This window comes from Lytechinus variegatus, chromosome 6 (genome assembly GCF_018143015.1).
Source record: "Lytechinus variegatus isolate NC3 chromosome 6, Lvar_3.0, whole genome shotgun sequence".
NCBI classification, from domain to species: domain Eukaryota; kingdom Metazoa; phylum Echinodermata; class Echinoidea; order Temnopleuroida; family Toxopneustidae; genus Lytechinus; species Lytechinus variegatus.
In genome coordinates this window covers 28,123,077-28,239,949 of record NC_054745.1, presented here as the reverse complement: position 1 = coordinate 28,239,949, position 116,873 = coordinate 28,123,077, and the positions used below count along the sequence as shown (strand labels likewise).

Genomic DNA, 116,873 nt, shown 5'->3' with positions numbered 1-116,873 from the left:
ACTGGCCAGATATATTAAACAATTAAATTCAATGACTTTCATTCTGAAGAATGCAATGCAATGATTAAAAAACAGTAAAATACTGTTTGATTTTTGACTTGTGAAAAGAAATCGGGGCAGGGACAGCATCCATATAGAACGATATCGATATCGATCCCTAGTTGGTAAGATTTTACATACATGTACTGCTCTTCCATGCAGGCCTATTAAAATATAAACGGGTTCTAAAACTTGGGGCATGGGGCTGTACATGTAATTCGCTCCTGAAATATCAACAAGATTCATGTCAAAATAAAAATGCTCTTGAAATTCTCACTTCAAAAATGTTAAAGTGTCCAGACACCCCACCCCCATTATACCATTTACAAGTACATGTAGGCCTACTAGTACTAGAGGTACATGTACAGGTGTTGTGGCTTAGTGGATAAGTCGCCGTCTTCGAACCAGAAGCCTCGGGGTTCAAATCCCGCTGCAGCACTTGCCTCCTTTGCCAAGGCTCTTTTTATCTGCATTTGCCACTCTCCACCCAGGTATTGTAAAATGGGTACATGGTATTGGCGCTAGGCTTAAATTCCTTTAATGCTCGAGTGGCCGATCAGGTTCGCTGTGCTAAAGCCACGGGGTAATAGTATGCACTTATGTGTAAATGCAGTGCTTTAGCACTTTATTGATGTGGCATATTATTCAAACATTTAAAATACAATTCACATTTAAAGAGCACATTGTTTGAACAGCAGGAGCTCAAAGAATAGTATGTACAAGTATGTAAATGACATCCATCATATAAAAATTACATATTTGTTATTGTGTGTAAAGGACTAAAGCCCATAATTTGTCGGCCTACACGTATGCAGTTACTACTCAGTATCAATCGTTTTGTTTACATAGATATGTCAACTGGAGGGAGATCCACTGATAACCAGTATAAATACAACCAGGCTTACTGGTAATAAAAGTGTGTTAATTTATTTGTCTTGCCAGATAATGGCTGATACAAACACTCATATTCTCTGTATTAATTTAATTCTCTCAGCCCACGATTCTACAAAGACTCAAAACTTGTGATGTACTATACTTGATGATGGTATTAAATTTCCAATTCGTCTTCTGCCAACTCGTCCACTCACCACATGGTCTGCTTTCATAATTTAGGGTGTGTTTATGCTTCCATTGCGAGGACAGAATCAGCGATTTCAAACGTCGATTCAAAACGCCGATCGTAAACGTGGTTCTGGGAGTGCTGTTTATGCTTCACTTTTCAGAGCAAATCATGATCTCCAGCTGGCTTCGTATCGTAAAGCGAGGTCAAATTGGGCGCACCTTTTTTCGAAAGTTTTTTTTTTTTCCGATTGTTGTTATAACGTAGAGATAACATGGAGCAATACGACTGAATTTGCCCGCGGATTTTCATCTCACCGGAAGCATGTACCAAATGAGTCATTTAAACACGTTTACAATCGTGGTTCTGTTTATGCTTCCCCAGAAAGCCTGATTCTGGTCAAACGACGTTTACAAGCGCACCTTTTTGTGAGTTTACGATCGGCGTTTTGAAACAGCGTTTAAATGAAAGTAAGCATGGATGCAAGTCATGCAACCATGTTTTGGACTAATCACGTTTGGAAACGCTGATTCTGGCCTGAAAAGTGGAAGCATAAACACGGCCTTAGTCTCATGCCATTTCGTCGAATAACCATTTGGTCCAGTCATCAATTCATCTATGACCATTTTGTCTCATAACCAGTTGTTCTGGATGAATTGGCAATTAGACCATGTGGATAGTGGACGAACTGATGGTAGACCAACTGATAGTATAGACAAGTTTTCAATTGGAGAAAGGGGCATTTAAAGAGAAATGCCAGTAGTTGCAGTAAACACTGATTTCAGGAGAAAGTCTGTAAAACCAGGCTTAATTGTCAGAATATTATCGAGGATCTAGATCTGGTACAGTTACATAAACTGAACTTTGTGAAATCTTGAAATCTATGCTGAAAAATGTTCACACTGAAGATCACCAACACAGATAGGCACACGTGGGACAGTTCATTGATATTGCTAGAATAAAGACCCGACGGAAGTGACCAAATCCGCGCTTATTTTGCTTATTTCTCAGCAATTACACAATTTCTTCCAGAATCCTTTGGCACATATTTTTTATAAACAGACACTTGGGTGGTCATTTTATTAGATTCTGTAAAAAGTCAGTTTGAGATCGTTACCAAAACTGGAATTTATCTTTAATAGACAAAAATTACAAGAAATGAATATGCACCGATCATATTCCACACTCAGAATAAGTTAGAAGCAATAAAGCAAATCAGGTGATAAATTAGATGTAGATGTATACCATCCCAAGACAAAAATATTCAACCCTTATTTCTTTTTTGAAAAGTGCATTGTAGATTTTTCTTGATTTGGGATCTTTTTGGTATGCACTATGCTCTTCAATACATGATCATGCTACATGTATTGGAATGGCAGTCATGTAACCCCCAGTTTCTGAAATATAGGCCCTAAATGTTTCAAAAGCAATCAATTTACATTTAGCAGTAGCAGTATTTTTTTCATTGCCTCATGAGGCAAATTATCGAGCTGTAAGTCTGCAAGCACAAACCCCTGTTTTTCACAATTTAACATAGTGCATGATTAGAGCATAGCTCCATGATTAGAGTCTGAAATAATGAGACTACATGTACATGTAGATGTACTTGTTGGCTTTTACGTGTATTTGGCAAAGACAGAGCCTTTTGCATCTAGTCTTCACTCTAGACCCGTTATTGGTTGAAGTGCCAAATATTAGTCTGTGCTTGCAGACTGTGGAAGTGGTATCCATGATTTTTTACAATTTTAACCTGATTGCTATTAAAAGCATGAATGCTTGTGAGCAAGCACCAGAGGACCGATGTCTTGCTAAAGGTCCTCTCCGAACGAAGGACTTTGTACCAAAGGGCACTAGCACACCAATTTTGAATCGAACCCGTGTTACCAGAATACACACCCCCGCGCTCTACCGACTGAGCTACCAAACCTACCTACATGTACATGTAGACTACATGTACATGTAGCTCCAAACTCGGGCTGAAAGAAAGGCAAATTTTGGCAGAAAAAATTAGCAACTGTTTTACAAACATTGTTCATTTAGCATCTGCACTGGTATTGGTGCACAGGTGCTCTGTTCTGAAGTTGTGCTGCGTCATCCGAGACTTCCCAACTCTAAACTGGAAAATAGGGATGATGTTGCTGAAAAATAGGAAATAATTTGTCAGTCAAGTTATCAAGAGAACTAGGAAAATAATCATTTAAAGAAGATATCAAAATGAATACAAATTCATATTATTTTCTTCAAATTCAAAACTGTTGGTTAATATTAAATTTAGGTCTTTTAAGATTGTGATTTCAAATATCATGATTCATACAGTGGGATGTATTGTTTACAAACATATGGGACTGATGCAAGTGTGGTTTTAATGCATTTTTTGGGTTGACTTGAATTACATGTAATTTAGAAAATCTACTTTACATGTACTGTAGCTATTAAAGGACAAGTCCACCCCCCAAAAAACTTGGATTTGAATAAAAAGCGAAAAATTCAACAAGCATAACACTGAAAACTTCATCAAAATCGGATGTAAAATAAGAAAGTTTTAAAGTTTCGCTTCATTTCACAAAACAGTTATATGCACATCTCGGTCGGTATGCAAATGAGGAACTGATGACATCACTCACTCACTATTTCTTTTTTATTTTTTTATATAGAATTTGAAATATTTTTAATTTCTCGTCATTGTCATGTGAAATGAAGTTTCATTCCTCCATGAACACATGGAATTCCATTATTTTAACATTTTGTGCTTCAGGCAAGGAGGTCCTAATTGTCAAATTCGTAAAAAATGAAATATTGTATAATTCAAACAATAAAAGACAAAAGAAATTGTGAGTGAGTGACATCATCGACTCTCTCGAATATGGACATGTATGTTACTGGCTCGTTCATATAAATATTTTATTAAAATAAGCGAAACTTTGAAATTTCATAACTTTCTTATTTTACATCCGATTTTGATGAAATTTTCAGCATTGTGCTTGTCTGATTTTTCTCTATTGATTCAAATCAACATTTTTCTTAGGTGGACTTGACCTTTAAAGAGAAAGGGAGAAAGATTGACTGAGAGGGTAATACAAAATAGTATTAAAGACAATGGTCTGTATTCTGATAGCAGGTTTAACTTAAAGGAGAATGAACCCCTTTCATAAACCCAATTACTATGAATTAGGCTGCTAATAGCAGCATAATTTGGTCGTAAAATTGGAGGACAAGAGTTATCTGCATTACTCTGATGCTGCTATTATCCGCATAATAGCGGCATCGGGATAAGATTTTGAGTTTATGAACGCATTTCCAAATAATGCGGGTAATTGCCATGATGCGGTCACAAGGTCACCCTTTTCCAACACAACAGATCGGAGGGGGCGTGTCCAGTTGTCATGGCGATTATCCGCCTTTTTCAGGACGGGCGCTCGTAAAAATAATGCGGCTTATTTTCGGAGTTTATGAACGCAATTTTTATTGAATTATCCGCATTACTCTTAGGCGGCTAATTGGAGGATAGGTTTATGAAAAGGGTATTAAACTCAGGTTTAAAGTTGTGGTAAACTCAGGTTTAAAGTATGGGAAGCCAGAAGTATCAAATTTTTTATTAAGTTGTATTTTTTTATGTTTACTCTGCTCTTTCCTGATTCATCGATGGTGAAGACAATCATTTATCTATACTTCCTAGACAATTATGAATGATTTGAGAGTCAACTTTCCTTGATTTTCATTGGCTGAGAAGCACTATGGTTGCTATCCAATAAAACAGACTTCAATATAAAATCTTCAGGAAAACTTAAAAAAAAATGTTCAGAGGGAGGGGCAGGCAAGTTTGTAGAAATTCCTAAAAATGTAAAAAGAGATGAAAAGTTGAAAACCAACATTTTTGCCATCATAACTTAATGATCAAGAGAGGGATGAAGATAAAATTACGTCAGATAATGCGAATAAGATTCAGATAAATGCACAGTATCAACTTGTACTTGTAGTTTTACAATACAGATAGAAATCGAAAGAAAATTTGAGAGAAACTTGAAAGAATTCAAGCAACTCTGAACTTTGTTTCTTAGAAATCCCCCATTCATTCCTCACTGACTCATGCCATGAAAATGCTACAATGGGCTGAGGTACATGTACTACGAGACATTGGGTTAGTCTGTCTGTCAGACCCTGTTCGGCAAAGAGTTTCTACTGTGGATTCAATTCAATCTCAAATTGTTTGAGTAGTTAATAGACTAGAGTAGTCTAGACGATAGGAGTTTATGATCAATTTCTCTATAAGTTTAATAGTGAGATGGGGCCCAGAATTACTCTAAAAGATTTCAATGTCACCATATTGAACGTTTGGATATTTGCCATGGTTGTATACCATAGAGCTATTGGTTAGGCCTATACACTACTCTTAGATGTGTTCAAACTTCAATCACGACATGTAGGATGTAATTTTAACACCTCAAGGTGTGGCCAGCCTAAGAAATACACGAGGATGACGGGCGATTTCGCACTCACAGCCCAAGTTGCCCCTAACATTACCCCAAAATGCATGCTTTGGGGCGACCATTCATTCTAGGGTAGCCCCATGATCTGTTTCAAACGATATTCAAGATTATTCAGAAAATCAGAAGAATAATATTTGCTTTTGCTGCACAATTACTTTTTACCCCTAAAATTGGCCCTTCAAATGAAAGAAATAGCCCCTAAATTTCTGCAATCGCTCCACTGCGGAAAAGAAAGATACATGTCCCTAAAAAATAAAAATTATTTTTAACTTGATACAACAAGCATACATGTACAATGTACTACCAGACAAGGATTAAGAATATACTGTACAATGTCATTTCACTAAAAATATAGGCTTACAGAAGAGGATTTGATCTGGTCTGTTGCATTTGAGTGAACTTTGAAGGAAGTAATGTCACATCTTTCAGCATTCCTGGGTGTCTTAAATAGCATCATTCGGGGTCAGAGGACACATTCGTAATGTAGTCTCCATTTCATGATCGCGATAAGTGCATATTTTGATAAAGTTTTCTTCCCTTGAAATTACTTTTTTCATTTCATTTTGTACCTGGTTTGAACTTGAAGTTTTTATTCTGGAAGGGGATAAAATTGAAACTTGGAAAGATGTGCCCAGAGATACAGTACAAAAGGATTTTGAAAGTTTTACATCATGTCAGTATATTATACAACCCCTGTGGATACTTGGAATGTAGAAAGCGTTGTATCATTCATTGTCTGGCAGCCATTGCCCAATTGGGGCGTTCTTAGAGATGATCAAAGGCTTTTGCCATTGACAGCTCGTCCTTCTGCAATTGATGCAATTTGAACTACATGCACTGTCTTCTGGTCATAATCTGTTCCCTTGACCAGATTGGAAAATGTCTACAGACTAGCACCGTGTTTACACATTGACTCGGCTCGCGTGTTGAATCCGCGAGCCGGGTTGAAGACTGCGAAGAAGGGATCAGAGATCGCGTTCATACGTACATATGAAAAGGCGAGTTCAACACGGCTCGCGGATCTCGAACGGAAGAAGAATTATGACGTCGCAAATTAAAGGCGGGAAATTCACCGCCGGAATCGAATCTTGTCCGTGCGAACAACAATGCCAAAAGTGAAAGCGCGCGCAGTGACCTAGGTCAAGAGAGTTCGACACGGCTTTCTGTTTACACACGAAAAAATTGCCGAGTCTGACTCGGGTCGCGGGTTGAAACCTTCGATTTTGTAGGATCGATAAAGCCATGTTCGACACGGCTCGCGGATCACTCTGATCGCGTTTACACAGCATAAAATTGCCGTGTTGAGCACGGCTCTCGTGTTCAACCCCCGAGCCGAGTCAATGTGTAAACACGGTATAAGTTTAATTTACAAAGGCCCTTTCAAATATCAAAAGTGCTGTGATGGGATTTGAACTACCAAGACCTTAATATTGTTCAAAGGGGCTTGTCCACCAATGTACAGTTTGCTAGATTATTGCTGGTACCCTGAACAATTTTTAATGCAATCTTTAGGCAGGTATTGTACATCATACTGTGTCATATCTCTAATATTTTTTTGTTCATTCTACATGACTGAGTGTATACAGTTGTGTAATGACCATAAATTATTATTAAACAAGTACAAAAACTACTTGGTTATAAAAATACTATTAAAGAGTTGAAAAATGAAGTACGGTATTAACTGAATTTTCTCTATAAAGAGGAATTGTGTGTACATATCATTGGGGGAATTCCCTTGGTTTATAATACATTTTTGGGATTCAACTCTAATCATCACGATGACGTCACTGTCCCCCAGAACACAATGATTCTTGATCTCTTGTAATGCGTCCCGGTGCTTTGAAAGAACTGTTTTCAATCGTTGTAGGCCAGCTGTACCAACGCCCAATCTCTTCTTTCACTTTTAACTTAGGAATCCAATCTCACATGTATATATGATTTGTGTGTTACATGTAGCAATTGGTGGACCAGGATGTGCATATTTTGTGAAATTAAACAAAACTTCTTAAAATGTCATAATATTTTACACCAGATTTTGATGAAATTTTCAGTTTTGTGCTTGTTGGATTTTTCTCTTTTTATTCAAATCAAGTTTTTCTTGAGATGGACTTGTCCTTAAAGTCTTTCATGTCTCAAGAACCATTCCTTGTACTTAAAAAAAAAATCAAATACGTGTAGGACTGGTGTACGTGCATTTCTCGAACAACCGACACTTTGAAAACGTTCCCTGGTTTATTTTCATGTAACCTACATGTTCATGTAGATGGATTCTAAAATCTTTCTTTGTTTTCATATTGATATCTGTTTCATCCTGTCTTATCAAAACCACATCCCTGCTATCAGGGATGGATCCAGAACTTTTGGAAAGGGGGGGGGGGCACATTTTCCCGAAGAAGAAGTTGACCAGGAAAAACAAGGTCAAGATTCACTTTCAAAGGGGGGGGGCATACTTCTGTTTTAACAGCATTTTTACATTACAAATTTTAATTGTGGCTCTCAGGGGGGGGGGGGGGGGCATGGGCCGGCTGTGCCCCCCCCCCGGATCCGCCAGTGCCTCCTATAACCAAAACTTTTCTTTTAAAGGGACAATACACCACTCATACTTGTTAAAAACGGGCCAAAATCATCCAAAAAGGTTCATCTGATTGGTATTTAAACTTGAGAAAACGTTCTTTTATTCCAAAATCACGAAAATTTACCTGTTTTTTGGTAAGCTTTCGCTTGCTAGGCTGCAAGCTTCGTCAGGCCCTCATCGCAGTTTACCGCGGAAAAATCACAGTGTGTAGTAATTGACGAGATGGTGATATGAAATCTGCAAATCATTTAGCCAATTATCTCTGCCTGTCTCTCATCTTGGGGTTGTGATAAAGAACACCCTGTGGTATGCAAAGAATCTCATACATCCCTTTCATCTAACTAGTCTACATTTCAGACCTATTTAGGCATTTCATTGTCTCGTGAAGAGAAAGACTCCATCTGTGCCGGGCAGCAATACTTTCAGGTACTGTAGAGCTCAGCGATTGATCTTGGAGCTATTGCATTTTGACAATTGCTCAATTCATAGGTTTAGAACCAAGTTTCTTATATTGACCAATAAATGTTTTTTTTCAATCTGAACCTGGGGAGCGTTTCATGAAAGGACTTGTCGGACGTTTTATCCGACAAGTTCTGTTTCATCTGACAGTTACCATAGTAACAGTACCTCTCAGCCAATCAGATTCAAGGAAAGTTGTCAGATCTGACAACTTGTTGGACAAAACTGTTGATGAAACGGTCCCCTGAATTCACTCTCAAATCAGTTGCTGTACAGTACTACAGAGCTCTGAATGAAACACACAACTTTTTGGACACTTGGTATTGTTGGTTCTGGTGGTTGGTTCTGACTCTCGCCTTTCAAACAGAGGGTCGTGGGTTCGAATCCTAGCCATGGCGTGTTTTCCTTCAGCAAGATATTTATCCACACTGTGCTGCACTCGACCCAGGTGAGGTGAATGGGTACCCAGCAGGATTGATTCCTTGCATGCACTAGGCGCAGGGGATGCTAGCTCGAGCTAAAGCCTGGGTAATAATAGCAGCGCTTATCCTCTGGCAAAAAGCGCTTTATAAATCCAGCTATTATTATCCCCTCCCCCCTCAGTGAAACATTGAACACATGTGTACCTGTATATGTACTATATTTTTAATCACCCCAGCATTGCAGATTGAATGCCTTTATGATATATTTGGCTTTATTAGAAGTACATGTTCAATTCATGTACATGTAGGGCTTTTATAAAGTAGAAGTGAGTAATTGTACATGTAGATCTACATGTACATGTACATACACCAAAGGGCAATTCCATATTAAAAATGAAATGATCAACCTTTTTGTACATGTACTTCAAACCCCCATTTTTCTCAAGTTTTACTACGCTTCATAAACGGACCAATTCATGGTCATTTGAGAGCATTACAGACTGTCAAAATAACGAAATCAGAGACAAAAATTTTCATGAAGGTCCATTGTAGGGGGTTGGATGTACACATGTTTTATGGAATCGCCCCAAAGTTTGTTGTGAGCTTTCAATTTCTTTTGAGGAGATTTCACAACTATATGAAAGAAACTTTACCCTCTGCTATCATTCAAAATGAGTATTACACAAATGACATGTCTGGACCAAGATATTGGGTGTAGTTCACTCTTAATTCACTCTATAAAGAATGAAAGTCAATCTTAAAGATTGTGGTCAGGGACCAATCCAAAATTGGATTAAAAGTTTCAATCAAATCTGTCTATTAGATATTAGATTGAAAACTTAATATTCAATCCAACTTTGGATTGGTATCTGATCCCAATCTATTTCAATCTATTCCAATCTAACAAATTTAGAGAGTTATTAAATGTAGTCCCATATGTGCTTATCTGTGTACAGTGCATGTAGCTTTAATACAGAAAGTTTGTCATAATCTGGCAATTAATTTGCCTTTGAATACACAAACACCAGTTTCCAGAGAAATTCCAGTTTCGGTAACGATCTCAAAATGGCTTTTTACAGAATCTAATATAATGACCACCCAAGTGTCTGTTCGTATGAATAAAAAATATATGCCAAAGGATTCTGGGAGAAATTGTGTAATTGCTGAGAAATAAGCAAAATAAGCGCGGATTCGGTCACTTCCGTCGGGTCTTTATTCCAGCAATAATAATACACTGTCCCATGTGTGCCTATCTGTGTTGGTGATCTTCAGTGTGAACGTTTTTCAGCGTAGATTTCAAGATTTCACAAAGCTCAGTTTATGTAACTGTACCAGATCTAGATCCTCGATGATATTCTGACAATTAAGCCTGGTTTTACAGACTTTCTCATGAAATCACTGTTTACTGCAATTACTGGAATTTCTCTTTAACTGTAGACCTGCATTATAAAACAACCATTCACAATCACTTTGGGACAGTTTTCCCCATTATTCAAATTCACAGCCAGAACTAATCTTCATCTTTAATCTGATTTCAGCTGATAACAAATGGAACTTGATATTTTGTTTGTTTTCAGCATCGGAAACAAAATCAAACTATGAGAGAAAAGAACCAAGGAAGTCCCTGAGAGAATGTTCAGTTGCCAGTTTTTGTACCCTAGAATCACGATTTGAAACATGTTTTGGAACGTTTTTTTCTGCATAATTTCAGTTATCTCTAACATGTTTCAGAGCATGAACATGAAATGCGTTTTGGTACATGTACATGCTCCCTAGAATCCTAATTTGAAACATGTTTTGAAACACATTTTTGCATAACTATGTTTGCATTGTAAAGGTAAACGTGTTTCAAAGCAAAAGCATGAAATAAGAAAAAGGGTTGTTCCGAAAGAGGTTTCTGCAGAATCGTGTTTGAAAAAGGGCGAATATATGCAACAGTGATTTGAATCATGATTCAATGACATCACTGTGTCAGCCTTCAAGCCAAACTGCGCGCTGCCAGATTTCGGAAAAGGGGTCGATTGAAACCTGGTTCTGTAGTTACTGGTGATAATGTTTGTTTTTTGAAATTGAATTTGAATCATGGTTCATGTTTGTGATTTAGCTTTATTGGTCGCCTAAACTCAGCCTTAGTCATGATGGTGTATGTTTCGGGTGGTATCTGACAGGATTATGGTATCCATATAGGCAGTTTCAAACCGCCTCGATCACAAGAATCCCCGTTAAATTACGAGAACTTTTTAAGGCTAAAAAATACCCGTTAATTATTCCTGCATTCACACCGCCCCGAAACACATCCTTCGGGATAAGTTCCCGAAGTTACGAGCATGCGCAGTGTGGTCTGATAATCTCTAGCCCAGCAGCCACCCACGCCGCCGCGCCCAACGACACGCTGGGATAAAAGTTCCCGTAATTTGCTTTCACATCGCCTAAATACCTGCGACCTTGGAAAATCCCCACGAAAGTTCTCGTAATTTCGCCAAGTACCTACTATTTAGCGGGTATTTTCTTTCGGGGAGATTACGCGTAGTTTGCTTTCACATTACCAAAATACCTGGTATTTTCTGATCGGGGTAAATTTCCCGATCTGAGAATACCTGGAACTTGCGAACTTCGAGGCGGTCTGAAACCACCTTATGTGAAACGTGTACTGGGGAAAATTTACATGGAGGCTCGGGGTAATTCTCCCCTATAAAGTGCCCAAAGAGCCCCAGAAAAGGAAATAAGAGCACCTAAAATTCCCTGAGGGTCCAATACAATGGAGCAAATTGCAGCTGGGTTATAATAGCTGATAAAATGAAAGAAAAAGGAACTGAAATTTTCATTGATTTTTTTGCCCGATATTAATTAAAGGCAGTGGGAGATTTCAAGTTCAGTGTTGACCTTTTGGTATTGTTGTTAGGTCATTTTTTTTACACGATTATAGCACCAAACATAAAATGAAGATCTATTGTCTTGGAAAGTCACTAGTTGTCGAGATGTCAATAATGTGATCTGGATCAGTTTTACAAACTCTGAATAAGTTTTGGGGCTAGGGGAAGCAATCCAAATTTCAACACCAAGGTCAACACTGGACTTGAAATCACCCACTGTTATTAAAGATAGTAAATTTGCATGATTTCAGTAATATAAGAATTATCTTATCTTATGTTGAAAAAAAAGGCCTATTTACATGTATCTGATTGGTACATGTACATGTAGCTGATTCTGTAATGATGCACAAAACCTTGTAAACTTAAAAACAAAAAAATGTTTTGCAAAGACCAAAGTTGTAACAAAAAATGTTTTACGAAGACCAAAGTTGTCTAATGACCTCATCCTTTTATTCACTGTAAAAAAAAGCAGGATATAACGTAGACATCGCCACATTAGTCCATTCCCCCTTTGAATTCAAACATTCTTTGAGACTGTCTTAAAGGGATTAAACATGGAAGAACTTGAATTTGTATCATATTTATTAAACATAGGGTCCTACTCGAAAATCTTGCAGAACTTAAAAGTCTTATGTGTGAAACCTTTGAAACGAGGGGTACACTTTGGAAATTATCCAATCATCATCTAGGTGAATCTAGGTGACTCTTGGGTTAACTGCTGGGACGGAACCTTCCAGGTGAACTCAGTGGAACTCCAGTTTGAACTGAAAGGAGGTCTTAGGTAGACTCGCAGGAAATCCTGCGTGAAATGACGGGAGGTACTGCTAGGGCCTCATAGGAGAACACCCAGGAAAACTCCCACAATGTTATCAATATTGAAAAGCAAGAAGCTTCCATGAACATGTCATCTCCCATGAACTCCAACTTGAAATTACAGGAGGACTGCCTGATGATTTCAGAAAATATCTTCCTAAAATGAGCTCCCAGGTGAACTCACAGGATCTCCCACTTGAACTGCCAGAAGCTATCAGGTGTTTCTTGATGAACCAGTTGGACCCCCAGTTGAACCTCTTTGTGAGTTTTCAGATGAACTTCCTAGAGGAACTGTCAGGTGCTCTACCAGGGAGAATTGTCCATTTTTTCTGTTAAACCAGTAGGGACTTGAGGTAAACTCTGGTGAATTCTCAGCTGAACTGCCAGGAAAAACTGTAAGGTGTTTCCTGGGAAACCAGTGGGACCTCCAGGTGTGCTCTCTGGTAAACTGCCTGGGAAAATTGTCCCAAGTAACTGTCCAGTGTCCCTTCAGGGTGGACCAGGACATTCAGGTGAGCTCACGGGTGAACTGCCAGGAGAAACTGTTTTGTGAAACTATAATTTCCTGGTGTCACCTTGTAAGATCTTCAGGTGAGCTCTCAGGTGATCTGCAAGGAGGACATGTCAGGTGCTTCCTGTTGAGCCATTACGATCTATGAGTGAAAACCCAGGTGAGCTCTAAGGAGAACTGCCTGAAGGAACTGTCAGGTGTTTCCTGGTGAACCAGCAGTACTTTCAGGTGAACTCTCAGCCCCAGTTGAGATCTCAGGTGAACTACCCGATAGAACAGTCATGATGAACTGTCAGGTACCTTCTGTTGAACCAATAGGACCTCCAGGTGAACTGCCACAAGGAACAGTCTCTTGAAAAACCGGTGTTTCCTGGTGAACCAGTAGGGCCACCAGGTGAGCTCTCATGTGACTGCCTTGAACTGCCAGAGAAACTGTCTTGAGAAGCTGTCAGTAGTTTCGTGGATTAAAAATGAACTGATAGGTGAACTGCTATGAGAAACTCTCTGGAGAAACTCTTACATGCAAGTGTTTCCTGGTGAACAATTAGGATCTCTAAGTGAACACCCATGTGATCTCTCAGGAGAACTGTCTGGAGAAACTGTCAGGTATTTCTTGGTGAACCAGTATGATCTTCCTACTTGGAGTTGGAGGTCTCACATGACCACTCAGGAACTCCCAGTTGAACTTCCAAGAGCTCCCAAGATTCTCTCGGCATGGACAAGAAAATGTGAGAATTGCTGTATCTTTGTCGAACTTTATCACATGGTCGAAGGTCACTTGTTTAATGCCTGCAATTGCTTGTCAGTCTGATGTTGTTACCGGTGACAATTTACCAATTTCAGTTGATTTATTGAAAGGGTTCTAGTAGAGGAAGCATGGGCAGCCCATTCTGCTGAGAATTTGTCATTTATCAGATTTTACTGTTTGATCAGATTACAACGGGAATCAGGCCTGTTTAAGTCTTAAGAAGAAGAGTAACAACTAGAACTGCAATCGTTTCAGAACGATGTGCATGCATTGACGCCTCTGATTTAATAGAGGGCAAGAAACAAAAAGAGATAGAAAGAAAACTGTAGATGATATACATTCTCAAAATATTAGAGGGCGCTATTTCTTAAAGGAATGGTCACTGATGCGTAAAACACAGTTAGATTATGTGAAATGATACAATTGGCAAACCCTGAAAATATGAGACAAAAATAAATTCAAAGGAAGTTACGGCAATTCAACTATTTTAAGACTCTGCAATAGAGGGCGCTATTTCTAAAGTTATGGTCACTAATTATGGATAACATGTCTACCAAATTAGAATGAATTTTGATGAGGAACGGTGGCAGGGGAGGACTAACAAATATTACATGTTAATCAAATTGGATATTAGCACATTTTGCTGTCCATAGGAAGTTACATTCTCGAGTAAAATTTTTTAGACCATATTGGCGGCCCATACGTGGTTGTTGAAAATGTGTGCATTGTGAGCAGTATACCATGTGTTCAGATTGACTTATCTTGAAATTTTCTGTTGTAACCTATGTCGTATTTGGTATCACTGGAAAGAGTATTCCAATGCGGTGACATTGATACCACTTTTATTTGTGTGGAAGCAATAGACCGGAAGTAAATGCCATATAAAGAAAGACATTAAAAATGAAGGTTTTGCACAATAATTTTAAGCTACCGTCAGCAATTTGTTAGTTTCTGTTACAAAACATTAACGAACTGTTTAAGTATATATCAATACTCATATCTGCCAAGTTAAAAAGAATAAGCTTCAATAATAAGGAAATAAGAGCAAGTTGAAGTTGTGCTGGCAGTAAAGTGCATTTTTGGGTATTTTGCTGATTTTCGGGAGCATTTTTGAGATATTTCGTCAGTTGTAAGGTATATATTTTTTTAAATGGCATGAAAGGGCATATCTTAAAGACCCTAAATCCAAGAAAGGGTACGGGTTTGGCCATGCATGACGCAATGAGGGGCATTCAAAGGTAAGTGTTTTTGAAACTTTAGAGGGCGCTATTTCAATGGCGGAAGATCAATGATGCGTGAAAACTTAGTAGCATGTATGTTATGATACCGTGATCAATTTCTAAAAGAATGAGCGCAAAATGAATAAAAACACAAAAGTTACGGCCATTTTACGACTTTTAGACATTACATTTCAATAAATATGAAGTTTTTGAAGGAAGGCTATTTCGGATTTGAGTTTAAGGCATGAAGATGGCATTTTGAAGGTCAAGTTATGCGTCGCAGATGATGGAGCAACTCTTGGACTATCTATAGCAATTTGTTAGAAGTCTGTAGCATGCAGGATAACTGAGATATGAAAGAATGAAGAATGGTATGCAAATGGACTTGAAATTGACAAAATGGCGCCTGGATGGTCATGCATGAGTGATTTTGGAAAATGGAAGACGAGAGGCACAACTAGGGATGCTGGACAACATGTCTACCAAATTTGGATGAATTTGGATGAGGGACGGAGTCAGGGTAGAGCTAACAAAACCATGTGTTAAACAAATGGGATTTTGGTGGAAGAAGAAGAAGAAGAAGAAGACTAGAACTGCAATCGTTTCAGAACGATGTGCATGCATTGACGCCTCTGATTTAATAGAGGGCAAGAAACAAAAAGAGATAGAAAGAAAACTGTAGATGATATACATTCTCAAAATATTAGAGGGCGCTATTTCTTAAAGGAATGGTCACTGATGCGTAAAACACAGTTAGATTATGTGAAATGATACAATTGGCAAACCCTGAAAATATGAGACAAAAATAAATTCAAAGGAAGTTACGGCAATTCAACTATTTTAAGACTTTGCAATAGAGGGCGCTATTTCTAAAGTTATGGTCACTAATTATGGATAACATGTCTACCAAATTAGAATGAATTTTGATGAGGAACGGTGGCAGGGGAGGACTAACAAATATTACATGTTAATCAAATTGGATATTAGCACATTTTGCTGTCCATAGGAAGTTACATTCTCGAGTAAAATTTTTTAGACCATATTGGCGGCCCATACGTGGTTGTTGAAAATGTGTGCATTGTGAGCAGTATACCATGTGTTCAGATTGACTTATCTTGAAATTTTCTGTTGTAACCTATGTCGTATTTGGTATCACTGGAAAGAGTATTCCAATGCGGTGACATTGATACCACTTTTATTTGTGCGCAGGCAATAGACCGGAAGTAAATGCCATATAAAGAAAGACATTAAAAATGAAGGTTTTGCACAATAATTTTAAGCTACCGTCAGCAATTTGTTAGTTTCTGTTACAAAACATTAACGAACTGTTTAAGTATATATCAATACTCATATCTGCCAAGTTAAAAAGAATAAGCTTCAATAATAAGGAAATAAGAGCAAGTTGAAGTTGTGCTGGCAGTAAAGTGCATTTTTGGGTATTTTGCTGATTTTCGGGAGCATTTTTGAGATATTTCGTCAGTTGTAAGGTATATATTTTTTTAAATGGCATGAAAGGGCATATCTTAAAGACCCTAAATCCAAGAAAGGGTACGGGTTTGACCATGCATGATGCAATGAGGGGCATTCAAAGGTAAGCGTTTTTGAAACTTTAGAGGGCGCTATTTCAATGACGGAAGATCAATGATGCGTGAAAACTTAGTAGCATATATGTTATGATACCGTGATCAATTTCTAAAAGAATGAGCGCAAAATGAATAAAAACACAAAAGTTACGGCCATTTTACGACTTTTAGACATTACATTTCAATAAATATGAAGTTTTTGAAGGAAGGCTATTTCGGATTTGAATTTAAGGCATGAAGATGGCATTTTGAAGGTCAAGTTATACGTCGCAGATGATGGAGCAACTCTTGGACTATCTAAAGCAATTTGTTAGAAGTCTGTAGCATGCAGGATAACTGAGATATGAAAGAATGAAGAATGGTATGCAAATGGACTTGAAATTGACAAAATGGCGCCTGGATGGTCATGCATGAGTGATTTTGGAAAATGGAAGACGAGAGGCACAACTAGGGATGCTGGACAACATGTCTACCAAATTTGGATGAATTTGGATGAGGGACGGAGTCAGGGTAGAGCTAACAAAACCATGTGTTAAACAAATGGGATTTCGTGGAAGAAGAAGAAGAAGATTACGGAATAGGAATATGGAACAAGAACAATGCATTGTCGCCATTGGGCGTCAATGCAATTACGGAATAGGAATATGGAACAAGAACAATGCATTGTCGCCATTGGGCGTCAATGCAACTATGATAAATTTGCCATTATGGCAACTACCATAGTAACAGGGATCAACAGCTATAAATCAAAAGCAAGCTTTCCAGGGTGTTTGCCTTGAAGGTTATGTTATACATGTAGTTGTTAAAATCTTTATAAAACCAAGGAGCTTGTTGGAAGCATGGTAAAACATGTCTCAGAGGGGAAGAATCACTCTGGCCTGAATTCAAAAAGATGGTTTTGAAAACCCATGGATGAGTCCATGGTTTATGCAGATTTCCTGTAAAAATTACGCTTATTTTACCGTGTATCGGGCACGTGTATAAAACATGTCCAATGCTAATGCGCGTTTTTGTCACAGTGCGCCAAATTGACGCCTGTTACCATGGTTAAATACGCTATTTTATTCATGAGTCCACTGTTTGAAGAGTGGACTCATTATTCAAAACAGTGGACTCATGAATAAAATAGCATGGATAACCGTGGCAACAGGCGTCAATTTGGCGCACTGCGACAATAGCGTGCATCAGCATTTGACACTATTTAATAAACACAGTAAAATAAGCGTAACCATGGACTCTCGACCATTGGTTTTCAAAACCACCTTTGGGAATTCGGGCCTACATGTATCAGTGTGTGCAGTTAAAGAGAAATTCCAGTAGTTGCAGTAAACACTGATTTCATGAGAAAGTCTGTAAAACAAGGCTTAATTGTCAGTATATCATCGAGGATCTAGATCTGGTACAGATTCATTAACTGAACTTTGTGAAATCTTGAAATCTACGCTGAAAAATGTTCACACCGAAGATCCCCAACACAGATAAGCGCATGTGGGACAATGTATAATTATTGCTTAGAGCGTCGGGCCCGACGCTCTACCCGAATCCTGTGCTTATTTGCTGATTTCTCAGCAATTACACAATTTCTTCCAGAATCATTTGGCACATGCGTTTTATTTATACAAACAGACATTTTGGTGGTCATTTCATTGGATTCTGTACGAACTCATTTTGATATCGTTACCAAAACTAGCCTTTACCTTTAACATACATATGAAGTGTGTGCGTGCCACCTGTAGCTACATGTAGAGGTGGTACCATGCTGTCAGTTAACTGTATGTTGTTATTGTCAACATTTTCAAGTTCATGTTCATGTACATGATGTAAACTGACTGTGTCTGTGTCATCGATGAGATTTGGTGTCATGTTCTACCTAGTCTGCAGGCACAGACCCTGATTAAAACTTTGATCAACAAGTGTGGCTATCCCCATATACATTGTACACAATGTCTGTGATCTCACTCAGATTCACAGAAAATCTCACGCATAGCTGGTCTTTGAACTTGGCATCTCTGGTCCTCCACGCAAAGACTAGCACATACAAAACTTGCTGTTTGGGGCCTTCAGTACACAAGGCAGGAGTAGGCTGCAATTCAGACCCTTTACTAGAGTGAAGGGTTTGCCCAACAGACTATGTTCAACCTTGTATCTCCATGGTCATACCAATGATGATAATATGACAGGGTAGTCTAGTCTGTTATTATTCAGCCCTTTAATTGAGTGAACCTGACGCGCCACGCGGCCCGTCTCACCGCAGCCTCCTACTCTTTGTTATGAAATCACAATCTGATATGAGTAATCCCGCGTGAATGTGAGTCTGTGGTGCTGTATGTGCAGGGGCAATTGGCAATCAGCGATGAGTAACACTACACGAATGTGAGTATGTGGTGTGCGCAGGGCCAATTAGTGTGCAATGATTGGGCTTGAGAGGATGTTCAGTGACAGGCTGCTTGTTAGGGCAAGTGACTGGCAAAAATCAATGTTCTGCACACCTGCTGCGATGTAGCACATGGTATATTCTAGTCTCGACGTGCAGACCCATTTGAAGTTGTATTCCCCAAATGAGAGCTATTGTACATGTAAATTTTGTTTTGATGCCTATTGCTCTGCACGTGAAAATTTCAGAATATCCTCCGAAAGAGCCGAGTCACGTCAGACATTTTTTTCTCTCTGCATCATGACTGTAATAAGTTAGAATCATGTGAAGTTGGCCATAGGCTTACCGCTAGTAGGATGTTGGGAAGTGTTGAAAACAGATTTAAAAAAGCTTTTGATAAAAGTCTTAAATTTTCATGTAGGGCCTACATGTACCCTAAGAAACAATTCTTTGAACAACATGTATGTAATTGCTAGAGGGTATTCATTAGTCTCGCAGTCTACTATGGTCAACAAGAAAATTTGTGATCACTCTCGCAAAAAGTGTTCACTAGCTTTCGAGGAAATTTGTGATCACTCTCGCAAAAAGTGTTCACTAGCTTACAAGTTCACGAGCTTTCGAGTGCCACTGCAACTCTTTATCAAGTGAAGAAAATTATCTTCACATTACATCGAGGTATAAGTTGAATAAACATCGAAGGGAGACAAGAATATTGTTCGAAGTGGGAAGGTGGTCTTTATGGCCAGGTTTGCTTGAATACATGTTTTAATGGGAAAAAATGTCTATTCATGGGAAAAAAGATTTTAGTTTTCATAGAAATGTGGACCTTCTACATTTATGTAGGCTATTCTGCAGGCACAGACCCTGATTGAAACTTTATCAACAGGTGCGTCTCCATGCAAAGACTACATGTAGCACATACAAAACTTGCCATTTCAAGAGGGCTTTCAGTACACAGGGCATGAGTAGACTGCACATTCAGACCCTTATTAAGGGTTTGCACAGCAAACTATTCATACACCTGGCAGTAAGGAATCTATTCCTTGAAACGCAGCGCGTGTAACAGCTGCACTGCAAAAGCCATGGTAATTATGCTGCATATACCGTAGAGCGCTTTATAGAGACTTCTGACAAAGTTAGTATTAAGCGCTATATAAGCAAGTATAATTATTATTATTATGTATATACAAGTAGGCCCTAATACATGTATACTGTAGGTACATTCCCTACTGGTAGTTGTACACTGTATCTAAAACAGGGTTGACTGTACTTGCCGGTCTTCACGCAAAAGTTACTATTAGTCCAAGTACCAGGTGAATTACAAATTTACATTTTTACAACCAATAATACTGTTAATACCCTCAGTATTTTAGATTTAAAGAGACTGTTAGCTCTGATCAGAACTATTATTTGATTGATTACTTGCACACATGCAAGAGCAGACCCAGAGTCTGACTATTAGTGGGTGAGATTTCGTCTGCGAAGTTAGTCTGAAAATTATGACAAGGTGTAAAAAAAAAGGTCATCACTTGTATTATGTGGTGTGGAATGGAGGCATGCCACAAGTTTCACCATTCAGTTTTGGAAATACTTGAAGTCAACGGGCGATTTCTCCCTAATGACAGCCCAAAACGCCCCTAAAATCCCCCCCATGCATGCTTTTGGGCGACCATTCCTTCTAGAATCACCCCAGGATCTGTCACAAATAATGTTCAATATTATTTTAGAAAATCAGAATTCTATTTGACTATGGCAGAATAAAGATGATATTTGCTTCTGCTGCATAATTGATTGTTCCTCCTCAAATGTAGCCCTTTACATGAAATAAATAGCCTCCAAAATTTGGCACTTGCCCCAATGCGGAAAAATAGATAGCCCCCCCCCAAAAAAAATAGTTTCCTACCCTACACTGTAGCACCATTATATTTCCAAAGTTTAAAGCGATTGTCACTTGGTTATGTACATGTATGTTATGCTCTATTATGATAATGTCTGAATCATTGTAAATTTGTTTTGTGATATCATTCCAATTAAAAATCTTTTAGGGTATTCTCTTCCCATTCACAGATTTCAATTAGGTGTACAGTGTATGATACTTACATACTCACTGTAGACCTACTATCTATGTTACAATTGTCATATGACAATTGGCCTGAAATCATACAAGCTCATAAGGTCATTCGTTTCATCAATTTTTTTCTGTTGAATGAAAGAGACCTTCTTGTCTTCGTAATAACATTCCATTCCTTTTATGGAGGGAAAGAAAGTAAATAAAGTGGTGGTAGTCTGTGTATTCAGACTAATTATGGAAGGTCATTCAATTATTCACATGCTTGTTGTACACATACATTTATAGCCATACCTGTTATTAAAGCAGTAAACAACAAACCTAGAAATGACAGAATATTAGGAACAATTGTGTCTTAAGTTTTGACTTTTTTCGTCTTAACATTATTTTTTTGTTATTGTCGTTTTAAAACAAGAAGTGCACACCAAGTTTACAAGAATATAGCATTTCCATTTACTTGAATGTAGGATAAAAGAGCACTGTCAATTGAATGCCTTGCTCACAGGTACATTGCCCAAGGGGGGGTACTCAAATTATAACATGATACTTTGGCATTTGCCACGCCAAACGCCAAAGTTGGGAGTCGGGAGGGGGGGCTCTGGACTTTAATCTTGGTCTGATACCCCTTTCATAAACCCAATTATGTGGATAATAGCAGCATAATATGGTCGTAAAATTGGAGGAGGACCAGAGTTATCCGCATTATTTCGATGCTGTAATTATCCGCATAATAGCAGCATCGGGACCAGATTTTGACTTTATGAACGCATTTCCAAAGTGATGCGGATAATGGCCATGGTGCGGTCACAAGGTCACCCTTTTGCAACGCAACCCCATCGGAGGGGGCGTGTGCAGTTGCCATGACAATTATCCGCCTTTTTCAGGTTGGGTGCTTGTAAAAAAAGTAGTGTGGATTAATTTCAAAGTTTGTGAGTGCAATTTTTATTGAATTATCCGCATTACTCCTAGGCGGATAATTGGAGGATGGGTTTATGAAAGGGGTGTTAAAAAACAACTATTTTTCATGCCCATATTTCACGCATGCACACTGAAACAGGTATGACAAGAGTTCACAGTCATCTGGACTAATAGTATTTGCTGCTGGACATGGGATGATCTCGTACTGACAGTGATTTTTATTAAAACTTGGCAATGAAGAGCAATAATAAGGAATTTACTCTAGAAACTGGTCTCAGTCAATAGACTGGCAATTTAATATTGTGCTCCATTGACAGTAGTGACATTGTAAAGAAGCCCTTCCACATAATATTTCATAACCACAGAATCCTTGCCCTCAACACACTCATGGCTATTAAAGGTCAAGTCCACCTCAGAAAAATGTTGATTTGAATCAATAGAGAAAAATCAGACAAGCACAATGCTGAAAATTTCACCAAAATCGGATGTAAAATAAGAAAGTTATGACATTTCAAAGTTTCGCTTATTTTTAACAAAATGGTTACATGAACAAGCCATTTACATCCAAATGAGAGAGTCGATGATGTCACCCACTCACTGTTTCTTTTGTTTTTTATTGTTTGAATTATACAATACTTCAATTTTTACGAATTTGACGATTAGGACCTCCTTGCCTGAAGCACAAAATGTTAAAATAATGGAATTCTACATGTTCAGGGAGGAATGAAACTTCATTTCACATGACAATGACGAGAAAATAAAGATATTTCATATAATGAAATACAAAAGAAATAGTGAGTGAGTGATGTCATCAGTTCCTCAGTGTTGCAGTATGGTTTTCACTGCATAAAATCCTGAAATGGGGTTGATTTTCACATTAATTGACCAAGAATAATGATATAAATTACATGTGATGTATTCTGCTGTTATTAGACTGTATAACAAGACATATTCATTTCATTTTGTAATCATTTAGTCCTAATTTTAGTGCCAAAAGGGGGGAAAATTACATTTTTGGGTAATATTTTACAATTTTGGAGCATTTTTCGTAAAGTCCACCCCCGTAGGTTAAAAGTGAAAAAAAAACATTAACATCACAACATCATCAAATATTCATTTTTGCACATCCCAGACAAATGAAAATAAAATTGGTGAAGAAAAGTAAGAAATAAGGTCGAAAACAATGGATTATCCTATTGGGCTTTGCATGCCATTATGGTGCCAAAAAGACCCCCCCCCCTCCACAAAGGGAAGGAGGGGTCTGAAAAAAAATTCAACCCCATCATTTTTGGTCTTAAGGGACCCTATTGAAGCCAAGACAACCCAAAAATCAATTTTGGCAAAAAAAAATCCTACGGGATTACACACCATACCGCAATATAATATCCCCAATGTAGATTTAATCTATCAAACTCCAAGCTGAAAATAAAGTAAATTGAGCAGATTAAGAAAAATCAGACGGATAAAACTGAAAATTTGATCAAAATTGGACAAAGAATGACATAGTTATGGCATTTTAAAGATTTGCATTATTTTGGCAAAACCCTTGTTCTAGGCATTCATGTTCTCTATAACATAAGAAAAAGGAAGGTGTGGATGTGACATCTGTCGACATAATGAATTTTCATGAAGATATAAATGCATGTAAACTATTTTCATAAGATATTGCAAAACTGTAATATTCAATAAATTTGTGATCAGATTTTGGTGAAATTTTCAGGATTTTGCTCAGTGAATTTTATTCATATTAATTTAGATTATGTTCAACCTGAAGTACTGGTACCCCTTAATTCTTAAGTAGTGTTTTAGGTATGTCTGCACATATTTTCAATTTTCCACATACCAAAGATATGAGCTATTGTTGTGATGAAATTAAGAAATATTTCTTATGAATGTAGGTCTACATAAAAAAACTAGGGTCATATCAAGTAAATGCTTGACTGATGATCCATTCTTGTGGTAAAGGGATTATACCCCAAATTATCATTGCTGCTAGTTGAACTAAAACGAAAGGGTCACCAGTCACTTGTAAAGTGACTCTTATACCCCTTTCATACTGCCCTCTTCATTTTTCACCGGTGAACTTCGCCGGCGAAGTTCTCCGCCTTGCATTCCTCACTTCACCGGCGAAGAAAAAAATGTACCCTTTCGCACTGACATTTCTTCCCCGGCGAAGTCAACGAAAGTCAAAGAAAATTGCAAACATTACTTCTTACCTTTTACAAAAAGGTATCAAAAAAACTAATTACAACATATTTTGGAAGTATTACGAGAAAAACAAACAATATCACCTTGTTTTTATATTTTAGCGCATTTTATACATGTAAAAAATTGCTTTTAAATAAATATTGTTAGTAAAAATGAAAATATGTTCGAGGGTATCTACTTGGCCATAGCATTCAGCTGAGCTTGCAACTTATTGCGCGCGGAATCTCGGTACAGGGGACTTTGGGAGAGAAAAAAATGACCTCTGACGTCATTAAACGAGGAGAAGTTCACCGGTTTGCTTTCATACTGGCCTTTTCACCGGCGAAGTTTGCCGGTGAAAAGTTTCACCGGCGAACTTCACCGGTGAAGTTCTCCTGTGTACCTTTCATACTGGACACTTTCCCCTTCGCTGGCGAACTTCGCCGGTGAAAAGCGCACTATGAAAGGGGTATTATTAAACTTTAACAGAGCTAGAGGACTCCAATTGTATGTAAAACGCCAACCTGTAAAGTGCAAGGGAATCTCAGACCTTGTTCTCATCTAACACTAACCGGTTCAGGACACCAGTCTGGAAGATCGCTTCGCAGAAAGTGGTTTTCAGAACCACTTCACGAAAATATACATGTTGAGCCAAACATATAACCCCCAAAACCAAATAATCCCTAATCATTACTTTTACACCATTCTGAACCAAAAACTCTATCACAATCCTAACTCTAACCCTATGCCCCCTGAGAAAGACAGGAGCAAATGTCCAAAGAGCAAATGTTGTGTCACCACAAATTTATGGGTGATACAAGTCTAGCGCAAATGGCACTATAGGGCTGTCTGCACCATCCTGAGTTTTCAATAGCGCGCTATTCCTGATCTGGCAAATTATCCTGTTCTGAACGATCTCGAGATTATTTGTAATGGAGACGCAATTGCTGTGATAGTTCGTGGGATTAATCTCAAGTTTGCAAACTAGCACGCTATTTTACGAATTTTCCCACTAATTTGAAGGTGCAAACGCACTAGGGATTATTTATTCACGGCATCAGACCATAATGCATCGATGCCTCGCTCGAGCAGGAATCGCTCTTCTTGCGATGGTGGAGACAGGGTTTCTTGAATCTCGAGATTAATCGCGAAGAGGGCCAATCGGGCTAAAATTTCGAGATTGAGCAAACTCGGGCTGGTGCAGCACTGCCTTAATTCCTTCAATACTTTACAGATCAAGGGATGTGCCCTTTGACTTTAATAGACTGGGATTGCACATTCAGAAGAATTACTTTGCAGTTAATGCAACTTATGCATGCTCAAATACTCTTAACTGGATGATACACGCTGTAAAACTAAAACAAAAACAACAATAACGTTTATAATCCAGCTTCGAGTACCGGTAGTCTAAAAAATTCAGACCACCTTTTGTCGTGACTTGACAAACCGAGGGCTGGTGCCCTTCAATCTAGCCTGGTATTGCACTTGTTCAGAACACAATCTATGTTGCTATATTTAGCTGGGAGCATTTTCCTAGGTAAATGCCCTTTATTCATTTTCAATCACGGGAAAGCCTGGTTTCAAGGCTCATGAAATATATATTTTTTTGATACAGTGAATATAATAAAGAGAGCGTGTGTACTGTGTATGTGAAGTTGATTTGTAGAAATTGCTCTCTGGTAAATTTACAGTTTCCAATTATGAGTATAAGATGCTTAGTTTCATTGAAAACTGGGTGTTAAAATTGACATCAGCTGGTGTCCCTTTAGTGGACTACAACTTGAGGTGTTAAAATTACACCCTAGATATTGAGCATAATGCCAAATAGTGTTGTAACACACAAAGGTGTTGTGCATTTGTAGGTGTTGAACTAACAGCAAAATGTAACACCAGAGTATTGGTTTCCTCCATACACCAATCATACACACCACAGTGTATGTTTTGTAAGGTAGAGAAAATAGAGAATAATAATGATATGCATTAGTATAGCGCCATCTATCTAGAAACAATCTATTCCAAGATGCATTGTTATGATTAATAATAATAATAATAATAATTGGATTTATATAGTGCTTTTTCCAGAGGATACAAAGTGCTGTTGATTGCATTTCCAGTTAAGGTTAGGCCTATATCATATCCTTTTCACACTGCACTTTTTGTCCTTAATTGGTGGGGCTAAGGGGGGGTCTTAGCCCCACCAATTTCCCGGGGTTAAGCTTAGCCCACTTCGTTTTCACACTACGTTTTAGCAAAGTGGGCTAGCACGGTAAATAGTACGGTACTATCTGGCCCTGCAAAAAAGCAGGGTTAGCCGGCTTATTGTGGTGCTAGAACCACAATTGCGGTGCTAAGAGATGCAACGAAACAGGGCTAAGGAAAGTGGGCTAAGCATTAGCCAATCACAGAAGTCGAATTGCACGTTAATCACGCTCTGTTTGGTAAAACCATCAATATTCATGAGCTGAGGGATAGTCCGGGATTAAGGCATTAACCACGGTCGAGCAGATAGTATGGGGTTAAGAAAGACAGTGTGAATCGAAAAAAAGATAGTATGGGGTTAAGGAAATGCAATGTGAAAAGCATATAAGTGTGTTTTGAGATGATTACCCTGGCATTAGCTCGATCTGCCTTTCAGTGCTCATGCATTTAATGAATTAATCCTGCCGGGTACCCATTCACCTCACCCTGTGTCGAGTGCAGCACATGGTGGGTAAATTCATTGCTGAAGGAAAACATGCCGTGGCTAGGACTCGAAATTGCGACCCTCTGTTTGAAAGGCGAGTGTCAGAACCACTAGCCCATAATGCACCTTTAAAAAGAAGAAAAAGATTTTTATATGATATAGTAGAGAAAGGTACTAGAAATACATTTCCCTGGACAGGAGGCAATCTTCTCCCAGTGCAATCAAGCAAACTATAGACCTGTACCCTATATTGACATATCAAAATGGATTTGGTGAAATTGAACTGACTGGAGACTTGTCATCAGGACTGATATCATCAGGCATCTTGCCAGTGGTTTTCACTAGCAAATTTGATGAGAGCCAATCAGATGCAAGGATTTTGGTAGCTTGTAACAGATAGTCGGTGGGAATCACTGGCTGTTTGCTTTGTGAAACGCTCCCCGAGGCTGAAGAGGTCGAGATACTCATTAAGTTACACCAAAGGCTGCTCATTTTTCATGTTAAATCTTTTGCCTCAAATTGCTTTTAAAGGGAAGTCTACCAACTAACCAAGGTATAATGTAAATGTATTGTTTGATCATACCATGGAGCTATAATATCATACTTTGATGATATTAACTGTGATGGTTATGGTAATGATGATGACAAAACAACGATGGCAGCTAAGACAACGATGACGATGATTGTGGTGATGGTGATGGAGATGGTGATGATGATGATGACAATGATGCTGATGGAGGTGGTTGTTATTATGATGATGGTGATGATGGAGTTGGTCATGATGAGGATGGTGATGGTTGTGATGATGATGAATCATGTTGATGACGACGATGATGATGTCGATGATGATTATGATGATGATGATGAAGATGAAGATGGTTGTGATTGTGATAATGATGATGGTAATGATGGTGATTGTGATGATGGTGATTATGATGATGATGGTGATGGTTGTGAACTTGTGATTGTGATAATGATGATGGTGGTGATTGTGATAATGATGATGATGATGATAACGGTGATGGTGGTGGTGGTGGTTGGGATGATGATGATGACGATAATATGATGATAATGATGAAGCTGATTATGAGGATGATGATGGTGGACTGGTGATGGTGATGATTATGATGATGACGATGATATCATAATACCATGGTCACATTTGTTCTATGGCGGCCGTACGGCTAGTCGAAAACAGCCATTTTATCAATTTTGATTCAAACCACCTATATGTAGTTGGACAAAAAAATGTTAAAAAGGCTGTTTTCGACTTGCCGTACAACAAATGTGACCATGGCATAAATTACGAAAGGAATATTGACATGATTGACTCTCTCATTTGTATAGATCACCGTTTTGTGCAATCGTGTTGTGAAAAATAAGTGAAATTTTTAAATGCTGCAACTTTCTAATTTCATGTCCTCAGTTAATGAAATAATCAGCATTATGCTTGTTTGGTCTCTTTCTATTAAACACCCCTCTTTTTTTTTTGGGGGGGGGAGAATCTTTAAAAGAATTAAATATAAAATTACTCTTAGCATACCTATGGGAAGTAGGATTCTCACTGTAGGCCTACCCTTTCACGAGGAGGTTACATAATTTTGAAGCAAACAGTCCTCGTGGTTTTATTAGCCTTTAAATAGATTGATCTCTTTTCATATATGTTTTAGCTTCGCTCTTGGAGTATCATTTGAATGAATGCATTGGAATGTTGGTGTCATTTTGCGAATAGAATAGCATGCCTCTTTTATAGAGTTTAATTGTACGTTCCAAATGATGGTAAGCCCGTCTTTAAATCATTTTCCCCGTTATGTAACTCTCTAATTGTGTCATTTAAGTTTCATTGATACCCCCGGAGTAGGATAAATCTTTTGTTGAACATGTTTTATCAAGCATGGGCCTGTTGCACAAAGAGTTATAATCGAATGCAACTCAAAAAATTGATTGCAAGTTTATTTTCAACAAATGGAGAGTGTGTATCAGGGATTTGCACTTTGCTTGAGTTGTTTTCAACTGCAAATTTTTCTTAAATGGGCCGCATCCAGGGGACTGGAAACGTTTTTCGAAGAGGGGTTGCTGGTTTGGAAATAAAAAAAAGTTCCAGCAAAACCTGTGAGTGTTAACTTGTGAGTATTGTGTATTGTAGAGTTTTCTACTTTTTTTTCGGGGGGGGGGGAGGAAGGTCATAAAATTACTATGATTTAAAGTTGGCTGAAAAAGACAGAAATGAGGGAACTGATAATGTGCTTTTGAATCAAATTTATCCCCCATAGTTCCTGTAAATTTGTGAGGATTTTATACAAGCTGTAAAATACCAGATAATTATTTTCAACATTCATAAGCCAGGCTGACACTTGCATGAATTTTGGCCACGATTTTGTCGTGGCAAGTCGTGCCATTTTGGGGCACAAACTGGGAGGCTTCCGCTCTGTTTACGACTTGTTCACGCATAGTTCACGACGAGTTCATGAATAGTTCACGAATGCGTGCCTGTCAGTGTCCACATTGACACGAACTGGCACGACGAGTTCACGCATAGTTTACGCACTTCCCGCATTGGCACGACTAGTTTGCACAATTCAGACAGTGTCGTGCTGAACTATTTGAGCACGACGTGAGCTGCTCGCGATCTATTCGTGGCAGTTTGTTACAGTCGTGGCATGGTGCCCACTGGCACGCATCGTCACTACGAGTTCACGAACAGTTTGCGCATAGTTCACAACCTGGTCGCTAAATTTTGTCATGACCAAAATTTTGAACATTTAAAAATTCTCGTCCCTACATGGCACGCAGTCACGATGTGTTACGACATGTTTACGCACACTTCACGCCAGTTCACGACTAGTTTGCGCACTGGCACGACTTGAGTCGTGCCAATGCGTGACACAAAATCGTGCAAGTGTCAGGCTGGCAATACCCACCTTGGAAAAAGTAATTAAGATCTCGTAATTTTGGAAAGTACACCTACTATCTTGCAGGTTTTTCTTTCAGGAATATTAATTAAACGGGTAATTTGCTTTAAAAACAGTCAAAATACATGAAATTTTATGATGATCGGGGTAGTTACAGTAGGCCTACATTTCCACTTCAGAGAACACCAAGTATTTTCAGTTTTCGAGATGAGGTAGAAGGAGGAGATGATGAGGAGAACAGATGATGGAAAAAATATGAAGAACAAACAAAATGAAGAAATGGAGCAGAAGGTGGATGGGGGGGGGGGGGAGAATGAATGGAGTAGCGAGCGATTTATTCAAACAAAACAAAATTTTCCCCGTGTGTGGATAAACTTCACCTACTCACAAGCCTTAAGGATATTTTAATTTGAAAAAGCTTATTCATTTGCCCGAAAGTTATCCATTTCAACAATGTTGAATCATGTCAATTGCAAATGAATGATTAGTTGACATAATACAATTAGGCCTTGCAGCTTGTCTGATTTGATTAGAAAAACCCCCTCAGGGAGAGAATGAACTCTCCCAAAAGTGTACTGGTGTTCCAGAAGACAAACAGCTTGAAGGAGTGTAGTCTTTGGAAATCAGCCCTGTTAAAAAGAGAATCTGCGAAGTTCAAGTAGTGTTAAACATTAAACAGTGTATTAATTATTATGAAACATGCACTTGGAAAATATTAATACTACTATTAGAGGTGTTGTGGTCTAGTGGTTATGTGTCTGGACTATAGATTGCAATGTTTAGGGTTCAAATCCTGCCACTACACTAAAGTCCTGTGGCAAGGCATTGATCAGCATTTCTAAAGCACACTCAACACAGGTGAAGTGATTTGGAACATGTACCTAGCAGGATGGTCCGGGCGGAAAATATATCTAAAATGAAAAATAGAGTAAAATTCTCCAAGCAAAATGCTGAAAATTTCATCAAAATTTGATAACAAAGTTATTGAATTTTAAACTTTAACAATATTTTGTGAAAAGAGTTATATATGCACATCATCATGAAATTTCATTAGGTGGACTGATGATGTCACATCCCCACTTTCCTTTTTCTTGTGTTATTACATGAAATCATAAATGTTTCATTTTTTTCATAGTGTGTAAATGATGTGTCTCCTTTATGATGAAATAAGTCACGGTAATAAATAACTAAATCCACTTTGATAATCAGTTGTCAATCCAATTGCTTTTAATACATGTAGTTCTTGGTAGAAAAACTTTGAATGCACCTAGTTTTACATAATATAATACAAAAGAACAAGTGGGGATATGACAGTGTCAGCCCACCCACTGAATATTCATGCAGACACGTCTAGATCTGTTTCACCGAAATAATGCAAATCTTTAAAATTCAATAACTTCATTATTTGTCATCCGATATTGATGAAATTTTCAGCATTTTGCTCTGTGAATATTCTCCTATTTTAATATTTTTTCCAGCTGGACCATCCCTTTAAATTCACCTTAGCAGCTATGGTAAAGGAGGAGGGGGGGGGGTTGTAAAATGCAAGTATGGGAGTGCTGTTTATAAAGAACCCAATACTATCAGGGTCCGGGGGGGGGGGGGGTAGGGTTTGTACATGTACGTGACCATTAAATTGTGATCTCAAGCATGTTCAATATCATACAGCAGTTCCTGATTATTATTTACATGTAGTTATTAAAGTTTACCTCCTGTTTTCTTCCATATCCCGAAATCAGACGATGAATTTTCCCCAATTTTGCGAAAAAAGAAAAAGATCATCATCATCAGAATCATTATTGTGATCTTCACTAGGACACCAATCTTTCACGACTTATTGCAAAGTTCATTCCAGTTTAGCTTTTTGGAGCTGCAAGAGGAATTATCGCATCAAGTATCAAGTGAAGGGGAACTAAATTTCATGAAATCTCAAGCATAACCCCTTTTACAAAGAGCTTCATGTAACACATGGCATCATAATACAATATCATTTTAGCATTGTCACATTTTGTATAATTTCTTCCTTCTGCCTTCAAGGGGCAATTACCCATTTTCTAAATGGACACGTTTGTGTATAACAATAATTTTACAAATAAAGATTTAATTTCCTTTTTTGACAGTTAGTAAATGTTATTCCTTCTCATAGTGCAGTGAGATTTATTATTCTGAAAGTTGTTATGCTGTAAAAGGTAATTGCCCATTTTAATTTGTCTTCATAGTACTTCATACTAAAGTTATGATCATGCATGTAAGTTGGAGACCGCCCCCTAGTGGTGAGGGAATTTTAGTCAAAGTTGATGAAATCAAGATTCTAGTGAATCCAAGTTCAATCAGCTGATTATTAAATGACTTTGTTGTCAATATGATCGATATGCAAAAGTCCATGTAGAGTTTTGAATTTGTATGACTTATGATGATGACATCATATTTTACCCAGGGTAGCCACTTCAGTTCCCAATTGTGTTCCCAATTGTGTTCTCCCAGCGGGGCCTGCTTATTTGATGTCTATTACCCCGGCTTTACCATGGCTACCTCCATTGGGTGCTCAAGCATTCAAGGAGAACTTTCCTCCTACAGGGTACCCATTCACCTCACCTGGGTTGAGTGCAACAGAATGTGGGTACATTGCTTGCTGAAGGAGAACGTGCCATGGTTTGGAACTGAACCCATGCCCCTAAGATTGTAAGACTGAGAGTCGTAACCACAGGACCATGACACCCCCCCCCCCCCCGGTATGGGAGGGGTGTAAAAATAAAACCCTGAGTGTGGGGGCGTAAGAGCACTCGGGGGTTATTTGCCAACTGAACTCACTTAACTTTGGAAATGGGAAATGCGTCATGCAAGGGGGTCGATTATTCAAACATTGCAAGCACTTGATTTCTTTGCCAAAATTTGTCGAAATTCTATTTCAACAAATCGCAAAAGGATCCTTGTTCTTTGCAAAGTAGCATTTTGTCTTTGATACGCTGTACAATGTATGTGATCACTCGTGCATGACTTAAATAATGGATCAATCAAATTTGTAAAGTTTTAATCACTCTGTGAATGTCATGGGTGTCGATTCTATCTATTGTTCAAGGGGAGATAGATCTATTGTTTCATGCCCCCACTTAAATAGTATGACATCACAGATTGACACCAGAATATGTAACAGCACACCTTCCTGTAGAGTATTTTATAATTAAGGACATGTATTTTACTATAAAGTTATTTTATAAGAGTATTAAAAAAGGGAGTTTGTTTCTTTTTGTTATTCCATCTGTTATAATAGTTGACACTATTCAGGCTTTGAAGTGAAATGACAGTTGAAGCTCAAGTTCACGCCGTTCACAGAGGTCACGCCTCTCCGATACCACTCCATGTTTGGATGCTATTGAAGTTACGTCTCCCGAAAACAAAAGTTTACCGACACCGTTTAGATAAACCCCCGGCCGTCATTATCAGTGATGGGAGTATGTTACTACAAGGAAGTGTATTTGTCCGCCCATCTTCCTGCGTGTACGGGAGATATGGTTCTAGGCGGTGTTTTATTTCTAAACATCAACAGTGGATTCAATGCCCATTTGATGAAAAGTCTCTCATGCGTGCTTGCTATGACAAGATAAAGTACATGTACGGGTAGTCTCAGAAACCAGACCTTTGTTCATCGGTACACAAGGTGGTGACTGGTTTCCCATCATGCATCTGCCGGATTTCAATGCTCGTTGGTAACGTGGGTGATTTAACCGGTTTATTTCCGATTCGTCTATTAATGTCATTTGCCAACTCGTCCGCTATCATTTGATCTACTATCAGTTCATCCACTCACCACATGGTCTACTTTCATTTAGTCTAGTGCCATTCCATCTAATGACCAGTTGGTCCAATAGCCATTTAGTCTGAATGTTGAATTGTGCAAAATGAATGAAAATGAAATGGATATTAGACCAATTGGTTATTAGACGATTTGGTCATAGACAAAATGGTGATTAGACGTAGTGATAATTGGACTAAATGGCTAATGGACCAAATGATTGTTAGATGAAATGTTCATGGATGGAATGGCATTAGACTAAATGAAAGTAAACACAATTGGTGATTTACCATTTAACCCCCTGCCCCTGAATAACCTCCATACCCTGAATAACCCCCAGACATTTAAATTACTATTGGACTTGCTTAAAAACCAAGGGTGGTGATGTCATTGCACCATGTACACCATGCACACTGTGCACCATTTGGACACTGTGCATCATATGGACACTGTGCACCATGTTGGAACTGTGCACCATGTGGACACTGTGCACCATATGGACACTGTGCACCATGTGGACACTGTGCACCATATGGACATTGTACACCATGTGGACACTGTGCACCATGTGGACATTGTGCACCATGTGGACACTGTGCACCATGTGGACATTGTGCACCATGTGGACACTGTGCACACTGGGCATTTATTGCCATTTTATATAAATTGATATTCAAAAGGACCCTAAACAAGTGTAACCTTGCTTTTTTTCTCAGAGTACAAGCTAGTATTTTGTCATGCCCCCCATTCTAAAAGTGTCATGATATTACAAGGTGAATTATATACCCTACCCCTGCACTATGCACAAAGCTGTTGAAAAGAACCCCTTACATGTATCTGGCGTTGCACAGTGGCTGCCAGGCTCAAGTTTAATTGTGCAAACTTTTCTATTTTCTATTCGTTTTTCAGATTGCTCTTTCGAGTAATAAAATTTTGATTTTAGGTTTTTTCCTCCTTTTTATTACATTTTTCCCTGAATAAGAATAGCACAAGACAATCAAGTGACTGAAACAATAGACTGAGTATAAAAAGAGTATGGGAAGAAACTGAACAATAAAACAATGTAAACTGGAGTAAAAAAGAAGAGAGAAAGAAGAAAAAGTAGTGCATTCAACAACTAGGCTAATTACTTTGATGAGGGGAAAAATGAGAGCAGCTAGATATAGGATCATTGAGAGGGTCGAAACCAGCCCAAAGTGATGTCATATTATGAAAGGTTCATGTAATGGGGAAAGTTGAAAGCTGGGATCCCATTCTCGTGTACTTTTTCCTAAACTAGTTTCAGGGAAACCAGTTTAAAGATAAATACCAGTTGTGGTAACAATCTCAAAATGAATTCGAACAGAATCCAATGAAATTATCACCTATAAAGTGCATGTCTTGATACAAAATATGTGCCAAATGACTGGAAGAAAATGCGAAATTGCTGAAAAATTAGCAAAATAAGCTCAAAATTCCATCAAATTTCAGGTATTTTTCCAAGCAATATTAATACACTGTCCCACATATGCATTTTCGTGTTAGTGACCATCAGAATTATCGGTTTTCAGCTATGATTTCATGATTTTACAAATGTACTGGAACTAGATCTATGATATTACATGTATGGTGGCATTATCTTGATTTTTAAGACTTTCTCATAAAATAATTGTTTGCTGCAACTACTTTCTTTTACCTTTAAGAAGTGAGAACTTTGGTAACCTGAAGTTTATGACGATCCCGAGCTCGGTCACATTCGCGCTCTCCTGTTTTAGTTTTAGACACCGTTCTCATTACGCTTTCTAAAACTAGTTTTAATTGGAAACCGGTTCAGGAAGCCAGTTTGGAAGATCGCTTTGCTAGCGTTCCCGTTTGGTCACTCGAAAGTGGTTTTCAAAATTGCTTCACTTAAAGCGATCTTGTTGCTATGGGACGCTTTCATTGGGGTGACACATTTCGTGCGAAATTCAAAACTGCAGCGTAGGCATTCTACACATTATGTGTGGAGTAGCGCGCTCAAACTGTGCGACGATCACTTCCCAAAGAACGGTTGTGTCCTCATGCTTAAACCAGGTTAATGGATTTTCCTCAAAACCTTTTTTATTTTTTATTGTTTGCTAAATAGTTTGAAAATAGATTTTTTGTTAGGGTGAACTTTCCCTTTCTGGGACCCCTCAGAAGAACAGCCGCTAGGCTGAAGAGGGCTATCCAGCCCATGTGTTGGAAAATGAATAAATAAAAAAAAAATAAAAATTATCAGGAAAAAAGTGAAGATTTTAAAGGGTGTGTAGGGGTATGGAAACTGTTGAGCATTGTGTTACAAAGTTTATGCAAACATCGAAGGTGAAGAGTTGAAATGAAGGTTAGATACAATGTAGATAGGGAACTATGTACTGAGCTTTTATGTTGTATATAAGCATGGAAGATAGAGGGAGAGAGTGTATGTGTGTGTGAGAGAGAGAGAGAGAGGCGGGGGGGGGGGGGAGAAAGAGTCAGAAGTTAACTGGTAGAATAAGGGATATGCAAATCAAAGAGTTAAAGTCACACAATTCTTTTTGTGTGAAATGTGGAATATTTAAATTTTCACAGATTTGGAAATAAGGAAGCATTTCATGAAATGGAAATAGAACAGTGATATTTTCACATTTTCTGGGAAAAATCTTATTTGCTTCACATTATGTGATATTGATAAAATTTTTCATATTTCATTTAAAGCAAATATTGAGTGAGTTGCAATCATTACTTTCCTCTGTGGATAGTGATCACTATCAAATCCAATCCAATAAAATTTATATTGTAAATTTGTTTTTATTGTACCTTCCGTATCTCAACAGATAAATCATTTCACACCCGTTCCTAAAAATGAAAAAAATAAGTCATCAGGAAGTTAAAAACCATTATAAGATTGATATTTATGGATCTTATATTATATAATAAATGGGGCAGCTGCTCGTTTATGACGTCACATATCCCAAACTTCCAATTCCAATAACTTTCTTAATCTTTATTGGGTTTTCATCAAACCTTCTGCAATAGTTTTTATTCTTTTTTTTCTGCTAGATTTACAACTAACCTTTATCCAGTGTGAACTTCCCCTTTGTGGTTGCTTCCAAGACTGCTTTGAGTGTACACATTATTAACTGGTTTCCACTAAACTAGTATAACACTGTGCATTCTATATTGTCTCACCTGCGAAGCAAAGTGAGACTATAGGCGCCGCTTTTCCGACGGCGGCGGCGGCGACGGCGGCGGCGGCGTCAACATCAAATCTTAACCTGAGGTTAAGTTTTTGAAATGACATCATAACTTAGAAAGTATATGGACCTAGTTCATGAAACTTGGCCATAAGGTTAATCAAGTATTACTGAACATCCTATTAGAGTTTCATGTCACATGACCAAGGTCAAAGGTCATTTAGGGTCAATGAACTTAGACCATGTTGGAGGAATCAATATCGAAATCTTAACCTGTGGTTAAGTTTTTGAAATGTCATCATAACTTAGAAAATATATGGACCTAGTTCATGAAACTTGGACATAAGGTTAATCAAGTATCACTGAACATCCTGCATGAGTTTCACGTCACATGACCAAGGTCAAAGGTCATTTAGGGTCAATGAACTTTGGCCGAATTGGGGATATCTGTTGAATTCCCATCATAACTTTGAAAGTTTATGGATCTGATTCATGAAACTTGGACATAATAGTAATCAAGCATCACTGAAAATTTTGTGCAAGTTTCAGGTCTCATGATTAAGGTCAAAGGTCATTAGGGTCAATGAACTTTGGCCGAATCGGGGGTATCTGTTGAATTACCATCATAACTTTGGAAGTTTATTGGGCTAGTTCATTAAACTTGGACATTAGAGTAATCAAGTATCACTGAACATCCTGTGCACGTTTCAGGTCACATGACCAAGGTCAAAGGTCAATGAACTTTGGCCGAATTGGGTGTATCTGTTGAATTACCATCATAACTTTGAAAGTTTATGGATCTGATTCATGAAACTTGTACATAAGAGTAATCAAGTATCACTGAATATCCTGTTTGAGTTTCAGGTCACATGATCATGGTCAAAGGTCATGTAAGGTCAATGAACTTTGGCCATGTTGGGGTTTTTTGGTGAATAACCATCATATCTCTGTAAGTTTATTGGTCTAGTTCATAAAAAGTGGACATAAGAGTAACCATGTATCACTGAACATCTTGTGCGAGTTAGAGTAGTATTCAAAGTCAGCACTGCTGCTATATTGAACCGCGTGATGCAGGTGAGACGGCCAGAGGCATTCCACTTGTTTTTGTAAAAACTAATTATATTATGAAACATGCTTGGAAGTTTGTGTAAACTTACAAACTCCAGATGATTAATTGGTCTAAAGGAAGTTCAACGCTCAGTTGTCCATTCATTGACACAACTCCTTTTGTTTTAGAAATTGATATCATACACTCATGGTCTGTTTTAACAGGTTGATGAGGTAGCCCTATTCCTGCATTGTGGTTATTATTCCTCCTACTAGACTTTAGGAGGTATACTTTATCCTCCATCCAACCTCCTTCCCAGTTAATTGCTCACTGACTTCAGGTGCAAATAAACTTTCATTTTTATTATGCTCCACCCTTTATTCATGATACATTGAATAACTCCCCCCACAATGGTGCAAAATGTAGAGTTGTACCCCTAAAATAATTTAGAAAAGACTTCTTTTCTCCGTCTTTTGACAAGAGGGCGTAATTGTGCTTGGTCTCCCTCGCCATCCCTTTTACGGGGCTGATATATGGCCATTGTTGGGAGTACCTGTATTATAACCAGCTATATTTCATAACACTTTAATCACATTTTTATATCATCATCTTTGGAATAAAATACTTATGAATTTTACTCATAGTCCCTGTAACACTGAAAAATTACCAGGCTACATGAGTGTTACATTTGGTGGCAGCGGTGGGATTCGAACCCATGCCATGGAAATATATTTTGAGTGTTACTCTGCTTTAAGCAGGTAGATGAGGACGGAGTCTTCGATTGAGACAAGGATGTAATTGTCTCGTCTCACATTAATACATGTTGTTCTTAAAACTGAACACCTGGCACATTTTCGAGGGAGAAAAGAATGTTTTTGAGATTTCTACAAAACGTTCCACTCCTTTCGGTGGGTGAATGTACTTTCCATTGTAAACATGACTGTGTGTGTGGATGGGGTGTATGTGTCGGAGTGATTACCATCCGACATCCTTTCTACTCTTATCTATCCAGAAAATGTAAAAAGACTAGCCAGCATTATTGCTCTTGTATATCAACTGATAAGGATGTGAGGGTACATGTGCTTGCTTTGATTTCATTGCGTATGATCTGATAAAAGTTAAAGGCCAAATCCACCCCCTAAAAACGTTGATTTTAAATAAAAAGACAAAATTTAAGGTCAAGCCCACCCCCTATAAGTTGATTTGAATAGAGTGGCAATATTAAAGGCCAAGTCTGTCTACAGAAGGACAAAATTATATGCTTTTCACACTGTATTTCCTTAACCCCATACTATCCTTAACCCATACTGTCTTTTTTTTGGATTCACACTGTCTTTCTTAACCCCATACTATTTGCTTAGCCGGGGCTAATGCCTTAACCCCGGACTATCACACAGCCCATGAATATTGATGAATTTACCATACAGAGCGCGATTAATGTGCAATTTTGACTTCTATGATTGGCTAATGCTTAGCCCCACTTTTCCTCAGCCCAGTTTCGTTTCACACTGCATCTCTTAGCACTGCAAAAAGCCGGCTAACCCTGCTCTTTTTGCGTTTAGTACCATACTATTTTACCATACTTGCCCACTTTGCTACAACATAGTGTGAAAACAAAGTGGGCTGAGCTTAACCCTGGGGAAATTGGTGGGGCTAAGACCCCCCGCCCCTCTTAGCCCCTCCAATATCCTGCTGTTAAGGAAAAAAAGTGCAGTGTGAAAAGCATAATAGAGGCTCAATCCACCTAACAGAAAAAGTTGATTCCAATAAACAGACAGAATTAACTTAGGCCAAATCCACCCAAACAAGAAGTTATATTTTAATAAAAAGACCAAATCAATGGCCAAGTCCACCTGACTAAAAAGTTGATTTTATGAATTAGAAGACAAAATTAAAGGTTAAATCAACCCAAACAAAAAGTTGATTTAAAACGACTAAATTAAAGGACAAATCCAACTGAAAAAGAGGTGATTTGGATAAAAAGGCAAAATTGAAGGCCAAATCTACCAGAACAAGAAGTTAATTTGAATTAAAAGAGAATAATTGATAGGAGAAACATTTTAAGGTATTTGGTAGCCCTCACATTAAGTTCTGATAGAAAGAATTTCTCTTAAAAATTAAAATCTTTGTAGAGCTCTTGCAGGATCCACACAACACAACAATTTAATTTCATACAAATGCAGTGTGAGCTACAGTGTATTTCTCATTTGTGACAATTATATTATTCATTTTTCATTCCAGTTTGAGCGTAACTTCTTTTCAATTTTATTTTTATTTATACAGGTAGGTGGACATTCAATCAGAGTTCATATCTGTGATCAAAAATTCCCAGGTAAAGTGAAAATTTTCAACATCTTTATCATTCTCTATTGCAGCACGCAACACTGGAGCCGGTCTGACCGTCCTAGACTGATACAAATTGCTGTCGGGCCATTTAACTTTTCAGAAATAGCCAGATTCACTGGTCCAACATGACCAATAAAAACATATTAAACTGATACAAATTATATTTTCTCTTGCAATTTATAAAAAGGCTCTGGCATTTAAAAAAATGGCTCTCCAAAATTGAGAAATGGCTGTCGATGTTGTGTGTGTGTGTTCTGTTTGTTTTTACACATGTTGTTGTTTTTATGAGGGGGGGGGGGGGGGAGAAAAGCAGTAAAAGACAGCAAAATAAACTCAGGTCCTTTTTATGTTTTTCTTTATTTTGGGGAACCTGTAAATTTTAGGTTTCGGACTAATTAAAAAATGGAAAAACTGGATATCCACTGGTCCAACCAGTAGAAAAAAATGGTTAGTGTAGAGCCCTGTCTATTTTCTACTTAGTAAATAATTATGTTTATGAGTGCAATGGACAGAATACTTCATGATGTGAAAGATGAAATAATGATCCATTGCACGAATGAAAAAACATTCATTATTTGGTTTATATGACACCTAAAAATTGATGTGTTTTTCATATGAAATTCATGAATTTCGATGCAAAGCATGCTCATGCAGTGCGAGCTCGGTCTGTTGATTGTTACGTCATTACAACATGCGCACTGCTGGTGCCTGCAGCTGTAGTCTCAGTGCGCGCGTGCAATGGACAAAATCGTATGGATCCAAAATTGCTGGGTTGATGACGTCATTGCAAAATGGGCTGAATGAACGATATCAAATAACCAATCAAATCACTAGGATCTAGGTGTCATATAAAAAACAATATTGTTCAGGTGTAATCTGTGAAAGGTGAGTGAGATATCAAAGTTAGAGGGTTTTTGTTATTCGTTTGAAAGGAAGATCATAAAAACCAAGTAAGGTGTCTCATGGAAAGTTTATATAGAATGAGAATGAAATCCTTGTAATCTGATAGGTTAATCTCTGTGATTTCTTTTTTGTCGCTGGGCAGACGATCGATATCAAATACTTTTTATGCTAGCCTCTTTTGTCATTGTGCAGTAGTCTAATGTGCCAAAAATCTTCAGATGTAGCAAATGGGGAAAAAGTTTAATAAATAGCTGCGACCGAGCAAAAATTTTGACCTTTTTAATACGAAACTGAAATTACGTGATTGGCGTTGACACATTTAAAAATGATATCATTTTCAATTTTCAGTTCTTTTGCTTTCGTTATTATTTATTTCCGTTTCTCCTTATGTACGCTATTATCTCTCAGGATCCATCCAAACGAAGGAAGCTATATAGGGGGGGGGGGGGGGGGGGGGGGAACAGTGATTAGGTTTTGATTCATTTTTCTTCTTAGGTGTATTTGCACCAATTGTGCAAATTGCCCCAGGCCTATCGCTTTTCGATATTGAAAGGGAATGGACTCAATAGAGATTTCAAGATGGTATACATGTAGCTAGTCTGCAGGCGCAGACTCAAATTTGATATTTTAACCAATCATCCCATGTCTGGAGGGAAGACTAGATGCCTAAGGCTCTCTGGGTGTCAAACAAGAGCCTTGGTAGAGCCAGCCACAGTGCATAGTGAAGCTAGTCTCACTACTTCAGACTCTACACTACGCACTATCCAAATTGCAAAAAACCATGGGTCTGTGCCTTCAGACTAGGGTATAGCAGCCAATAAGTAGGAATATTGAAGATCAGAGGAAGGTTTGATATTGAAGGGAGCCCTCGCTTATTGCTATTTCATAAGGTGAAGCCATCCTCCCATCATGTATTTGTATTTGTTTAAAGGGGAAGTTCGTCCTGATAATAAAGGTATTTTGATAAAAGGCAAAAAATTAGTATTTTGGAAGGTTTGATTTTATTTCGGATGATAGATCAAGGATCACAAGAACATGCATTATGTGAGTCTTCATTTTAGGTGGGCTTGAGCTAGTTAGCTGTGCAAACCCCTTAAAGGGGAAGTTCACCCTGACAAAAAGTTTATTGTATAAATAGCAGAAAAAATAATAAAAAATATTGCCGAAGGTTTGAGAAAAATTCATCAAATAATTAAAAAGTTATAAGAATTTCAATTATTTGATTTGTGACGTCATATGCGAGCAGCATTCCTACATAGCGAATGGTAAAAAATCAATGAAATGTCATTTCCTCAGAAAATTGAAAGTGGTTTTCACTGTAACTTTTGTATATCAATAGACAAATCATTTCACACCAGATCATGAAAAGAAAACAAAATTAAGTCATCAGGAACCATACAAAATTTGAAATTCATACATTGTATATTACATAACACATGGGGCAGCTGCTTGTTTATGACGTCACAAATCCAAAAGTTTGTACTGTAATAACTTTCTTACTCTTTAACGGATTTTCCTCAAACCTTCACCAATATTTTTTACTATTTTTTCTGCTATTTTTACAACAAAGTTTTCTTCAGGGTGAACTTCCCCTTTAATACTCAAGTTGTCTCAATTCAAATTCATTTTTTCAATATTTGAAATGAAGCGCAGATATGCCTTCCAGAAACCGTGACTTTGTATGAAAAAAACAGGGTTTGAGTCACTTCGTAAAATTGTGCGCATCATGTGCATTGTTTTTTAGCGGCACAAACCACGGTTTGAGCAAGTTTATAAAATCATTCATGCCATAGGCATGATTTATTGTTTTTTTCGAGGCATAAACCACATACGCGCTGCGTATGTCCAACATCTTGGTCGGGTGTTAACCTGTGTGAGCTATTCCAGAGACTTTACAAAGAATGGTTTGGGCCACTTCACGAAATCAAAGGAGGGATTTGAGCCATTTCATTAGAGATATAAATTTGCTCTTATTCTTTAAATTATACAAATTTTTATCTGATATTTGGCAAATCAATAGAGTGAAACCCGGGCTTCCAGAATGTGCCAAACATAAATTTCGAAAATTTGACAAAAAATTAAGTTTGAGCCAGTTCGTAAAATCACTGACAATGTGGACACATTTTGGGGCACTGATATTAAAGGACAAGTCCACCCCAACAAAAAGTTGATTTGAATAAAAAGAAAAATCCAACAAGCATAACACTGAAAATTTTATCAATATCGGATGTAAAATAAGAAAGTTATGACATTTTGAAGTTTTGCTTAATTTCACATCCTGGTCGGTATGCAAATGAAGAGACTGATGATGTCATCCACTCACTATTTCTTTTGTATTTTATTCTATGAAATATGAAATATTCTAATTTTCTCTTTGAAAAGTGAAACAAAGATTAATTTTTCCCTGAACATAAAATAGCATTTTTTCCTCATTGTCAAATCTGTAAAAATGAAATATTGTATAATTCAAACAATAAAAATCAAAAGAAATAGTGAGTGAAGGACATCATCAACTGACTCATTTGCATGTCACTGAGTTGTGCATATCACTATCTTGTGAAAAATAAGCGAAACTTAAAAATAAAATTATTTTACATCAGATTTTGATGAAATTTTCAGTGTTATACTTGTTGGACATTTCTCTTTTTATTTAAATCAACATTTTATTGGGGTGGACTTGTCCTTCAACAACAAGAAATGGCCATCAATAATGCATAAAAGCCAGATTTAAAGCCTGAAATTGGAATACACAAGAATGAATTCTCTAAAACTTAATTAACCAAGCAAAAAAATACTGTTTTCCTGGAATATGCGAGTATAATGCATCAACTGTACGCACCCAGAATTACATGGGTATTACAGTTTTAATGAAGTCTGGTTAATCACCTGGAACATATCCCTGCCAATTAATGACCATTGATCTAATTATCACCCTGATCGGATTACCATAATCAAGGACATCTGCTGGCTAAGATGGACTTTAATGGCTAGCCATTCAAAACAAAATGGACAATTATTAGCCAAGCTTGACAGGACATCAAATCTACAACATATCCAAATTACACTTAAAGGTCCAATCCACTACTAGTATACCACCAAGTTGAGTTTCGATTCAGAATAAAGTTTTTTTAAATTCAAAGTTGGTAATGTAAATTTATTTGAAATAAAGAAAAAAAAGAAGATTTATAATAATGCAACTGATCCTTAGATCCTTTACTAAGGATATGATAAAAAATACCAAGATGCAAAATATGAGATGTAAAACTAAGTTCTACGTGACACTGGCACTGGTCCAACGGTCCCAGACCGGTAAAAAATGCTGTCGGGCCAGTAACTTTTCAGAAATAGCCAGATTTGCTGGTCAGATATGACCAGTAAAAATATCAAACTGATACAAATGATATTTTCTTCTCCTTTGTATTGTGTCTATTGTGTCTAAAAACGTGGCTCTCTAAGATTAAGAAATGGCTGTGATGAATTATGTGTGGAATTATTATTTTTTTTTTTTTGGGGGGGCAGGGTTGAAATAAGCAATAAAAGACAGCAAAACAAACTCTGGTCTTTTTTAATGTTTTTCTGTATTTTGGGGGACCAGTAAACTTTAAGTTCGGACTAGTAAAAAATTGAAAAACTGGGTATCTACTGGTCCGACATGATCAGGTCAAACCAGTAGAAAAAAGGGTTAGTGGAGAGCCCTATACGGTAGAGCAGGGTTTTTAAATTTTTGATTTCATGACCAAGGCTCGATTCGCACTTGGTGCGCTAGTGTCCTTTGGCAAGGCATTTATCCTCACTGCCATTACCTCATTAATGGTCAAGTCCATCCCATAAAAATGCTGATTTGAATCTACAGAGAAAAATCAAACAGCATAAAGCTGAAAATTTTCATCAAAATCGTAGGTAAACTAAGAAATTTATATTTTTTTAGTTTCACTTATATTTCACTAAATTGCACAACTCAGTGATATGCAAATGATGGATTACATTGTACAATGATTGCACTTTTATGTGAATAGGACACTGTTTAAAATCTGCAACACTGGTTGAACTTTATCTGCACTCTGAATGCTATAAAATCAATGGAATAGTTAAACATGGTAATTAAAGAGTTACACATTTGGCTATATATAGGCATTTCATTAATAGATTCATAATGTATAGATTTGGAGATATCATGCTATGCTATGGATTATCATCATCAACAACAACAACAACACATGTTCATTGGTCTGTTGATGTTTCCTGTTTAATGAGTATAGTGCAGCTGTACTTTTGGAATATTCATATTAAGTGCTGGAATTAACTGCCTAAAAGTATTGAAAAAAGGGGGAAAACATAGAAAATGGGAGAAATATTAGAGGAAAAAGTAATCGAAGAAAAAAAGGGTACCTCGCAATAAAACAGGGGTCTTGAACACTTCATCATTTAACTTAAAAATAAATGATACCCCTATTATCAGTTTCAGAAAAAAATGGATGTCATGGTAAAGTTATGTTGCCCCCTCTGTCAAACTTCCTTGCCCCCCCCCCCCCCCGTTCCTGATTATGATGTTCATGTGGACATGAACTTCCTGGTAGACTTTGGCTTTAATAAATATTCTGAGTCTATAATACACAGTAAAAATGCTGTTTAAAATTATAATAACGCTGTCTGTTTACGCTATGAACCTTACAGTAGTTTAGATAGTTTTATAAACAATTGTTTACAATTTATTAAAGAAAAACAGTTCAATTTTTTATATCTTATTTATTCTCTTAAGCATGGTTTATTGGTTTAAATGTTAAACAACTACTGTAATTATCGGTGGCTCACCGTGGCTGACCGTGACCCAGAGGAGACAATGATTGGAGGGGCACTGTGTTGTATGTGAACAATGCTGTGCCCCTCCAATGCTCTGGGTCATGGTCCACCACAGGTAATTTATTATTATCATTTATTAGAACATATTTAATCAGGTACAAAAGATCAGTATAAAACTGTTTTTTTATCAATGACCTGATGAAAGCATAAAGAACAACATAAATCATCATATTATACATAAAATAAAGTCAAATCTAAATCAAAGATAACAACACGTAGTAACATAAATAAACAAATATTGTTACTCAAATGATAATATGAATCAAACTAAAATATTTTAAATTATTAAAAGGGAATAGTAACTAATTTTAAAACTACTAATTGTATAATTTATTCGCTGATAAAAACAATGAACAATGAAATAATTCTTTTTTCATAATTCATATTGTAAAAAGAGTTGTTTAAAACTTTAAACAACATTTTGACTGTGTATGATTCCTGCCCTTACCTAGAAATTCAAGTGGTCCTAAATATATAATTTTCATGGCTTTATTTTCATCCTTACACAGATGTATAATTTATTGGGAAAACACCACTTCCTTGTTTCAGAGTTTTATTCTTATTCCTAATACATGAACATTTTTAACGATATCAGATTCTTTCCTCTTGCAGCTCAATTACATTGAAATAAATTGTTACAATATTTTAATAGCCTAAAATGAAAAAAAAACTGATAAATTGTATGAGAATCAATAAAAAAAAAAAATTTAAGAAATTGGTAATCAAAATGCAAAGCTTTATTTTATAAAACATGCCTAGAATAGCTTTTTATTGCCCAATGAAAAAACAAATGATGAATTATAAAGTATCGATATCAAAGATCATAAAAAGAAAAAAATGACAATCAAAATGCACAGCGTTATTAAAAAAATGCTGCCTGTTGCCTTTAGGGTGATTTTGATAAATTTCTAAAGGGAGAGAGAGAGGGAGATAGAGGGAGAGAGAGAGAGAATAAAAAGATTTGATAAATTTATGTGTGGGAGGTACACATAATTGAACTTGTAAACAGGTCTGGTCTGGTATTCCTCTAAAAAAACTAACCTCTTTTCCCCAATTCTTTCATGCATAGAGACCAATACAACCACCACTATTTACCTACATTCGTCGAGTTAACACGGTGGTTTTGTAGAATTAACTTGAAGCTTAACTTGTAGATTTTTGTTTAATGAAATGTTCATCTTTTCATCTGACCTCAGTAGTGCCGTCTGCACCAGCCCAAGTTTTCAAATTAGCGCGCTATTTCTGATCCGGCAAATTATCTCGATCTGAACAATCTCGAGATTATTTATGGAGATGCAATCATCGCACCAGTTCGCAGGATTAATCTCGATATTGCAATCCCAAATCAACTTGGGATTATTTGCAAAATAGCGCGCTATTTTACGTTTATCTCGCTAACTCGCAGGTGCAGACGCACTCGGGATTATTTTATTCACGGCGTCAGACCATAATGCGTATAGATGCCTCAGTCGAGCAGGAATCGCTCTTCTTGCGACGATGGAGACGGGGTTTCTTGAATTTCGAGATTAATCGCAGAGAGGCTAAAATCTCGAGATGGAGCAAACTCGGGCTGGTGCAGCACCGCCTAGTGGTGTTAGACCAAAGGGATATAAGACTAGAATTCTAAAATATTAGACCAAATGGGTATAGCTTAATACTGAAAATGAGACAAATGCAGATAAATATCCTGGTGAAGGACATGTAAGGGTTTATTTTCATTAGGTCCAATGCCAATTCGTCAGTTACCAACTCCTCTACTATTTGGTCTACCGTCATTTTGTCCAATATCCACTTGGCCTAATTGTCCTTTTCATCCACTCACCATTTAACCACTTGGTCCGGTCCATATACCATTTAGTCTAATTAGATCAAAGTGTTAATTGGGCAAAATGAATGAAAATGACTATTAGACCAACTGGTCATGAGACGAAATGGAGACCAACTGATGATTAGACAAAATGATGATTAGACTAAATGTTTATTGGACCAAATGGTTGTTACATGTAGACAAAATGTTGATGGACGGAATGGCATAAGACTAAATGAGGTAGACCATGTGGTGAGTGGACGAGGTGGCAGTTGATGATTTGGCAATTTACCTTCAGTATGCTATTGATAATTGACCATAAGCATTTTAAACTGGACAACACTAACTATAGTTGTAGATAGTACTTAAAAACTATTTATGCATCCAAGGGCCTGTGGAATGAGTTTTCTGTGTGCAACCTTCGTACTACATTGTCTGTTTAAGATTCAGAATTCCATTTTTTTTATCACGTAGGTGGTTCGGCCTATATCATTCAATATCACACAATACTTATTCAGTCACAAATAGTTGGTACTAGCACATTGATGACACACCTTTTACTGCATATAATGTAGTACTCATATAAAGGTTTTTCAATTACTTTTGTGATACCGTATAAACATAGCCATTATTGGATACCACAGAATACTAGAAGGGCTTTAATCACTTTGGTGGTACCGTGTAAACACAGCCATTAGTACATACCATATAATACTCTTTGAGCCCCCAAAGTGAGCGTTTTGTGTACAATACATATTCATATTTGCTCTGAAAAGCAGGGATATTTCAATTTCGGATTCAGGGACTACTTATCATGGCCTTGCCCTCGCGGGAGACGACAATAGATTCATGTTTTGCATACAGGCGGATTTAGTATAAGCCTTGGACACAACAAAGATGATCTTATTAGCGTTTTATTTAAATCTCTTTAATGGAGTCTGAACCAGAAGGAGGGTTTGACATTAGGTATTCCTGGGGAGCATTTGAGTTTCACTGCAAATAGTTATAAGCTATTGAAATCCTTGTATCTGATTGGCTCTGAACATATTCAAGTGATATTGCCATTGCCCCAGGAATTGCTTCTCTGGACTCTTTTCTTTTGTACAAGCACCACTTGTTTACATTGACCATGGACCTGGGGGATTCTTCATAAGGATATTTCGTAAAGTACCGGATGACCTGAATACATGTTGTTAGGATCTCATTCTCCTGAAGACGACAAGAACACACTTGTCGAAATGTCGAGATTGGGTGGTCCTTTTCAGGACCAACACTTGCCCAAGAAAGATGCATGGTGTGCCGTGAAATCTACTACACCACTACTCATTCACCTACATAGTAATACAATATTTAGCACAAGAAAGGGTCATCAGTCATTCGTAAATCCATTTTAAATTACAGCTTTATGAAACACCCACCTGGGGCCCGTTGCATAAAACTTTTTACCTGAGAAAACTCAGGTTGTTTTTACCAGAGTTTTTGCCCTGTGTTAAAGTCATTGGCAGAAATCAGACTAACCTTAGTTTTCACTTTTTACCTGAGTTTTCTCAGGTAAAAAGTTTCATGCAACGGGCCCCAGGTCCAACAGTTGTTGAGGGAAAAAAAAGAAAGAAAAAATCCCATAACTTTTTTGAGGAATGTTTATTGTGAGAAACAGACACGATATACTTCGAATGAATTACCCAGATGATCATTGGGACTTTGTCACGTTGAGTTAAAGAGCTTTTGTACTTGACAAGATATCTTCATTGTACCACTTGGTGTTTCTTGTGGGCATATTCAAGCAGGGTACATCTTACAAAAGATGTACACATAGGAATCATCGTCAAGAAAGGCAGCCAAGCGGAATCACTTTGTGCAGTGTAGCCGTCACTAGAATGGAATTTAAACGGTGGTTGCTTGTGGCCCACAATCGGGAAAGATGACAACCGCCAATGCGAGACCTTGATTGAATGTTTATACGGATTCACTCAAATATGCATTTTGTAAACCATCATAGAATGATGTGGTCTGCACCGTATGTCTAGTGGTTTTCGTGATAACGGTTGCATTCATTGGGCTCTGCTAAGTTTCTGGGATGAGCAGAAGTCGACCAAACCTTGGTAGGAAGGTTCAGTGCAGGCTGTTTGATGTTTTTCCAGGCAATAGTTAAGAGATAATTAGTGGCAGTTACATATATTTTGTGACTGTATGGTCCAACAAATGTTGTTGAATGTGAGAAACAAACTGTGAGACAGATGTCATGAGTTGGACATCCAGGAAGTCTCCATTAGTATCAAGTAATTTTGGTCACTACTTCTACTCTAGTTTTGTGATGTTGACTTATCAAGGTAATTGGCCAGTGACATTCTAGGGTGCTTATGAGTTTTGTGTTGTACCAGATGGTCTTGGTTTCATCTTTAGCAACTTCTGACTAGCACTTGTAGCTCTTCTGTCCTTTTAGTCATCAGGTCCTGGAGCCAACTGAAGAAGTCTTGAGACAGTTCTGGGGAGTTGTTCAGCTGTAGTAGATATTTTGTTTATACAATGCTTTGACCGAAGGAAACACTAAATCCTTCTTGGCTGATCCGTTGATACTGTTCTAGTAGGATCCTTGGTTGATCTCCTGTTTGCATTTTAGGTGGCCCAAGTCCTGGATCTTGACCGAAACTCCTTGTGAACACTATTTCCTGACTGAAACTCCTTGTGAACACTGGTTTCAAGATCTTGTAGCAACAATCTTAACCACTTAGTGGAAGACTGAAAGATACTTCAAGTGGAGAAATCATTTGAATGGACAATAGTTCTAGACATATATGTTCATGACCTTTGTAAGGTGGCTTTGTAAAACTATCACGTGCCCTTTGGATTAAGTGAAGTTACCAATACTAAGGACAAATTATTCATCCATTTTGAATTATGGATAACCAAGTACAACATCTTGGAGATTTGCTTACATGCCATAATTGCTCAAAAAAGTAACCATTGCCAAATCCGTGCAACAAAAAAACATTCTTTTTGTAAAGTTGCAAGTCTGTACGACCAGGGAATTCCCTCCAACAGTTAGAACAACAACACCATCTTCATCAAGGTAAAATGTTGGAATACTTCTGATGATCCAGAAGCCGTTGGATTTTAGGAAACAATTATTCTCACGGATATTGCCATTGATACCCGGCATTTTAGAACTTGGAATACACCATTTAATGCATAAGAAGTATTGAGTATCATCACCGTTGTCAAAAGATACCAAACTTGAAACCATTGGATCTTATACTACATTTGTTCTTGGAATACCAATACTGGAATCTTACCTAGCAGTTCTGGAAAAGCTCTTATTTTTTCATTAGATTCTATGTATATGCACTCAATTATGTATAACTTTCATGGAGAATAATTCTACGTGACATAACTAAACCCTCTTGAAAAGATCTCGGCTTCATTATTTCTGACTCTGTTTTGTTTTGAGTACTTGAGAAACAAGTTGATATCGCCATGGCAACAAGTCCAGTGTTATCTTCTGTTACTGGGGTAAGTCTGTCAAAAATTAAATTTGACTTTTCAGAATTTTCAAAATTCCGAACAGCGATTATGATAAAGGTATACCAGTTTTTACAAATATGCCAAAGGCAGTTCTGTCCCTAAGCCCCAAAGTTTCTTTCTATCAAAAAGTTAAGTAAAAGTTGCCAATGTAAAAAGCCTTTGAGAGGTATGATCATGTACAAACTGAACTTTTAGAAGGAAATATCACATTTGTTTATGCTCCTTGATGATAGTAGCAATCATTCTTCCTGTTATTAAAGAAATGATCAGGGTCCCGTCTTACAAAGAGTTAAGATTGATCCGATCACCCTCAACCACATATATGGAAATCCATCAAGTCGTAATTTTTCTACAGGAAATTTGCACAATGTCGTTTATAAACAAAGAGAAGCACACTGAATTCTCAAAGAAATTACAACTGTATGAGTATACAGTACATATCTAGAAAATATTCTGAACAAACGTGCTTTTTAGATGTTGATGTTGCTGGCTTTCCATAGTTGTTGTTGATAGGATCAATCGTAGCTCTTTGTACGATGGTGCCCTGATCCTTACGAAAGCTACTTTGAACAGCTCTTGTTTATATGAAGTTTCTATAAACATAATGTAATTCCTCCATGGCATATTGAATGCTTGATGATGGATAGATACCTTATACATGTATACAGAAATAACTTCTAAAAAGAATGGGAAATGAAGAAGATTTACTCTTAATATATATGGTCCTTAGAATATAAATGAACATAGGGCTCTTTGGATATTATGATTTAATAATAGGCAATTATATAGCGCCATCTATCTAGAAACAATCTATTCCGAGGCGCATTGTTGTTATTATTACCCCGGCTTTAGCTCTAGCTGCCTTTCAGCGTTCGTGCATTCAAGGAATTAATTCACCTCACCTGGGTCAATTGCAGCACAGTGTGGATAAATTTCTTGCTGAGGGAAATCACGCCATGGCTGGGATTCAAACCCACCACCTCTTGTTTCAAAGGCGAGAGTCAGAACCACTAGACCATGACACGCCCACTATATAGATTATCAGCTGATTGCTGCATTATATTTTGAGCATCTGATTTTACTTTAGATTTTGCAACGTATATATAATTTGATGAACCTATAGGCCTATCATTTACCTCATTTTAACTCCAAACAGGAAGACCAAGAAATGTTGGTCAACACATTCTTTGTCATCCTGTTTGAAGTTAAAAAAGGGAATGAAGTAAAATCTGAAGAATCATTATTTTAAAAACCCTGTCACAAATCTATCTGAGGTATTTGAACATAACACTGAAATTTTATGTTAAAATAACCAACAAGTTGTAAACACCATATGGCATTATGGTAACAACAATGGGCGTTGCATTTGCACCATGAATTTAACTCTGGTGTAAAATGATTGGTATTTGTCCTCTGTTAATACTCACTGGTGTAGTTTTGACACCAATGTTTTATTGCAGGAAATCATTTCATCTTGTAAAACATGCCTGCACGTTTATTGGACTTTATATTCATTTCATTTTATAATAAGTCGTGACATTTATCTGCCTTAAAAGTACACAGATTTGATGCACAAACCGATACATCACAGCATGAGCATATCTTTGTGGGTTGGGCATTCTGTTATCATATAAGTCATATGAACTTGCCCAAGGAAATGATTTGAAAAGAAACAGAGTAATCTAAAGATTGTATTCATTCAGGAACTATGGAACCAAAAGAATTTAAGATTGTATTTAGATCAGGAACTATCAAATTGCACTCTTCCGTGACATACAAAGCAGAATATAGAATAGTCTGTAGATTCATACTTCATATTGCGAAAAAGATTGATTTATAATTTTAATAGCAAATTTGAGTAAAGCCCCGATGATTGTCAGGTTGCTGCAGTTTATGGGGAACTACCAGTTTACAAAAACATTGGACACAAAGTCACCAATCATTACAAACCTTGTATACATAACTTTTCACCAAACACAAACCTTATACCCTATACACAGCATGTTACCATTCATTACACACCTTATACCGTACCCTGTTACCAACTATTGGAAACCTTATAACCCTGTACACCGCCTGTTACCAATCATTACAAACCTTATGCTCTATACACAGTCTGTTACTAATCATTACACATTATAACCTATCCATTGCATGTTACCAATCATTACAAAACCTTATACACAACAAGTTACCAATCATTACACACCGTATACCCTGTACACAAGCTGAAAACAAATAATTGCAAACCTTATACCCTGTACACAGCCTGTTACCAATGATTACAATCCTTATACCCTATACACAGCCTGTTACCAATCACTACAAACCTTATAACCTATACATAGCTTGTTACCAATCATTACAAACCCCATACACAGTCTGTTACCAATAATTTCAAATCTTATAACCCTGTACACTGCATGTTACTAATCATTACAAAACTTTATACCCTATGCACAAGTTACCAATCATTACAAACCTTATACCCTGCACACAGCATGTTGCCAATCAATACAATCCTTATACCCTATACACAGCCTGTTATCAATCATTAGAAATCCTTATACCCTATACACAGCCTGTTACTATTCATTACAAGCTGTTTAACCCTGTACACTGCCTGTTATCAATCATTACAAACCTTATACCTATACACAGCCTGTTAACGATTATTACAATCATTATACCCTATACACAGCATGTTGCCAATCATTGCAAACCTATACCCTATACACAGCCTATTATAAATCACTACAAACCTTATACCATATACACAGCCTATTATCAATCATTACAAACCCTTATCCCCTACACACAGTCTGTTACTTATCATTACACACCTTATACCCTCTTATACAACTTGTTACCAATCATTACAAACCTTATAACCTGTACACAGTCTGTTAGCAATCATTACAAACATTATAACCCTGTACACCACCTGCTAGCAATCATTAAAAGCCTTATATTCTATTCACAGATTGTTACCAACTATTATAAACCTTATAACCTCTAACCAATGATTACAAACCTTATACCCTATACACAGCTTATTACCAATTACCATTATAAACCGTATACCATGATTTCAAACCTTATACCCTATACACAGCTTGTTACAAGTCAATACAAACATTATACCCTGTTAGTTTTACCAGGCGTTACCAACCTTATATTTTTCAGGCATAGTCCTAGGTAAGGCTGTGCTGATTGGTGTAGCGACATTGATGGAAATAAATTCAGATCTTCAATCAGTTGAACTTCAAATTCCCTTTTTTCATGTTCTAGTTTAATACTTCCCTGTTTTAGTTGTGCACTGCTGTGACCATGGCGGTACGCAGCGAGGGGGGGGGGGCACTTCCCCTCAGAAATTATGAAAACCTACATTATGTACTGAAAATTTTCAAAGAATTCACCATAAAAGTGCACAAAGTTCTTCATTTCGAATTTAGAAATGCAAAAGCATCCCCCTGACAAGCTTGATTTCTTTGATCGTTCACTTATGAGTTTCTTCAATTTGTGTGTGTGTGTGTCTTGCCCCCTAGAAATGAAATTTCTGCCTACCGCCATGACTCTCATGCCAGGTGTGAACCTAATTTCAATGAGTGTTTGGGTGACCTTTGACCTCTGTATTGTTTTCTGTGACCACAAGAGGAGGAAGGATATTTAGAAGAGATGAATACTAAAGAATTGATAATGGTTTAATCTTTCCTGTAGACAAACATTTATTCAAAGCCCATTATAAGACAGGAAGTCATACACGATATCAGCGGAGGCCACTTTTCAGACGAAAACCTGACTTGGTTGCTGGCAAAGAGTAGAGAGAAAAGAAACAAGAATAAACAAAGATTCAGTGAGACAAGACATCAACACTGTTACAAAGGCAGAATGTCTATTGACAACTTATAACAGACCTCTTGTAATTTATATGAGGCAAACCTAATGCTGAATCCATTCATGTGTTTTCTGCAGAACAGTGTCCAAATTATTCTGTTGTCAATTATGTTTAACCTGTTGCTTGTATTTTCAGTAAGGGTATGAAACTTAGCACTGATTTGGAGGGAGGGGGGGGAGGTCCGTGCTTTAATGCAACCTAAGAAAGAAAGAGAGAGAACGACAGAGCATGCAAGAGTCAGAACTGGAAGATACAATTGTGGGCAGGGTCCTCTGAAAAGTAGCTCTGGACTAGTCCGGACTATTCTGGTACTAGTACTTGACCTTTCACCAATGTGTGTGCACCCGTGAATTCACAAAAGGGGTGCCGAGTTGGCCTAGAAAAGCAGAGCACTTCCTGATCAGCTTTTGGGCCATAAGTCCACCGAGGAGAGGAGAATAATTGCCAATTCAAACACAATGAGGCGGAAAAATTAGGTCCAAACAAAGCTTCATTGATGTAAGAAAGTCAGTCACCTAACTCTGGGTTCAAGGGATCCAATATCATAGTATACAATTAATGCACATTTATGAGTGTGTTATGACGATGCAGCACACTCGAGGGTATTTACAATTATGCGAAAGCAAGAGGCGCTTGCGCCGAGTGCTTTTGCATCATATTGTGAATGCCCGAGAGTTGCTCGCATCGTCACTAACATCACGAATCTTAAAATGTGCATTAATTGTTTTATAAAACGGGTCGGCAAAATGATTTTTTCATGGAAATCTTGTTCAAATCCCTCCAACTTGTGTACGATCGCACAGACGTACGAAGAGATCACAAGACTGTCAATTATGACATCACAGGCGTATCTACTATGTGCGCCTAAGTAAGCGCATCAAAATCCTAGCCAGCCTCTTTACTGGAACTAATGCTGCACAAAAATTGCACGGTGTTGCACAAAAAATGCACAGTGCTGCACGAAAAATGCACGACTGGAAGGTTGCGCATAATTAAAGCATGAACACGTGACTTGAATACGCACTCACCATTGGCTACATCCTTGAACCCGTTTTATAATAGTGAATAATGGATTTTATTTTGTAAGAGATTTTGCAATGTTTGGCAACTTTGGAAATTTTCTAAGAAACTATTCAAATTCAATTCCTTTCAATTTTGTAAAGTTCATTTCAAATCAATTCAGTTCAGTTTTCTTTATTTTGATTCAAAAGTAAAAGAAAAGAGTTGCAGCAAACAGCTATTTCATGAGAAAGTCTTTTAAATCAAGGTTGATTGCCACAATATTATCATAGATCTAGTACACTGTAATGAGCTGAACATTGAGAAATCATGAAATCTTAATAGCTGAAAACAGATAAAAAGGCATATGTGGGACAGTGTATTCATGTTGCTTGGAAGAATACTCAACATATGATGAAATGTGCTAATTTTGCTCATTTCTCAGCAATTTCAGTTTTTTTTTTCCAAAGCCAATTGACACATATTTTTTATTCATACATACAAACACTTGGGTGGTCATTTTTCATGCGTGTTTCATATTTTGACCTAGAATCTAGGCATTCTAAATACATCTTTTATCATGAAAATCAAAGCGAAAACTATTTGATATTCAGATCTGAAAAAATTGTTCGAACTCATTTTGAGATTGTTACCAGAAATGACATATATATTTAATTTGATTAGATAAGTTTGATTGAATTTCTTTTTCATTTCAATTTAATTTATTTTATTTTTCATTTCATTTTATTTATTTCATTTTATTTTATCTTATTGTATCTTCTTTTATTTTATTTTATCTTTTTTATAATTTTATTGATAAAGTGTTTTCTTTTTAAGAGGTGTGGACTGCATGTAATTGGTAATAATGACATAGCAGAGTACCTAAGCTTTGATTTTAAATTAGAAATCCACATCGATCCTGAAAACTTTGAATGATATCAAACATTTTCTATATGTGTACGAGATTCTCAGATTTTCACAAACCACTTTTGTCTTTTATTATTTTCTCAGTGAACTTTATCTGGTCATTTCTGTTAGTTTTACCCCTTCCAGGACACCATAGCTAAACTTCCGAAGGAAAGCGATAATCTCTTCCCTATTTTCATGAGCAAAATTTGGAAAAGATAATGGCCCATTTGGCACGTAATCTACTCCAAAAGGAAGTATTTCATTAATAGGAAGAAGTTGGGAGAAAGACTGCATTTGATAAGCCCTGCATGAATTTGTTAAATGGATTGATTTTGTCAAAAGAGGAAAATAAATGAATTTAATTAAATATAGAAAAAAGGGTTTTGACAGAAAGAAACATGTTCTAATAGTACAAAACATTTACAGCATGCTAATATGGGTTTTTCTTTAGTGCACTCTTTTGTGTTAAAACTAGGTATTTAAATGAAATGGGCATAATAAATTTTGAAAATCAGTAAAGAGTGAATTATGAAACAACATCATTTGTTTATTAATGCTAGATCGGGCGCTCGAGCATTCAATTTCTTCCTACATGGTACCCATTCACCTCACCTGGGTCGAGTACGGCACAATATGGATAAATTTCTTGCTGAAGGAAATTACGCCATGGCTCGGATTCGAACCCACGATCCTCTGTTTCTAAGTCAGAAGACTAATCCACTGGGCCACAACACTCCACACTGAATGACTACTGTATTGGATTAAATTTGTTTATGAAGCTTTGATCAATCCTTGGTTGACCTTAAGAATTGCAATTATGATTAATTATTGTTCATCAACAAGTGTGTATTGATACAAGACTAGCACAGCTACAACTTATTACCTTCAGTACATTAGGCCCAGTCTGATACTTGAACCTTTATATTCAGACCAATTTCCCTCATCAGAGGGTTTGCATGGCAAACCACCCCCTTCTCCTTGTGAGGGGGGGGGGGAGGATGAAAGCGCAGACTAAAATTTGAAACTAAATTGTACCATGTCGGGGGTGAAGGCTAGATGTCAAACTCCCTGTCTGTACAGCCGGCCACAGGGGGGGTTGTTGTTTTTATTTGGCAACCAGTCAATTTGACTATTTTCACCATCATGAATATTATATTAACGTTTTATTTCTTTAAAAAAATTAATATAATGAAGTAAAATTCTTTTTCTTTTTCGTTTCTTTGTTTTTTTCTTTCTCTCTTTTCTTTAAAAAAAAAATAACTTAGGATATCCACTAGGATTTAAAGTCGAGTAGGTGTGTCTCACAATTTAAAACCAGGGCTTTTACTGAAAATATGTTATATAGGCCTACTAGTATGCAAGTATGAAGGAGATGACAGAGAAAGAAATGAGGAAAATCACAGTTCATTTTGAATGTAGTCTCCCTTCTTCAGACTCTACATTATGCACAATGCAAATTGCGAAATCCAAAGGTTTGTGCTGGCCGACCGGCGGTGGTTGGGGGGGGGTCTTCAAATGTTCAGGAAAAAAATTTGAGAAATATCGTGGGCTCCATCTGTGTCAATATACCCATGACCTTTCATGACCTTACTGCAAAGTCGGATAAAGACAATATTTCCTCCCATTCAAGTCATACAATGACAATGACAGACTGGTCGACTCTGCAGAAACATTCATGTTTTATCTTCTTATTTTATGTTTCTCATAAGGTAGACTGTACATTTTTTTTTACCTATATAAGTTGAATGATAGCTTAACTTGACGTATTATTATTTCAGACCAGAATATGCAAAATCAGTGTTTGTAATGATCTTTTAAGTCTAAATAATGCAGCAGTCAAATTTTCCCTACGATATCGGTACGGCCAGTCGAAAACAGCAGATTTATTTACTTTTATTCCCCCCATCTACATGTAGCTGGAACAAAAATGCTAAAACGGCTGTTTTCGACTCATTGTACGCACTGCCACCATGTGATTCATGTTTGTGTATTGAATCATGTTTCTGGCTTGAAGTCGCATAAACGCAGCCTAATACCCTTTTCATAAACCTATCCTCCAATTAGCCGCCTAAGAGTAATGCGGATAATTCAATAAAAATTGCGTTCATAAACTCCGAAAATAAGCCGTATTATTTTTACGAGCGCCCGTCCTGAAAAAGGCGAATAATCGTCATGACAACTAGACACGCCCCCTCCGATGCGGTTGTGTTGGAAAAGGGTGACCTTGTGACCGCACCATGGCAATTATCCGCATTATTTGGAAATGCGTTCATAAACTCAAAATCTTGTCCCGATGCTGCTATTATGCGGATAATAGCAGCATCAAAATAATGCGGATAACTCTTGTCCTCCTCCAATTTTTACGACCAAATTATGCTGCTATTAGCCGCATAATTGGGTTTATGAAAGGGGTATCAGTTTGCTAGTTACTGTGATTGGTAGTGGTTTATTTTCAGTTGGTCTAATTACCAACTCTTCTACTATCGTTTGGTCTACCATCATTTCATCCACTATCCATTTCGTCTAATAACCAGTTGGTCTAATGGTCATTTTGTTCAAAATACCATTTGCACAATATATTGGACTATGGTAAGTGTTAATTGGCCTAAATAATTGAAAAGATAAAATGGGTATTAGACCAACTGGTTAAAAGACAGAATGGTCGTAGATTACCTTGTGATTAGATGAAGTGATTATTGGACCAAATGGATATTGACCCAAATGGTTGTTAGACGAAATGTTGATGGATGGAATGGCATCTGACCAAATGAATGTAGACCATGTGATGAGTGAACGAGTTGGCTGTAGGCGAATTGGCACTTTACATTGTCAGTCGATACCTTTCCGTAGTGCACTTCCATCCTTGTGCAATACTGTAACTCTTGGAAAGGTACCCTGTAATTGTTACCAATGCCCTCGAAAATGTGTATGATTATACAGTGCATCCCAGAAAAAAGGAAACCTTGGGGGCATTTCATGAAAGGAATTGTCTGACGTTAATCCGACAAGTCCCATTTTATCCCACAGTTACCATAGGAACAGTGCCTCTCAGCTAATGAAAATCATAGAAAGATGTCAGATCTGACAACTTGTCGGATGAAAATACTGATGAACGCTCCCCAGGACTCCCATGTCTTTTTTCCTAAAGGATAATGAATTGTTATATTTTACGTACATCATCATACAAGTTAATGATTCTTCTGTATTTTGATACCTACTCCACACGTTAATGAACAAGACCGGGTGGGCGTTTCATAAAGATGTTCGTAAGTTAAGAAGGACTGGTGATCCTTTCATTTGGTAAACTATATACACCATTGGCAATGGTTTAGCGTGTAAGAAAGGTTCACCAGTCTTTCTAAAAGTCGCTCTTAACTAAAGAACAACGTTATGAAACGGCCCCCGGTTTGAAATTTCAATGTCAAAATTAGGTTGCGCACGCAGAAAAGTTGAACAAGATTGGTTCGTGACGCGACGACCCTGCTTATTCAACGACTGGCTCATCTCTCTTAAGCATTCTCTGTTAAGACTAAGTTTCTCTCACAGACCCCTGAAATGAGAGTGGATTCAGATTGAGTTTCTGCGCAAATCATATCTGACGTGCCTCAATATTTAGTTTTTGTAATCTGCCATGCGCAAACAATTTGCTAAGATGTTGGTCTCACAGTGAGGATGATATTCCTCTCTTACATGTACCATGAATATCAAATTTAGAATAAAAAACATTTAGTAATCATGAAATCTGTCTCTGAAAACTGGTTTCCTTTTTTGTGGGACACACTGTATACTAGTACCTCGTTGGTGTTGTGTGAACGCTCTCATAGTGAGGATAATATTCTAATCTTACATGTACCATAAATATCAAATTTAGAATAAAAAACATATATAATAATCATGAAATCTGTCTCTGAAAACGGGTTTCCTTTTTTGTGGGACACACTGTATACAAGTACCTCGTTGGTGTTGTGTGATCGTTGTCATAGTGCGCTTCCAGGATCTCTGCTACCCACTCAGTTGTATCTGAAAAAATATACTCTCTGTGACTGGGCGCTATATATTTTATCATCTGTTTCCGATACTCCTATCTGAATTCACATATTTATCCCACCTCAGTGAACTTCATTGTCAATACCAACTTTCCTTTCCCTGACAGAAGGAGGATTCTGACTTCTTGTTTTCACTGTCAAAAGGACACAAGGGACTAAATGACAAACTATAGCTTTTCTTTCACTTTCAATAGGAGGTATTTGACATGTATAGATTAATAACTTTCCTTTCATTGTTAAAAGAATATGTCTGTCTTCATGTAAATTACTTTCTCTTCTTTCACTATTAGAATGACATAGGTAACTTTATGTCAATCCTAGTTTCCTCTTACTGACAGAAGGACCTTACTGTCTCTGTCAAAACTCAAGACATGATTTTTCTGTCACTGGGTTTTTGGTGTGTGCGTGTAATCCCAACTTCATGGGGAAGTAACAAATTGATGCTGAGGTTTGAGGTTCAAGCCCTGGTCATTGCTTTGGGATGATGATGTTGAAACTAAGCCCCACCCCCGTCCAGTTCATTTGACACTCTTATCATTCATATTCATAGTTGTCTTTGAATAGTAACTAAAACAGTTTTATTCACCAGCAGTACTCAATAAGGGAAGGGAAAGAGCACGGTCATTAAATATATGATGTAAAGCAAATTTTGACATCTTTGGCTAACCTTAATTTTAGACCATGGTATTACTTAACCGGGGGTCCATTGTAGAAAGAGTTGCTTTTTTTAAAGTAAAAAAAATCAATCGTAAGTCCCAGATGCGCACTGTTGATTGGTAGAAAATCAAGTTGTGAATGATTTTTAGAGTTGAAGTTGATCGCAACAATTTCTGCAACGGGCCCCAGGATCTCAGAATTTGGTCATTGGGTTCATCTTCTTCCATTGCTTGAATACTCCTCAGTGAGTGGAGAATGTAGGCCTAGGCCTACTTGTACTGTGTGTAGATACGACAGAGTACAATGACCGGGTCAAAACCTTCAAAGTCTTTATAGAAATTGACATTTTATTGAAGCATTGTATACTAAAGGGATAATGTCTATTACTCTCCCCGGGGAGTGGGCAGTGTGCATGGTTGTACTCCTGTTATTGTGATAGGGAGTAATATGACAACAGTAAGCAACCTTTGTTTTATTCTGTTTGAGTTTTATTTCCTCAACATTGTGCTCTTTATGTTGGCCTCTTGATGACTTTTTTTTAGATTTACAAGTTCTTAAATTTGTCCTGACAATATTTACAAAATTATACAAGCACAAGTATTACAGTTTCTTCAAAAGCCCATAATTTGTATAAAAATATGAATGAAGTAAATAGTACAAGGCTTTATATGAACAAGATCGATCAATTATCTCCAGTGTGAATGATCTTTCTATTATTTCTAGTGTAAATGGCCTTCCTATCTTACCCCAAAACTCGGTCATCAAGATTTCTTTTCCTGCCTTTTCCTAAAACAATGTTTTGCTTTTCCTTTTGTTTTCACTACGATAACACTTAACCTAAAGCTAGTAAAGTTTCTCTCTTTCCTTTCCTCTGGCTCTTACTCCCTCTCTCCATCTCTTTACCCTACTCTCCAGCTCTTGCCTTGTCTCTCTTTCCTTTGATGTACACATTGTGTTTTCTTCCTGTCATTCATAATAGCTGAAAACACCCACACCCTCACACACACCCACACCCACAACCTTTTTTTTTTTTGATTTATTTTCTTCCTCTTTCAAAACAAAAAGTTGACAATCACAATTCATATAAATAAAGATTCTTTGCATGTATACAATCAATAAACAATCAAACAAATAAATATATCAATATCAATGAGATTACAAATATTTAAAAAATGATTACGAATGAAATCAAACAGCCAAATTTCTCTTCTATAACAATGTGAAACATTTTTTTTGTGAAAGAAAAAAAATTACCTCAATACTTATATCATGTTAATATCACAATTATGTCAAATCAAATAAACTACTTTTTTATGAAACTCTACAAATCTTTAAGAGGAAGGTTACCTATATATAATCTTTCACTCACCCACGCACCGCACCTTACCTGCACACACTCAACTGTACACACACACACAAATCCATGACCACAGCCACACCCATCCCCAACACCCAGACACCACACATACATGCACTCGGCCTCACACAATCAAACCCTCAGCTATACACCCACACAGGCACTCCCACACACATGTATAAACATACTCTCACTCACACCCTTATTTCTAAAAAGTTAAACCTGATCAACTTTCAACTCTTTGTCTCTGAGCAATCCACGGGGACTCCAGAATTAGATGAAAATAAAATTTTCACGTGATATGCACTGTAAAATTCCTTAAAGAGTGAATATTTTCACATTTTTTTTTACACATCTTGAGAATTCTGGATAGAAATCCATCAATTCATCTATATATCAAATAACTTAAGTTTTTTCTTAAATATCAATTGCATAAATAGAGGAAAGGAAAGAGAGAAATAGAAAGTATAGATATTTCCTCCAGATTTCGAATATTTTTCTCTGTTTTTATCTCTTTTCCTGTATATTCTTCTTTCTCCTTATATATAATTCTATATCTCTCTATACCTGGCATTCCTTCCTAACAATGTTTTAATACCATTTTATCGGTTTCGGTTTGATAGCTCTTTGACACAAGCCATAAACTCTCTTTTATTTCCTTACAACAATGTTTAGCTTTTCCTTTTGTTTTATCAGTCCTGGCACTTCACTTCACTGCCACCACCCCCCCCCCACCCCCCACCACGATATCACTGGCTCTATACACAAGGGCAGTGTCAAGATATCTTAATGTGGGGGGGGCTGCACACTGTATGTCATGTCATGTTTCCCTCAATTGAAAAAAGGGTAATATTATAATAATGATAATAGCTGATTTTATATAGCCCTTTTTGGCACAGGATACTGCAAAGTTCAAATATTACTACCCCAGCTGAAGCTGGAGCTACCTCTTAATGAGCAGCTCAGGGTAGCGTTTCATCAACATTTTTGTCCGACAAGTTGTCAGATCTGACATCTTTCCTTAATTTTGATTGGCTGAGAGTCACTGTTTCTATGGTAACTGTCGGATAAAAGGGAACTTGTCGGATAAAACGTCCGACAAGTCCTTTCATGAAATGCTCCCCAGGCTGCATTCAAGGGATTAGTTGGGACCCATTCACCTCACCTGGGTCAGGTGCAGCACAGTGTGGATAAATTTCTTGCTGAATGTGCATTACTTGACCCATGCCCTCTCTTTCTTAATGCTGTTCCTGCTTTTTCTTTCCTTTTTCTTCACTTCACTGTTTCTCCTTTTACCACTTGAAACAAAAAAATGGGGGGGGGTGTCACCCCTATGCCCTTTAGTGTCGCCCCTGGCTACATGCACATGTGCGCGTGTATAACTTCCTCTCCACAGAGCTGTCGGAGTACTTCCTTACAAATACAAGCATTTCAGCCATCTCTCTCATTCCGACTCTACCAGTCGTTAGGGGAGGTTGTGCTTTTGAGGAACTCCGACCGTTGTCCTTATTTGTGATTGATATTGGATATTTTCTTCACGGTTAGATCCAGGCTTGGTAAGAGTAAATTGATTTCTCATTTTTGAAGGTATCTTGGTCTAGTGGTTCTGTTTGGAGCCTTTCAATGATAGGGTCCTGGGTTTGAATCTCAAAGATGGATGAATTTCTCTCTGTAATGAATTCTTTGACCAAGGTTAAGTTGATGGGTACCTGGCAGAAATATTCATTCTTTGAAATAATTGTAGGCTAATGGTGATAATTTGCTAAAAGTATTCAGTCTAGTGGTTCTGTTTCTCTATTTTTCAATTAGAAGGTCATGGGTTTGAATCTCAAAGATGGATGAATTTCTCTCAGTGATGAATTCTTTGACCGAGGTTGAATTAATGGGTACCTGGCAGGAACATACATTTTTCAAAATTACTGTGGGTTAATGCAATGGTTATAACTTGCTAAAAGCATGAGGACTAGTGGTACTGTTTCTTGTCTTTTAATTATAAGGTCATGGGTTTGAATCCCCAAAGATGGGCCAATTCCCCTCAGCATTTAATTCATCGACCAATGTTAAGTTTGTGGGCACCGGGCAGGAACATCCATTCTTCAAAAATAATTGTAGGCTAATGCAAATGGTAATTTGCTAAAAAATCATGAGGTCTTGTGGTTCTGTTTCTTTTCGATCAGAAGGTCAATGGTTTGAATCCCAGCCATGGTTGAATTTTCCTCAGCAGTAAATTCATTGGCCAAGGCTGATTTAAATGGTATACCTGACAGAAATATTCATTCTCTGAAATGATTATTGACTTTAACAATGGTGATAATTTGCTAATATGAGGGTGGCCGAGTGCTTATGTTTCTTGCCCTTTATTCCGGGGTTGTGGGTTTGAATCCCAGCCATGGGGAAATTTCCCTCAGAATTTAATTCATCAATTTAGTGGGTACCTGACAGGAATATTCATTCTTTGAAATAGGCAATGGTGATAAGTTGCTAAAGGCATTTTGGTCTAGTGGACCCTTTTCTTGCCTTTCAATCAGGTTATGGGTTTGGATCCCAGTCACTGATGAATTTCAGCAGGGAATTCATCTACCAAGGTTAAAGTGAAGTTAAACTGGCTGAAATAACAATTCTTTGACATCATTGTGGGTCAATGCAATGGTGATAATTTGCTAAAAGCATGAAGTTTAGTGGTTCTGTGTCTTGACTTTCAATTAGAAGGTCATGGGTTTGAATCCCCAAAGATGGGCCAATTCCCCTCAGCATTTAATTCATCGACCAATGTTAAGTTGGTGGGTACTGGGCAGGATCATCCATTCTTTAGAAATAATTGTAGGCTAATGCAGTGGTGATAATTTGCTTAAAGCATGAGGTCTAGTGGTTCTGTTTCTTTTCAATCAGAAGGTCATTGGTTTGAATCCCAGCCATGGTTAAATTTCCCTCAGCAGTAAATTCATTGGCTGATTTAAATGGTATACCTGACAGAAATATTCATTCTCTGAAATGATAATTGACTTAAACAATGGTGATAATTTGCTAATAGGAGGGTGGTCGAGTGCTCATGTTTCTTGCCTTTTATTCCGGGGTTGTGGGTTTGAATCCCAGCCATGGGGAAATTTCCCTCAGAATTTAATTCATCAATTTAGTGGGTACCTGACAGGAATATTCATTCTTTGAAATAATTATGGACTTATAGGCAATGGTGATAAGTTGCTAAAGGCATTTTGGTCTAGTGGACCCTTTTCTTGCCTTTCAATCAGGTTATGGGTTTGGATCCCAGGCACTGATGAATTTCAGCAGGGAATTTATCAATCAAGGTTATAGTGAAGATAAACTGGCAGAAATAACACTTCTTTGACATCATTGTGGGTAAATGCAATGGTGATAATTTGCTAAAAGCATGAGGTTTAGTGGTTCTGTGTCTTGACTTTCAATTGGACGGTCCTGAGTTTGAACCCCCAAAGATGGTTGAATTTCCCTTGGTGGTGAATTCATTGGCCAAGGCTAATTTAATGGGTATACATGGCAGGAATATTCATTCTTTTAAATGATTATTGTCTTCATTATTGGCTTAAGCAACATTTGCTAAAAGAAGGGTGGTCTAGTGGTTATGGTTTGAGGGTTGTGGGTTAGAATCCCAGCCATAAGGGAATGTCCCTGAGCATTGAATTCATTGACAGAGGTTAAGTTAATGGGTACCTGGTAGGAACATTCATTCTTTGAAAGACTTAATTGTTTGTGGGGATAGGATTGAGGCAGTGGGGATTCTTATTGCCCTCTGCGCTTTGCAGAGTGGATTATGAGTGCTTTATATGTTGCATTAGTATTATCAGAATTATTGTTCAGAATCGATATCAGATATTCAATGCTCAAAACTGATATGAATTTCCCTTTCTTTCCTTGAATTTGCTTTGAAAGGTTGTGATAGCATTCAGTGCCTCTATGAAGGGACTATCTGCTGCCTCACTATTTTAATTGTAAATTTTTATTTTAGTGTGCAGTATATCAACAAATTTCGAACAGACCTTTTGAAACAATTCTTGAATTGCAATTACACAATTTAACCAGAATCCTTTGGCACATATTTTTTATTCATACAAACAGACACTTGCATGGGTGGACATTATATTGGATTCTGTAGAAGTCATTTTGAGATCGTTACCACAACTGCCATTTATAGCTAAGATAACTAGCTAAGATAATTAGCTATTGCTCCAAAATTTTGAATATTTTAAAGTCACTCTAACAAAACCAACTTATGATATGCCTCTCCAAATAACAATATTCTTGATTGCTCTGATGGGTGTCTCATAAAGCTGTTCATTAGTCTGTAAGTTACGTGACTTTATGAATGACTGGTGATCCACTCTTATAGGAACTACATCAATCGGAACTACATTTACCAATGAAAATCTGGTGTATATCATTTGGCACAAGAAAGGATCACTGGTCAGTCGCTTAAAGTTTATCTTTACTTGTGAACAACTTTATGGAAAACCCACCTGGTGGCCATTTCACAAAGCTGTTCGTGAGTTTAGAACAACTTAAAGAACGACTTGTTATCTTTCCTTGTGGTAAGTGATATTCACCATGAAGCGTTCATCGGTGATTGTAAGAAAGGATCACCAGTTGTTCGTAAAGTCGCTCTTAACTAATACGAACAGCTTTATGAAACACGCACCTGGGGCCCCGTTTCATAAAAAGTTGCAACTGTGGCAACTACCATGGTAATCTTGAATTTGATTGGCTGCTGAGCCCTGTTACCATGGTAGTTGCCATAGTGGCAAAGTTAAAACAGTTGCAAGTCCTTTATGAAATGGGGCCCTGGAGTCCAATTCATTGATGTGAGTGTACATGTAGCATTGCTATGAGAAGTGAGATGGGATAAACGATACACGGTCGGACCATATTAGTGTCAACTTGTAATGTACCTTGGCATTTGCCCAGCCGGCCATTACTGGTCCCACAGGTGCGTTTCTGTGTATGTTTGGGAGAGCATGGTAAACAGAAGAATCTCATATACATACTCTGTACATTTTTTATGTATTGCCCAATTGTTAACTTCTTGTTCTCTGATGGTGCCTTTATGCTTCCAATTTCAGGCCTAAATCTGGCATATGTTTATGGATTAAGTTCAAAACACAACTATGGACTGCCAGCAACGTCAGCATAAAATGCATGTTTGTCCCCCCAAAAAAATCTAGATATGATGTATACTTATAAATTCATCAATTTCTTGATAATTTGGTGTGTTCTCCTTTCTTTACAAAGGACATTTTGCACATTTCCTGTTATGACACTGTTGGATTTCCATAGAGTTATGATTGATTGGATCAATCTTATCTCTTTGTAAGATGGGGCTCTGTTTGGGGTATGATATTTAAAAATACAATGTTCTTTTTGATAAAGCATGTATCCCAACTTGATGCCTAATCCAGTGACCCATAACACGAAATGCTTAGCAATCATCGTACAACATTTTTTAATGATTGATTGCACTTGCTTCAATGTACAATTGATTGTGAAAATCAAAGTTGCAGTTAAAATCTCCATGTTACGGGACCTTGAGTTAATGTAGCTCTTTGAATCCAGCTTCAGAGCCAAAATTCGCCTAAAAAGGAGCCTAAATAGAACTCTGTGGAAGGGCAATTGTAATGAGTGCAGAACGTTCATTCTGCCTTTGTGAAGGAAGTGTAAACACACCCTGAATTTTTCATGGATATTATCTTGGACTTGTTGAATAATAATTTGATAATTGAATGAAATAATTTGATAATAATGTAGCCTCTTTCGAAACTGAATTACCCCATGCTAATTGTAATTATTTTCTACTTTGGTATTGCACCTTTATACTTCAGAGAAAAATCTCTAAGCGCTTTGCAAATACAGAAATACCATTATCAAGAACATAGAATCCTAGTTTGCCCTGCATACAATGTATTCCCTTTATCCACTCCCTGGAGAGCATTCCAACAAGAGTTTCCAAACTCATTTGCTAGACATACCACATAGGCTTCCACACTCTACCTGATACCCATTTAACATTTAACACCTGGGTGGAGAGTGGCAATGTGTAGATTGATGACTTGCCCAAGGACAGCAAAGGAAATACCCTGGACATTCCCTCTTTAAACTAGAAAAGCACTGTTTTAAAAGAATATGTGTCGATTAATAATTATCTTGAATTTAATACAGGTATGTTAATCAATGCACTATCATCTTCTTTTGAGAATCAGGAAGTGGTGTACGTGATATGCAACACATTCATGTGCTTGCATTATTCAAGTATGTTAGTTTGTGTATGGTTAATATCTTATTAGCAAAAATGACAAGGATATCTTTGCCATATCTTCTTCCTCTTTCTTTTCCTGGACTTCTTCATTTAAAGGGAGATGCAGATCTGCCAAGTAGTACTGGTTTTCAGCAATTAATACTGAAAAATGAGAAATACTTTCTTAAGTTTCACCTGTGGAATTTTTGTGAAAATACTGATTTTCTTACCAAATTAATGAATTTCAGCCTTTATATACAGAACTGTTCTTGATCAGGTTAGCATCTCTGGGGATGTTCGATCATGTTTGTCGGGGCTTTAAACCTGGAATATCATATGGTTTTGAAATAAATATCAAATTATTCTTTCTCTTCTATTGTGGGCGCATCGTGGTCTAGTGGTTCTGACTCTCGCCTTTCAAACAGAGGGTCTTGGGTTCGAATCCTAGCCATGGCGTGTTTTCCCTTAGCAAGAAATTTATCCACACTGTGCTGCTCTCGACCCAGGTGAGATGAATGGGTACCCGGCAGGATTATTTCCTTGAATGCACTGAGCGCCAATGTTGGTAGCTCAAGCTAAGGCCGGGGTAATAATAGCAGCGCTTTGTATCCTCAGGCAAAAAGCCCTTTATAAATCCAGCATTATTATTATTACATCATGTTAAGAATATTACTTCTTATCTATGCTTTCAGTGTGGTTGGTAGGTCTGCAATTCGGTACAATTTAGATCTTGCTCACAAATACATTCTTGTCAGAACTTTGCATCTGTCCAACTCTGTTTTTTTTTCCACCAAAGAAATCAACAAAGGCATGCATGGGAGGGGGAGAGGGGGAGGGTATTGTGTTAACCCTTCACAAGAGGAAAGTGCCCTGAATATATACAGCTTCCTTGAATGCTCGAGCGTCCGATCAGGGTAGCTGTGCTAAAGTCGGGGTAATAGTATGCAGTATTGCAGTGCTTAGAAATATTTGTATTAATCACTAGGTAAATGACTGCATATTGTATTATTACGTCACAACTTATATTTTTCTGTTTTTGTTATGGATCACCATGTGAACATATCTCTTCTGGACTACCATGTGAACCAGTCTATTGTGAATATAAAGTCAATAGGAAAAGGTGGAGCAAGAGTAGGGATTTCCTTAATAGTACAGTATTATGTAATACCTCAGAATAATCAATGTGAGAAAAGGGCTGATATGAATAAAGAGAAAAGTGCAATTGATGAGTTCAGAGGGAGAGATATAGAGAGTGGAAACAAAATAGAAAAAGAGATATATATAGTAATAAAGAGAGATTTTAAGATATTTGAGGGGGTGGGGGTGTAGACTGGAGATTGAGGTGTCGAGCAGGGAACAGCACAGACCCTGCAATTAATATTTGCATCTTGACAGGTATATAGGGTCTGTGTGTTGATGATCTTTTTTGTTAAATGGTGATTTTTCTTCAAACATCTGTCAAGAATTGAGATATGTTTTGTGTTTGCACTGATGTAATCTTTATTTAGTAGCATAAATAGGATGGCAAATACATATGCTGTTTAAGAGTCTATTATGAATCTATCATGGAATACTTTAAGAGAATCACTTTACGAATTGATTTTCTTTTTTTATCTTTCTTCAGATTTTCAAAGAATACTTGATGATGGATGGTGACGTCGCGAGAGAATCCAGCGGCAACGATGATTTTGAAATCATCGGAGGCGATTCTCCCGGATGCAGCAAGTCCGACGGAGACGGTGTGGTGGTCTCAGTTGAGGTTGACACCATTGCTAACGGCGATGACCTGTCAGCCTCCAAGCAACTTGATGGCGAAGAGTCCTCAGAGGTGAACGGATTAGGCCAGGGAGAGGAGGAAGGTGAGATAACCCATGCAAGGATAGGACAGGATGATGTCGAGGACAAGCCTAAGCAATCTGCAGAGGAATTGATGGAGGAACTTGGCATCACTATGGAGAGTGGTGACCAGGAAGATGAAGAGAGCAAGGTTAGTCCAGATGCAGGGGATGTCGTTGAGGAGGATCAGGTTTCTGCGACGACCATGAAGACAGAAGAAGCAAGCGTGTCTCTGGACGCCCTTGCAAAAGAAGAGGAGGCTGAGCCCACGACTGAGGCTGATGATGGAAGTCAGGAAAATGGTGTTTCCATTGAGGTAGAGCCTGTTGGCAAGGTAGAAGACACTCCAGAAACGCTAGAAGACAGTACTCCAGAAACACCTGATGACTCTCCCGCAGACACTGATGATGTCACAGACCCTACCCCTAAAGATGAAGTGCCTGAAGAAACTCCAGAAACACAAGAAGACACTCCAGAAACGAAAGAAGACAGTACTCCAGAAACACCAGAAGATTCTCCTGCAGATGCCGAAGCTGTTTCTGAACCTTCCCCTGAAGAGGTCACTGAGGATGCCCCTCAAGAGATTACAGAGGATACTCCCAAAGATGTTACTGAGGACAGTGCTAATGATCTTATAGAGGAAACTCCCAAAGACCCCGCTGAAGACACCCCCAAAGACATTCCAGATACGGAAGAAGATACCAACCAGGACTCGGCCGTTGATGTGAATCTAGACACATCTCAAGACACGTCTCATGATATATCTCAGGATATTAGTTTGGATGTTTCTCTCGACAAACCACAGGAGCTTGGTGAGGATGCACCAGCTTCTCAGGATGATGACCAAACCCTGACAGAACGGAGTTTAGATGAATCCCTCAACTCTGAGGAAGGTAGGTCACCACTTCCTTACAAATCTTTTCAGTCAAATGTTTCATAGGACATAACATTTTGAAGAGACAGTCTTTCCCCCTTTGCAGCATAAATCCTGGAACCTTCTGCTAATGATGATCTTCCATACTTGAAGGTAAACTTGTCTATAAAGATCGCCAAAGAGGTACAAGACATATATGGTATTTGAGAGTGGGTGGTCTTACTGAACAGGGTCATGTTTATAGTCTTTATAGACTAATGGTCTTTTTATACAGGTAATCAAGGAAAGCAGGTTTGACTGTACAACATTCATAAAATCCACAAGATTTGAAGTGGTTGTGTTAATATTCTCATGATTTTATCCAAGATCATAATTGTTGTCATCTGTAACAGTTGATTGAGTTCTGGTTGGGTCATACAAATTGTTGGAGCTCATGGTGTAGCTCATTATACCTCAGTCACATTTGCTCTACAGTGGTCGTACTGCGACTCAAAAACAGCCGTTTTAACATTTATTGTACCAGCTACAAATAGGTGGTTTGAATGAAAATGAATAAAATGGCTGTTTTCGATGTGAGTATTGGAAAAGTTTAATGGATTAATTTCTGATGGTCATACGATGCTTGAAAAGATAACTCAGCAATTAATGTCAACACCACGTTAGTAATATTAGATAAGATATCTGACCTAAAGAATCTAAAGAATAGTATGTTACCTTAAAAGAATGTTACAACGTACTGTAGAACAATCTACAGGATTGGTCGTAACATGTAGTAAACCTACCGGAAAAAAAGACGGTGTGAACAATATTTGTATCACCCTTCTCAGAACTCAATATTTCCTTTGAAGAACACAAAACCGACATAGTACTTGAATACCAGTATCAACGCTGATATTCGAACAAGGAAATAAAATACCATATCTCTGGTACGTATAGTTTAATTTCCACGCTTGTGATATTTGATGAATGTTGTCTAGTCAAGACCGAAACTTGAGATCATATTAATGACCATTATGTGAAGTGAAAGTGATGACAAATTTCTATGAATAGGAGTTGCACTTTCAGATGAAGAAGGTGAAGAACCCGTCTCAAATTGTCCGCCTCAGAGCTAGAAAGATACTAGGATGTCCATTGCAGAAGGTCACAAGAGCCCCGTTACACAAAGGTTGTAACCAATGTCGGATACAATCCTGATTGGTCATTGGGTGATTTCAAGTTCAGTGTTGGCCTTCTGGTGTTGGTGTTAAGGTAAATTTTTGCACCATTACAACACCAAATATAAGATGCTCCAGAAAAGTCACACACTAGTTGTTGAGATGTCAATAATGTGATCTGGATCACTTTTACAAAATCTGAATAAGTCTTGGAGCTAGGGGAAGCAATCCAAATTTCAACACCAACACCAGGGCCAACACCGGACTTGAAATCACCCATTGGTTAGTCTGTGAATAAAATGTGCATTCAACAATGATGTTGATTGGCCGTGGCAAGTTTTGTGATTGATTGCTCCTGTGTAACAAGGCCCAAAACTTCTTTCCATCCGACCTTTACAATCATTTATTGATATTTCCCCCCATTTCAGTCATGGTGTTAGAATTTCTATTTTCATTATTGGTGGTGGCATGTTAGTCAACTATGTTGTGCTTAGGTTAGTTTGGGAATTTCTAGAAGATTTATTTTAGTTTGTTTGCTAGTTTTAGTTGCAATTTATTTAGTTTGATTTCTGTTTTCATTCCTTCCCAAAATCAAATCTGCACTTAGCTTTTCTTTGGAAGGCATGGCAAGAGGCTGGTTGAAGTGGAGGACACAATAAAATGTGTTTAACTACATGTAGATTCATTTTTAAACACATTCTAGTTGCATATGATAACATTCTTTTAAAAAAAAGCTCACCGCAAACCTGAACTCCTCTCTTTGTTAACGTAATATGTAGTGCAGCTTTTCAAATCCAGCTGCAGAGCTCATTTTGGCCTTGATGAAGAAGCATAATTTACTTTATGGAAGTGCTCTTATGATGAATGTTTGAAAACACTTCTCCAAGGAAGCACAAAGACACCTACTCTCAATCAACTTTGCCATGTCTTCATTTGCATAGATGGTTGAATAATCTTTATGTTTCATTTTGCATTCAAACCTGCTTTATGTTCCTTTTGTCCCATGATTTGTATTTATGTTTCTTGTTACACAGTAAAAATGTTGTTTTAAATGTTATACAATGCTGTTTACTATAATGTACATATTAAACAATGCTTCATTTATTTTGAATTATGTAGAAAATTAAACTTTGTTATTTGAGAATTTAAACACTTGTTTAAAACTTTTAAACAACTCCTGACACGTTCATATTGTAAACAGTGTTGTATAAAAACTTTAAAAAGCATTTTTAGTCTGTATGTCCTTGTCATTATCTTGTCTTGTCCTTTTTGTTTCCTGTGCAATTTCTTTAACACAAAAGTAACAAAGGGAAGTCAGTTAAGAGCTACTAACTTTAAAAGCTCATTTTGCCTCAAAGCAGCAGTAGAAGCGAAAGTTACATAAATTTTGCTGCTTTCTAGTTCTGTCATCCTTTCTATGCTGAATTATTATTTTCGAAATTTTATTTGAGCATTGGGAAGAAATATGCAGGGAATAGGGTACACACTAAATCAAGATAGAATATTGAAAGGTTTGACATGCACTGCACTGGAATTGTGTCAACTCAATATCAATTTCAGTCTGTTTCAATCATGAAAGTTGTCCGCACTGACAAGCTGTTTTTCTCCGACAATTACCATATTTAGAGGCCAGTGCTTCTTAGCCAATCAAATCAAGGATTTCATTAAAATTGTCAGCGCTGACAACTCTTATGAAACACCCACTAGTTCTTGTGGTCTGTCATTGGTCCTGTTGGGGTCCCATTGTCATGATCTGGATGTGAAGAATCTTTCTTCCAAATGGGTTCGGAGGGTGAAACAGATGTAGTCCTTTTGTGACTAGACCAAGTCTTTGTTGGGTCTGCTATAAGTAGCTGACCCTAGTGATTAGTTAACATGACATTGTTGTTACAGTGACTCCACAGCAAGGAGATGAAACTCAGAATGACCCAGAACCAGATCCGGGAGAAGGGGAAGGAGAACCATCTGCTGCACCAACACCTGATGAACCAACAGGAGAACCTGAAAAGGAAGAAGAAGAAAAGGAACCTGCTGAACAAGAAACACCACTTGAAGAAGTGCCAGCTGAGGAACAGACACCAGCTGAAGCAGAAACACCGGCAGAACAAGCACCATCTGAAGAAGAGACACAAGCTGAAGAACCAGCACTAGTGGTGGAAGGAACACCTGCTGAAGAAGAAACACCAGCTGAAGAGACACCTGCTGAAGAGACACCGACTAATGAAGAAGAAACACAAGCTGAAGGAGACACCAGTTGAAGAGACACCAGCTGAAGAACCAACATCAGCTGAAGAAGAGACACAAACTGAAGAAGCAACACCAGCTGTGGAAGAAACACCTGCTGAAGAAGAAACACCGGCAGAAGCACCTGCTGAAGAGACACCAGCTGAAGAAGAAACACAAGCTGAAGAAGAGACACAAACTGAAGAAGCAACACCAGCTGTGGAAGAAACACCTACTGAAGATGAAACACCAGCTGAAGAGACACCAGCTGAAGAAGAAACACAAGCTGAAGAAGAGACACAAACTGAAGAAGCAACACCAGCTGTGGAAGAAACACCTGCTGAAGATGAAACACCAGCTGAAGAGACACCTGCTGAAGAGACACCAGCTGAAGAAGAAACACCGGCAGAAGCACCTGCTGAAGAGACACCAGCTGAAGAAGAAACACAAGCTGAAGAAGAGACACAAACTGAAGAAGCAACACCAGCTGTGGCAGAAACACCTACTGAAGATGAAACACCAGCTGAAGAGACACCTGCTGAAGAAGCACCAGCTGAAGAAGAAACACAAGCTGAAGAAGAGACACAAACTGAAGAAGCAACACCAGCTGTGGAAGAAACACCTGCTGAAGAAGAAACACCGGCAGAAGCACCTGCTGAAGAGACACCAGCTGAAGAAGAAACACAAGCTGAAGAAGAGACACAAACTGAAGAAGCAACACCATCTGTGGAAGAAACACCTACTGAAGATGAAACACCAGCTGAAGAGACACCTGCTGAAGAGACACCAGCTGAAGAAGAAACACAAGCTGAAGAAGAGACACAAACTGAAGAAGCAACACCAGCTGTGGAAGAAACACCTGCTGAAGAAGAAACACCGGCAGAAGCACCTGCTGAAGAGACACCAGCTGAAGAAGAAACACAAGCTGAAGAAGAGACACAAACTGAAGAAGCAACACCAGCTGTGGAAGAAACACCTGCTGAAGAAGAAACACCAGCTGAAGAGACACCAGCTGTAGAAGAAGTACAAGCTGAAGAAGAGACACAAACTGAAGAAGCAACACCAGCTGTGGAAGAAACACCTACTGAAGATGAAACACCAGCTGAAGAGACACAAACTGAAGAAGCAACACAAGCTGAAGAAGAGACACAAACTGAAGAAGCAACACCAGCTGTGGAAGAAACACCTGCTGAAGAAGAAACACCAGCTGAAGAGACACCAGCTGAAGAAGAAATACAAGCTGAAGAAGAAACAAAAACTGAAGAATCAACACTAGCAGTGGAAGAAACACCTGCTGAAGAAGAAACACTGGCTGAAGATGCAACGCCAGCTGTGGAAGAAACACCTGCTGAAGAAGACACACCGGCTGAAGAGACACCAGCTGAAGAACAAACACCAGCAGAAGAAGAGATACCAGCCGAAGAACCCACACCAACAGAAGAACCAACTCCAGATGTGGATGAAACACCTGTTGAAGAAGTGATACTGGCTGCAGAGGCACCAGCTGAAGAAGCAACACCAGCAGAAGAAGCAACACCAGCAGAAGAAGAGACACCAGCTGCAGAAGAGACACAAGCTGAAGAAGCAACACCAGCTGAAGAAACCCCTGCTGAAGAGACACCAGCTGAAGAAGAAAAACTTGCTGAAGAAGAAACACCGGCTGAAGAGACACCAGCCGAAGAACCGACGCCAGCTGTGGAAGAAACACCGGCCGAAGAAGAGACACCATCTGAAGAGACACCAGCTGAAGAAGCACCACCAGCTGAAGAACCAACACCAGCTGTGGAAGAAACACCAGGTGAAGAACCAACACCAGCTGTGGAAGAAACACCAGGTGAAGAAGAAGCACCAGTTGAAGAGACCCCAGCTGAAGTAGAGACACCAGCTGCAGAACCAACACCGGCTGAAGAAGAAAAACATGCTGCAGAACAGACACCAGCTGAAGAAGAATCAAATTCTGAGGAAGTGGTTGAGAAGAGGGTGTCTGCCTCAGACTTGGTTGAAGAGTTTGGACTGACATTAGATGAGGGTGATCAGAGTGTATCAGTATTTGGTCAGGAAACTGAAAACAAATCTGGTGATGAAATGGTGGAGGAAGAAAAAGTTGTTCCCACGACACAAAATCCAGAGGAAGCAGATATCAGATTAGACTTTTTATGTAGCACAGAGGAAGCTGAAGTTACAGAGAAAGGTGCTGAGGAAATTGAAACAGAGGATGTTGTGGATGGGGTAAATAAGGATGAAGAAGCAAATACATTGGATGTCTCTCCCACAGGAGATGAGGGTGTTTCAACGGAACAAGCAGAAGAAGTTGATGCCAATGAAGAAAAAGAAGCTGCTAAAGATGTAGAAGAAGAATCATCACCTGTAACCCAGGAGGCTGGTAGTGTAGTAGAGGAAGAATCAGACAATGTTCCAACAGCTGTTGAGACTAAGGTAGAAAAATTGAGCGAGGAAACAAATGAGACAGAGGAGAAAGAGGATGAGACAGTGGAGGGATTACCTAAGGAAGCACCAGAAATTATTGACACTAGTGAAGATGCTATTGTGGACAAAGAGGCTGGTGATGATGAAGTGAAAGAGGATACTAACCAGGCAGTGGAGGAAATGGCCACAGAAGTACAGGAGGTGATTGAAGACTCAGAGAGGGAAGAACTCACAGAAGATGTTGAAGCATGTCCTGAAGATTCACCAGATGATGGGGACAAAGCAGTTAGTGAAGAAGTAGTGGAGGATGATTCAGAACAAGTAGAAGTTATTGTTGGAGAAGCTGAACAAGCAAAAGAGGAAATTATTCAGGCACCAGAAGAATCAACCACAGAAAAACATGAGGTGGTTGAAGAGCCAGTGAGGGAAGAACCAACTGAAGATGTTGAAGCATGTCCTGAAGATTCACCAGATGATGGGGACAAAGTAGTTAGTGAAGAAGTAGTGGAGGATGATTCAGAACAAGTAGAAGTTATTGTTGGAGAAGCCGAACAAGCAAAAGAGGAAATTATTCAGGCACCAGAGGAATCAGCCACAGAAGAACATGAGGTTGTTGAAGAGCCAGTGAGGGAAGAACCCACGGAAGATGTTGAAGCATGTCCTGAAGATTCACCTGATGATGGGGACAAAGTTGTTACTGAAGAAGCAGTGGATGGTGATTCAGAACAAGAAGAAGTTCTTGTTGATGAAGCAGAACAACCAGAAGAGGAAACATTAAATGATGATGTTTGCCAAGATGCCTCCGAGGATACAAGTGCTGAGGCAGTTACTGAAGAGGTGAAAGTGACGGACACGGAAGAGGCCACTGAGACACCATTACCTGAAAAGGAAGATGTTACAGAAGTTGTTGAAGAAACTGTTGTGGAAACTGTTGAACTGGAAACAGAAGCCACATTATCACAAGACATAGAGAAGGAAGTGGTTATTGATACAGACATTGCAACAGAGGATGTTGAAATTAAAGAGCCTGCAGAGGAACTGAAACAAGATGTTCCAGATGAGGCAGACCAAGCGGTGGTAGAGCAGGAAGTTGTAGAAGAAATAACCGAGGAGGTGAGCCAGACTGAAGTAATAAAACAAGAGGTTGGAACAGAAACAGAACAGCTGCCACCGTCAGAAGAAAGTGAAGAGGTGGCTGAAGTGATCCCTGTGGAACCCCAGGAAGAACCTAAGGAGGAATCTAAGGAGGAGCCACAGACTGAAGAGCCAAAGACAGAATCAGCGGAAGAAACCAAAGAAGTACCAGAAGAGCCTGTTGAGGAACCTCCAAAGGATGCACCAGTCAATGGTGTTTCTGAAGATACTGTCTTCAATGGGGTACTTCTTAATGGACATGGCGGTGGCCATCTTACCAATGGACATCATGTACCTGAAGACGACCACTTGACCAATGGTGATGAAGGTGAGTCTTGAGAAGGTTTTGTTTTTTATTGAAAATGAGCTAGTCTGGTTTTTCAATTGTGAGATTAAATTCTGCTTCATAACACAGAGAAGCATGGCAATGGTAAGTGCCACCAACCCCTCCCCCTCAATAAAAAAATATGAGAGATGGTAAAAGGGATATATTACAAACACTTTCGAGGTTACCTTTTAATAATGCTCCGAATGAAACAGTTCAAAATGAAAATATACATTTTTTTTAAAGACAGAGTTAGTCTGTATTATTGTTGGTAAAGTGGTTTTGACTGAAGGAAAATTTTGTTGAAAATCCTGATATTTGGTAGAGTGCACAAATATATATGTTTTTTTTAGGGGTGGGGGAGACAGATGATAAAAATTTTGTTGTGTCAGCATACCACTGGTAAACCGAATAGCAGCTCACATTCAGAAAACCAGACTAGCTTCAATGTAGATATGATATCGATCTTAGGTAACGCTCTCAATGAATCAAATAATTTTTATGAAATCGGTTGTTCCAAAATCACTTAAGCTCCTACCACTTTAGGAATTTAGTTAAAGATTTGGAATAAGGGTTTCTAGTATCTCCCTTCCTCCTGGAATTTATATTATACCTTCCCTCACTCATCATACCCCCATGCAACGTGTTGCATGCATAGACTATAGGCTTTAGGATTATATGACTTAGTAAATTTTCTTGTGATCATGATCGTAGGCATGCCAATACGCAAAATCATAGTTCCTTGTAAAACTTGATTATAATATATCATTGAAGAATGATATAGATAGATCTCCTGTTTTTGCTGATTTTAGAGGCATGTCTTCAGTAGAACAGATCCATATAGTCTCAGCAAAAAGTAGACCAGATTCATATAGTTTTCAGAAAAAAAAAGTAGACCAAGTCCAGCAACTAATAGCTAATTTTGAATTATGGTGAAAACCCCCTCCCCCATTACTAGAGTATTGTGAATGACAATTATCCACAAGACACTGGATTTCTATCTTTTGTATTGATAACATTTTCCACCATTTCCTAATACTCCTTCTAATTCAAACAATTTTTGGCAAATACAAAGTTTTAAATGCAATAGAATATTGAAAAGCACTGTTTTTGCAAATTCCATGCCCAAAAATATGACATTGATGTTCCTATACTTGTCTATAATATTATATTTCGAGATTTTTATTAATAATTTTGACAAGACTTAAGAACTCAATCCACTTTACAAATTTATCAGTGGTACGATGGTAGTGTAGGAAAATTTGAACCTTAATGTCCACCTGTATTTACCGTCATACGAAATCATTAGAGGATATAGAGGAAATATAGAATAATTATGGAAAATTGCTGATACGAATAGATAGCCGGATAACCTAGATTCTGAATAATTAATCTGTTGTCCATTTACCATGGTAATAATGTTTTTGATCATGTTATTTGTCAGATCATGTATGTTTTGTTGGGGTGGAATTCATCATTTATTGATACATATGGGTGAGGGGGGAGTTAACGCTCTTCAAACTTTCCTGTTAAAAATTCCCCTACATGTTACGTCATCTAATTTTATACCAAAATCAAACAATTTTAGTGTGAATCTACACTCTCAGCATTTCTTAATTAAGCTGTAATACAAATGCATATTGTCTTATTATTAATACAATAAACTTGAGTATGGTTGGTTGATTTTGAAGCACACCATTTCCAGCTATGCTACTTGTAGTATTAATACTACCATATATTAGCACCAATAAATGGCTTTTATGAGATAGATGTATCTAGAATTTAGTTGCGCTAACTTTGAGCAAGGATATTTGGAAAGTGTTAACTCTCCCCAATATGTCTATGTAATTTGGTGTTTCATGGTATGGCTATGTTCACACGGTCAACTAACATGGGTATGTTGTTTGTTTTTCTTGTTTCTAACCTGTCCTGTTCACCCCTCATCAACACTGTCCCTCCTCCCGACCACCCCCATCACCCCCACGTCATTTAATGGAACAACCCACCCCTACATCATTCAATGGAACAACCCAGTTCCAGAGATCGTTAGTCCGACCAGTCCTAAACCACTACGAGAGAGACTGCTGTCGTGGGAGGCTCTAGCTAAAGGTACCACCAATCCCACCATGCATTGTGCATGCATGTCTGGCGCCCTCTATATGCAGTGTTAGGCCAACGTAGTTCGATTCTGACACACTATTGTCAATGCAAACGTTTTTAAGATTTCTGTCAATGAACTTTTGAGCTGTGAAGTGTGATGCTATGGTGACGACGGGAACCATTATATATATGGTCTAAAGACCCTTTTATGACTTCTGATCGAACGCAAGTTGGCCCAACTCTTCATATAAGGTGGCTCTGAAATGGGCTAGTTCAGCCATTTTATCAATTATGAAATACCCATTTTACCCCAATATTAATATTTGCATGCCCACTGACCAACAAGAACTTTGCAGTTCTGTTCAATAGGCATATCTTCTTGCATGTTAAAACCAATGAAGTCAGGTTTAACTTGGACCATGGTCTAACTCTGTGCTAAAAGTATGGAAAGCCCAAAATGTCAAAATTTTCCTCACATTGTATTTTTCTTATAATGCTTACTGTACTCTTTCCAAATTAATGAATGGGAAAGAAAGCTATCTTATTTATCCTTTGGAAACAGTTAAGAATTATTTGAGAGAAAAGGTGAGCTGATTCATTGAAATTCTACTGTTAGAGATTTGTGCCACTATTGGCTATCCATAGTTAAACCACAACTTTAAACCAGAGTTTGAATTAAACCCGCCTTCAAAATATGAACCTGTGTGTATATAAGGGTCATCCATATGCAATGTGCAGTGTTTGTGTATTTTGCATGCTATTTTACTTTTCCTCTTTAAAACAATTGTAACAAGATTAATTTATAGGATATAAAATTATAAATTGCATGTTATTACTGAGCACAGTCTATTTTATTTCATTATTAGTGAAATGAAAACTGTATCTCATGCTGTGCATTTATTTTTTTATTGCATGATTTTTTTTATTTGAATTAGAATGCTATGCATAAAAAGCTCTGTGCACATCATACCCCTTGCCTTTGAAATAATTATTTATATCAGTTTATTGTTACTTTTTACTCTTTATAGACGTCATTAATACATCAGATCTATCACATGTACTTCTTTATCATGTTTATGAATATGTCATTAGTTATGTTTACTTTACAAACTATGCTTTGTATACAGTTTGGTGCACATTCTATAATCTTTCTTTTGAAAATGTCAGTTTATTGTTGCATTTTATTCTTTATATTCCATCCATTCATCAAAATTTATCACACACTTGTTTAAAAGCCAATAGCTGTGTCTGCTCTACAATATTGTATATTGTTTTTTTTTACAATCTGTCCCCCTTGTTTTAGATAGGCCTATATGTCAGTTTATTGTTGCTTTTTATAATTCCCAAGTTCCATTGATTCATCACAATTTATCACATACTTGTTTATAAGCCCATAGTTTTATTTACTTTTCATTACTTGTACTTGCTCTTTTCGATTTCTATTGTAATCACAAGTTATTGTGATTTTCATTTTCCATCTGTTCACATAATATACAAATATACTAGACTTTGAGTAAGTATAGCGGGAATTATTCATCCGAGGTTGGACTGGCATTACTATTTTTTCCCGAGGGGTGAAGCCCCGAGGGGAAAATAGTAATTTTGCCAGTACAACGGGGATAAATAATTCCTTCTATACTTTCGAAATAAAGGCCTGGTATATTTGTTTTATATCCTACATTTAATAACTGAATAAGGTAGAACAATAGTTTATCTACTCTTGTACACGTAGTTCATCTTTTCCTAATCTGAACTTAAATATAGATAACGCGCTGCGCAGGCTGATCTACTTTTTCCGAAACCATGCGCTCAGCGGAATGCGGATTTGTGCCTGCGCCGTCCCTTCACGGGACTTACCCGATAGAGTAAACTCGCTGACCGGTGCGCCCGAGAAATTGCATGATCTGTGTCAATGATCTGTGACGTCAATGATGGAATAGTCGACTATTCCATCATTGACGTCACGGAATAGCACATTTTCTTCGGTGGGCGTTTCATTTTCGACATCATCGCAAAATAGTGAGAACATGTTTGGTCACATGATGCTATTTAAACCAATCAGCATACAGGATTTAATTTATGTAGGATATAATGCATTATATGAGCTAGTAGCAGAAGGATGTGAGTATGTGTTGGTTCATTCCATGACCTCATTGTCAGGCAGTAGTCTGGCTGAATTGACCATAAACATAAACCTATATTTTTGTAGTATTTGTACTTCACAGTTGACTATTTCTTGATAGTCGCATTCATGCATTGTAGCTATAGATAAAGCACTTTTGCCATGTGGCAAAACTATTTGAAAGAGAATTTTTAGATGAAAAAGCAACACATTTTATTAGTGAAACTACTGTAAACCAGTAAAGAGGTGCATATTTGCATAGGGCCCCCTAATTGATGACCCTTTTTTATTTATTTTTTGAAATGAATTGAATCCAATGACCGGGGTAGCACTTTGAGGCATATATGGGAAAAGCGCTATATAAAACTTGCTGTTGTTATTTTTTATTTTTTTATTTTTTGCTTATCAGAATTTTGATGGGAAAGTTCTTTAAGAAATCACAGTGACCTTTGGCTTTGACCTATTCTTTTTTTTTGAGTTGTCGGACAATTGTGCGCTGTGCGGACATTCATAATGAAGATGGAGCTTCCCAGGTTTAATATTATTGGATGGATTTCTGTTTTACCATGCATGTATGAAATTCAGTATTTGAAGAAACACAACACTGTTCAGGAAATGACCATTATTCCCACTTCTGACACAAGATGGCGCTAGACAGGTTTTGCAGCCATTTTTGTTTATAATGTCAGAGAATCAACATCCTTCTTTTCTCCTTTCTTTTTAATACCATGGACCCTAGGTCCATGTTGATACTAGCGATACACTGTAAAAACTGTGGTGTTAAAACTGACACCAATTGGTGTTAATAGAGGACCACACCCTGAGGTGTTAAAATTACACCCTAAAGATTGGACATAACACCAAAGAGTGTAAATGTAACAACCAAAGGTGTTGTAATAACACCTATAGGTGTAAAACTAACACCACCAATCTAACACCGGTGTAAAATAAGTGGTGTGGTCCTCTATGTACACCGATTAACACCACAGTTTTTGCTGTGTACTAGGAGCATGTAGTAGCTGATGAATTATTCCTGAGATTTGAAATGTTCATATGTTTTGGTATAGAAGGTGCCCGCACCCAACTACACACAGTGCTAAAAGTTCCTGTAAATTGCTTTCACATTGTCAAAATACCTGCGACCTTGGACAAATCCCTGCGAATGATCCCGTAACTTTGACAAGTACCTACTGTTTAGTGGGTATTTTCTTTAGGGGAGATTACAAATAATTTGCTGTCACATTGCCATTATTACCTGGTATTTTCTAATTGGGGTTAATTTGTTATCAGAAAATACCTGGAATTGACGAAATTCTAGGCGGTCTGAAACCACCTACTGTAGAACATAAATGCCATGTACAAAGTGAGTTAGAAGAGAATCCGATAGAATGACCACCCAAGTTAATGTACAAAAGTACTGCAAATAACAAAATCTGCCAAAAAGGTGTCATTGCTTAGAAATTAGCCAATTAGTGGCATATCAGCCAGGTAGCTCAATGTTCCAAGCCAAAATGAGACACTGTCCCACACATGCTTATCTGCCTATTAGCGCGATTGTTTTTCAGCTTAGATTTCATGATTGCACAAAGTTAGATTTCTAATTGTAAATATACCAGATCCAGGGAGATACATGTTTTGTGGCTATGGCAATTGAATTTCAAAAACTTTCTCATGAAGTCTTTATGTTTACTTGAAAACCAAACTACATAATGATGCATACAAAACTCTTCTTTATTTTTTTGTTTCACACTTTTATTTTCACCGTAATTTGTGAAAAACATGTTTTTCCATTTTTGAAAAACAAAAAGCCACAACAAATATTGATGCCAAAATAATGTAAGTAGAGACATCCATGTTTACATTTCCTTGTTTGAGAAACATTTAGGCCTGACATGTCAATTAGTAGTGACAGAAATGCTGAAGGTGTCACGCGCGTAAAACATTCCCCATATAGACTTGTGTGTTAAAATGGCACTTTTGAAAAATTCATAAAAAATAAATATGTGAAAGTAGGGGGTCGAATGGCTAGGATATATATCTGACATTCCATATCTGACCAGGAAAGGGTATCATAGCCAGCTCATTTTAAAAATAAATCGCCATTTATGAAGATAACTATGATGGGATCAAATTTATCAACTCAAACAGTAAAATAGCCCTAATTCCTCCGCCAGTCAAAAAATAGTTCCTAAGTCATTGATATACCTTTCCAATTTGGGCAAAGGAAGTTCACAGTTACTATTTCTAGAATCAGTGTTAGATTTTCAATTATATTCATACACTTTTGTCAGTTATTAATGTCTGGGATGTGAGCGTCACCATCTGAAACGACTTGAACATCAGACCTTCAAACTCTGTATCAATTTTGCCAACTCCCCCATGTAGCTGGAATTACAGGCGCACACCTCAATGCCGAGTTTTTCTTTTCACTTGCTCAGTTTTACAAATTTTTGATTATTTGTTGACGTGTATGAACTGGGGAAATCCCCTTTAACACCGCATCAAATTCTTTCCTTTGTAGAATTACATTTATCCCATTTTGTTATTACTTTTTTCAATGGGTAAGAAATGATGCATGGTAAGTTCACAGTCAGCCTGTTATCTGTTTACTGCAGTCTTGACATTAGTCTGCAGAAGCAGACCTTTGGTTTCCATATACTGCGTAATGAAGAGTCTGAAAGAAGAGACTAGATTCACTCATTACATTGTGGCTATTGATTTGATGCAGACGCAGAGTTTGGGGGTTTAGTCTCCACCCCAGACATGGTATTATTTGTTAGCGCTAAATTAGAGTCTAGGCTTGAAGACTAACCATGATACTAGTTTATCCCCTCAAATCATGGTATATTAGAAATATATCCCTGCTGAAGCGTGACACCTCATGGAGTAGTCATTACTATGTCATCACCGTGTCATTAGTTTCTATAATCATCTTTCAGTGCATTCACACTGCACAAATCTCTGCACAATTATGCAGGAATCATCTTGCTATGGTGTAGGAGCCCTATACCTCAATAACAGTGAATATTTGTTTTTTTGTTAGTCTGAATGCCACGTAGAAACAGATATTTACATAATGTACAATGCATAATTTAGTATCACTTCGGAGATAATCAAGGAGAAAAATCCCGAGTCCTAGACTCCTAGTGCAGAAACATGTTTCCCCATCGCACAAATTTGCGCAATTAATAAAGACTTTCGAACCCTATATTATCTCAAGCATGCCCTGAAATACATTTCGAACTGCAATTCTATCCCAGAAAAAAGTTGATAAATTCAGCCAAAGTGAAAAATTACCCAACCTAAAGATATGGCAGGCTCATTTAAGATTATTGATTGCTATTCATGTGTTTCTACTTGATTTTACCACAGCTGAAGGCTTGATTAATGATGAGGAAAAGGCTGATGCTTTCATGATATGATTTCTTGGGAGATATTTTTCCTGCTGTAATAGATGCTGGTTGACATTCATTCTAGACCAGTAGATCGTCAAATTGTTAGACATTATATGGATTTGGAGAGTCTCAGGGTCCCCATTCTCGTCTGCTTGCTTAAAGGTGAAGTCCACCCCAGAAAATTGTTGATTTGAATCGATAGAGAAAAATGAAACTAGCACTATGCTGAAAATTTCATCCGAATCGGATGTAAAATAAGAAAGCTATTTAGATTTTAATTTTCGCTTAGTTTGTAAACAAAAGTTATCTGCACAACTAATATGCAATTGATGAGAGAGTGGATGATGTCTTCCACTCACTATTTCTCTTGATTTTTATTGTTTGAATTATACAATATTCAAGTTTTTACAAATAATGCCACATTTTCAGGGAGGAATAAATTTTGTTTCACATGGCAATGTGGAGAAAATTACAATTTTTCATATTTCATACGATAAAATATAAAAGAAATATTAGTGAGTGGGTGTGAAATTAAGTGAAACTTTCAAATGTCATAAATTTATTTTTTTACATCCGATTTTGATGAAATTTTCAGTGCCATGCTTCTTGATTTTCCTCCTTACATGTATATTCAAATTATCTCTTTGTTGGGTTGGACTAGTTGAGTGGAAACCAGCTTAATGCATAAAAGAAATACTTAAAGGGATGGTCCAGGCTGAAAATATTTATATCTTAATACACAGAGTAGAATTCACTGAGCAAAACGCCGAAAATTTCATCAAAATCGGATAACAAATAATAAAGTTATTGAAGTTTAAAGTTTAGCAATATTTTGTGAAAACAGTCATCATGAATATTCATTAGGCGAGCTGATGATGTCACATCTCCACTTTCCGTTTTCTTATGTTATTACATAAAATCATATTTTTTTCATTATTTCATACTTGTGTGAATAATATGTCTCCCTTATAATGAAATAAGTTGCAGCAATAAATATCTAATGCACTAAATCAGTTGTAAATCAAATTTTTCTAGTTCTTGGAGGAAAAATTTGAATAAACCTAATTTCATATAATAAAATACTAAAGAACAAGTGGAGACGTGACATCAGTCCACCTAATGAATATTCATGACGACTGTTTTTACAAAATATTACTAAACTTTAAAATTCAATAACTTTGCTATTTGTTGTCCGATTTTGACGAAATTTTCGGCATTTTGCTCAGTGAATTCTACTCTATTTATTAAGCTATAAATACTTTCAGCCCGGACCACCCCTTTAAAGCATTCCTAGTAGCAATTGAAAGTGGTCTTCCTAACTAGGGTAGTTTGGGAAACCACCTCACGGTTTGATTTTCAAGACTGCTTTACCTTGTTGAAATAGTTTAAACGCAGGTGAGGACACAGCCATATTTCGGGGAGCGATCTTCGCACAGAAGTACACGAGTGTGTGCATGCTAGGCGCGCTACTCTGTACACACTTCTTGACCAAGTACTATTATCAACAGTTATCAGATTTGGTGTTGTAGCGGGTAGGACATGTAGAAATCAATCTTGTTTTGAGAACTGATAGTGCTCTGCTGCCCTCTTGTGCTGTAATACCATATAGTTGCCCAGGCAGAGTCTGCTATTACAGACCAAATTTGAATGAGAAAAAGAGAGCGTAGTGAAGATTTATTTCCAATTGGTCCAATGCCAGTTCGGGAAGTTCACCCTGACAAAAAGTTTATTGTAAAAATAGCAGAAAAAATATTGCCGAAGGTTTGAGAAAAATTCATCAAATAATTAAAAAGTTATTAGAATTTCAGTTATTTGATTTGTGACGTCATATGCGAGCAGCATTCCTACATAGCGAATGGTAAAAAATCAATGAAATGTCATTTTCTCAGAAAATTGAAAATGGTTTTCACTGTACCTTTTGTATATCAATAGACAAATCACTTCACACCCGATCATGAATAGAAAACAAAATTAAGTCATCAGGAACCATACAAAATTTGAAATTCATGCATTTTATATTACATAACACATTGGGCAGCTGCTCGTTTATGACGTCACAAATCCATAACTTTGAACTCTAATAACTTTCTTACTCTTTAACGGATTTTTCTCAAACCTTCACCAATATTTTTTACTATTTTTTCTGCTATTTTTACAACAAAGTTTTCTTCAGGGTGAACTTCCCCTTTAAATTGCCAACTTGTCTACCATCATTTGGTCTACCATCAGTGCGGGTCCACTATCTACATGGCCTGATCGCCATTTCGTCCACTCACTATTTCGTCTAATAACCAGTTGGTCCAATAGCCAATTAGTACATACACCATTAGGTCTAATTGGGCTTTAAGTGTTAATTGTGCAAAATGAATGAAAATAAAATGGGTATTAGACCAGCTGGTTATGAGACGAAATGGTCATAGACTAAGTGGTGATTAGACAAAGTGATGATTGGACCAAATGGTTATTGGACCAAATGGTTGTTGGACCAAATGGTTGTTAGACAAAATGTTGATAGACGGAATGGCATTAGACTAAATGAAAGTAGACCATGCGGTGAGTGGCCGAATTGGCAATTTATTATAGTAAATCAAGGTTCAATGCTTCTCATCAATGTTTGAAGTTATCATTGTTTGCAAATAAGACAGGAGATTTAGAACCCTCTGCAAAAAATTCTATTGTAAAATGCTCAAACTCTGTATAATTGTGTCCAACCTTGTCTGTACTGACCACAAAGAAACGTTGTTAGCGCTATTAACAGTGCATTAACAGAGGCCCTGTTACAACCGGTAATGTGGCTGCAATGCCTAATGTTACAACAATGCATTGCTTAACATTGAAATAAATATTTTGATTTCACAAGATGTGACTGAGCTTATAATGTTAATGCTCTGTTAGGCTAACAATGTTTCTGTGCGGTCTGCACAGGTCTTTTATTGAATTTATCTAGTTTTACTTCCTTTACGTACTTATATGCCAAGTTTGTAGCATGGTATGTCTTTGAGTTTTACCGAGAGATCTACATGTTGGTTTGGTTTTTTTACCCAGAGCTCACATCAGTACTTTTTTCTTCACTGCTTGAAAAAAAATATCATGAAGGGGGGGGGGGGAGTTGCCCGTGTCCCTCCCCCATGCTCTTCCTCCAATCAACTTTCCTCTGTCAGTGCCGTGTTAGTTTGTCCTGCATACTCTTCACTCAAGGAATGTGGTCTGAATATTCAGCCTAAAGTCTCTGCCATTGACTTGTGTGCAGGAGGTCCCTCTTGTGTTTGTGCTAGTCTCAAGTGAAGACCCACTTGTTGATCAGAACTTAATCAGAGTTTGTGTCTCCAAACTAGTACCTTATTAATGGTACATATTGCATATGTCCATGATATAAACATGGAGATGTGGAGCGTTGTGGCCCAGTGGATTAGTCTTCGGACTTTGAAATAGAGGGTCGTGGGTTCGAATCCCAGCCATGGCGTAATTTCCTTCAGCAAGAAACTGATCCACAGTGTGCTGCACTCAACCCAGGTGAGGTAAATGGGTACCGGTAGGAAGTGATTCCTTAAAAAGCTGTGTGAACGCCTAGCTTAGCCGGGTAATATAGGAGCGCCTTGATCACCTAACAAGGTGGATATGTGCGCAATATCCTATATTATTATTATACCAGCTCCATGATGTAAAGTTTTATTTGCCCATTTCAGTGATATAACCAACCTTTGTTCATTAGTTTTAATTAAACAAAGAATGGAAAACTAAACAATCCTCACAAAAGTTTTTAGTTGGGTAACCTTGTAAACAAAACAAATGTAGCATGAAGTTTGAAGTGTAGAAGGGAACAAATACAGTACTTATGAAAATAGGCTTGTTTTTTTTCTTTATTAGTATTCATTTACACTGGAAAAACTTGGTGGGGGTGATATACGCTTCATCTGATGATTTTCCACACAATGCAAATTGGGCTTGTCTGGGTTCTCCATACATTTGTAGTGATTCACACTGGGGAAAACGGGGATGTAGATATTTTTCTCCTGATGGGTTTTCACAGTGTAAATGAGCCTTGTTTTGTTTCTTACCATTTACACTGGGGGAAAAATGGATTGAGATTTTTTTTCCTTTTAAATGATTTTTTTTACAGTGTAAATGTCTTTTGTCTTTTCATTAAGTACCCTTTTACACTTGATAAATGGATCTATACATTTCCTTCCCAAGCTTGTCTTGTTCATTTTGGTGTCCTCTGTTATGTGTACTGGTAATTTAGACATTTCTGATAAGAGGGGTCTGTGTCTTTTAAAATGGTTATATAATTTGTCGTTTTCATCTGCAAAAACAAAAGTGGAGATTTCCTTCTCTTCTGCTGAGTTTGCACACAGGTTAAAAGAGGTAAATATGCTTTTCACACTGCATTTCCATAACCCCATACTATTCTTAATCCCGGATTATCCTTAACCCCATACTATCTTTTTTATATTCACACTGTCTTTCTTAACCCCATACTATTTGCTTAGCCGGAACCCCGGACTACTATCACACAGCTCATGAGTATCGATGATTTTACCATACAGAGCGCGATTAATGTGAATTTCGACTTCTGTGATTGGCTAAAATGTTTAGCCCCACTTTTCCTTAGCCCAGTTTCATTTCACACTGCATCCCTTAGCACCGCAATTGTGGTGCTAGCACCACAATAAGCCGGCTAACCCTGCTTTTTTGCAAGGCCAGATAGTACCATACTATTTACCATGCTAGCCCACTTTGCTAAAACGTAGTGAGAAACCGAAGTGGGCTAAGCTTAACCCCGTGAAAGTGGTGGGGCTAAGACCCCCTCCCCCTTAGCCCCATCAATTTCCCAGGGTTAAGGGAAAAAAAAGTGCAGTGTGAAAAGCATATTAGTTTCTCTCTTGTTCTAGTCTTGCATCCTCCGTCGCCTCAGCAACTCTCCATAGACCTGTTGAAACCCTGTCTCCATTCCGTTCACATCTCGGCTGGGCCTTCTCACAGGAGTCTATGGCAGTGACTCACCGAGATGTGATTGGAAACCGGCTCACAAGGGAGATGGGGCGGTCACAAGCAATAACCACGTGGAAATGGAAAATCCATGACACTGTAAAGTGTAAAAATACTGTTTAGAATTTAACAAGTTGCCTATAATCACTTTTGTTCAAATGTTTAAACACCTTTTTAATCTTTTTTAAACAAGCCTGTCACTTTATCAAATATTGTTTACAATTTTAAAGAATTGTTTAATTTTTTTCAAACAACTTAGTATAGTAGTGTAGTAGTAGTAGTAGATATCAGGGGGGCGTTTCATGAAAGGACTTGTCAGACGTTTTATCCGACAAGTCCCATTTCATCCGACAGTTACCATAGGAACAGTGCCTCTTAGCCAATCAAAATCAGAGAAAGATGTCAGATCTGACAACTTGTCAGATGAAAATGTTGATGAAACACTCCCCAGGAATCAACCTCCCCCCTCCCCCCATACTTTCATAGAAATAGCCAGAAGCCCCTGCACGTCAAAGAAAGGGGTGGGATAATTTGCAGAAAAAAATAATGGAAAAGTGGAAGTGATCGGTCTTATTTGGATTTTCGCCTTTAATAAAGTAGATCAAAAAATTTAGTACAAGCTTTAAAATTTGAATGTGGCGGCCGGGGGGGGGGGGGGGTGTTCCACAGGAAGGATCAAGGGTGATGGGTCATATGTGCCTGGGACAACACATGCATTTCAGTGAAGTTGCACCCCCCATATTTAGTGCCCTATCAAAACCAAGAAGCATGTATTTTATTCACTTTTTCTTATCTGTAGCCTGTATGTCCTTTTGTCTTGGCCCTATTCAATTTTGACAATTTCATTTGTATTTCTTGGAATTTTATTTAAATATCCAAGTTGTAAAATAGTTATATAGAAAGAACACTGAGGCTTGGAACACCCCTTCATCATAACCCACCAGTCTGAGCCACAACTCAAGAGAACAATAGCCAAGTGTTTGTATGGTGTTGCATGCTGGAAAGTCATTGAGAATTGATCAATACCAGTCTGGCTAGGACAAAAGGGGAGTTTCCAAATCAACATATCAACTTCTCAGGCATGATATCTTTAGTCTACTTAAGGAGACCCTTTGAAAACAAGAAATGACTTCTACTACTACTACTACTACTACTACTACTACTGCTACCACTACTACTACTACTACTACTACTACTACTACTACTACTACTACTACTACTACTACTACTACTACTACTACTACTACTACTACTACTACTACTACTACTACTACTACTGCTACCACTACTACTACTACTACTACTACTACTACTACTACTACTACTACTACTGTTGCTACTACTACTACTACTACTACTACTACTACTACTACTACAACTACTACTACAACTACTACTACAACTATATTACTACTAACAACTACTACTATTACTACTTCTTTTACTACACTAATACTTATACTTCTACTACTAGTACTTAAAATTAAAGTTACAAAAATATACTACTACTACAGTCTACAACTTTAGTAGTACATTTAGATAGCTTGTCATTACATTAGAATCTTTAACGCGGACTGTATATTCAAAACATTAAATTATAAGAGAAAGCATACTATTGGGTGTTGCCAGAAACTTGCAATCAACTTGCGATCAATTGCAAGTCAATTTTTGGTCCCTAGATCAATCATATGTCTTGCAGTTAATTGCAAATTCGTGATTGATTGCTAATCTGCTCCTTGAAACAAGAATTTCTGATTTGCTATAACTAACGTTGATCTGTCAGTTGTAAAATTTCAACAGAATATTTGCGATTATGTACAATATTATGGGATCAATTGCATTAATTATATCTATGGATGTTGCAGGTGTCACAGACTGCAACCTACAACATACATGATAAAAAAGTCTGATTTAGCAGCCTAGATTGATTTCTTTCCCTCTTGCTGTAGAGGAACAGTTCTCTTTCGTATGAATAACAAATGTCAATAGGTGTTGCATGTGCTAAAATACGGCTAAACTCGGCACAGACTTTCCCCCAAAACCACTTCACGCAACATTAGCCCTGCACAAAAGCCCCTGAGAGATTTGGTACAAGTACGACACGAAAGCAAAGAAAAGAAAGAGGAATTAAACCCTTTTATTCCTCCTTAAAACCAGCGTACAGAGAGATTCACTGTGGTTGTGCAATAGCTGATTCCATAAGGAACTGGTTTTTTTTCTTACTCCCGCATATCAGTCATCAATAAAAATCCTCGATACAATATCACAGTCTAAACTCTTGTCTATTGAGTCTGTCAGTGTCGAACGATCTCTACGCTCGTTGAGGCAATGGGCTTGTTCTTAAGACTTCCGTTGCTTGCCGATTAGACACCGGAGCTGAGCTAGCCCATGACTGTCTTTTGGAGAAGTGCTGATACAAAACTTGACAAGTTCTTTTTTTATGAGTTGATAGACTCGGCAGAGGAAGGTGTCATTAGACCTTGGTGGACCGTTCCGATATAGTCTCTGGTTTGAGTGGAAAATGCGCAAGGTGTATGGAGGTTGAGTTGAAAAGTCCCTCAAACTTGACAGGATCTAAAGAAGTTGATAGACAGAAGATGTCATTAGAGGTCTGTTTAGTGTTCTGACATTTGGTTTCGAGTTGAACATTTGCAGAGTGTATGAAGGCTGTTTTGAATAATCTTTAAAAACTTCGCAAGGTCTTTGAAGGAGTTTATAGATAGGGCAAAGGAACTTCGGAAGGTGCTGTTAGACTTAGACCGACAGGTGCAGACAATTCTCAACGTCTTGTCTTGAGTGCTTTGTGTATTGAGTGCAAGGTGTATGCAGACTGCTTGGCGTAGTCTCTGCATTCTGTGCACCATCTCCACCTCTGCTACAAACCATCAGACGCACTACAGTTGGCAGACTCTGACTCAGATTATTATTTTCTGGTTGTTTCCTCACAATTGTCACAACCATTAGATCATAATATTTTGGTCAAAGAGGCTACTAGTATATGTGATCTCAGGAGGTTCTTCCCTTAAAAATTGTGGCACCAGCTTCCTTTTGAATAATAATTGTCAGGATTCAATAAAAACATATTTGCGGAATTTGTGCATTATTCATTACATCCTTGAACAATTCATTGATGTTGGTACCGATAACAAACTGAATGCCCTAAAATGGATTGATTTGTTCTTACCATGGACCTACTACAGAAGACAAACTACTGACGATAATTACTAGAAGAAATTAGAGAAGGAAATATCAAATGTTCTTTTATCTTTAGAATTCAATGCAAGCCCGTGCAAGTGCAGTTGTGATCGGTTTCTCATTTCACTTGTTACAAGCGGTCCATGGTGTCATGTATCCCCATAATCAACATCGTTTAGATCATCAGTGTTATATATCCTTGTAATCAACATTGTTTAAAGGTAACCCTGGAACTCAATGGATTAAGGAAGGAGCTTGCCCATTCTAACAGATTCTAGAGCCATAATCCCAATTGTTTGCATCTAGTCACCTTCAGAATTCAAATAAGGTCATTCTTTAAAAGCAGTAAGGACCTAGCTGTAATGCAAGAAAGACTGTCTACTTCCAATCTGCTTTTCTTCTTGTGAATATAATAATCTGTATTGTTTGTGACCTTTGTGCACTGGCCTCAAAGGCATACCTGGTGAGCCTGAACCACTTGCTTTCATTGAACAGTTATCAAGGAAAGAAGAGCCGAGTATTTCACGCCCATCCAGGCATAGCAGCCCACATTGTTTTGCAGATTGTCTTCGACAATAAGAGGATCGCCCCAAGTCAACAAGGAGATTCCTTTGATTCGGAAAGGGCAATATTAGAGATTGTCAATGCATGACATCACCATTATATCCTTGAACAAGGAATTCTCGTTCTTTTTGGGGCACCAAGCAGTGTATATTCACTCATCAAATACATTTGATGGAGGACATTGTCACATGCTTTGCGAATTGATACGTGAGGGTTTTTCTTCTATTTGGAACATATTTGGAACATATTGTAGACTTTACCCAGAGTTGGTGCATGACATCACCCTCATCAAGAAATTCTTGTAGGGCCTAGCAGTGCATTTTCTTACGGACTTTGCGCTCACCGTATATCCTTTGGTTGAGGACATTAGCACTTGCTGTCTGAATCGATACATGTAGGGGATTCCACCTCCCAACTGAAAACTTATCAGTCACAAGACTTTACCCCAAGATTTTCATTTGCAGATCATTTACTGCATGACAGACTGTCTTGTTAAACAAACATAAGATAACAGGAAAACACTTAATTTGCAACCTTTGAAGTGTACTCTGGACAACGGTCGGTCCTTATTAGGGTTGTCACTCGCGGAAAGGGGGCGAAGCTTGTAGCCTCGGCAGTGCCACCACCGGCGGCGGCAGCGTAGCTCCACAACGGTACGAGTCATTGGATTGTGTGTTGGTTGTATCACCGACACCTGCTATAGGATTCCATAGACTTTGATTTATTTGTGTTGGATTTATATACAAGGTTTGCTTCAACATGACAACTATGCAGCCAATTATTAGAGGTAGGTAGTCAACTAAGTTTTTTTACTCTTTTTCTAAATATATTTTGTCGAATGTTTGAGTATATTCATTTTCAAAAGTTTGGAATTTGATTGTCAGAACAAAAGACAGAAGTAGGGGCACTTTGCCAAACCTTCAAACCTAAAGCCTTGTTCACATCTTTGCATTTCAAGCTGCGTATTGTTGCGTAAGCTGAGGAGACCATTACGCAGCCTAACGTATCAAACTACACAACAAAATATTAGGTTGCAACTACACTTTTGCGTATGAGCTCATCGGGGATCACGCAGAATTGCACGCATTAAAGCGAGGTGATGCAAGTTAAAGTGAGGTAATTCGAGGTAAATCGAGCATTAATACCTTTGTAATCCACTCCCTGTTGCATTCGCATTTGCTTGTCCCCACTCATCTGAATTTTGGTTATGTTAGGTCGTTTTCAATCACGAATGTTTGAAAAAGTTCAAACTACCAAGTGCGAACCCAAGATCTCTCTCTATGTAATGACCTTGTAATTAGCTTATTTCATTGCTTTGTTTTAAGTTTAACAACGTTTGTTTGCGTTCAGGCAATCTGCAGCTGAACGCAAGTCAAAACGCAAAGGCACGAGCCAGGCTACCATATTACAGTACAGTTGTCATATTGTACAGTTTATAAAGCCCAGATCTTGATGCAGAGCCCCTCCTGGGAATAAAATCATCAGTAATTTTTTTTTTAAATATTGGTATTGTGTGTTAGCTGATTTTTATTCATTCATTTGTTGATTAAAGGTAAATGCCAGTTGTGGTAACGATCTCAAAATGACTGACGGCATCCAATATAATGACCACCCAAGTGTCTGTTTATATGAATGAAAAATATGTGCCGAAGGATTCTGGAAGAAATTGCATAATTGCTGACAAATAAGCGAAATAAGCGCAGAATCAGGCACTTCCGTCGGGTCTTTATTCCAGCAATATAACTGTAACTGTACCAGATCTAGATTGACGATGATATAGTAATACTTAACCTTGGTTTTACAGACTTTCTCACGAAATCAGTATTTTACTGCAACTACTGTCATTTAGCTTTAAGACTAGAAAAAAATCTAGTATTTTTTGTATACATTTTAGATTTTTTTCATAGTTCCTTGAGGCCTTCATCAGAAAATGGCCATGAATTGACATTGTCTGTGTTTCTGTGCATAATCAGTTATTATTTATTCAGTTTAATTCCTCTTTGCTTCTACTCTGCACTTTGACTTAGCTTTGATATTTCATTTGGTTGATATTCTAAAAAGGTCACAACACTCGGGTGAAATGTTATGTCAGACTTTGTCAATATGCCATGCTGTTATCTTTTAAGTACTGGTTGGTTTGATCAAACAATACATGAAGGATGTTTAGTGAGGGGGCTGGATACATACTGTTTTTCCACTGCGTAGAAGAGAGATAGCTCTACAATGTATGTTTTTATTAGCCCAAATTGTTCAAGCCGAGGAAAAAAATGACACGGGGGGCTCGGGGTGATTTTCCCCTCGAAATGCTCAAAAGGGCCCTGGAAAACCCCCAAAAAAAAAAACTGGAAAAAACTTATCAAATGTTTCAGGTAATCAGCAGGTTTTAAAATGTAGCCCCTGGAAAAAAAAATTGTCTGGTTCTAGCTTACAGTCTGTTCACTGCCCTTGGCACAAAGAAATAAACAGATATTTTGCTTTCACAGTGCACCCGGTCTAAATGATTAATTGCTGTTATATGAACTTTATAAACTTTCTCCACTCCTTGGGGAGCATCCCAAAACTTTAGTTTCCAAACTCAATTTGCTAGGCATTCTACATAGGCTTTCACATCGTACCAGGTGGGTGTTTCATAAAGCTGTTCTAAGAGTGACTTTAAGAACAACTGGTGATCCTTTCTTGTTGTAAATGGTATATTGAATTTGCAATGGTTTAGCGTGTCAGAAATGTTCACCAGTCTTTCTTAAAGTCACTCTTAATTAAGAACAGCTTTATGAAATGGCCTCCAGGTATCTATTTACACCAGGGTGGAAATAGGCATGTGGATTTAAAAAACAGTTTTTTTTCAAATTCTCACATGACTTCATATTTTCTTCCTCAAATTCCATTTCCTCCCTGTATCAAAAGATCCTAACATTGTCATATCATGGACCTTCCCACTTCTAGTTGTCGTTTTACACCATTAGGTTGTGTGGACTTTGTTATTGACTGAGCATCAATAACAGAAGAGACAGATCAAGATAAGATTACAAAGGACAACAAAAAATAACTGTCTATTTAGCTAAATGATTTACACAGTAAAAAACGCTGCTCGAAATTTTATACAGTGCTGTCTACTATATGAACCTTTAGTAGATGTGTTAACAGTTTAAATAAGCATGGTTAATTTATTAAAGATGAAATATATAAAAATCAAACTTTGTTGTGTAAGATTTGGAGTACTTGTTTAAAACCATTAATTGTTAAACAGCTATTGTAAGGTTCATATCTAAACTGTGTTGTATGAAAATCTTATACAACCCTTTACTGTGTGAGTAGAAACTTTGAAGGACATTGCTTGTGATGCTTTCAGTTAATGGGTACGAATGGAAATTAAGATTTCTTGTAGTTCATTGCAAAAAAAAATTGTTTGGAAAATAGCCTACGCTGATACATGTACTGTAGTGAACAAGCAAAAGAGTTTATGAAATTTTTCAAAGACAAGCTTTTGGTCAAATTTTGCGACAAAATCTGATGATCAGATCACCGATAGTTGGTCAAAAAATAGACAGTTTGTCGAATTTGTAAGCTAAATTTGACCAATGAATTAAACAGTTTGTCCAACAGATAGACCTACACAAGAAGTGTTTTTTTTTGCAGTCTTTCAAATATACCTGACATAGTTCATGTACTTATTGACATTGCATATGTATATACAGCAATGGTAATGGCAACAATACCTGACTGTATTCAAACCCACTCTAGTCCGTGATTTAGTCTGAAAATGAGCAATTATTGATATGAAATAAGGATGTGGCACATTATGGCTAACGAGACCCTCAATAGATTTCCGTTGCTAGGTAACGCTTAGTCACTTTAGTCACCACTCGGCTTCACCGGCAACATTTGGTCATTTTACCCGGCTCCGGAAACGTCCCATTTTGATTTTGAGATTGGATTAGTTTTTAATCCAATTAAATCTGTTTAATGAGATGATGTGATTGAGGGAGGATTATAATGAAACCGAGAATTGTATGTGGTGGGGTGTATTTCATCGATAGACAATCGTTCGGTAGCATCGCACCGATCAGCGTGGAATTGAATCCGATTGGCTTTCGCACACCTTACATTCGCCTAGTCTGCAGGCACAGACCCCGATTGAACCAATGATCAACAAGTTGGTCTCCACGCAAGACTAGCGCAAATAAAACTTGCTGTTTCAATTTCAATATATGAATGAGAGGGAGCTTCTGTACACAAGTCATTGGCAGGGACCTTAGGCTGCATGTTCAGACCACTTTTCTTGAATAAAGGGTTGGCACTGCAGACTAACTTTTGCCTGGCTTTTGCTACATTTATCAGGGTAGGAATGGTCGACTTCAGGTTTCAAAGGAGATTACAAGATACTCTTTGGAGGTGATAAATGAAATGGATTTTGATTAAGGGGTTTAACTTTAAAAAGCCTTTTTGACTATGCGATTTGTAAAGTCTGAAACACATTTGGAGCCAGATGATGTGTAGGTTTTATTGGTAGAGATGAGTGGTGATTGTATTTTATTCACAAGAGTCTTATCAACACTGCAAAAATACTGGGTGTTAATTTAACACCAGCCTGGTATCTATATGAGAAAACACCAGTAAGGTGTTGAAACAACACTACTGCGGCTCTAGGCTATAAGCACCAGATAGATGATTAAACAACACCAATTGGTGTTAAAACAGCATTGGTTTGATTCTAGACTGGTGCTCTTTCAATACTTCTCTGGTGTTTGCTGAGATGGATGCTAGCTGGTGCTGAATCAACACCAGTGTTTATTCAACACCAGTGTTTAATTAACACCAGTGTTTTTGCAGTGGAAACTTTGGTGCTGAGATCCTGGGAAGTTTACATGAATTAATTTAATACAAATTTAAGACAGCATACCAGAGTTAAATTGGTAGATGGTACCAAAACTCCACAAGTCCAAATGCATTGGGCTAGGCTTTTACTGGATAATAATATTACTTTAAATCACTTGTTTGATGTTGCTATGTTAGGTAAACCCTTTGCAAGCCTACATATTGTGGAAAACAGCCTTATAACTAAAAACTTGTCTGCCTTACTTGATGCTGGACCAGTGTTCTAGGCTTTTGTTTGTTAAGAGTTAACATTGCTTTCAAGTAACCTTTTATATATTGCTATGTCAGAGAGGCAATATGCCTAGAGATGCAAACAAAAAAATGTAATTTATAGGGGCTTCTGGTGAGCTTTCTGAATATAATTTGATTAGTTCCCTTGCGCTTATCACAAAAGAAGAAAGGGGAAATCCCCTAATTACCTTGAAGTATACTAGACCTGTCTGCCAGATATCTCGAGTGGGCATTCAGAGAGTTATGAAAATGTCTGTGTCTGGAAGTCTTTGACTTGCCTCGTCATCAGCTTAAGCACTTTTGTTTCTTGCTTGCAAGTTTGCAATCATTAAAGGTAAAAGAAAGTAGTTGCAGCAAACAATTATCTCATTAAAAGTCTTAAAAATCAAGGTCGATTGTCACTATATTATCATATTATATCTAGATCTGGTACATTGAACTCAATATCTTAATGAATTCACGAAATCTTAGCTCTTCATCTGATGATTACCAACACAAAAGGGCATGTGTTGGACAGTGTATTGATATTTGCAAAGATACCCAACATATTTTCATTATGGAATTCTGTGCTTATTTTGCTTATTTCTCAGCAATTACACCTTTTTCAGAGCCATTTGGCAGTTTTCATTTATACATACAAGCACTTGGATGGTCATTTTATTTGATTCTGTTTGAACTCATTTTGAGATCGTTACCATTACTGGTATTTATCTTTAAATGGATGATGAAGCAAAGAAATGATAGAAGTATGACTCTAATACTCTAATGGGGTGTTGCAAGGAACTTGCGATCAATTGCAAGTCAATTTCTGGTCTCTAATTGAATCATATGTCTTGCAGTTAATAGCAAATAATTGATTGATTGCTAATTTGCTCCTTGAAACAAGAAGTTTAATCTGCTTTTGCTACAGCTAACGTTAATCTATCAGTTGTAAAATTGCAATTGATCGCAAATATTTTCTTGCAACACCCCCTAAGACTCTATGAATAACAACTCTATGACTCTAATACTCTAAGACATTATGGTCTATTTGGATCATCACTGTACTTAGTTATTTTGTCAGTTATAACTAATATACTTGTATTTATTTCATAGAAAATCTCATATTCTATTAAGCTTTCCATTATTCCTTATTGGGTACATTATCAGGATGTTTCATAAAACTTGCACTTTTCGTCTATTTTATAGTTGTTAAAGAAAAAGAAAATACAGTGTACATTTGGATATCAAGAATTTTCTCTACCTAGCCCATATGAAGGTATACAGAGATATAACTGATATTGCAAATTCAAAAGACCAAAAATGGAAAAAAAAATATTGCCCCCTACCCGGATTGGGGCTATCAACTTGTTATCACAATCATCACATTATTTGCCCCTTTAAAAACTACATCACAATCTCTATATCAGGAATGTTTTTATCACCAAAGATTATCTAAAACGGTAAACCAAATATGTTTTCTAAAATAGAATGGTTATTTTTAGTATTCTGGATATTCCAACTGCACCTCTTTTTAGATATGATCAAATATTGTTTCAAAAACTGCACATTCCGAACTGTTTCATGTTTTACGTATAAGTTTTTTTTATTCTCTGATCTATTAACCTTGTCAGGCGCGAAAGCTCAGTTGAAAGAGCAGGGATTTCATACTCTGGTGGCCCAGGTTTGATTCCCATTTGATGTGCTATAGTGCCCTTTGGCAAGGCATTTAGATCCTCATTACTAGGTCCCTCGGAGAGGATCTTAAGCCGTCATTCACCTGGTTGCTTGCCTACAAGCATTGATGCTTTCTTAGCAATCCGGTAAAAAAATCACTACCATTTACCATTTTTTAATACTCTGCTACTATTACTACTACTGCTACTATTACTACTACTACTTCTTCTACTACCAGGCCTGACTATGTACTACTACTACTGCTGCTGCTGCTACTGCTGCTACATGTACTACTACTTCTGCTGCTGCTGCTGCTGCTACTACTACTACTACTACTACTACTACTAGTAGTAGTAGTAGTAGTCTACCACTACTGCTGCTGCTGCTGCTACCGATATTGTTGGCAGTCCATTATGATAAGTTTACTAGTTAACATACAATTCTTGTTATAATCCAAATACAATATCTGTTTGACCATATATAATTCTGTATGGGACAGTTTGACAGGTATTTTAATTTGTTTAAATTGGTTGAATTTCCAACAGGAAAAGGTTTGTTTGGCTTGATGCTGGGTAAAAAAATGCAAAGAAAGGTTATTTGAGGGAATGTACACACTTAAGGCAAGGCTCCACATTAACTTTTTTTGGTGGTGGCCCGTTCGGGCCACCAAAACCTTCAAATAATTTTTTTTGGTGGCCCATTAGTAAAGTTTGGTGGCCCGAAAAATATAAAGAAAAACATTAATTTAAAATGAATAAAACAAATTGAAATATTCTGCAGTCACTAACACGTACCACTATTCTTTGTACATCTTGTATGTAAATCGTGCTTGCTGTTATTTTACTTTGCTTATTTTGTGGTAATATATAAATTGTTCTATCATTGTAAATATGAAATGATTGAAAGAGAATAAAAGAATTGTATTGTTCCCAGGTTGTAAACTTTTAATCTCCGTATCGACACACACTCATAATGGTAAAGTAAATAAATAGTGCATATACATGTAGCAAACTCAGATAGATTTACAAAACAATTATTTTTCCTTTCTTCCTTTTTGATCATAAAACCTAGATTATGCAGGCCCCAAATCCAGTTTATTTTCTCTTTTCCAGCATATTATAGCAGGAGAAAATCACAGAAAAATATGCTGCAGAATTAGAACAATGTGTAAAAGGGGGAAATAAAAAAAATCATTTTTAGAATAGTATACTGAAAAAAAGAAATCAAAAATTGTAAAAAATGAATAAGTGAAATAAAACAAAGAAAAAATGAAAGAAAAAACAAAGAACAGGAAAAAAACATTTGAGAAAAAACAAAAGAAAATGTAAGAAAAATGAATAAGACAAAATTATCAAAAAATGGGGAAAATTATTATTATTCAGTAGAAACATGTTCTTTAATCAGGCATATTCAATGGGAAGGGGTATGAATGGTTTAATCACTGTAAAAAAAAATGAAAGAAAAAAATGAGAAAACGGCAAAAATTATCTGGAAAAAACAGTGAGAAAATTCCTTCCCTATATTTGACAAAATGATGGAAAAATTCACATTTCATATCAATGAAATGCCTTCCCAAAGTATTTACTTCCTTAAGAGTGGTTTAAGAAGTCATTTGTAAACAAGAAAGAAAGAAGCTGCCTATTTATTTTTGGCTAGAAGAGACACAGCTTCGAAATAAACCAAATATCAACATACATACAAATGCACATATGGGACTGTGATGTACTCACCTATGTGTTTTATGTGTATTAATGCATTTGGAAATCGGTCTTTTTTAGTCAAAAGAGAGGTCATAATTCCTCCTTTTAATGCTTGCAGATAATCAGGTTTCAGTAATACGGACTGTAGAAGGGCATTTCATTGGTGTAAAATGTGACTTTGACGTAGATTTTCAGAGTTCTGGGGAAGATTTCTTAGCAGTAACATTTCGTATCGCAGCTCCCTGAGTCTGAATAGTCTGCTCGCGCACAGCTAGCTAGCTGCAGTGGTTTCATGCACGCAAAGCTCAGCCAGACAGCCGGCGCGGCCGGCTGAATAATAGTTACTGTATGCTAGCGGTAGGCCTACGTACTGTCATGACTATGCAATCTTTGTGTGTGTGTATTTGTGTGTAGATTAACAAAAAAGGCGCATGACGAATTGGCTTGCAATTTGAACTGTAGAAAGTTGATAAATACATGCAAAATCGGGAGAAAAATTGCGCTACTTTGAAAATTATTGGTGGCCCGATTCGGGCCACCAAAACTTAACATTTTTTCAATAATGGTTGCCCGAGATGAATTTTTGGTGGCCCCGGGCCACCGGGCCACCGCTAATGTCGAGCCTTGCTTAAGGCTACCGCACACCTTACAACTTTTCGCGATCCGATTTTGGAACAAATAGCATTTACTCATTTTCTGAAAATGTGAGTGGAACATATCATTTTATTTGAGGTTAAAATTAAAAGAATACTAATATAACCATTTTGAAAGATTGCAATCCTTTATTTTGGAGTAAAGGCAAAATTAGTTTCAAATGGTAGCCAATCGTACGACTGCTATGATGTCATTACGACTAGATATTAAATTCGCTTTTATTCTAAGAAGATGATAGCATAGTCACAGATTTGAACATAGGTATTTGTAAGATGATTTAGAACATTACACAGTAAGATATTCCCAGTTTCAATATTAGCATCAAATTCTACTACATTTTATTCTGAAATCGAGTCGCAGACCAATCGTAAGGTGTGTGGTTGCATTTAGATGATTATTTAAAGGGTTCCATGACATTTACTCTGGCGAATATTGCTCCTGGGACAATTTCGTCGATGGAAAATATGCATGTTAGGCCAAACATAAAATCTTACCTTCAAAACTAAATAAACCCTAATCATTGTAATTGCATTATTCTGAACCAAACATTCTAATGCAATCCAATTTCGAACCATATGTCCTCTGAGATATCAGGACTGGAGCAAATGTAGCAGGAGCATATGTCGCAGGAGCATATGCCGTAGGAGCATATTCCGTAGGAGCAAATGTCATGTCACTGTTTTAAGACTTAAAAAAAAAGATGAAGAAACCATTCATAACCTAAAAATATAGTTGAATCCAGGTACAAGTTTCTTATAACTAGCAGATATGGGAAGTTATTAGAATTTCTAGAGACTAAGTAAAAATGTTTCTTGTCAGAAAAGTCAATAAGACAAAGTATCTGTCTTTTAATAATATACTTTGTATATATTCATTTAAAAAATTAAATCTAAGTCCCTCTTAATCTTTTGCAAAGGGTCATTATGGTCAGACCTTAATTGATCACCTCTTTGACTTTCCAAAACCAAATGCTATTCTGTCCAAATATTGGTTGACCAAAACATATTGAAATTGAAGACAAACTTTCCGAGGGCAATCCTACATACATAACAAATGTAACTACTGTTGACTTCCCAGTAAAAATGTGATTTTATTTTTACTAAGACTAAGTAAAAATGTTTCTTGTCAGAAAAGTCAATAAGACAAAGTATCTGTCTTTTTTTAATATACTTTGTATATATTCATTTGAAAAATGTAGAAAAATAAATGAAAGTCCTTCTTAATCTCATTTCGGGAGCTAAGAAGATTCAGCCCCACTTATGATATCGGCCAGTAAAAATGTGATTTTATTTTTACAGTTTGGTTAGTGTGTACTTTGATATTGAACAGCATGTGAAGCAATTTCTTGTCACTTTAAAAAGTTTTTTTTTATTATATATTTTTTTTTTTGGGGGGGGGGCTGTACTGCCCTTTCTCCATGTCTTCAATTTTGAAAACTTTTCTCCTGAAAATGTCTTGTCATGGTAAGGGTAGCTTGTCCCCCCCCCCACCCGCCCAATTGCCATATACGTTGAGCAGTATTCCCCAACACACTGAACCCACAACTGATGTGTATAAAGCTTTTGTGTCACATCGAATAAGCTTTTTTCATGGATAACTAACATTTTGGTTAGCAACTCTGCGGTTTTGCTGAACGGTATTCTTTTTTCTGTCTGCCACTATGAGTCAGTGAGGTACATTTCCCCATAAAGCTACAAGGAGTTTTATAATAAAAAACCATGTTCACATGGCACTGTAGAGAGCGAAGTTGGCTCAGTCGGTGAAGTGTCTGCCCGTCGAACCAAAGATCGTGGGTTCGAGTCCACCCCGGGTGGATGACCGAAGCCAGTGCGTTGTGTGTAAACGTCTTTTCCCTGTTTCATAGTGGAAAACACTCTGTCCCTCGGATAGGATGTTAAATGGAAGCCCCGTGTAGAGGAGAGTCACCACCTTTGCACGTTAAGAACCCACCGCACTATTCGAATAAGAGCAGGGGGAAACTCTGAAGTGGTCCACCTGCATTCCCCCAACCAGTTATATTGGGAGGAGAGTCCTGCGGGTCACAGTTCTGTGTAAGGTTCATACAGTAAACAGCGTTGTATATTTTTTTTTTACTGTGTGTATTCTAGACCTCACCGTTTCGGTGCAGGAACGCCCTAAGCATAACACTTCCTTGTGCAGTGCCTTTATGCGCGCAACTAAGGACGTTTATGCTGCGCGCATGCAATGCGCGAAAGTGTGTACTAAGGGCTTTCCTGCAACAACATTACGACCTAATCTCAAGAGTACTCTCCTGTGTAGAAATCTCTGCTTCTCCGCTAACAAACGGCTAAATGTACAAAAAAAAATAATGAAAACATTAGGTGGTTTCAGACCACCTCGAAGTTCGTCAGTTCCAGGTATTCTCTGATTGGGAAATTTACCCCGATCAGAAAATACCAGTTATTTTGGTAATGTGAAAGTAAACTACAGGTAATTTCCCCGAAAGAAAATACCCGCTAAATAGTAGGTACTTGGCGAAATTACAAGAACTTTCGCTGGTCGCAGGTATCTAGGTAATGTGAAAGCAATTTACGGGAACTTTTAGCCAAACGTGTCGTTGGAAGCGGGCGAGTGGGTGGCTGCTGGGCTAGTGATTTTGAATCTCGTGCCTTGCCTGCTTATATCAGACCATACTGCGCATGCTCGTAACTTCAGGAACTTATCCCGAAGTGTATGTTTCGGGGCGATGTGAATGCAGGAATAATTAATGGGTATTTTTTAGCCTAAAAAAGTTCTCGTAATTTAATGGGGATTCTTATGATTGAGGCGGTTTGAAACCACCTATTGAGAGAAAAGGATTTTTCCAAGGCTTTTGCCTCTTCATGGTCCCTCTCTGGAATGATCCCCCACTGAGGATCAGATCAGCAAAATCTCTTGAAGCATTTGAATAATCTCTAAAAATAAAATTATATCTGTTTTTATCTTATTTGTGCATCCACACATAAAAAAAAAACATTTTATCTGTGATTTCTTAGCTTTTCCCCCATTCCCGCTGCGTCTCGAATTATTTTACTTGATAAATAGTGCATAATAAATGCCATATTTATTCATCTGTTCAGAGTTTGTATCCATAAATAAATTGTTATAGTTTGCCATATGTATGATTTTTTTATTTCTATTTGGTTCGTAGCAGTCTTGCATAAAGATATTGAGATGGTGTTTAGACTCCTGCTCGTAGTAATTAATAACATTTTGTTGTTGACCCCCCAGTGGGCCCCCACCCCCTCCAATGTTAAAATATTCTACATAACACTGTTTGCAGTACAAATATTATAGTAGTTGTTTAACAGTTTAAACAAGAGTTTAAAATCTTAAATGACAAAGTGTAGTTTTGATAGATTAAGCATGGTTGCTTAAACTTAACACTACTACTGTAGATTTCATATAGTAGACAGCATCTAGAATTTTAAACATAATTTTTACTTAATTTAACAATCTTGTCTGGATACTCGATATTCATTTTATATTCAAAATTGCTTCTTATACCATACATCATGACACATTTTAACCTGAGGGATCAGGCGGGCTATTATCAGAGGAAAGGTGTAATTACTACAGTAAGAAAACCTGACATCCAAGTTCAAAAGGTCAATCATTAAAGCACATGGACAGGTCCAACATTTCAGCCGAGTATAGTCATTTCAGGCCTCCTGAGTCATTGGCTGTTAAAGGACAAATCCATCCCAATAAAAGGTTGATTTGGATAAAAAAAAATTTGTTTAAATCCAACAAGCATTAAACTGAAAATTTCATCAAAATCGGATGTAGAATAAGAAAGAAATTACATTTTTAAATTTTGGTTAATTTCCTCAAAAAACAGCTACCCTGGTATATGCACATCCTGGTACGTGTTTCATAAAGCTGTTCGTAAGTTAAGAGCGACTTTAAGAACGACTGGTGATCATTTCTTACACGCTAAATAATCACCAACATATAATAGTGAACGTCATTGACCGCAAGAAAGGATCACCAGTCGTTCTTAAAGTCTCTATTAACTTACAAACAGCTTTATGAAACGGACCTCTGGTCCGTAAGCATATGGGAGGACAGATGTCATCCACTCACTATTTCTTTTGTATTTTATTGTATGATGAAATAATACATTCTGATTTTCTCATTCTCTGTGGAACAAAGTTTTCTTCCTCCCTGACAGTGTGGAAAGTTGTAGCATTTTATGGTTCAGGAGTGATCGGACGAACGTGCTTATTCAACGTTTGGCTCATTAGCATTTCTTTTGTATTCTGTGTTAAGATTTTCTCACTGATCCCTTAAAGGATTCAGATTCACACGTGAGTTTCTGCACATATTGTTTTGGATATGCCTCAGTATTTTACTGTTTGTAATCTGCCAAGCGTGAAGAATTTTCTAAGCTGATGGTTTCAAATGAGGGATGAGATTCCACTCTTGCCTTCAGTATCAAATTTATAGTAAAAAACATATTTAATAATTGTGAAAACTATTTCTGAAAACAGGTTTCCTTTTTTTTGGGACGGACTGTATATGGTTAGATGAACTATGTATGAAACAAATTTTCATCTGACAAAGTAAATGGTCATTTAGCAGACAGTGTGGAAATCATGCCAACTGGGCATCAGACAAAATGTAGGTAGGGTAGATTAAAGCGCATACATTCGTAATTCCGAAGCTTCGTTATTCCGAAGGTTCGTATTTCTGAAGGTTCGTAATTCCGAAGGTTCGTTAGTCCGAAAATGAAATAAGGTTCGTTAATCATTTCGTTTTTGGACTAATGAATCTACGGATTTATGAACCTCATTTCGTTTTTGGATTAACAAACCTTCAGAACATCAAATCTTATTTCGTTTTCGGATTATCGAACCTTCGGAATAACGCCACAAATTTTCAGATTCACGAATCCTTACGTTTTCTGATTAACGAACATCGAGGTATAGGTAATTTACGGAAATCCGAACCTTCTGAATAAAGAACCTTTGGAATTAGGAAGTGTAACAAGATTAAAGGTAAAGAAAAGTAGTTGCAGCAAACAATATTTTCATGAGAAAGTCTTTGCCACCATATAATCATATATCTAGATCTGGTACACTCATGTAAACTTATCTTTGTGAAATCATGAAATCTTAGCTCAAAACCGACAATTTTGATGATCACTAACACAAAAAAGCACAAGTGGGGCAGTGTAATAATATTGCTTCGAAAAATACCTGACATTTAATGGATTTCTGTGCTAATTTTGCTCTTTCTCAGCAATTACAGTTTTTTCCAGAGTCATTTTGCACATATTTTTCATTTAAACATTTTATTTATACATACATGAACAAACATTTGGATAGTAATTTTATTGGATTCTGTTCAAACTCATTTTGAGATCATTACCTGAACTTGTTTTTTTTTCATTTAGATTGATAGTATACTAAATGAGTTTTTTTCATGGGGTATAAGACTTCTGTACCAGAGAAGTACATGTAGTCCGACTGCTTTTAGTTTTAGACCAAGGAGGCGCGATAGCTCAGTCGGTAGAGCGGGGGATTCGTATTCCGGTGACCCGGGTTCGATTCCCACTTGGTGCGCTAGTGCCCTTTGGTAAGGCATTAATCCTCAGTACCAGGTCCTTCGGAGGGGACCTTAAGCCGTCGGTCCTCTGGTTGCTTGCTTGCTTACAAGCATTCATGCTTTCTTAGCAATCAGGTAACACAAATCACCAATCAATCACCAAAATTGATATAAATAAACTTTATAAAGTTTATTGTGTGTGATTGCACTTGTATGTGTGGTACTCTGTTTCAGATTAATGGCATTTTCATTGCCACTATCCTGGAAATCAGCTTAGCTTTTTATAGTTATTATACCTACATATTTTTGTTTTTTTGTGTGTGTTTTTTAACCTACAGAGACCATTAGGCCCTGGTCATTGTTACTCAGTTTCATGCATGGGCTGAATCAGGACAAACAGAAAAAGATGAATACCGCCCTCTTGTGATGGCAGCTTGTACAAATTTCTATTTGAAGGGAATTCCTTTATGTATATGTAGAAATTGGTGCTTGACATTTGATGTTCCTGTTTTATCCCATAATTAACAGCGCCCCCTTATTATTACCCATTTTATAGAAACTGGACATAGCAATGATTTAAAACAGTCATTTCTTGTGAAATTTGATTATTTCAGTGGTGAAGAGAAGAAAGGTATGGGAAAAACTGGGAATAGAATAATGTCAGAGAGCTGCCCTACATGTATTTTTTCTTTAATGGAAATTATAACTTTGGTGTGGGGGATTAATTGATTCCATTTTCCACCAACGTGGACCCAACTGTGGTAGAAAAATGTTTAAGAAAATTGTTTGCCATTTGGACAGCCCCCCCAAAAAAAACCCTAAATGTTTACATCCATTCTTATGCAGTTGCCAGGCTGCACAGTGGCAAGAATTATTTTGGCCGGCTCAAATATTGGTAACATAATCGACTTCGTCGGGTCGGCTTTTCTTTTTAATTGTCAGCCAAAATCTTTAGGAAGCAGGAAGGTGTTATTAGTCATTCAGGTTTGATCTCCCTTTGAAAGTGCCTCTGATGATTTTTTATGTGGTCATCTTTCTTTTCTGTTGTCATCTATTTCTGTCTAACCTTACTTTGGGATCCAGCCAAATTTAATTTGTGGTCGATCAGTATGAATTAGAAAAAATCAACGATTAGCCCGTCTTGATTCACCGGCATGGCCTCGTCTTACAAAGAGTTATGATTGATCCGATCAACCACAACTATGGAAAGCCACCAATGTCAGCATGTAATCTGCATGTTTGTTCAAAATATTTTCTAGATATGATGTATATACAGAAATTCATAATTTTCTTGACAATTTGGAGACTTTTGGAGTGTTCCTCTTTGTTTACAAAGGGCATTTTGCAAATTTCCTGTAGAAAAAATTAATGACACTGATGGTTTTCCATAGAGTTACAATTAATTGGAACGATCATGACTCTTTGTGTAAAGTTGGGGCCCAGTTCTTGAAAGGTTTTTTTAGTGACTTTGAAAGAAAATAATTTCTTCCTCAGATTGCATGATAGTCTGCCGGTGCAGACCCTGATAGGAAGTTATGTAATAGTTGGGTCTTGTGACAAGTTTAGTGTAAAAAAACTTGTTTGAATTTCAGGCTTGGCACACCACTTAGTACTCTGTTCAAGTCAGATTCTGGGAACCTTCAATTTCAGACCGCTGTGTGTTTTGACAAAGAACGATTTGTGCCTAGGTTCTGTATACTAACTCATTATGCCTAACAAGACAAGCTGATCAATACATTGGAACATTCTTCTATATCCTTTAATATGTTCCATGTGGGTCATAAATATTCATGAAGTGTAGTCTTGACTAAATAAACATTATATTGTTATTCTCATATTGGCCTTGCTATATTTTCATGAAAAATGTTGCGGACTTGCGACGAGTGTACTATCCTGATTTCTGAGGAATGATGGGATAGGAGGAAGTCCATGTTGACTGGAAACATGCATGGGTATCTTTAATCATTTATGAGGACACACAGAGCTATCATAAAGATGCAGTCTGGAAGTAGTCTACTGCTCAAAGCCTTCACTCGAGTTAAAGGTGTCTGAATGCGCAGCCTACAACGACTTTTATATTGAAGGCCCTCTCGCTCTGGAAATCAAAACGGCAAGTTTTACACGTGCTAGTCTCGAGTGAAGACCAACTTGTTGATCAAGGTTTCATTCAGGGTCTGTGCCTGGAGACTAGTCTCGAAGGTCTGAAGAAGGAATGCTGACGGTTGGTGATGACTCATGACATGTACAGAGGATGATGGTGCGTCATGACGACTCATCCTCATTCATCTTCTAATCATGTGATGCGGACCAACATACCTTAATCGTCAGAGGCTCGATCTTATCAATGATGCAGAAGATAAAGTCCTTTCCAAAATGTGTTCATTCTCTGTTGTAATTCCTCCGCCCCCCCCCCCCATGACGATTCATTATCATTCATCTTCTAATCATGTGATGCGGACCAACATACCTATATCGTCATAAGCTTGATCTTCGCAGTGATACAGAAAAGGAACCTTCCCAAATTTGTTCATTCTCTGTACCCCCTCCATTGCCCCCCCCCCTTCCCATGACGACTAATCATCAGTTATCTTCTAAACATGTGATGCGGACCAACATACCTATATTGTCATAATAATAATAATTGGCATTATATAGCGCTTTATCAATCTACGACTGTTCAAAGCGCTTCACAATTATTACCCGGTCACTGGATTCATAGCATTCCAAGCAGCCTGTTAGGCGCAAACTTGCTAAACCAACCACAATGACGGTTGTTTCCTACCGGTACCCAATTAGCACCTGGGTGAGAGTGGCAAAGTGTGGATTGACGCCTTGCCAAAGGGCGCTAGGCCATGGTGAGATTCGAACACACGACCCTCTGATTACAAGCTCGATAAGCTCGATCTAAACACCGATAGAGAAAAAAACCTTTCACTGAAATTTGTTCATCATTCTCCGTACCCCCACCTCCATTGCCCCCCCCCCTCTCAATGACGACTCATCATCAGTCATCTTCTAATCATGTGATGCAGACCAACATACCTATATCGTCAGAGGCTCGATCGTATCAATGATACAGAAAAAGAACTTTCTTTCCGTGAATTTGTTCATTCTCTGTACCCCCCCTCCCCATGACGACTAATCATCATTCATCTTCTAATCATGTAATGCATGCGGACCAACATACCTTAATCATCAGAGGCTCGATCTTATCAATGATACAAAAGAAAAAAAGTCTTTTCCAAAATGTGTTCATTCTCTAAATCTTCTTCCACCCCCACCCCCTCCCCCATGACGACTCATTATCATTCATCTTTTAATCATGTGATGCGGACCAACATACCTATATCGTCATAAGCTCGATCTTCAGTGATACAGAAAAAGGAACCTTCTTTCCGAATTCGTTCATTCCCCTTACCCCCCTCCATTGCCCCCCCCCCCTCCCCATGACGAATAATCATTTATCTTCTAATCATGTGATGCGGACCAACATACCTACAAGTATATCGTCAGAGGCTCGATCTTATCAATGATACAGAAGAAAAAGTTCTTTCCAAAATGTGTTCATTCTCTGTACCTTCCTCCAACCCCCCCCACCTTCCCCATGACGATTCATTATCATTCATCTTCTAAACATGTGATGCGGACCAACATACCTACAATTATATCGTCAGAGGCTTGATCTTATCAATGATACAGAAGAAGACGTTCTTTTCAAAATGTGTGCATTCTCTGTACCTTCCTCTCTCTTCTACCTTGACCTTGCCAAAAGTCCAACATCATCAAAGGTCAATGGATTGTGGCAATTCAATCCTTGAATTCGTACATTCTCTGAACCCCCTACTCCCCCCCCCCCCCCTCTCAAGACTCACTCTTATCTTCTTAAATCCCGTGATGTATACCAACATACTTACATTATGAGATGGTCACTCTTAAGTCTTAACAACGATAAAAAAAAAAATCAGAGTTTGTCCGTTCTCTTTACCTCCAAGACGACTCCATCTTATCCTCTGCTAATCATGTGAAGCATATCAACATAGTGAACATTCATCTTTATTTGCTTTTGAAAGTGATACAGTAAAATTAAAATCACCCTTTCTGGATTGGTCTTTTTCTGTGTGCCCCCCCCCACAGGTTGATATTTATAACATCATTGACACTTAACAGATATTAAATCGAGCCAACCCATTCTCATTTTTTAAAACTTTGATATAGCTAATTGACAAAGTCTACATGTATATGATTATCCATCTAACTGAATCTATTGAGGGTAACTACTGAATTTCATTTTCCCAAATTTGGGTAGAAATATTACCAACTTTGGAACTATATTTTGTCTGGCGGAAGGATTAGGACTATTCCTCCTTTTCAGGTGATAAATTTGATCTCTCAGGAGTTTCTTCATAAATGCCGATTTATTTTTTAAATGAGCTGGTTGAGGGATCCTTTTCTGGTCAGATATGGATTGTCAGATGTATTTTCTATCTACTGGTAGTTAACATCTGACCCCCGAATTTCATCCTTATTTTTAACGATTTCAGTGCCAGATTAAAGATAAATGCCAGTTGTGGTAACGATTTCAAAATGAGTTCGTACAGAATCCAATGAAATGACCACCAAAGTGTCTGTTTGTATAAATAAAAAAATGTGTGCCAAAGGATTCTGGAAGAAATTGTGTAATTGCTGAGAAATCAGCAAAATAAGCACGGGATTCGGGTGAAGCATCGGGCAATAATAGTACACTGTCCCACGTGTGCTTATCTGTGTCGGTGATCTTTAGTGTGAACATTCTTCAGCGTAGATTTCAAGATTTCACAATGTTCAGTTTATGCAAATGTACCAGATCTAGATCCTCATTGATATAGTGACAATTAAGCGGGTTTTACTCACTTTCTCGTGAAATCACTGTTTACTGCAACTACTTTCATTTATCTTTAACACATAGGTCTATGGGACATGTTTTAGAACCACGAGTCCCGCAAGGACTTATTATCTTATCATGTGATGCGGGCTGACATACAGAAATCATAAGATGCTTGCTCTCATTTCCTTAAAACTTTTGTTCATCCGCTGTATGTCACCCCCTCCCTATGACGACTCATGCTTATATAATCTTCGAATCACATGATGCGTACCAACATACCTACATCATACATTGTAAGAGATAATCATAATGATATAGGGTATTTATATTGCGCACATATCCACCTTGTTAGGTGCTCAAGGCGCCCCTATATTACCCAGCTAAGCTAGGCGTTCATAGCGCACACAGCTTTTTAAGGAATTACTTCCTACCGGTACCCATTTACCTCACCTGGGTTGAGTGCAGCTCATTGTGGATCAGTTTCTTGCCGAAGGAAATTACGCCATGACTGGGAATCGAACCCACGACCCTCTGTTTCAAAGTCCGAAGACTAATCCACTGGGCCACAACGCTCCGCATTAGTGTTTCCACTTTTGGGCGATTCCATACGTGTCGTACGGGACATTTTGACAAAAATTTCTAGTTTCCTAGCCAGATGCTTATGCAATAAAAATATTCTATTTTGTCAATGATAAAGCTATAGTGGGTAGTCATGTGAACAAAACGAACAATAAACACACAAAAAATGATTATGGGTAAATTAAAGGTGAAAATATTGTGCGTCGTACGGGACGCAGAAATGTCCTGTACGACACGCAACATTTTAAGCTCTCATTCACCTATGGACAACATATTTTTGTTGGTTGTCAGTTTTTTGCATGTCTCCCCAGTAGTACTATAATATTACCACAAAGCAAATTGAAGTGCTTTGTTGGTTTGGACAGCAGGCTGGAAAATGTTGTGAAAATGGCTGATTTTTCTTGGAAGAAATTTCCTGAAAATTCCGGGAAATCTGTGTCATTTTCAGGTCATTTTCGGGAAATGAAAAAATTGCAGGAATTTCCCGGAAATCAGAAAATAACATTTAAACTAGTAAAACAACAATTAAACGTAGCAACTTTCAATGTTCATGTAATATTTAAGGAATTGTTTGCCTCATACATGTACGTAGCTCAAAATTTTCTGCTCGTGCTCTGCGTTCGCATTTTGTATTTTGGTTGCTTTTTTAATAAGTGAATTAAACAAAAAAGGTTAATTTCCTAGATTTTGGTCACTTGGAATAAGTTTAGGTTTAGGCTCGATTTGTTAATTGTCTGATTTTTGTTAAAAATAAAATGTGAAAATTCCAGGAAATGTCTGAATTTCAGGACTTTTGAGATTCAGTTTTAGGAAATTTGTTTTGGATTTGTAGAAACACTGTCAACAAAAAACTTTTGAATTGGTGTTGAAGATAAAAAACAGTTGTGGTAATGATCTCAAAAAGAGTTTGAACAGAA

General features: G+C 37.5%; 2 protein-coding genes across 3 annotated transcripts in view; both read left to right on the top strand.

The window, feature by feature from the left end:
• The first annotated feature begins 12,890 nt into the window (after window positions 1-12,890).
• On the top strand, window positions 12,891-81,653 carry LOC121417682 (titin-like). The gene is made up of 8 exons (XM_041611415.1): window positions 12,891-12,989; window positions 13,558-13,633; window positions 13,821-13,967; window positions 70,202-70,209; window positions 71,134-72,238; window positions 75,267-75,574; window positions 75,606-79,485; window positions 81,517-81,653. Exons 1-8 carry the CDS (start codon window positions 12,891-12,893, stop codon window positions 81,651-81,653), a joined length of 5,760 nt encoding a protein of 1,919 aa, XP_041467349.1.
• A 13,441-nt stretch (window positions 81,654-95,094) lies between these two features.
• LOC121417316 (LIM domain-containing protein 2-like) overlaps window positions 95,095-116,873 on the top strand; it is a 57,885-nt gene continuing 36,106 nt past the window's right edge. The window contains exon 1 of one of the 2 annotated variants that reach the window (XM_041610974.1): window positions 95,095-96,634. In XM_041610974.1, the coding sequence (XP_041466908.1) occupies window positions 96,607-96,634 (28 nt within the window). In that variant the 5' untranslated portion in view covers window positions 95,095-96,606. The remainder of the gene's footprint in view (window positions 96,635-116,873) is intronic. The other variant, XM_041610975.1, reaches the window with a different exon arrangement.

What these genes read in the sequence shown, in the direction of transcription:
- LOC121417682 (XM_041611415.1), top strand. Translation starts at nt 12,891, where the DNA reads ATGAGCTCCCAGGTGAACTCACAGGATCTCCCACTTGAACTGCCAGAA. An exon ending in TGAACCAGTAGGGCCACCAG is followed by an intron (nt 13,634 to 13,820) that starts GTGAGCTCTCAT and finishes GTGATCTCTCAG; the next exon opens with GAGAACTGTCTGGAGAAACT. An exon ending in CACCAGCTGAAGAGACACCT is followed by an intron (nt 75,575 to 75,605) that starts GCTGAAGAGACA and finishes ATGAAGAAGAAA; the next exon opens with CACAAGCTGAAGGAGACACC.